Here is a 144179-nt window from a genome sequence, read left to right as displayed (position 1 = left end):
TCTGAATACTTAAGGTATGTCATGACGTGACTTTCATTAATGTGATGACTTATTTATTCAAAACACTATGTTTAATTGTTACCTGATTAAATTAATGTAACTAACTCATTAGGAATTTGAGGCACAACGGAAGTTGTTTAACGAGATACCATCTCCCGAATTAAACTCTAGAAGATATACACTGCTCAAAAAAATAAAGGGTACACTTAAACAACACAATGTAACTCCAAGTCAACCACACTTCTGTGAAATGAAACTGTCCACTTAGGAAGCAACACTGATTGACAATACATTTCACATGCTGTTGTGCAAATGGAATAGACAACAGGTGGAAATTATAGGCAATTAGCAAGACACCCCCAATAAAGGAGTGGTTCTGCAGGTGGTAACCACAGACCACTTCTCAGTTCCTATGCTTCCTGGCTGATGTTTTGGTCACTTTTGAATGCTGGCGGTGCTTTCACTCTAGTGGTAGCATGAGACGGAGTCTACAACCCACACAAGTGGCTCAGGTAGTGCAGCTCATCCCGGATGGCACATCAATGCGAGCTGTGGCAAGAAGGTTTGCTGTGTCTGTCAGCGTAGTGTCCAGAGCATGGAGGCGCTACCAGGAGACAGGCCAGTACATCAGGAGATGTGGAGGAGGCCGTAGGAGGGCAACAACCCAGCAGCAGGACCGCTACCTCCGCCTTTGTGCAAGGAGGAGCAGGAGAAGCACTGCCAGAGCCCTGCAAAATGACCTCCAGCAGGCCACAAATGTGCATGTGTCTGCTCAAACGGTCAGAAACAGACTCCATGAGGGTGGTATGAGGGCCCGACGTCCACAGGTGGGGGTTGTGCTTACAGCCCAACACCGTGCAGGACGTTTGGCATTTGCCAGAGAACACCAAGATTGGCAAATTCGCCACTGGCGCCCTGTGCTCTTCACAGATGAAAGCAGGTTCACACTGAGCACGTGACAGACGTGACAGAGTCTGGAGACACCGTGGAGAACGTTCTGCTGCCTGCAACATCCTCCAGCATGACCGGTTTGGCGGTGGGTCAGTCATGGTGTGGGGTGGCATTTCTTTGGGGGGCCGCACAGCCCTCCATGTGCTCGCCAGAGGTAGCCTGACTGCCATTAGGTACCGAGATGAGATCCTCAGACCCCTTGTGAGACCATATGCTGGTGCGGTTGGCCCTGGGTTCCTCCTAATGCAAGACAATGCTAGACCTCATGTGGCTGGAGTGTGTCAGCAGTTCCTGCAAGAGGAAGGCATTGATGCTATGGACTGGCCTGCCCGTTCCCCAGACCTGAATCCAATTGAGCACATCTGGGACATCATGTCTCGCTCCATCCACCAACGCCACGTTGCACCACAGACTGTCCAGGAGTTGGCGGATGCTTTAGTGCAGGTCTGGGAGGAGATCCCTCAGGAGACCATCCGCCACCTCATCAGGAGCATGCCCAGGTGTTGTAGGGAGGTCATACAGGCACGTGGAGGCCACACACACTACTGAGCCTCATTTTGACTTGTTTTAAGGACATTACATCAAAGTTGGATCAGCCTGTAGTGTGGTTTTCCACTTTAATTTTGAGTGTGACTCCAAATCCAAACCTCCATGGGTTGATAAATTGGATTTCCATTGATTATTTTTGTGTGATTTTGTTGTCAGCACATTCAACTATGTAAAGAAAAAAGTATTTCATAAGATTATTTCTTTAATTCAGATCTAGGATGTGTTGTTTAAGTGTTCCCTTTATTTTTTTGAGCAGTATATATCGATAAATCACTTATTAATCATTACCTCATATCAGTTCTCATTCTGAACAGTTGTGACCTTGCATCCGCAAGAACCCAAACTTTTGCTCGTTATTCAGTACTACACATTGGTTTCATTTATTTACTAACTAAATAATAACACAGAATACACATATACACACACATTAAGGAGACAAGTCCCTAGTGGACTGACAAGATGACAGCTTGTTAAACATATGGAGAGGGTTGGGGAAAGAGATAGTGAAAGGGGACATTTATCGTGGATACATTCTAGGACCATCTTCACATTAATCATATACCTTGCACACGAACTGCCGCCCGTTTGGGGATAAGAAATGAATTTACGTGTTGAATGTTCCCCTTTCTCTGTCAGAACGAAGCCCTCTCGGAAAGTTGTTTCGGTGAGCCTTTCCCATGGGCCACTTGTACATGCTCTAATTGTCCACCAGAGGTCATAAAGTCCTTCTTAGTTGTCCCATCTCCAATGGTGATGAGCGTAGTAGGATAGTCGTGTAGATTATCTGACGTAAGCTGTTTTACGTCAGATAGCTTACGTCAGATATCGAGAAAAGCTAATCAGCTGTACCAGGGATTGTCTGAGGTGAGATTCTCGCCATTTTCATCCTCGGGTAGATAGTCAAAGTTCCACACCACTTTACACATGCAGCTGCAGACTGCCGGTGTTTCTGGTCTGGTAGGTGAGGTTATTTTCTTCAACTCGCTTTGAGGCTCTAACCATTTCCCACATGTAGCTGATGCTCCACGCTTTACTGGTCTTGTGTGAATTTCGTTACCAAGGCTTTTTATGCCCATTGGGTAAAAAGGGGTGTTCCATCATGCTGACAATCTCTGATCTCACTCGGGGCATGGCTAGTCACTGTGCATAGTTTATATGAAAAACAATTCTCATTAGACACTAAAATCACATTCCTATCTTAACAAAAATAGTTACATCCGTTTTCATATTACATAGACAACGTAATGGAAGGAAACTTGACATATAAAATGGGTACACTTTGTGTTACAGTATTTTCTTGATACCATTCTTAATGACATCACAAAATAAACAATGTGACATGATTATTCTTTAGTACTGACCATTAACATTCTTATCTTAGAAATATTGTTCTAATATTCACTTTTTGGGTGTTAGTTTTGGTGGCAGAAGTATTCTGGGGGACAAAGGCATTCCTTTCGTTGATACTGAAAAGCAGGAGTGAGATTCCCCTCCTCCCTAAATTATGAGAGGGGTCTGGTCATCGTCTGCCATTTGCCAAGCTGATCTGAGGCCTTGGATCCTCAGCCAGGAGAGTCATGACCGGTATTTCTGTTTTTCAGCGACAGGGACTGGGAGACAGGGTTGAGGGGAAACATGAACAGAGAGATCCTTGATGAGAACAGAGAGATCCTTGCTCAAGAGTGCTCAGGACCTCAGACTGGGGCGATGGTTCACCTTCCAACAGGACAACGAACCTAAACACACAGCCAAGCAGGAGTGGCTTTGGGACAAGTCTCTGAATGTCCTTGAGTGGCCCAAACATCTCTAGAGACACCTGAAAATAGCTGTGCAGTGACGCTCCCCATCTAACCTGACAGAGCTTGGGAGGATCTGCGGAGAAGACTGGGAGAAACTCCCCAAATACAGGTGTGCCAAGCTTGTAGCTTCATACCCAAGAAGAACCGAGGCTGTAATCGCTGCCAAAGGTGCTTCAACAAAGTATTGAGTAAAGGGTCTGAATACTTATGTAAATGTGTTTTTTTATTTTTTATTTGCAAACATTTCTAATAACCTGTTTTGCTTTGTCATTATGGGGTATTGTGTGTAGATGGATGAGGAAAAGGCTGTAGCTAGTGATGCACCGATATAAACATTTTGGCCGATATCCGATATTTTCTTTGCCAAATAAAAGAAAATACCGATAACCTTTTAAGCATTCTAGTACAGTTAAATAGTTAACACACACACATGGACGCAGCGGTCTAAGGCATTGCATCTCAGTGCAAGAGGCGTCACTACAGTCCCTGGTTCGAATCCAGGCTATATCACATCCAGCCGTGATTGGGAGTCCCATAGGGCGGCGCCCAATTGGCCCAACGTTCACCGGGGTAGGCAGTCATTGTAAATAACAATTTGTTCTTAACTGACTTCCCTAGTTAAATAAAGGTTACACACACCACTGACCAAAAAGTTATTTTCTTGGCCTTTACGTATGTCCCCATTACCAGTAAAACAATCAAAACCTATTTCTTTCACTTACTTGCTGTGCTGTTTTGCTGTTCATTTGTTCAGTCGTTTCATTCTCAAACAGGATTTCTATGGAACACCGTTTGGGTCTTTGACGTGTCAAATAACACGCCAAATAGTCTTATTGACTAATCAGGACCTGAATATGACTGCAAGTCACATAATAATTGAACGCTTTCACACATTTTTTACGTAGTTATTAAACATTGATTACACTCACTCGTATTTCATATGTCACAACGATTCATCGATACATATGCTTTGATGCTGGTAAAGTTGTCTCGCGCACCTACAGTGCTGGTCATAAAAAAAGCTAGCTAGCTCATGGATGCAAACGATGTTCTTCCCCAAAAACATAGCAAAACGACAATCTGTTTCAGTCGCTATAGTTAGCTAGCTAACTAAACTCAGCAAAAAAGAAACGTCCTTTTTCAGGACCCTGTCTTGCAAAGATAATTTGTAAAAATCCAAATAACTTCACAGATCTTCATTGTAAAGGGTTTAAACACTGTTTCCCATGCTTGTTCAATGAATCATAAAAAAATGTATGAACGTGCACCTGTGGAACGGTCGTTAAGACACTAACAGCTTACAGACGGTAGGCAATTAAGGTCACAGTTCTGAAAACTTAGGACACTAGAGGCCTTTCTACTGACTCTGGAAAACACCAAAAGAAAGATGCCCAGGGTCCCTGCTCAGTTGTTGAATCTTATGTTAATACAAATATTTACACAAGTTAAGTTTGCTGAAAATAAACGAAGTTGACAGTGAGAGGACGTTTCTTTTTTTTGCTGAGTTTATATAGCTAGATGTCATCTAAAATAACCCTCATTTATAAGACCGTTCTTATTTGATTAATGGTGGTCGGACCCATCTATGTGAAGCTAGCCACAATAAGGATTAGCCACAATAGTGGACTTTGCGGTTAGCCATCAAAATAAAAATATGGCATAGTTCTACTATTTGTATTCATTTGCATCACTGTCAATGAAATACTTGTATTTTGAAGGCAACCCGCAAATTCCACTATTGTGCCTAATCCTTATTGTGTCTAGCTTCACAACACATAACCCGGTCCGGTCGAGCCTCACTAACCAGATGAAGCTAGCTGGCTGCTTATAACATTAGCTTTGGGAAACAGGGTTAAGTAGCTGGCTAGCTATTTATTTTCATGAACTTAAATTCTATTTCAATAGGCGAACAAGTGGCAACCTAGCTAATTCTTACTGACAAGGATTCCTAAGTCATTGCTAAGAATAATGAAAATGACTGCAGTGTTTACTGGTCATTGTTTTCAGGCTGGTTCTATTGGTGCTAGCTAGGTACCAAGCTAAAGCTAGCTACCCCAGAAGTTGCGGTCGAACAAATGATTCTTTATTACCAACGCGGTATTGTAAACACATTCGTGGCCGGGGATTGCTGACTTTTTTGTACAGCTTTGACAGTGTTACTGTATATTTTTTGACACGCAAAGACCCAAACGGCGTTCCATAGTATGTATGTCGTGAAGCTAATAGCAGTGACACAGGTAACTCCGGTAGGGCAACATCGGAAAAATAGCGCACTTGGTAGTGTTAAACGGTACTCGACCAGTCGGTGAAAGCCAACATCACCCACGCGACAGAACAGTTAATTGTCAAGGGCAATGAATTCCATTATCTTGGCTTTAATGGATTTTGTCTCACTGAAATGTTGTTACTCTTTCAAATGACTGCTTGACTTGTTGACTGCTCGATCCACACAGCAGTCATTGTGGGGTTGTTTAGGAATGCCGTGTTGCACGTATACCGCAACATTTTACGTGCCGTCATTACGTCATGTACCTTCGTTATATAGGTATGCATGTCAGCTTTGACATCGGTTTTGCACATTGGGCGTTAAACTAGACAATATCGGCCGATTCCGATTCCATATATCGTGCATCCCTAGCTGTAACGTAACAAAATGTGGAAAAATGTTAGGGGTCTGAATACTTTTCGAATGCACTGTAACTAACGAGATTACAGTGAACGGAAATGTACACTTAATCCAGTATAAATTAATGTATATAACTTATTATACAACAAACAACATTCACAAATTCTACAGCACAATGGCAGAGTCATGTCTGAAGTGTAAAACTAATAATGACTCAATAATCCAAGCCTAGGGCTGTTATGGTGGCCATATTACTGCCACACCGGTCACCGCCACACCAGTGGTCACGTGTCATGACCATAGTCAAATCCAACGTGACCGTTCAGAAAATGGAAACTAGGCTTCTCCAAGGTCTGATGCTGCTGATGGTCATTAGCAACCTACCAAACTTGCTAACTACCTGGTACTCAGCACTCTATTGTCCCTCTAATCACTCTGACATCAATGCAAATGTCATCGAGAATCGAATCAAACGCTTTATGTGGTGTTTTCCCGCTAACTGATTGCATTTTGAAACATTCATGCTTATAGCCTACTGCTGTGTGTGCTTTGCTGTGCTTATAACGTGAAGAAATAGCTAATAGTTTATCAACATTTTAAGCTAAACGTTCTGATCTGTTGCATCAGCCTCATTGCTTTTAAAAAGTGTTTTGATGCTAGTGGTTGTATTAATTGGGATTTATCGCATCCCACAACTGTCCCAGACTATGTTTTGAATATTTATTTCTTGCACAGAAGGACAAGTTGACCAATAGAATAGGTCAACTTTTGTACTATGGGAGATAGTAGATTGACATAGGCTAGTGCTTTTGCTGTTCGGTAGGCCTACTCATCTTTTTGGCTGATGAAAAGTAAATGTGGACAGTTCTTCTAACATCTTCAACATGCGCCTAAGAATTCACGTGAGAGCATTGGCTAATAAGAATTGCGATATCTGAGAGAGCCATGTGAGGGAAAGGTGCTTGGAGCACGTTGCCAGGAGAAGTGAATTATAATTATTATATTCAGCCCAACGGCACAACAGCCACTGGCTGCAAAAGGCATGGATTAAATGTGATAGACACATTTCAGTTGAAGGCATTGTTGTACAACTGACTAGGTATCCCCCTTTCCTTTAGGGGGCATTACTGACACTCGAGGGATGCTGCCGGAAAATGTTTGGCATTGTCAAGTGCTTGTGAAATGGTAAATGAGAGTCTGATGGAGTGTGTGAAGCCGGCGAAAGAAACAAAGCAGAGCTAATGCCTTTCATGCGACTTTTTTCAAATCATCATTAGAGTCGCATCATGCAGCGTTACAATGTAATAAAAATAAAAACATATAGTTTAACATTTGTATCATAACTAAAGTTGCATGAATAACTCTAAATTTAGCATATAGGAGGACCTGTTTCTTTGTTAACCGCTTGACACAGAATAGCCGCATGTGCACACTCCCTCAGAAATAGTTTAGAGAAAATATCATTTTTATTTAATTCAGCTATGTTCAATTGTATTCTTCATACTATAAAATTATATAAAATAATGCCACGGAATTCTAAGCAAATCTTGTCTGCTAAATGAACTAACATAAGGACTACTCATATTGTGTTTCTTTAGACCTGTAAAATAAATAATGGATTTATTGTGATGGTGTAGGTTACACAGTTGAAGTCGGAAGTTTACATACACCTTAGCCAAATACATTTAAACTAAGTTTTTCACAATTCCTGACATTTAATCCTAGTAAAAATGTCCTGTCTTAGGTCAGTTAGAATCACCACTTTATTTTAAGAATGTGAAATGTCAGAATATTAGTAGAGAGAATTATTTCTTTCAGCTTTTATTTCTTCCATCACATTCCCAGTGGGTCAGAAGTTTACATACACTCAATTAGTGTTTGGTAGCATTGCCTTTATATTGTTTAACTTGGGTCAAACGTTTCGGGTAGCCTTGCACAAGCTTCCCACAATACGTTGGGTGAATTTTGGCCCATTCCTCCTGACAGAGATGGTGTAACTGAGTCAGGATTGCACACGCTTTTTCAGTTTTGCCCACAAATGTTCTATAGTATTGAGGTCAGGGCTTTGTGATGGCCACTCCAATACCTTGACTTTGTTGTCCTTAAGGCATTTTGCCACAACCTTGGAAGTATGCTTGGGGTCATTGTCCATTTGGAAGACCCATTTGCGACCAAGCTTTAATTTCCTGACTCATGTCTTGAGATGTTGCTTCAATATATCCACATAATTTTCCATCCTCATGAAGCCATCTATTTTGTGAAGTGCACCAGTCCCTCCTGCAGCAAAGCACCCCCACAACATGATGCTGCCGCCCCTGTGCTTCATGGTTGGGATGGTGTTCTGCGGCTTGCAAGCGTCTCCCTTTTTCCTCCAAACATAACGATGGTCATTATGGCCAAACAGTTCTATTTATGTTTCATCAGACCAGAGGACATTACTTTGTCCCCATGTGCAGTTGCAAACTGTAGTCTGGCTTTTTTATGGCGGTTTTGGAGCGGTGGCTTCTTTGCTGAGCGGCCTTTCAGGTTATGTCGATATAGGACTCGTTTTTACTGTGGATATAGATACTTTTGTACCTGTTTCGTCCAGTATCTTCACAAGGTCCTTTGCTGTTGTTCTGAGATTGATTTGCACTTTTCGCACCAAAGTCTTCCTGAGCGGTGTGACGGCTGCGTGGTCCCATGGTGTTTATACTTGCGTACAATTTTTTTGTGCAGATGAACGTGGTACCTTCAGGCATTTGTAAATTGCTCCTTTTTTTCTGAGGTCTTGGCTGATTTCTTTTGACTTTTCCATGATGGCAAGCAAAGAGGCACTGAGTTTGAAGGTAGGCCTTGAAATACATCCACAGGTACACCTCCAATTGACGTAATTTACGTTATTTAGCCGACGCTCTTATCCAGAGCAACTTACAAATTGGTGCATTCACCTTATGATATCATTTTACATTTACATTTTAGTCATTTAGCAGACGCTCTTATCCAGAGCGACTTACAGTAGTGAATGCATACATTTCATGCATTTTTTTTGTAATTATTATTATAATTTTTTTTTTTTTTGGACTGTCCCCCCGTGGGAATCGAACCCACAACCCTGGCATTGCACACAGCATGCTGGCGTTGCAAACACCATGCTCTACCAACTGAGCCACAGGGAAGACCATGTCAAATAGCCTATCAGAAGCTTCTAAAGCCATGACTTTTCCAAGCTGTTTAAAGGCACAGTCAACTTAGTGTATGTAAACTTCTGACCCACTGGAATTGTGATACAGTGAATTATAAGTGAAATAATCTCTGTCAACAATTCTTGGAAAAATTACTTGTGTCATGCACAAAGTACAGTTGAAGTCGGAAGTTTACATACACTTTGGTTGGAGTCATTAAAACTGGTTTTTCAACCACTCCACAAATTTCTTGTTAACAAACTATAGTTTTGGCAAGTCTGTTAGGACATCTGCTTTGTGCATGACACAAGTAATTTTTCCAACAAGTGTTTACAGACAGATTATGTTCTTGTTAATTAACGATCAATTACTGTGAGACCGACAGTTACAGTATTTCCTTGACAATCGCCGGCTGACAAAATTTCATGACTGCCACAGCCCTAGCCATGCTTTCTGGGAATGTTATAAAGTCCAAATGTTATGGGCGGAGTTAAAAAGTTGACTGTCAGAAGTTTTACAATGTGAATGTTCTTTTAATCCGTCTGTCTGCATATTTCAAGACATGGCATATGAGGGTGCAGTGAGACACCCAATGGGTTGGATGATACTTTTCCCATCAATCATCTTAAAAAAACAGATACTTTAAAACTGGAAATCAACCAATCCTCAGCCGTTAACGCAATGGAAAGATCAAATGCTTTAATATCTAAAAATGTTAAGTGAGTGGGCTACAAAGAGAAACAAAATGGTGCAGTTTGAGTCCATGTGGTGGAAAGTGATGTAGTTGATGTCTTGTTTTTGTTTGTATGTGTACTTATGTTAATTATTAATAAAATCTTTAAAAAGTATTTTGATCGTGAATCAAATAATACATTTTGTGCAAGTTTTCACTTAACATTTTCAACATCCAATGGTTAAATACATTTAGTCAAGACAAGGATGGTTTGTAATGGCTTTTAGAATAGACAAGCATCATAATACCCATAAAACCTAATGATATAAAACACAGAAATGGTTCCAATAGTTTTATCGCCATTCATTTTTCACATTGTGAATTTTAAAAACACTTAAAATTAAGTGTGTGTTTGGTGTAGAGTTACCTTGGCGTGACGTTTAGATAACCGTGTAATTCTTTCTCGGACAAGGTGAGTTTGATCAATATGTTAGCCTCAATTTAGTCTAAAAAATTGGAAATGCTCATTATCAACAAGACTACACATTCCTGCTGGAAGCACGTGCACGTCATCTCTAGCCAACACTGTCAGCTACTGTTCACCTGCGCGATCAGAGACCTGTACCCAATCCATGATGAATCCATGTGCTGTATTGAAATTCATTTGAAAGTGTTTAGCTTCTTCCACCCTTTTTCTCTGTCTTGGCTAGCCACTGACTACTCTTTAGCTAGCTAATTAGCAGAGCAGTAGATCAGAATTTTTAGTTTTTTATTACTTAGCCTAGTGTAACGTGTATGCTGAGAGTCAGGAATCAAGTACAGGGAGTGAATAATTTAATAAATAAACGAACATGGACAAAACAATAAACACGAGCAGCATATAGACATGAAACAATGGAACAAAAACAGTAACACCTGGGGAAGGAACCAAAGGGAGTGACAGATATAGGAAAGGTAATAAAGAAGGTGATGAAGTCCAGGTGAGTCTGAGGCGCTGGTGCGTGTAACGATGGTGACAGGTGTGCGTAATAATGAGCAGCCTGGTGACCTAGGGTGCCGGCGAGGGAGTAAACGTGACACCTAGATAATTGTTTGTACAGTATGTTTATCCTGTGTTGGTGAGTGTAGCTATTACGTTAAATTTGCAATACAATGTGTTCTATACAGCTGTCAACATTATAGAAGGAAAGAAGGAAAGAGACACTTAATCAATTAAATAATCACCCCGGATACCAGACCGATGAATGATAACTCAGTACTGGAATGTTGTCATTGATGAGAATGAATCTAAAAATCTATTGACATTCAGAATTGACTTTGTTTAGACATCGAGCCTGTATTGTAGTTTCATGATCAGAGACAACTCTTGAAAGGCACAGTCTTGTACATGCATGCATTCATTCTTGATTTATAGGATCCTTCCCACTATATGATTGATATGTCAAGTGATAAAATCCCAAGGTATCAATTAAAGGTTTTTGGAAAAACTGCACTTGTCCTCGTAAAAATTACAGTATATTAAATATTCTACGACTAATGTCATCAATCAAATCTAACTTTATTTATTTAGCACGTTTCTTAGGTATTCAAAGTCAAGGTATTCAAAGTCATGCATTGAAAGGCATTGTGGCACTTAACATCCTTCCTTTTGGCAGGTCTCTGTAGGTGACCAGGGGATTCGCTCTACCACATGCAAATACCCTCCGTGGAGCTCATAAGTGTAGCCATGTAACCTATTTTGACAGTTCACAATATCGACCGTACGGATGGAAAAAGCCAGCCATGCTCAACCAGGTGCAGTCAGTGGAGGACCTGTACCCGTCCGAAGACTACAACCCTCTGTCCCGAGAGCCCACAGAGGAGGATCTTCAGTGGCTAAGGAACCGTCTCCGGAGCAGGTTCAGTGGAATGGCATTCTCCTTGAACTTGAGACACAACAACCGCTACCCTTCCTGTCAGCCCTGTCTGTACCGGACATTGTTAAAAAAAAACTGGGGCATGCAGGCATTCTGGCTGGAATGGTGCGGTCGGTGGAGCAGCACGAAGCTATACGGCAGGCAACAGCTGGACAGCACACCAACCCCAACTGGCACACGATGAGGAGAGGGAGGTTGGCGGCCAGCAATTATGGAGCAGTGGTTAGGGGCAAGCGCATTAATCCGTTGTTGCTAAAAAGGGTCCTCAGATCACAGTCGTTGGATGGGGTGATGTCTAAAGTGGGGCACAGATAATGAAGAGGGTATCACGGCATTCAAAATGGCTGAAGGAATGGATGTGCAGGAATCAGGGCTTGGGGTCAAGGATCCTGGGTGCTTCACCGGATGGTCTGGTGGGCACCACAGCAGTGATAGAGGTCAAGTGTCCCTATGGTGCAAGGGACCTTACTATTAAAGACAGTGAAGTCGAAGGATTTCTATATCAACGAGGGAGGGTCTTATAGCCCCCGTGAAGACCATCCTTACTGGCACCATGTCCAAGGTCAGCTCCACATCACTGGAAGGGACACCTGCTTTTTCCTTGTGTGGACCACCAAAGCCTCACCATCCCCATCCAGCGTGATGACCTCTGACAGACTCATATTGCTCCTCCTGTCAGTACCTGTTCAGGGAAGCCAATGTCCCAAAAATATTCACACTAGGCTCCCAGAATAGGTTATATTACATACAAGTTTTGCTCAAAGCAGCCAACTAAAATAATGTAATTAACTTTGTCATGGGCACAGTGGGAAGTCATATATGTGATGTTCAAATAATTTCTTACCCCGTATGTCTTACATGCTGAAGGCCCCAGTCATTCCTGACTAGGGTTGCACGTTTTGGGGAATATTCAGAGGTGGAAACTTTCCGTGGGAATATATGGGAATTAATGGGAATATGGGAATTAACTAAATATATGCAAATTAATATTAATGCCATTTAGATGTAGATGTTTTTTGCATTGGATATATTTACCATATATGGAGACAGAAACCTTTAACCTTATCATAAGTAGACATAATTACAAATGATTAAATCCTTCCAATAGAAAAATATATATAATTTAGTTACGAATTGAACTTTAATTAAACCTGTTGACTCTTCACATGGGATGATTTCACTGAACAAAAGAAGGGGAATTTTGAATGACTCCCAAAGATCCATTGCATCTCCCAAAAACGTTTTCAACATATATCTGTAAATGTCCACCTCTTGAACATCAGACTCTGAGGCCTCATCTTCACTGTCACTTTCCAACCTTGTTGTCAGGCTCAAAAAGCCTCAAATTTGCCCGGATGGCCACCAATTTTTCAGCCCTTGTATTGGTCAGCTTGTTGCATGCTTTGGTGAGTGTGTTCCCAAACAAGGATCAGTTGCGCTCTGAGGCGGCTGATGTTGGTGGGATTTGGAGGATGATGGAGGCAACAGGGGAAAGAGCCTCAGATCCAGAAAGTCCCTTCCACCAGGTGGCTGATGAGATATGTTGGCACGACTGCCATATTGCATCTGCATCCCAAAGTCCTTGCTTGGAAGTGTACTTTGCCAGACTGCCAAAAACCTTGCCCTCATCCAAGCCAAGGTAGAGAGACACAGTAGTGATGACACCATAGGCCTTGTTGATCTCTGCACCAGACAGGATGCTCTTGCCAGCATACTTGGGGTCCAACATGTACGCTGTGGCGTGTATGGGCTTCAGGCAGAAGTTTTCACGCTTTTTTTATGTATTTCAGAACTGCAGTTTCCTCTGCTTGGAGCAACAGTGAAGTGGGCAAGGCAGTATGGATTTCTTCTCTTACATCTGCAAGCAGAGTCTAAACATCAGACAGGATGGCATTGTCTCCCTCAATCTGTGCAATGGCTACTGCAATAGGTTTCAGGAGTTTCAGGCTGCTTACCACTCTCTCCCAAAATACATCATCCAGGAGGATTCTCTTGATTGGGCTGTCTATATCGGCAGACTGTGATATGGCCATTTCTTGGAGAGACTCCTTCCCCCCAGGAGACTGTCAAACATAATGACAACACCACCCCAACGGGTGTTGCTGGGCAGTTTCAATGTGTTGCTCTTATTCTTCTCACTTTGCTTAGTGAGGTAGATTGCTGCTATAACTTGATGACCCTTCACATACCTAACAATTTCCTTGGCTCTCTTGTAGAGTGTATCCATTGTTTTCAGTGCCATGATGTCCTTGAGGACCAGATTCAATGCATGAGCAGCACAGCCCAATGGGTGTGATGTGAGGGTAGGAATCCTCCACTTTAGACCAAGCAGCCTTCATGTTCGCAGCATTGTCTGTCACCAGTGCAAATATCTTCTGTGGTCCATGACTGCCTTTAGCTCATCTGTAAAGTAGAGACTGGTGTGTCTGTTGTACCTTGTGTCTGTGCTCTTGTAGAATACTGGTTGAGGGGTGGAGATGTAGTTCATTATTCCTTGCCCACAAACATTCGACCACCCATCAGAGATGATTGCAGTACAGTCTGCTTTCTCTATGATTTGCTTGACCTTCACTTGAAGTATGCATCCAGCAAATGAGTAGATAAAGCATGTCTGGTTGGAGGGGTGTATGCTGGGCGAAGAACATTCAGAAATCTCTTCCAATACACATTGCCTGTGAGCATCAGAAGTGAACCAGTTGCATACACAGCCCAAGCAAGACATTCATCAGCATTTCTCTGACTACGTTCTTCCATTGAGTAAAAAAACTTCTGATTCCAGGAGGACCATGAGCTGTTGCTATCGATAAGGTGTCTGATTCATCATTTTCACCTCGAATAGAAGTAGAGGGACTTTTGTCAGAGGTTGCTTGTTGTGAGCGCTGAGGGAACTTTATGCACTTGGCCAAATGATTCTGCATCTTTGTTGCATTCTTCACATATGATTTCACACAATATTTGCAAATGTACACAGCTTTTCCTTCTACATTAGCTGCAGTGAAATGTCTCCACACATCAGATAGTGCCAGTGGCATTTCCTGTACAGATTAGATTTTTTTTTTGTAAAAACCCAAATACAATTCCATGTACAGATAAATAGTTAAGCATTTAGATTAAACAACTCCTTTGTAAGATAAATGTTTTAAAATGAAACATGTAAGGAAAAGGGGGAATTAACACTCCTCAGTTAGCTGACTCAAGCAAGCTAAAACCCACATGGTAGAAAAAACTAACCAGCAGAAAGTTAGAAATGATTTAAACACACTTTGCTGTAGGCTACTATTTACTAGTTAACAAAAGATCATGTATGTCATATAAAATATATTCACCTCACCCAGTATTGTAATCAAAACTTACCAGAAAGCATATAGTCCTTGGCTCAGACAGTGTTGTAGTGTAGGCTCAATAGTATCTCATTAGTGTGCAAGATCTTGAGAATCAGCTGTACGTGTGATGGAAGAGTGCACTGTGCATGCAGAGGGTTGCAATTCCATTGAATTGGGGAGAGTTTAACCAAAATATGTCACAAGACCACAAAAAAGGTTCACTGTTATATACTAACTTTTTTGATGAATTTAAGCAAAATTCCCCAAATTCCCAGGTTTAAATTCCCATGTGTTGTCACTGGGTTTCCAGTCCGCCCATCTGAAAGACAAAAAATAAATAAAAATGAAGTTACTTTTACTTGCAAGCTAAGCTGATTACTAAAATGGTAACATCTATACTGAACAAAAATATAAACACAACATGTAAAGTGTTGGTCCCATGTTTCATGAGCTGAAATAAAAGATCCCAGAAATGTTCCATACACACACAAAAAGCTTATTTCTCTCAACTTTTGTGCACAAATTTGTTTACATTCCTTGCCATGGTGTTGGCATAACGTTAGCTAGCAAGTCTGACTACACGAACGGTGAGTTAATGCTAACTTGCTCATTAAAAACTTAAAAGGGTCAATAAAAGGTCACAAGTAGTCATGCTAGCCTATGATGTTTTATTTTTGCTTGTAAGGAAGGTAACATGTACACAACTACAGTTGGTAGTTATCTAGCTAATTTTCATAAGCACCTAGCTATCCACAGATCTTTGACCTAACCAAAATAGCTTGTTACCAGCTAGCAAACAGGGCTTACAGTCAGTACCTTATCACACGGCTCCAGCAACGCCTCTCAATTACAGAGGTTGGAAAACGATAAAATGCACGTGTGCTTATCGGAGTAGTGGTTACAATCCGGTACATAGCACAGACCATTGTTGCTTCTGATCTACGGTTATTAAAAATGATTTGAGAAACTAAAAAATGCTATAATGTCTATTTGCTAGGTTACTTGGCACTTGTCGATGAAAGCTTGCGACACAATGAATAGTTCTGTTTGATAGACATATTAGTGGCTAATTAGCATTTAATTTTAGGTGGGTAATTACAGGCGAATATATTGACAGAAGTTACCTTGTCCGAGAGAGAATTGCGCGGTTATAAAACGTTAAGCCTACACGAAACACAGAAGTAATTCTAAAATACCCTACGGAAAAATGAATGGTGAAAAAACAATTGGCACCATTTCCGGGTTTTACTGCTAGGTTTTATAACTCATACTGTGGTACTTAATGAGGGCTGAAATGTGTTTAGTGTCAATTCAGTTTTTTTTTACAACATCAACTCAACTGAAACATTTCAATGATCTTTCATTAATAAAAACATTGTGTGGCCTGAATCATGTTAAGAAACTGTTGATCAGTTGAACTCTTGTTGAGAAGAAGAATTTTGGTTTGACACATGGCCTGTAAAATGGCATACAGGGAAAAAAAGGAGGAAAGTGGAACACGTGAGTAAATATGGAGTGGGGGATTTCACAAGCCTTCTGGAAGATCTGATGAAGGAGAATTTTTTATTTTTTTTATTTAACCTTTATTTAACTAGTCAAGTCAGTTAAGAACTAATTATTATTTACAATGACGGCCTAGAAAACGTGAAATATGTTTTGAGTGAATATGGAAAAGAAGATCACACAGAACATTTGGAAGAGGTATAGAAGGAAATTAAACTTGACGAGAGTGAGGATTAATTAAATATGGTGGCAGATGGGGACTGCTGAAAAGGAGCTGAGAGTAGAGGGAAGTGGTGTGGTGAGGAAGGTCGGCGTCAAGTTCAAAAAGAGGGATAAGTGCTCCAGTAACTCAGAGATGGAACCTGACGAGTGAGGATGACTGCTGAGTTCGAGCCTCGTTACGATGATGACAAAAATGATTCTGGCCCAGTGGTAGTGAGATTTGTGGAGAGAATGGATCCTTGTATTCTGGCTGATCCATATGTGATGTTGGCTGGAGAAGAGGTTGGGGACTGTTGAGTTGGTGAAAGTAACTCGAAGTGGACTCGTGATGATTGATTGTGTTTCTTCCGTCCAGAGGGAGCGGGTGCTCCGGACCACACGACTAGGGACAAGAAGTGTGACTTGCTTTCCACTTCGGAGCAGGGCGTCATTGAAAAGAGTGATACATGTTGAGGAGGATCGGCTAAAATGGAAGATTCCTGGTTTCTGTGACACCCACCGATTGGTGCGACGCAGACCCGGTGGAGAGCGTGGTGAAACGGAGAAGACATTGTCTGTTCTGCTGAGTTTTGATGCAGTCTTTGCACAAAAATGTCAAGTTACGATGTGCTAGTTAGCCCGTGAGAGCTTATGGTCATGTTTCAGCAGTGTGTAGGAGAGAGATTCCTAGATGTGAGAAGTATGCAGTAGGGCATGAGATGAAGGAATGTATAGTATTGGTGGAGAAAGTTGTGTGTAAGCTGTGGGGATACCCATGGCCAGGGACGTCACTATTAGCAAGTACAAATTACAAGTCAAATCAAAGTTTATTTGTCACGTGCGCCGAATACAACAGGTGAAGTGAAATGCTCACTTGCAGGCTCTAACCAATAGTGCAAAAAAGGTGTTAGGTGAACAATAGGTAAGTAAAGAAATAAAACAAAAGTAAAAAGACAGGCTATATACCGTAGCGAGGCTATAAAAGTAGCGAGGCTACATACAGGCACCGGTTAGTCAGGCTGATTGAGTAAGTATGTACATGTAGATATGGTTAAAGTGACTATGCATATATGATGAACAGAGAGTAGCAGTAGCGTAAAAGAGGGGTTGGCGGGTGGTGGGTGGCGGGACACAATGCAGATAGCCCGGTTAACCAATGTGCGGGAGCACTGGTTGGTCGGCCCAACTGAGGTAGTATGTACATCAAAGTACAGTTAAAGTGACTATGCATATATAATAAACAGAGAGTAGCAGCAGCGTAAAAAGAGGGGTTGGGGGGGCACACAATGCAAATAGTCCGGGTAGCCATTTGATTACCTGTTCAGGAGTCTTATGGCTTGGGGGTAAAAACTGTTGAGAAGCCTTTTTATCCTAGACTTGGCAGTCCGGTACTGCTTACCATGTGGTAGTAGAGAGAACAGTCTATGACTGGGGTGGCTGGGGTCTTTGACAATTTTTAGGGCCTTCCTCTGACACCGCCTGGTGTAGAGGTCCTGGATGGTAGGCAGCTTAGCCCCAGTGATGTACTGGGCCATACGCACTACCCTCTGTAGTGCCTTGCGGTCAGAAGCTGAGCAATTGCCGTACCAGGCAGTGATGCAACCAGTCAGGATGCTCTCGATGTTGCAGCTGTAGAACCTTTTGAGGATCTCTGGACCCATGCCAAATCTTTTTAGTTTCCTGAGGGGGAATAGGCTTTGTCATGCCCTCTTCACAACTGTCTTGGTGTGTTTGGACCATTCTAGTTTGTTGTTGATGTGGACACCGAGGAACTTGAAGCTCTCAACCTGCTCCACTACAGCCCCATCGATAAGAATGGGGGCGTGCTCGGTCCTCCTTTTCCTGTAGTCCACAATCATCTCCTTAGTCTTGGTTACGTTGAGGGATAGGTTGTTATTCTGGCACCACCCGGCCAGGTCTCTGATCTCCTCCCTATAGGCTGTCTCGTCGTTGTCGGTGATCAGGCCTACCACTGCTGTGTCGTCTGCAAACTTAATGATGGTGTTGGAGTCGTGCCAGGCCACGCTGTTGTGGGTGAACAGTGAGTACAGGAGGGGACTGAGCACGCACCCCTGTGGAGCTCCAGTGTTGAGGATCAGCGTGGCAGATGTGTTGCTACCTACCCTCACCACCTCCGGGTGGCCCGTCAGGAAGTCCCAGGATCCAGTTGCAGAGGGAGGTGTTTAGTCCCAGGATCCTTAGCTTAGTGATGAGCTTTGAGGGTACTATGGTGTTGAACGCTGAGCTGTAGTCAATGAATTGCATTCTCACATAAGTGTTCCTTTTGTCCAGGTGTGAAAGGGCAGTGTGGAGTGCAATAGAGATTGCATCATCTGTGGATCTGTTTGGGCGGTATGCAAATTGGGAGTGGGTCTAGGGTTTCTGGGATAATGGTGTTGATGTGAGCCATTACCAACCTTTCAAAGCACTTCATGGCTACGGATGTGAGTGCTACGGGTCTGTAGTCATTTAGGCAGGTTGCCTTTGTGTTCTTGGGCACAGGGACTATGGTGGTCTGCTTGAAACACGTTGGTATTACAGACTCAATCAGGGACATGTTGAAAATGTCAGTGGTCCGGAACAGCTGATGCTCTCATACATGCCTCAGTGTTGCTTGCCTCGAAGCGAACATAGAAGTGATTTAGCTCGTCTGGTAGGCTCGTGTCACTGGGCAGCTCGCAGCTGTGCTTCCCTTTGTAGTCTGTAATAGTTTGCAAGCCCTGCCACATAAGACGAGCGTCGGAGCCGGTGTAGTATGATTCAGTCTTAGCCCTGTATTGACGCTTTGCCTGTTTGATGGTTCATCGCAGGGCATAGCAGGATTTCTTGTAAGCTTCCGGGTTAGAGTCCCGCACCTTGAAAGCGGCAGCTCTACCCTTTAGCTCAGTGCGAATGTTGCCTATAATCCATGGCTTCTGGTTGGGGTATGTATGTACAGTCACTGTGGGGACGACGTCCTCGATGCACTTATTGATAAAGCCAGTGACTGATGTGGTGTACTCCTTAATGCCATCTGAAGAATCCCGGAACATGTTCCAGTCTGTGATAGCAAAACAGTCCTGTTGTTTAGCATCTGCTTCATCTGACCACTTTTTTATAGACCGAGTCACTGGTGCTTCCTGCTTTAATTTTTGCTTGTAAGCAGGAATCAGGAGGATAGAGTTGTGGTCGGATTTACCAAATGGAGGGCGAGGGAGAGCTAGGTATGCATCTCTGTGTGTGGAGTACAGGTGATCTAGACATTTTTTTCCCCTCTGGTTGCACATTTAACATGTTGATAGAAATTTGGCAGAACTGATTTAAGTTTCCCTGCATTAAAGTCTCCGGCCACTAGGAGCGCCGCCTCTGGGTGAGTGGTTTCATGTTTGCTTATTTCCTTATAAAGCTGACTGAGTGCGGTCTTAGTGCCAGCATCTGTCTGTGGTGGTAAATAAACAGTCACGAAATGTATAGCTGAAAACTCTCTAAGCAAGTAGTGTGGCCTGCAATTTATCACAATATACTCTACTTCAGGCGAGCAAAATCTAGAGACTTCCTTAGATTTCGTGCACCAGCTGTTGTTTACAAATATGCACAGGCCGCCCCCCCTTGTCTTACCGGAGTGTGCTGTTCTATCTTGCCGGTACAGCGTATATCCCGCTAGCTGAATATCCATGTCGTCATTCAGCCACGATTTCATGAAACATAGGATATTACAGTTTTTGATGTCCCGTTGGTAGGATATTCGTGATCGTACCTCGTCTAATTTATTGTCCAATGATTGCACGTTGGTGAGTAGTGTTGACGGTAACGGCAGCTTACCCAGTTGCCTTCTCCGGGTCCTGACCAGGCATCTGGCTCTTTGTCCTCTGTACCTGCGTCGCTTCCTCTTGCAAATAACGGGGATGTCGGTCCTGTGGGGTGTTTGGAGAATGTCTTGTGCGTCGTCTTTGTTGTAGAAGAAATCTTAGTCTAATCCGAGGTGAGTGATCGCTGTCCTGATATCCAGAAGCTCTTTTCTTTCTAGTAAGATACGGTTGCAGAAACATTATGTACAAAATAAGTTACAAATAACGCGAAAAAAACACATAATAGCACAATTGGTTGGGCGCCAGTAAAACTGCTGCCATTTCTTCCAGCGCCATTTTTGGGTTGCATAACTATACTGTAATTTTCCATGAAGAAAAATTGTTGGAAAAAGTATTTTTATCATTATTTTGTAGCAATGTTTTTATTAACCATGTCCAATATTTGTTAAGCAATAATAAATAAAAAAAAGCTTAATGTTACTGTTAACTAATGTGATGTCACGTCCTGACCAGCAGAGGGAGCAATTGTATTAGTTTTGGTCAGGACGTGGCAGAGATTTTGTGTTACGTGTGAGTTGGTTGTTGGACTCCCAATTGAAGGCAGGTGTGTTGAGTTGCCTTTGATTGGGAGTCCTTTATAGTAGTGTGTGTTTTTCCTTGGGGTTGTGGGTAGTTGTTTTTGCACTGCGTTTTGTGTGCCTGCAAAACTGTTCCTGTCGTGTTTATTGTTTTTTTTCCTGTGGATGCTTTACTCGTGTTTATTAAAAATATGAGTATCCACATTCCCGCTGAGGCCTTGGTCCATTCCTGACGACAGACCTTACATGTGAGCTAGTCATGCACAGTGCACAGTGCAGTTCCAACACAATCCAAAGGGTGGCAGCCTAGAACACAAATTCATGTTTAGCATCAAATAATGTTATATTTACGTGCAATATAGCAAGATTGGGATTTTAGGCCGCCATCCTTTGGATTATGTTGTAACTGTGTAAACTCACATTAGCAGTAGGCTTGTATTGTAACTGTAGAGTGGGGGGGGGGGGGGGGGGGGTCAATTAGCTACAGGACTATATTTCTACCTATTTAATTACACAAAAACAAATACCCCCCCCCCCTCCAACACCCCTGTAGTAACAACACTTCACAATTTTACACACATGTACATACCAGCATACAATTTACATTTACATTTAAGTAATTTAGCAGACGCTCTTATCCAGAGCGACTTACAAATTGGTGCATTCACCTTATAATATCCAGTGGAACAACCACTTTACAATAGTGCATCTAAATCTTTTAAAGGGGGGGGGGGGGGGGGGTTAGAAGGATTACTTTATCCTATCCCAGGTATTCCTTAAAGAGGTGGGGTTTCAGGTGTCTCCGGAAGGTGGTGATTGACTCCGCTGTCCTGGCGTCGTGAGGGAGCTTGTTCCACCATTGGGGTGCCAGAGCAGCGAACAGTTTTGACTGGGCTGAGCGGGAACTGTGCTTCCTCAGAGGTAGGGAGGCGAGCAGGCCAGAGGTGGATGAACGCAGTGCCCTTGTTTGGGTGTAGGGCCTGATCAGAGCCTGAAGGTACGGAGGTGCCGTTCCCCTCACGGCTCCGTAGGCAAGCACCATGGTCTTGTAGCGGATGCGAGCTTCAACTGGAAGCCAGTGGAGAGAGCGGAGGAGCGGGGTGACGTGAGAGAACTTGGGAAGGTTGAACACCAGACGGGCTGCGGCGTTCTGGATGAGTTGTAGGGGTTTAATGGCACAATCATACCATTATACAATCTTTTCTCCAACTAAATATTCACAATGTTTGCAAGTTATATTACACAGTACTTGAATGTTAGTCCATCCATAAAGATTAGAAATGAAATGAAACAGGAGGAGCAAACCTGTCTATGACTTCACTCTTTCCCAAGCGTGTTAGTATGTATATCTTTTTCAATTGTCACGATACATTCTATCTTGGATCATTGGGCTCCTAAGCCAGGTATGTAGGTATCTTAATGCACTGAAAGATCTCTCACAGCTGCTTACTGGGATGGTCAGCGCGGCCTGTATGATTGCTTTCAGTGATGGGAACATATCAGGGTCTAACAGTTTATACACACAGGACATGTCAGAAGTGGCATTTTTCCTTTTTGAGAGGTAATGTTTAGCAAGAATTACTTCTTCTGGCTTGAGAGAAATATGACATGTGTGTCTTGTGTGGACCTCTCTATGCTCTCTCTGTACTGCCTGCTACTCTCTCTCGCTCCCCTCTCTTCTTTGCTGTCTGCTTTCCTGGAGTTCCTATATTATTACAGAGACGGCATAGTCTCAGAGCCTTCTCAGTGAGTATTCTGATCAGACAAACACACACAAGCAATATACAGTTGAAGTCGGAAGTTTACATACATTTAGGTTGGAGTCATTAAAACTTGTTTTTCAACCACTCCACAAATGTCTTGTTAATAAACTATAGTTTTGGCAAGTCGGTTAGGACATCTACTTTGTGCATGACACAAGTAATTTTTCCAACAATTGTTTACAGACAGATTATTTCACTTATAAATCACTGTATCACAATTCCAGTGGGTCAGAAGTTTACATACACTAAGTTGACTGTGCCTTGAAACAGCTTGAAAAATTACAGAAAATGATGTCATGGCTTTAGAAGCTTCTGATAGGCTAATTGACATCATTTGAGTTAATTGGAGGTTTACCTGTGGATGTATTTCAAGGCCTACCTTCAAACTCAGTGCCTCTGCTTGACATCATGGGAAAATCTAAAGAAATCAGCCAAAAAAAAGTTTATCTTGTTCTCCTCAACTTTGTGCCTGCCAAAATATAATTCTTTGACTCCTCCTCTTAAAGTGCCACCGTGCACAGACATTATGGTTTTAGGCAGCACTAAAAGGGTAGGGCAGGCCAGGGCACATGATTGGCGTGTTCATTGCAGTGTAGCCTAGTTTGTTTTACACCATGCCAGCAGAGCAAAAGAGTCGGGGCTGAGACAAAATCAGTCAGGGCTAAAGCCCTGAAAGCCCGGGTCTGGTGACTCCAATGCCCATGGGACTAGCGATCGGAGGTGTCCGGTGAGAGAAAAGCAGGTTGAGGTTGCCAGGGTTAGAGTAGAGCAGAAAGTGTTGTATCCTGAAGCAGTGAAGAGAGTGGTAGAGAAAGATGGGTACAGGGTGAGGTTGGCAGCAGCTGCATTGAAGTAGTCGGGATTGAGAGATTTTACTGCAGAAGATTTGCAGGGGGTGTTGAGTGGTAGTGCTCTGTCCTCCCAGACTGTTGGCTTGGAGTAGGATTAGATGGGGGTAAATAGTAGAATGTGGTGGTGTTTTTCACTGTTTTGTGTGGGCTAATAGTTGGCAGGGTAATTTTCCTTTTCTCCAATGTTGTATTACTGGACATTAATGTAGGTTGGCTGTGACTGGCCTCACACTCCAGTACAGTAGGTGGCGGTGTACGCACCCAAAAGTTGGATGCGAACCGCCAACCTAAACCCAAAGAAGATGTCCACTATCTTGGTTGTGGAACTCAACTATCTTGGTTATGGAATTGTGTTTTGCCACAAAAGTCCGGTTGTGACTGGTTTGATCCAGTCTTCTGAGCATGCGCAATCGGTGTAAACAGGAAGAAGCTGCGAAAACCAGGGAAAATCTAGAAGACGAATATATATTCAACGGGGAAAAAATCATAACGTTCATTGATTACTCGTAATTGTATTATTTTAGCACACGAATATGTCAACGAATATTATTCTGAATAAAGTATTTTAGCACAGCGGTACACGACGATAGTCAGCAACGTTACATTAGCTAGACTTTTCCTTTATTTTTTACAGATTGGCAACTAACTGAAGCTAGTAGCTGTCGTTTCGTTTTACTAGAAAATAGTTTGCAAGAATCTAATTTGGACAGACAAGTCGAGCAATATTTTTTCACACTGCGGCCTGTGAACAACGCCGGGGATTGTCAGTAAACTAACGTTACACGGTTCATTTCCCCTCTCCTTTCAAGTCGTCCGGATGGCCTGCTAACCTCCTATTGTCGGAGTTTCGGGTCAGACTCCCCTCGTCCAAGCACGTTTTCCCCCCTAAACCCTGTCTGTTGCTAGCTACGACAACAGACAGTCTATAGAAATGGTTCAGAAAGGTAAGGCGGAGGTGGGGACGTCTCAAGTGGAGGTTGAGGCGAGCCCAAGCTCGGGGCCGTCTGACGCTGGTTCAGAAGCCCCTGGCTCAGTGGAAGAACCGAGAAGCATCGGGGTGGAACTATCGGGCCGCAGGAAATTCATCAGTGGAGTCGTGGAGGGTGAGTAGAACATATTATATTGAACAAAAATCACATTGATTTGGTATAGCTAGTGATTTTCGTGTTATGATTTTGATGCATACAAGATTTGCATACTAGTCGAATGCCAGAATAATTGTGATTATGCAGGACACTTATTAATAGTCCATTGTACTATTAACAACTGCTCAAGGTCGATGACCCATTCAGAGGAATTATGGGATGTCATTATCTTTAAATCGATCACGGTCTGCTTTCCCAAAAGCATCATAAGATCAGGCCCTACACCCAAACAAGGGCACTGCGTTCATCCACCTCTGGCCTGCTCGCCTCCCTACCTCTGAGGAAGCACAGTTCCCGCTCAGCCCAGTCAAAACTGTTCGCTGCTCTGGCACCCCAATGGTGGAACAAGCTCCCTCACGACACCAGGACAGCGGAGTCAATCACCACCTTCCGGAGACACCTGAAACCCCACCTCTTTAAGGAATACCTAGGATAGGATATATTAATCCTTCTAACCCCCCCCTAAAAGATTTAGATGCACTATTGTAAAGTGGTTGTTCCACTGGATATCATAAGGTGAATGCACCAATTTGTAAGTCGCTCTGGATAAGAGCGTCTGCTAAATGACTTAAATGTAAATGAAAATATAAGGCTATCATTAGAAACTTCGTAGGAGCATCTTAAAGCTGCAATATGTAGCTGCTTGGGCCACCTGACCAAATTCACATAGAAATGTGATTTATAGATCTGTCATTCTCATTGAAAGCAAGTCTATAAGAAGCGATCTTGTGTGCAACTGCAGCCCACAATTCGGGGTGTTCCTGCATGTGTGCATTCCACATGCATCCCGAGCATCCCATTGAATGTATTATCTTAATTTTTTGGTCTCCCGGAGTCCTCCTTGTTTGCTAGCGGGAGACAGTGTTCTTCACTCGCAGCTGCCGAACACTTGCACTCACTGTCGTTAACAGAACAGTGGGAAAACACTGCCTGACAGGCGGGGGCGAAAGGACACTGTCTACCGGTCGCCTCTCTCCTCCTGCTAGCACAGCAGGTGGGAGGCTGGGGCAACACCAGGATGAAGGACACGGTCTACCGGTGTATGGCTACCTAGTTACTGTTGTCACCCCACCCCTTCTTCTGAGTGGTTTTTCAGCGGCTGGCATACAATGTGATTGTGCATTAACGCCACCTACTGTACTGTAGCACTCCCGCCCGTCCTAGCATCAAAATGTACTGATAGAGAAGTATAGAGTGTGTCCTGCAGATGCAGGAATGCCCACATGCAGGAACGCCACGAATTGCAAGCCGCAATTGCACCCTTCTCCTAAGAAGCTGTAGATCTGAGTCACTTTAATAATTCTACCTACATGTACATATTACCTCAATTGCCTCGACACCGGTGCCCCTGCACATTGACTCTGTACTGGTACCCCCTGTATATAGCCCCGCTATTGTTATTTACTGCTTTTTGAATTTTTATTTTTTATTTAACTAGGCAAGTCAGTTAAGAACAAATTCTTATTTACAATGACGGCCTACTAAAAGGCAAAGGGCCTCCTACGGGGGCCCGGGATACATTCTTTAAGTAATAAATACAATATAATTATAGGCCAAAACACACATCACTACATAAAGAGAGACCTAAGACCACAATATAGCAAAAGGAAGCAACACATGACAACACAGCATGGTAGAAACACAACATAACAACAACATGGTAGCAACACAACATGGTAGCAGCACAAAACATGAGACAAACATGATTGGGCACAGTCAACAGCACAAAGGTCAAGAAGGTAGAGACAACAATGCATCACACAAAGCAGCCACAACTGTCAGTAAGAGTGTCCATGATTGAGTCTTTGAATGAAGAGAGTGAGATAAAACTGTCCAGTTTGAGTGTTTGTTGCAGCTCGTTCCAGTCGCTAGCTGCAGCGATCTGAAAAGAGGAGCGACACATGGATGTGTGCTTTGGGGACATTTAACAGAATGTGACTGGCAGAACAGGTGTTGTATGTGGAGGATGAGCGCTGCGGTAGATATGTCAGATAGGGGGGAGTGAGGCCTTAGAGGGTTTTATAAATAAGCATAAACCAGTGGGTCTTGCGACGGGTATACAGCGATGACCAGTTTACAGAGGAGTATAGAGTGCACTGATGTGTCTGATTTGGTGGCAAATCTGATGGCCGAATGGTAAAGAACATCTAGCCGCTCGAGAGCACCCTTATCCGCCGATCTATAAATTAAGTCTCCGTAATTTAGCATGGGTAGGATGGTCATCTGAATCATTGAGAATGACACAAATATTAATTTTCTCAAAGTTTGCTGCTTCAGTGTCTTTAGATTTTTTTGGTCAGATGTTACTATGAAATACTGAAGTATAATTACAAGCATTTCATAACTGTCAAAGGCTTTTATTAACAATTACCTGAAGTTGATGCAAAGAGTCAATATTTGCAGTGTTGACCCTTCTTTTTCAAGACCTCTGCAATCTGCCCTGGCATGCTGTCAATTAACTTCTGGGCCACATTCTGACTGACGGCAGCCCATTCTTGCATAATCAATGCTTGGAGTTGGTCAGAATTTGTGGGTTTTTGTTTGTCCACCTGCCTCTTGAGGATTGACCACAAGTTCTCAATGGGATTAAGGTCTGGGGAGTTTCCTGGCCATGGACCTAAAATATTGATGCTTTGTTCCCCGAGCCACTTAGTTATCACTTTTGCCTTATGGCAAGGTGCTCCATCATGCTGGAAAAGGCATTGTTCGTCACCAAACTGTTCCTGGATGGTTGGGAGAAGTTGCTCTTGGAGGATGTGTTGGTACCATTCTTTATTCATGGCTGTGTTCTTAGGCAAAATTGTGAGTGAGCCCACTCCCTTGGCTGAGAAGCAACCCCACACATGAATGGTCTCAGGATGCTTTACTGTTGGCATGACACAGGACTGATGGTAGCGCTCACCTTGTCTTCTCCGGACAAGCTTTTTTCCGGATGCCCCAAACAATCGGAAAGGGGATTCATCAGAGAAAATGACTTTACCCCAGTCCTCAGCAGTCCAATCCCTGTACCTTTTGCAGAATATCAGTCTGTCTCTGATCTTTTTCCTGGAGAGAAGTGGCATCTTTGCTGCCCTTCTTGACACCAGGCCATCCTCCCCGATCCCGCAGCTGAATCAACTTTAGGAGACAGTCCTGGTGCTTGCTGGACTTTCTTGGGTTCCCTGGAGCCATCTTCACAACAATTGAACCGCTCTCCTTTAAGTTCTTGATGATCCGATAAATGGTTGATTTAGGTGCAATCATACTGGCAGTAATATCCTTGCCTGTGAAGCTCTTTTTGTGCAAAGCAATGATGATGGCACGTGTTTCCTTGCAGGTAACCATGATTGACAGAGGAAGAACAATGATTCCAAGCACCACCCTCCTTTTTGAAGCTTCCAGTCTGTTATTCGAAGTCAATCAGCATGACAGAGTGATCTCCAGCCTTGTCCTCGTCAACTCACACCTGTGTTAACGAGAGAATCACTGACATATCAGCTGGTCCTTTTGTGGCAGGGATGAAATGCAGTGGAAATGTTTTTGGGGGATTCAGTTCATTTGCATGGCAAAGAGGGACTTTGCAATTAATTGCAATTCATCAGATCACTCTTCATAACATTCTGGAGAATATGCAAATTGCCATCATACAAACTGAGGCAGCAGACTTTGTGAAAATTTATATTTGTCATTCTCAACTTTTGGCCACGACTGTAGAACAGTATTCCCCCGTCTCTCTAGGAGCATTTGTGTGCCCAGGCATCATAAGCGTATCAAAAGGATCCCACCCTGGTCACCAATGTAGCTGACCGATTGTAGAGAGACAAGTGCATCAGCAGAATGCAATCTAAAGCTTGTGTAGTACAGAGACGAGAACTCTACCATCTATGGCTAAAGCCTGGACTCCTGACGGGGACAATGTAATTCTCCCCACTGCATGTTAAAATAGTAAAATAATGTTTGTCACCTGTTACACTGATTCTACATTGAATTTAGTCTTTGAGATGCTCAAACAAGCATATGTATCTGTAGTTGGTGTTCTCCAACTCTAAAATGCACTAGACTGTGTCAGGAAAAAATCCAATAAGATGAGACAACAGGCAAATGCATATGTGGTCTTAATGTCTGAATAGTGACTGCAGGGATAGTTCAAACTGCAGTCGGATTGTTCTCACAGGTGAGTGAATCAGCCCATGCTTGGTGAATGGCACTTGGTTGTTCTCTGGGAGCAGGACACTGGAGAGCTAAATAAATCATGTGAGACATTTACATTTACTTTTACATTTAAGTCATTTAGCAGACTTACAAATTGGTGCATTCACCTTATGATATCCAGTGGACATCTAAATCTTTTTTTTTGGGGGGGGGGGGGTTAGAAGGATTACTTTATCCTATCCTAGGTATTCCTTAAAGAGGTGGGGTTTCAGGTGTCTCCGGAAGGTGGTGATTGACTCTGCTGTCCTGGCGTCGTGAGGGAGCTTGTTCCACCATAGGGGTGCCAGAGCAGCGAACAGTTTTGACTGGGCTGAGCGGGAACTGTGCTTCCTCAGAGGTAGGGGGGCCAGCAGGCCAGAGGTGGATGAGCGCAGTGCCCTTGTTTGGGTGTAGGGACTGATCAGAGCCTGAAGGTACGGAGGTGCCGTTCCCCTCACGGCTCCGTAGGCAAGCACCATGGTCTTGTAGCGGATGCGAGCTTCAACTGGAAGCCAGTGGAGAGAGCGGAGGAGCGGGGTGACGTGAGAGAACTTGGGAAGGTTGAACACCAGACGGGCTGCGGCGTTCTGGATGAGTTGTAGGGGTTTAATGGCACAGGCAGGGAAACCAGCCAACAGCGTGTTGCAGTAATCCAGACGGGAGATGACAAGTGCCTGGATTAGGACCTGCGCTGCTTCCTGTGTGAGGCAGGGTCGTACTCTGCGAATGTTGTAGAGCATGAACCTACAGGATTGGGTCACCGCCTTGATGTTAGTGGAGAACGACAGGGTGTTGTCCAGGGTCACGCCAAGGTTCTTAGCACTCTGGGAGGAGGACACAATGGAGTTGTCAACCGTGATGGCGAGATCATGGAACGGGCAGTCCTTCCCCGGGAGGAAAAGCAGCTCCGTCTTGCCGAGGTTCAGCTTGAGGTGGTGATCCGTCATCCACACTGATATGTCTGCCAGACATGCAGAGATGCGATTCCCCACCTGGTTATCAGAAGGGGGAAAGGAGAAGATTAATTGTGTGTCGTCTGCATAGCAATGATAGGAGAGACCATGTGAGGATATGACAGAGCCAAGTGACTTGGTGTATAGCGAGAATAGGAGAGGGCCTAGAACAGAGCCCTGGGGGACACCAGTGGTGAGAGCACGTGGTGCGGAGACAGATTCTCGCCACGCCACCTGGTAGGAGCGACCTGTCAGGTAGGACGCAATCCAAGCGTGGGCCGCGCCGGAGATGCCCAACTCGGAGAGGGTGGAGAGGAGGATCTGGTGGTTCACAGTATCAAAGGTAGCAGATCGGTCTAGAAGGATGAGAGCAGAGGAGAGAGAGTTAGCTTTAGCAGTGCGGAGAGCCTCCGTGACACAGAGAAGAGCAGTCTCAGTTGAATGACCAGTCTTGAAACCTGACTGATTTGGATCAAGAAGGTCATTCTGAGAGAGATAGCAAGAGAGCTGGCCAAGGACGGCACGTTCAAGAGTTTTGGAGAGAAAAGAAAGAAGGGATACTGGTCTGTAGTTGTTGACATCGGAGGGATCGAGTGTAGGTTTTGTCAGAAGGGGTGCAACTCTCGCGCTCTTGAAGACGGAAGGGACGTAGCCAGCGGTCAAGGATGAGTTGATGAGCGAGGTGAGGTAAGGGAGAAGGTCTCCGGAAATGGTCTGGAGAAGAGAGGAGGGGATAGGGTCAAGTGGGCAGGTTGTTGGGCGGCCGGCCGTCACAAGACGCGAGATTTCATCTGGCGAGAGAGGGGAGAAAGAGGTCAAAACACAGGGTAGGGCAGTGTGAGCAGGACCAGCGGTGTCGTTTGACTTAACAAACGAGGATCGGATGTCGTCGACCTTTTCAAAATGGTTGACGAAGTCATCCGCAGAGAGGGGGGAGGGGGAGGAGGATTCAGGAGGGAGGAGAAGGTGGCAAAGAGCTTCCTAGGGTTAGAGGCAGATGCTTGGAATTTAGAGTGGTAGAAAGTGGCTTTAGCAGCAGAAACAGAAGGGGAAAATGTAGAGAGGAGGGAGTGAAAGGATGCCAGGTCCGCAGGGAGGCGAGTTTTCCTCCATTTCCGCTCGGCTGCCCGGAGCCCCACATGAGAGATGAATGAATGAATGAATGAATAAAATAAATCACAGCAAAGGAATGTAGGAAAATGAACATCCTGAGGCAGGGTGCTACGCAATCATCCTACTCCAACTATTGGCAGGGAAAATTTGCCATTTCTTATTTGTCAGCATGAATGAAATTAGTGGGTCCTTGATGACAGTATTAGATTGACACTACTTGTCCTATAGATTTTTGTAGTATAAAATTATTACTTGGAATAAACTGATAGCTAAACTGCTCCTTGTCCCAGAATGACACGCTAGCAAGTGATAAAGCTGTCTGCGCCTGGTAGTTAGCAACAGATCTACTTGTTATAACTACCTAACTAATTAGCAAGGTATTTTTATTGAACCACCCATAAGACTCATGAACATCTAATCAAATTTGATTAGATTTAATTAGCTAAGTCAGTTAAGAACAAATTCTAATTTCCAATGACAGCCTACCACGGCCAAACCCTAACCCGGACGCCGCTAGGCCAATTGTGCGCCGCCCTATGGGACTCCCAATCACGGCCGGTTGTGATACAGCCTGGAATCGAACCAGAGTCTGAAGTGACGCCTCTAGCACTGAGATGCAGTGCCTTATATTTACATTACTAAGTTTCCTGTGTTCTAAATTGGGAGTCTTTTTACAGGTTGCATTGACTGTATCACATTTTTTTAAACTAAATAACGTTAGTTAATTATCTACTACCTTAGATAAGGATAACGTGATTGGCAGACGTGACCAGCAGAGAGAGTACCACGACTTTTGATTGGTTTACAGTTTAGTACTCGCCGGCGTTACCTTGCGAACATAAAAGTAAGTATTTAGATTTTTTTTGTTGCAAGAATTGACATTGCCAATAAACAGAAATGTACTCAGAAGAAATAAATGTAAAAACCTGCTCCCTCAACAAGAGATCGATCATCTCGAACACTAAAGCAGCTAGCTTGCTACCACCCACCACCTAATAACTTCTAAATGAAGTTGACTACATTCAAAGTTGCCAATGTCTTGTAATCGATACAAACAAGTGATGTATAAAAATATGCTTCAAATGAAAACCTAGACGGCTGCGTTCAAATAGGCCTCAAGCCTACTGTAGGCTATTTCAAACATATTGAAATAAAATGTAATGTTAAATCAATTGAGTTCTATTTTTCTACTTGTATGCTACTGTCTGTAATTTGTCTCAATATATTTAATGATGTGTAGCCTTACTTTTGCACAATGTGGCAAATCTTGATTTAGTGCATTATTATAGGGTAAGCATTATAATAAGCAGCCTAATATTTGCAGTCACTAACCAGGTTTCCATCCAACCTTTTTTATGCGTGTAAAGAAAGTAACGTTACATGTCCGATAAAAAAACATGACTGGTCTGATGACTGGATAAAAAAATGGCAGGCCTCATGGAAACAGCACATTTTCCAATAAACTTTCCAAATCTCGACAAAACTAATAAATACGCTAGACAGGATGATCTTTTTGTGTCGGTAAAATTCATTATACGAGAAATGCGCAAATATTAATATAATAACCATCATATCGAAATAAACATGGAGTCGTCCGGGGCCACGTTGTGTGTTGCTCCTGCTACGACTCGGAAGTTAATTTGATGGAATCTCTGACATTTTATTCATGCAAATGAGAATATTCGCATTAACATCTTTCGCCAATTGGATGCAAACCTAGCTAATGCCGATATCTTTCTAGAAATTGATCTGTCGTCAGTATTGTGGGACAATTATAAGATTTTAATGGAGAAAGCTGATCCAAGAGTAGCGTTGCCTTTCTTTTGATGCTATCAGTGTCGGCACATGCCTCAACGGCTCACTTAGCGAATGTTTTCTCTGCGTGGTGTTTTGGGAAACGTATGTTACATCTTCGTTCGTTGTAGGAAAGATGCATCGTGAAAACACTTGTTAGCCTAAGTTCCACCGCTGTCAGGAAACCATGCCCAGCTTTGTAATGGCTTTGAAGAAGCTTGATGTAGGGCCCTAGCTACGTATTGTTGATGGACGAATATGTTGCATTGCAATACCAGGTTATGATTGGATCTCCGGCATGCTATTATGGTAGAAAAGGAGCGACATTAGGGGTATTCGATTCTGGCCCGTGTTACCCTGGGGGCGACTTTGTTCTGGTTGAAAATTGATTGCATTCGTTTTGGAACCGGGCTGCCTCCCGGGCGTGAGCCAAGTGCCCCGTTTAAAGCCCACGGCAATGTCGGCTCAAAACAAAAGTGACACAAGCTACATTAATCACTTGGAGTAATGAGTAGGTATGTGTATTCACATGCAAAGTGGTTGCTTTTGATAACTGTTGATTTGCGTTCCCAATATATATTTGATGGAAAATGTGTTTCTGGACAATGCACCATGCTGCCTTATTGACAACATGACTGAGCAGGGCGCTCCTCACGTTTTTTTTCTCCCTTTTTACGACACAGGCTATAGACCGATGCACCGCGGCTCAGGTTAATAGAACTCCTTCAATGGCCGTGTTCAAGAGCATCCAAACCGTGATTTATCAGGGGTAAATAGTGACTGACTGATCTACAAAGAATACTGACTGATCTACAAAGAATGAGTCGTTATTTATGTTGCAAGGTGATTTGTAGATCAGTCAGTCGGAAGTCTGATGCCGACAGTGCAGGAATGTCGAACAAGCCCAAAGAGCATCGCATCAAGGCAGTGATTAGCGCCGGCTGTCGGCCAATCAGCCAGTTACAGACTCATTTTCAGCCGGATACATTTTCCACTTCTTATTAACCTCTTGGGGCTAGGTGGGACGCTAGCGTGCCACCCGTGGTGCACTCCATCAACAGCAGGTGCATTTCAAGAGCGGCAAATTTGAATCCAAATAAATGTCAAAATTCAAATTTTTCAAAAATACAACTATGTTACACCATTTGAAAGATAAACATCTCCTTAATCTAACCACGTTTTACGATTTCAAAAAGGTTTTACGGCGAAAGCATAAATTTAGAGTATGTTAGGACAGTACATTTACAAGAGTTGTGTGTAATGTTTTGTCAAGTCAAAGACAGGGTCACCAAAACCATAAAACCAGCTAAAATGATACACTAACCTTTTACAATCTCCATCAGATGACACTCCTAGGACATTATGTTAGACAATGCATGCATTTTTAGTTCTATCAAGTTGATATTTATATCCAAAAACAGCGTTTTACTATGGCATTGATGTTGAGGAAATCGTTTCCCTCCAATAACCGGCAGTCAAGTCAGCGTCACAAATTAAATAATTAAAATTAGAAAACATTGGTAAAATATTATATTGTCATTTAAAGAATTATAGATTTACATCTTTTGAACGCAATCAACTTGCCAGATTTAAAAATAACCTTACTGGGAAATCACACTTTGCAATAATCTGAGCACTGTGCCCAGAAAAATACGCGTTGCGATACAGACTAGACGTCATGTTGGGGAGATCTAAAATCGAAAATACTATGTAAATAATCCATTACCTTTGATTCTCTTCATCAGATGTCACTTCCAGGTATCACAGGTCCATAACGAATGTAGTTTTGTTCAAAAAAGCTCATCATTTATGTCCAAAAATCTCCGTCTCGTTAGCACATGATGTAAGCCAGCCGGACTTCTCGTCATGAACGAGGGGAAAAAATATATTTCCGTTCGTTCAAACATGTCAAACGTTGTATAGCATAAATCATTAGGGCCTTTTTTAACCAGAACATGAATAATATTCAAGGTGGACGAATGCATAGTCTTTTATAACGTATTGGAACGAGGGTACCCAACATGAAGTAGCGCGCCAGGTGTCTAATGGGACATCACCGTTCCATGGCTCTTGTTCGGTCAGATCTCCCTCCAGAAGACTCAAAACACTTTGTAAAGGCTGGTGACATCTAGTGGAAGCAATAGGAAGTGCCAAAATATTCCTAAACCCCTGTGTTTTTCAATGGGATAGGTTTAAAGTCAATACAACACATCAGGTATCCACTTCCTGTCAGAAAATGTCTCAGGGTTTTGCCTGCCAAATGAGTTCTGTTATACTCACAGACACCATTCAAACAGTTTTGGAAACTTTAGAGTGTTTTCTATCCATATATATATATATATATATATATATATATATAATAAGTATATGCATATTCTAGTTACTGGGTAGGATTAGTAACCAGATTAAATCGGGTACATTTTTTTTATCCAGACGTGCAAATGCTGCCCCCTAGACCCAACAGGTTAACTTGGGTTACTTTTCATTTAAGTTTAAATTCGCTAGTCCATCGAGCCCTCTTCTACTGGAATGAACGATATGCATCTTAGGGCTCCCGAGTGGCTCAGCGTCTAAGGCACCATCACAGTGCTTGAGGCGTCACTACAGACCCTGGTTCGATCCCGGCCGTGATCGGGAGTACCTTAGGGCGGCACACAATTGGCCCATCGTCGTCCGGGTATGGGGAGGGTTTGACCGCGGTAGGCCGTCATTGTAAACTAATAATTTGTTCTTAACTGACTTAACTTAAGGATAAATAAAAACATTTATAGCGATCTATTGAAAGGAAAGGCGCATGTCTGTCACAAAGCGAGCGATGACAGGGAAACGCTGCAGAGAGGAAGAGGTGAAGCGAGAGGTTTCACTTGCCAAAATCTGTCCAAAATAAGCCTTTATCCTGAGTTAAATTTTTTAAATATTTTTTTGTTATTTTTTAACTGACGATTTTAAATTATGAAAACATCAGAGGAAGATGGTGAATCATCACTGCAGGAACAATAAGTAATGGAGAGCCTCATTCTGGTCCAAATATGATAATTGTGACCCTCACGAAATCCTGGCATTAAAACAGAATTCAACAATATAAAAAAATATTGACCTTAGTAGGGAATCAACTAAATGTATTGAGAATTAATTAATTTGCCCAATTTCATCATAATACATTAACAGAATGCATCAGTGATTCGTATTTCCTGCAACTTTCTGAAGAGGCATCGAGAATGCCCCTGTCTGTGTGTGCAGTGTGCACGTCTACCACTTTGTGTAGCCTTCAGTGATTATGCTAATGAAAACCTTCTGGTAGATGGAAAGGCTTTCCCAAAAACCACAATGAAATGTTAACTACAAAGTAACAAAAAATACTGCTAAACAACAGCCTCTTGCTACAGTATATGTGGAAAACACTGATCAAGGAGGAGCCTAATGCAACACCCATACAGTCTTCAGGGCACACACATGGCAGCTGAATGTACACAGCCAGGGGAATAGATGGGGGTGGATGTCTGCAGGCCTGGAATGTTTGCTGTGTGTGTTAAAGGGATACTGCGAGATTCTGTCATTTTAAGAGTCTTTTCATTTTTCTACTTACCCAGAGTAGGATGAACTCGTGGATACCGTTTTTATCCAGTCATTGCGCTCGCTAGTTAGCATTGGCTCGCGAAACTTCAGCTAACTTCCTTCATACTGCACGCTGAGACATTCAGAAGGCATCCACAAGCCTCTAAGTAGAACAAGGGCTTAAATAACAATCTTTCTTTTATTTGCAACAGGCTTCTATGGCCGGCCATGGACAATGGAACAAAGGAAAGAGCTGTTCAGGAGGTAATATAATACAGCAGGCTGGCATATGGTGTTGAATAGTGCTCTATCATAATGGAATGGGTGAATGTACTGAAATTTTCAATATCATCAATTTAGAAATGGCTTAAATGAATTTAGTCAATATGTTCTGTGATAAACAAAACATACCATGTCACACAAAGCCTGTGTTAATCACAATATGTATTGTTCCCCAGACAGCAGAAATGGGGCTTGAACACATACCTCTATGCACCTAAAGATGACTACAAACACAGGATGTTCTGGAGAGAGATGTACTCAGTAGAAGAAGCAGGTAAGGTTGTCTCATGGCCATGGGTTGAAATGATTCTTGTCACATATACAGACAAATATGTAATAAACAAACAAAAGTACACAGGTGTTGCTGCTTGTGCTTGTTGCAATAGTGCTCTGCTTTGATAAAGAAGCTTGCTCTGAAACGCGTGAGCATGAAACATTTTCAAAGGGAATTATGTTGCCGCCTTGAACCTACTCATAGCATTTGTTTTACGTTCCTATGTCTGAGCACCCCTTCAGCATTTCAGGACATATTTGAAATATTAGTTACAATACAGCGATGTAATAAACAAACCATGCCTCACATATTTCACATCAATACTGAGTGTGTGTGAGTGGGTGTCACGCTGATGTGAAATAGTATCTGTAACTAATGCATCTCTCTCTTTATAGAACAACTGATGACTCTGATCAGTGCTGCAAAGGAGTATGGGACCGAGTTCATCTATGCTATCTCCCCAGGCCTAGACATCACCTTCTCTAACCAGAAAGAAGTGTCCACACTCAAGAGGAAACTGGACCAGGTAACACAAACTGTAAAAAAAAAAAAATGCAATCTTTCCTTCTTCCTTTTAGACGACGCACTAAAATAACTCCTTATGTGCTTATAGAGATTTTAGGATTGGGTTAGAGGAGTACTGTCTTGCTAATAACCATAATCTTTCACCACAGTTAAGAATGTAGGCCTATAGTCTTATCTACATCATTGATGGAATACATAGCCTCTACATCCTTGACGGTCTGCACTCACTCGTTTGCCGGGGTCTTAACATAAAATATCATTATTCATTCTCTCCGTTAGGTGACTCACTTTGGCTGCAAGTCATTTGCCTTACTGTTTGACGACATAGACCACAACATGTGCCCCGCCGACAAGGAAGTGTTCAGCTCCTTCGCCCATGCCCAGGTGTCCATCACCAACGAGATCTTTCAGTACCTGGGAGAGCCTGAGACCTTCCTCTTCTGCCCCACAGGTAACACACGTGTGTTGTTACTGAAATTTGTTCTGGATTCAAAGTTGAAGGAAGATATAGATTTCATGTATATTTTTCATTGTCTCCCTAAACCAGAGTACTGTGGAACGTTCTGCTACCCCAATGTGGCCCAGTCTCCCTACCTGCACACAGTGGGAGAGAAGCTGCTGCCTGGTATTGAAGTGCTGTGGACAGGTACAGTAGATCCAAACTAGTTCATATCCCACATGTTTTGGCACTCATTAGATGGAATTAACCTTACCATTATAAGATAAAAACACAGTAACGGACCTTGTAACAACATATTTTTTAATATACTTTAGAACTTGCATGACTCCTACATCTACATTTTAGTCATTTAGCAGACGCTCTTATCCAGAGCGACTTACAGTAGTGAATGCATACATTTCATACTTTTTATTTTATTTTTTTGTACTGGCCCTCCGTGGGAATCTAACCCACAACCCTGGCGTTGCAAACACCATGCTCTACCAACCGAGCTATCTATGTGACATTATGTTTCTAGGTCCTAAGGTGGTATCCAAAGACATTACAGTGGAGTCCATAGAGGAGGTCTCTAAGATCCTGAAGAGAGCTCCGGTAATCTGGGACAATATCCACGCCAACGACTACGACCAGAAGCGTCTGTTCCTGGGGCCGTACAAGGGGCGCTCCACAGAGCTCATCCCCCGCCTCAAGGGGGTTCTCACCAACCCCAACTGTGAGTTCGAGTCCAACTTCGTGGCCATCCACACCCTGGCCACCTGGTACAAGTCCAACATGAACGGAGTGCGCAAGGATGTCGCCATGAGTAAGTCTGACTTGATTTCTGGCGGATTCGGGTACTATGAAATTACACATATCATCGTCATGGGTACGTCTGACTGGGATGGACTTTTATTTATTTATTCACTTGCTTTATTAGAATTATTCGTTAGGGACATTATATTCTGTAATGTGCCAGATTGAGCTAAAAATACACATTTCTTAAAGCAGGGATGTACTGCTTTGGTCCTCACGACTGCTGTGCGTGTTGGTTTTCATTGTTGTCCTGAATCTGAGAGTGTTATTTCCAATTAATGACAATAATTGATTAATGAAGTTCAACATAGAAACCAAGAGCAGTAGGACAGGACTGTAACCCTTGTAGTCATCCCTGTCTTAAAGGCTTAGGGTCTTTAGCAGTGTTATGCATGCTTGTTAATCCATGTGTGAATTCCTCAGGGTATCGTGTTGGAGACACGTGTCTATTTGGAGGACCAGTGAATGTTTTGGTATTTGTAGAGTAGGGTCACTCACCGTCACACAAGGTACACAAAATGGCTGCCAAAGTCTCGTGTCTGTTTGGTTTTTAAGAATGACACAAAATATTATATCTATCCTCGAAAGAGGACAGCATTGTGTCTTCAGATTACATGGCTTTCAAATAAATCCAATCACATTATTGATTACTCCAATAGAGGAAGGGAAGGAGGCACTTTCACAGTATTCAAACAGGCCTGTACATTACACCTGGTAATGGTGATCTGTTTGGGTATCAGTGTGGCAGCCCCCCGCACCTCTCCAATACCTGTATGTGTCTTTCGAGGGGTTGGGTTAAAAGCGGAAGTCAAATTTCGGTTGGATTTTGTGTGACATTTACCAATAAAGTAATCTTAATCTTATTTATCTCCCTTCTCTTCCTCCTTCTCTCCCTCCCTTCCCCCCTCTCTCTCCTTCCTCCATTCTCCTCTCAGCGGATGGAGAGGACAGTACCGTGTCTATCCAGATCAAGCTGGAGAATGAGGGCAGTGATGAGGAGTTAGAGACAGACATGTTGTACAGCCCTCAGCTGGCCCTGAAACTGGCCCTCACAGAGTGGCTGGGGGAGTTTGTAGAGCCTCACCAGTACAACAGTAAGAACCGTCACCTACCTATCATCTCTCATTTATATAACGGGTGGGTCTAATCCTGAATGCTGATTGGTTAAAAGCGCATTCCAGCCGGTGTCTATTCCACAAGTTACCACCGGCTAAATCTATGTCGTTAAAATGCATATTTACTCTGTTCCATCTGACTGCGCAATCCACTGTCTCATCAGACCAGTCAGGCAATTTATAAACTTTATCTCCTATAAAAAGCATCTAGACAATATCTCACATTTCTTTTAGACTAACATTTAGTTTAACAGTGGAGATTTGTATAAACCTTGCTGTCTGTCTCTGACATTTGCAACATTGTTTCAATATTGAAATTCGATCTCCAACTGTCCCATATTAATGAACGTGTAGGAGTCGGGACTAGACAGAGCAAGGCAGCGTTTCTCAGCCAGTCGAAATCATGACTCAGCTGGTATTATTTTTATGGATATATACAAAGTAGACTGCTAGTTTGCAGTCTTTCCTGCTTCAGTTTGAAGATGTTGTGTTAGCTGTGTTGTTTACTAGCTCCTCTGAGTAACAGTGTCCTGACATGAGAGTCCATTTTCTATGCCAGGCGAAATCGTGCCTCATCTTATTGTTCAGAATGTATCCAAATAAATGTCACTAGAAAACAGCTTATGCAAATGCAGCTACTGTTGTTATTCTGGCTGTACTGTTTGACATGACTGTAAGTTAGCCGTAGTTAGCTAGCATACATATATATATATATATATATATCTTTTTTTTTTTTTTTTTAGGGGATGGATCAGCTTTAATATTGCGGATAGATTGTTGCTTTGTAGTTGGCTGGCTAGCAAGGAAGGGATAAGAACATTGCCAGCCAGTATGTCAATGGAACATTTTAGAACGAACGATTTGGGTCGCATCCATAGATGCAGAACAAAAAGACCGTAGCAACCCTAGATTTGTGTCGGGACTATATCTTGTGGAAGGATGAAATAGTATGAATAAATGCATCAAAATGTTTTTAATTAAAAAATATCAATCATTATTCGAATATTTTGGTAACCCGTTGTATAAAAGTGATAATGCCCTCGAAGCCAGTGTTTGGATTATATATTGGAACGGTTTGCCAGCCCTCGACTTCGTCTTGGGCCTAACAACACCCGTGCCAATATATCCTCCGAACACCTGCTTCTCGGGCATTGTCACTTAAAACCTGTTTGGGATAGGGGTTCCGCTAGCGGAATGTTTCGACAACATCCGGTGAAACTGCAGAGCGCGAAATTCAAAAGAAATTATTGCAAATATTTACCTTACATACATTCACAAGTGCAATACACCAAATTAAAGCTGTACTTCTTGTTAATCTAGCCACCATGTCAGATTTCAAAAAGGCTTTACGGCGAAAGCAAACCATGCGATAATCTGAGGACAGCACCCCATCAAACAAACATATGACAATCACATTTCAACCCGCCAGGCGCGACACAAAACTCAGAAATAACAATATAATTCATGCCTTACCTTTGAAGAACGTCTTCTGTTGGCACTCCAATATGTCCCATAAACATCACAAATGGTCCTTTTGTTCGATTTAATTCCGTTGTTATATATCCAAAATGTTCATTTTATTTGGCGCGCTTGATTCAGAAAAACACCGGTTCCAACTCGCCCAGCATGACTACAAAATATCTAATAAGTTACCTGTAAACGCTGTCCAAACATTTCAAACAACTTTCCTAATCCAACTTTGGGGATTTTAAAATGTAAATAATCGATAAAATTTAAGACAGGATAAACTGTGTTCTATACCGGATAAAAACAATGTGAAGCGCGTGACCTGGAGCGCGCACCAAAACAGTATAGTCCACTCGGCTGGACCCTCGTTCTGAAAAGCCATACTTCTTAATTTCTTTAAAGAAAAACATCGACCGATTTCTAAAGACTGTTGACATCTTGTGGAAGCAATAGGAACTGCAACCAAGTGCCACAGAAATCTAGGTTCCCATAGAAAACTGAGTCACCTCAAAATTGTTTTTTTCCTGGATGGTTTGTCCTCAGGGTTTCGCCTGCCAAATACGTTCTGTTATACTCACAGACATAATTTGAACAGTTTTAGAAACTTTAGTGTTTTTTTTATCCAAATCTACCAATTATATGTATATCCTAGCTTCTGGGCCTGAGTAGCAGGCAGTTTACTTTGTGCACGCTTTTCATCCAAAATTCCGAATGCTGCCCCCATCTTAACATTTTTAAATAACACCTGTCTGTGTGTGTGTGTGTGTGTGTTCCAAATAACAATGGTAAATGTCTCAAAAAATTCAGCACTGGATTTTAAACACTTATTTCACTCATGCATTAAAGCTAGCCATTCTATTTTTGTCTAGTATGTTGATATTTGTTATAAAAGCCTCTTGTATAGCATGTTGACAATGTCTCTGTTCTTATCTCCTCTCCAGGTCGCCAGGTACCCCACAGCGGAGCTAAGAGTTCAGCTATTGACGTGTCATCACTAGGTGCCTCCTCCCTCTGCTCTGCTACTACAGTCACTACAGTGTTCCAACAGCCCATCATGACCCCCACAGGCGCCCCCGACCCCAACAACCACCCCATGGCCAAGAGACTGCAACAACAAGAGTTGGAGGAGGTAGTTACTGATTTAACTTAGATCATTTTTATATTAGATAGGGTAGAACACACAGTATGCAGTGCACATCCAATGGTTTTAAGTTGGTTTCCCTGGTTTGTCTCTGTTGTGTCAAGTCTCAGTCTACATACAGTACAACAAAACCAAATATTTCATTACAACTGATCAAGAATAAACACACAATTTTACATGGGCTCACCAAGATGGTGAGGCAATAACCTGTTTCCTAAACGTTTTCTAAGCGTTTCTAATGTTGTTCAGGTGGATGTTGAGAAGAAGGAGTCTGACGAAGAGCCCATGGAGATGGTTTTGGAGAAACCTGATGAGACGGACCCAGAGTCAGACCCTGTAGCAGAGGCTGCAACTGAGACCAAGAGCAGCCTGATCCTTATAGACAAGATGGCAGAGGATCTGAAGCCCATGGACACAGACAGGGAAGTCCTGGTTCCTGAGTCCAAGTCTCCAGAGGAGGACATTGACATGGCCCCCATGCAGACAGACGAACAGCTCAAACAGGTAAATCGTTTGTGTGTGTCGGAACTGGGTTCAAATACATGTTTTATTATTTGTTAATTAAATACTTATGTTCTGTGTATTTTCAAATAATACGGCCCTAATCAACTACTTCTATTGAAAGTATGAGTTTCAAATAGTTTCAAATACATTATTTCAAACACCAGACCTGGGTTCAAATGCATGGGATTATTTAAATATTTGTATTTTAAAATACTCAGATACAGACAAGTGTATTTTAAAATACCTGCCAATACTTTACAAGTGTATTTCCAAATGCATTCCAATATTCAACTACTTGTATTTTCAAACCAAAAATATACAAATACTTACTTTCAAATGTCTTTGTGTCGGAATATATCTTAAATAATGTTTGAACCCAGTTCTGGTGTGTGTGACGTACGTACATGTGTGTGTCCGTGACTCAGATTATCCAAAGTGATTTGCAATTAAGTGACTTATGTTTTTAAAAAAAAAAACGTTTATTTGTCTTTCAGGATGTCTTTGTGCCTGGTCCCAATGAGAAGGCATTGTACACGGCAGAGCCTCTCTCTCTGGAGGACCTGACCCTGCTAGCTGAGCTCTTCTACCTGCCCTATGAATACGGACCCAAAGCCCTGCACATGCTCAAGGAGTTCAACTGGCTACGGGCCAATAGCAGCACCGTCAGCGTCAACTGCGAGGGCAAGGAACCAGAGAAGGTAGGTGGAAGGGAAGTAGGGGATGGAGGGAGATTATCCCTAAATTAGCGTTGTTAGTCAGAAGTTTTTCTGATATTCAGAGCTATGAAATATTCAGGTGTGGTGGTGATCACCACTGCGGTACAAAATGGTATTTGTGTAGTACCTTTATGCAGCCGTTGGGGGTGGGTCTAAAACACTGAAACTGTATCCATGCAGTGGCACACACAGTGTAAAATCTTTACTCACAGAGATGACCGTTTTGTTGTGTTGATACATTTAGTTCCAAGGCTGTGGATGAGGGGTCGCTTAAGATGGCGGCATGATGGGTCGTAAAATTTCTAGCTAAGAAACAATTTTAGAGGTTTCTCACAAAGTTGTTCATTTTAGGCTGAAGTTGCAACAAAAACAAAGTTTGGACACCTACACATTCAAGGCTTTTTCTTTACAACAAAACTATGAAATAACACATGGAATCATGTAGTAACCAAAGAAGTGTTAAACAAATCAAAATATGTTTTATATTTGGGATTCTTCAAAGTAGCCACCCTTTGCCTTGATGACAGCGTTGCACACTCTTGGTCATTCTCTCAACCAGCTTCATGAGGTAGTCACCTGGAATGCATTTCAATTAACAGGTGTGCCTTGTTAAAAGTTAATTTGTGGAATTTCTTTCCTTAATGCGTTTGGACCAATCAGTTGTGTTGTGACAAGGTAGGGGTGTTATACAGAAGATGGCCCTATTTGGTAAAAGACCAAGTCCATATTATGGCAAGAACAGCTCAAATAAGCAAATGGAAATGATGGGGAAAGTAATTGCTTGTGTCAAGAGAAAAATAATATAACATCATAAAGGGAATAATGGATTGTATAAAAAAAACTGATCTAACTAATCAGGAATTACTGGAGTTATCATCCATGCAAATGCAGTTAGACTGTATCTACGAGGAAAAGGCCCGGGGAGCATTTGTAAGATCCAGACAAAAATGGATGGAAGAGAGAAATACAAAATATTTCTTTAATTTAGAAAAAAGGGCAGGCGGAATGACTTCTGATGTAAATGAATGATCAAATGAAAATCCAAAACAAATCTCTCAGCATGTTGCCCAATTTTATCAGAATCTGTGTACAAATACTCTAAATGAAAAGTCAACTTCCAATATGGATTTTTTTGGGGGACAATGTAGCAAACACTGTTAAGAAGATTTATAATGATTTCAGGGATTTTTGTGACGAGTTACCTGAAATTGAGATAAAAGATTGTATTAAAAGCCTTAAGGACTATAGATCCCCTGAAAGTGATGGTTTAACAAGCAAGTTATATAAAACATTCAATGATTGATTGATTCCTTTCATTCTTACTATGTTCCAAGAATCAATAGAAAAAGGGGAGTTACCGGCTTCCTTAAAGCAAGGTGTAATTACTTTGATTTCCAAACCTAATAAGGCTAGTCTTTTATATAGACAACTGGAGGCCCATTAGCCTGTTGAATAATGAACGAAAGTTATTTGCCCTTGTATTTGCTAAGAGGTGGAAAGAAGATTTACGTCATATAATTGATGAACAGTCTGGTTTTATGCATGGTCGACACATTAGTAATAACATCAGCTTGATCTTAGATATGATTGACTATAATAACCTCATCCTTGATCATTTTCTTAAGTTTGTAGATTTTTATAAAGCTTTTGACACTGTTGAGCTTGAGTTTATAGCAGTATGTTTTTGGGGGTTTGACTTTTTTAAGCTGTCAACTTTATGCGGTGGTTGTATTAGCTCTGTGAAATTAGCTCACGGGACATCTCAAAGATTTGATGTTGGACGTGGCATTACGCAGAGGTACCCAATTAGCATTTGTATTGGTTACTCAAATTAGGGCTTTTCATATCAAAGGGAATTTTCAAGGTATTTCAGCAATGAATTTAAACTATGATACCACCATATTTTTGAGAGACAGGAATAGGGTTTCCAAAGCAGTTTCCTGTATGGTAGAGTTTTTCTTGAGAAAACAAATAAGAAATTGAACTTCTAGTTACTGAGAGATATTTAAAATGGTCAGGTTTTATTGTTCGAAGCTGATGGTTATCCAGGTGGGTTTATGTCTCGTTATCACTTGACCTATCCCCATTTATAATTTTATTTGGAGGAACAAGCCTCACTATCTATGGAAAGATATTCTCAGTAATCCAAAGAACACGGATATCTTGAGGTTTTAGATTTCAATACTCTAAATAATACTTAGAAAATAAATTGGATTCTGAAGTATATTAAGAACCAGAATAGTATTTGGAATGTCTTCCGTAAGTATTTATTTGACTCTTGGTGGGTTAGAATTTTGATGTTGATAAAATCCTTCTAGAATTGGCTAAATTCCATGAGCAGGCACTTTTAGCTTGGATGTTAGCATATAAACATAATTTGCCCCCTCACAGATACTTTCTATGGAACAACAAAGATATACTATTTAAAAATAAGTATCTTTTTTTTCCATAACTGGTTTAAGAACAAAAATATTTTACTGAATGAGGATGGATATCTACTCTCATATGGGGAATTTCTTGATAATTGTAGAATTCCAATAACCCTGAAAGAATATGCAATTGTTTTTGATGCGATTCCAAGATTATTATTTATTTTTGTATTCCTCTGGTTGATGTAACTAACATCGATTTACATGAAAATATATTAATTGGCAATATTAACATCCTAAAAGAGAAATAATAGGAATATTGTTTGTTACTACATTTCCCTCAGCAAGATTGTTTTGGTCAAATATTTATGGTGTTTATACAAAGGGGGAATGCATGGAAAATATTGTATCAGTAACACGGTAAAGGAAGTTTCATTTAAAATTATACATATAATTTATCCTGTGAAACAACATGTTTTGGAAAGATTCAAGCTGAATATTGACTAATTGTGATTTCTGTGGAATGGAGGAAACCATTTTTCATCTTTTTTTACCTGTATTTATAGTATGTTTTGGATTGACATATAGAACTTTGTTACAAAGAAAACAGGACCAGTTGTAATATTTAATTGTTTTGATTTGAGAAATTCTGACATTAATAAAGATGTTGTATATTTTAAATAATATTAGGCACATTTCATATTCACAAATGCAAATGGTCTAATTCAAAATCAAAATTTTTTCAATTTATAAATGAATTAAACAATATGGCACTACTCTAAATAAAATGAAAAACAAGAAGGCAATTAAAACTTGTTCTATTATTAATGAATATGATTTGTTTGTTTAGGATTCCTGGCAATGTAAAAAGTTTGTTTGCATGTGACTATTTCTTGTTTGTTAATAAAACATAATTTTTTTTAAAGACTGTGGATGAGTTCTATCAGTGACTATGGTACCGTTGGAGATGTTTTCTTTAAACAAGTCTCAACTGGGTCATGTTCATTAAGCACCAAACAGAAGAAAATGGACAGAAACAGGGAGAGACTAGAAGGATTTTAGTCATTTAGCAGATGCTCTTATCCAGAGCGACTTAGCTAGCTAGGTGGGACAACCACATATCACAGGCATAGAAAGGGGGGGGTTATTTTAAGATTCTGTAAAGAGATAGGGTGCCCTAAAGAACACCACCCTGTTGTCTGCCCCCAGGTCGCGGAGTGGAAGTCCCGGGCGGAGAAGTTTGAGGAGATGTGTTGCTCGGTCATCCAGATGTTCACCAGGCTGTCGAATTCAGCCAACCGCACCATCCTATACGACCTCTACCCCTACATCTGGGACATCAAGAGCATCACCTCCATGGTCAAGTCCTTTGTCCAGTGGCTAGGTACTCACAGACACACACACGCTCACACATCCACACTCATATTAGGCAGGGCAAACCCGTTTTGGTGATTTCTGATATATCATCAAAATAAATCAATCGCGGCACATTTTTGGAATCATTCAGCAGTTTTTACGTAATTAAGTACAATGCCATTGGAAATGAATGCTGACGCTGCCTCCTGTTGACAAGACATTTTCATAAATAGCCCAATGTCAAAACAATTTGAATGTGTCCAAATCAATAACTAATATGCAGAAACAGTTTGACACTTAGAACATTTTATGTTTCTGTTTTCAATCTACACATACATGTACAACAATAGTAATCATATAAGCCCCTTATAAACTGCACATGCACCAAAAATAGTTGTCTTGACAAGTGTAAATAAATCACTGATATAGCGAGGAAACCATGATGTACATGCTTTTGAAACTAACACAACAACAAAAAAACACATGGAAACTGAGATTTTTTTTTTTACATCACTGGTTAGACAACAACCTGCAAAAGACAGTCAGTTACATTTTGGAGTGATGCATTTTGATTTGTGGGTCACCGAAAGAGAAACACAACACTTATTTGTCAACCATTCATATTGATGTCATGTTGAAATCAATTGCGTGAGAGGGGGGAGAACTAACACAGCTCAAAGAAACCACACTGAATCTGGGAATAATGTGTACATCACTGGTTATAGGACAATTTGTAGAAGACAGCATTTTGAAGTGTTGCATTTTGATTCAAGTGGGTCGCCAACGCGGTCAGTGTACGCAACACTTTTGTTTGTTACTCACTTCCATCGATATCACGTTGAAATCAATAAAGCAGGGGGTAAATGTTTGGGCTGTAGCGCTGTTCAAACTAACACTATTCAAAGGCCACACTTAAACTTGGAATAACCTATACATGTTTGGTTAGATGAGAACTTGTAGAAGGCTTATATCTATATATTAGATGTTGATTTCGGGAGGCTACCATCATGGAAAAGGGGATAACTTCATTTTCTGTTAGTTAATGTAAAATAATCACAACGTGGCATAGAACGTCAACAGTGACAGTGGTTGGCTGCTATTTAAGTGATAGTTTGAATGTCAAATCCATCTATTGGTGTGTGGCCAGCGATTTTGATAGAGAGACCGCCCCGAATGTTCCATGCAATTAACTCTGCGTTCTAAATCCTGCGCATCCCAGCATGTTACAAAATCAACGGTACAAAACCTAAAATATTGATATGCTTTAAGCAATCAATCTTATGTCATTGTGATGACTAGACACTTTTATACTGACATCACCAATCTGATGTAAAAAGGATGTGTAATTCCACTTAATTTTATAGGGTGACAATGCAAGCTTGTGTAAGGTAGTAACACAAACTGTCCACGTTAGGGAAATTAGCGCAATATACAATAATTTTATGTAAAATACTAAGTCATTCAACATGTCAATTTAAGATGATAGTATATGTTGCCCACTCACAAACTATTACAACAATGACATCTGTTTCTCACTTACTTAACCATTTAGAGAGTTTAAAAATGCTCTAGACTAGAGCCTCCATAGTGTCCGTGCAGCAGCCTGAATGTTTGACGTCCCTACTCATACACAGACCAACTAGGTACGTATGGTATGGGCGTTCAGCATGACTCCGACTCCTCAGAGCAGCAGAACAGTTAGTAAGTGTAGGACATGAAACGCATATATTGTAGGCATGAAAAAATAAATGTCACGTCTTTAAGCTTCATGGTGAAGTTATTAATCCAGTGAAAATGCAGCTATTCTCATGGCCAGTTTTAGATAAGCTGAAAATATACACAAAGGTGAATATCATTGAGGTAAACATCTTTATGAGCATTACAGATATGTTTATGACCATATTACAGTTTCTCCATGATAAAAATTGATAGTGCAGCTGTATGATTTTTCATCTGCCATCCAGTCTTAGGTAGTTTAGTCATGCACATATTAATCATCTGCACAGGTACTGGAACTATAGGGCCCACTGCCCAGTCTGCTTAACAGATGGATAAAGCATATTTGACTTGGCAACGCAATATTTCACCTCTCTTGGCTTTCACCTGTGTTCAAGGTGAGTCTAGAGCACTCTTGTTGTCAGCTCTTATGGCTAGTATTAGGATAACTTAGGCTTAGTTTATATATCCACCAGTGCCAGACAGACATCTGCTACATTGCTTTTCAATTGTTGTTTTGATTCTGTTTTTATTGCACTTTTTGATTTGTTCATTTTACTTTTCGACTGACTGAATGCCGCTTGCACTGCTAGGCCCCCCTACATAAATTGGTCCACCACAACTAAGTGAATTGTCAGTATCAGTGGTGATGGGTCCAGATATGGGGTACTGCTGCTTGCTGTGTGTCAAGTAACAGGCTTCTGCGATCACTCCCACCCCTTTAGCGTGCTAACGAGCTTGGAGAGCAAGGTGACTGACTGTGGAAGGCCATTCTGGTGCAAGAACAAAGATAACAATGAATGCTCTGAGCCAATGTATTACCGGTACAAAATGTTACCGTATTGAAACTATTAATTTCATAAACTGCCCTCACTAAAGCCGTAACTGCCGAGGTCTGCAAGGTCAGTGCAGAGCCTATTCTCAACACATGCTCTGTGTACCAGTGTTATTGCTGGCTCTGAGTGCCTGGCCTCTACTGAATAGTTTCTTCTAGCTGTATCGGAGCCAATTCTCTTTGGATTTAAAAACACTCCATCTCACACACACCTCGATTACATGTAACATGTCTTTTGATAATCAGTCAACCAGTCAGGGATCCCAAGTGCACCATTATACAGTTAGAATAACTTTTCTGTGAGAGGTCGTCTGCAGCCATAGAAAGCTGTTTTGATCAATCCTGAAGCACTAGCATGGCCTGTAGGTTACACAGTAACCATGTTTCATTCACAGGTTTCTGTCCAGAGCAGAAGACTCTAACCTATACAGTAAACAGCAGGCAGCAAACCCACACTGGCAGAACCACTGCTATATCATAGCTATAACGGCATTCTAAACCAGTATAACATTTTAGACTGTAGAGAACCATTTTGTCTGTCTTTGTGAATAATTTAGTGGAGGTCTGTCTTTCTAAACAGCACTGGCTGTGGCCTAGCTAAACAGAACATTAAGCAACATAAAGGCTTTCCCCTCATCAGGTCAATCTATTGTTGTGTAGACAACAGCTTCTCTTTTATTACTAAACCGCCCTCAAGGCCCTATCAGAGAGCTCTATTCTATGTATCCATCCCTTTACTTGTCTGTAGTTGTGCAACCGGCAGTCAGTCTTACCTTCTCCTCCCTGGTGTTGTTACTGAGACACATTTACTAACGACTATCTTCTACTGTTCTCTCCTTTCACCGTGTGCAGATGGACAAATCCTCAGTACCAGTTTCTACTGCTATTGGATCGCAGTGGCCGACGTATGCTCACTGCAGGCCTTGTCACCTTTCTTATTGTTTTTTGTTTTGATTGATTTTCATATCAGATTAAGAGATTTGATTTGGGTGATGGAAGGAAAGTTGCCCTCCGGATGAAGTCACAGTCACATTTTGCGCAGCGAGCTGTAGTAGCGAGCGATAAGCGTTAACGTATTTCAATCTTTTTTTTTTTTTCTCTGACAGCGTTTTGTTTCTCTCTAACATGTATGTTTTTACCAGTAGGCCTTTTCATAGATGTGGCTTGGACAGGCACTGGGTGCACCTACACACTGGGGTTCACACCAGGCTTTCAGATTGTTAGTCTCTCTACCATCCTCTAGTTTGGGGGTACTAACTACAGTATACACCACATTTTTCAGTCTTTAATATGCTTTGAAAGTGACTAGTCGTTCCTTCACGAAGCGACTAGCAACTTACATTGCAACATGACACGCTGAGGCAAGCAGAACAAAACTGTGAAATAACAGTTTTATTAAGATGGAGATCCGTGTCTCCAGTGACTTATTTGATGTCAACAAATGGCGTGTGGTGGCGCTTCACTCCTCAAGCAGCTAAAAGCTAGCTGTGAGTTCCTCTCTGTGGGTGCATCTGTGTGATGAGTGGAGCCAGCCTCGTCAGAGGAAGTGTTCTAGTCAGGGTGAGGTTGTTACTGTATGTTATAGCAGGAGCGTTAACTCTACTGTCATTTTCTCGTGCTGCATCTGTGTCTACACATGACAGGAGACCTCATCACCAGATGTGGCATCGTCTAGCAATCTGATCTTACTCTATATAGCACTTTTTTTGTAACAAAGTGCTGCACAGGCACAACAACCAATGATGGCAATCACTCATATATATTTGAAAGGTGTGACTGACAATACAATTTTCAAGGCTGCTCTCGTAAGAACGGAGCAGAGTACCATCACCACAGTAGGTACTCGCCAGTCAAGCGAGCTCTTGAGGTGCACTGAAACTGCACCCCTTTTAGTTGTGTGTCTGCACAGAACTGTCCTCTCTATGTTGAGTTAAAAAAAGAAAAGAAATTCAAAGCATCTCGCTCTTCCTGGTTTGAGTCCTGCTCCCTGGTCATGTGCTGAGGCATGTTAGATGAGAATGTGACTTCAGATGAGGTGCTGGGATCAGTGGGGCTACGGCAGCTGAAGCTTACACAGTAGGACGAGTTCCCCCTATACACTGATCTAAGGTCAGTTAAGCTCGTTAGAGTATGAATGACTTGGAAGTTCTCACTGCAAGTGAACCAGAATCCGACTGTTTGAGTCTAATTGATTCAGGCTTTATAATCTCAATGATTCTTCCCAGTGAGACACACAAAAGTAAGCTTTAGTTGCTCGAGCCCCAAGTCCAACCAAACCCATTTCCTACACATTGTATGATTTAAAAAAGCTTTTTATTTTCTTTAGAGTTATTGGAAAATAATGATAACCTGACCCTCCTTGATAACCTGACCCCCCCCCACCACCACCTATCTGCAAGTTCCGTTCTATCTCTTGGTCCCATGGTAATGCTGTTTCCATCCGCCGCTGTGTGCTCCTAACAGGGTGCCGTAGTCAGGCCACTGCACAGTTCCTTAGTGGAGACCAAGAGCCTTGGGCCTTTAGGGGCGGTCTAGCAGGAGAGTTCCAGGTATATACCAATGCACTGACTTCTCAGATCATAAATGTGATGTAATGCTAGTAAAGAAAATAAGAGTTTTGTGTTGAAGAGAAAGTGGTTGTTGCGCACAGCAGACGCGAAAGGGTTTGGTCTGTCAAAGGTGGGCTTTTTACTAGGTTTAAATCTCTTTAAAAGGTGTATACCTCAGAATCTTTATATAAATAACTCCATGTCTTGGACAGAGAATGCCTGTGAATTTCTAAAGGTATTGGTCCAACCAGCATCTGGTGTGGTCTGATCAGTCTAAAAAAGGGAAAGCAGTCACACTTGTTTTCTAATCTCCAAAGTGTCTCAAATTCGAATTTCTTTCAGCTGACTGCCCAAAGGAGATGCTGCTTTTCCTTGGTGCACGTGTTCTGCCACCTCTCCCCTGAACGTGTGGCATGGCTAGGGTTGGATTTATATGACATCTCATTTCTTTGCAGGAAAAGCTCAGTGCAAAAATCCCCCCTTTGCACACGGAAGCGTATGCATCACAGCGCCAGCGAGAACGCAAGCGAGTCCGTCCGCACAAAAAACTCCATGAGCAAACACGATACTCCTAGACTAGAATATACTGTTGGACGATACTCCTAGACTGTTGGAAACAGTTTTTTGGGTTTTTTTCAATTCTGTATTAGATGATCTTTAAAAGACTTGGTGGTTAGTCTTTAGCTGTATCTAATGTTTAATATACAGTACCAGTCAAACGTTTGGACACACCTACTCATTCCAGATGTTTTGTTTTTTTTCTTCTATTTTCTACATTGTAGAGTAATAGTGAAGACATCAGCACAATGAAATAACACATATGGAATCATGTCGTAACCAAAAAAAGGGTTAAAGAAATCAAAATATATTTGCGATTCTTCAAAGTAGCCACCCTTTGTCTTGATGACAGCTTTGCACACTCTTGGCATTCTCTCAACCAGCTTCATGAGGTAGTCACCTGGAATGCATTTCAATTAACAGGTGTGGCTTGTTAAGAAATTCCACAAATTAACTTTTATCTTAATGCGTTTGAGCCAATCAGTTGTGTTGTGACAAGGTAGGAGTGGTATACAGAAGATAACCCTGTTTGGTAAAAACCAAGTCCATGTTATGGCAAGAACAAATCTAATAAGCAAAGAGAAACCACAGTCCATCGTTACTTTAAGACATGAAGGTCAGTCAATCCGGAAAATGTCAAGAACTTTGAAAGTTTCTTCAAGTGCAGTCGCAAAAAACATCAAGCGCTATGATGAAACTGACTCTCGTGAGGACCGCCACAGGAAAGGAAGACCCAGAGTTACCTCTGCTGCAGAGGATAAGTTCATTAGAATAACTGTACCTCAGATTGCAGCCCAAATACAGTTGAAGTCGGAAGTTTACATACACCTTAGCCGAATACATTTAAACTCAGTTTTTCACAATTCCTGACATTTAATCCTAGTAAAATTCCCTGTCTTAGGTCAGTTAGGATCACAACTTTATTTTAAGAATGTGAAATGTCAGAATAATAGTAGAGTAATTTATTTCAGCTTTTATTTATTTCATCACATTCCCAGTGGGTCAGAAGTTTAGATTCGCTCAATTAGATTCTGGTAGCATTGCCTTTAAATTGTTTGGGTCAAATATTTCGGGTAGCCTTCCACAAGCTTCCCCACAATACGTTGGGTGAATTTTGGCCCATTCCTCCTGACAGAGCTGGTATAACTGAGTCAGGTTTGTAGGCGTCCTTCCTCGCACACGCTTTTTCAGTTCTGCCCACAAATTTTCTATGGGATTGAGGTCAGGGCTTTGTGATGGCCACTCCAATACCTTGACTTTTTTACACAACCTTGGAAGTATGCTTGGGGTCATTGTCCATTTGGAAGACCCATTTGCGGCCAAGCTTTAATTTCCTGACTCATGTCTTGAGATGTTGCTTCAATATATCCACATAATTTTCCATCCTCATGAAGCCATCTATTTTGTGAAGTGCACCAGTCCCTCCTGCAGCAAAGCACCCCCACAACATGATGCTGCCACCCCCGTGCTTCACGGTTGGGATGGTGTTCTTTGGCTTGCAAGCCTCCCCCTTTTTCCTCCAAACATAACAATGGTCATTATGGTCAAACAGTTCTATTTTTGTTTCATCAGGCCAGAGGACATTTCTCCAAAAAGTACGATCTTTGTCCCCATGTGCAGTTGCAAACTGTAGTCTGGCTTTTTTATGGCGGTTTTGGAGTAGTGGCTTCTTCCTTGCTGAGCGGCCTTTCAGGTTATGTCGATATAGGACTCGTTTTACTGTGGATATAGATACTTTTGTACCTGTTTCCTCCAGCATCTTCACAAGGTCCTTTGCTGTTCTGGATTGATTTGCAATTTTCGCACCAAAGTACGTAAATCTCTAGGAGACAGAACAAGTGTCCTTCCTAAGTGTTATGATGGCTGCGTGGTCCCATGGTGTTTATACTTGCGTACTACTGTTTGTACAGATGAACGTGGTACCTTCAGGTATTTGTAAATTGCTCCCAAGGATGAACCAGACTTGTGGAGGTCTGCAAATGTTTTTTTCTGAGGTCTTGGCTGATTTCTTTTGATTTTCTCATGATGTCAAGCAAAGAGGCACTGAGTTTGAAGGTAGGCCTTGAAATACATCCACAGGTACACCTCCAATTGACTCAAATTATGTCAATGAGCCTATCAGAAGCTTCTATATCCATGACATCATTTTCTGTAATTTTCCAAGCTGTTTAAAGGCACAGTCAACTTAGTGTATGTAAATGTGTTACCCACTGGAATTGCGATACAGTGAAATAATCTGTCTGTAAACAATTGTTGTAAAAATGAATTGTGTCATGCACAAAGTAGATGTCCTAACCTTCTTGCTAAAACTGTAGTTTGTTAACAAGAAATTTGTGGAGTGGTTGAAAAACGAGTTTTAATGACTCCAACCTAAGTGTATGTAAAATTCCGACTTCAACTGTAAATGCTTCACAGAGTTCAAGTAAGAGACACATCTCAACATTAACTATTCAGAGACTGCGTGAATCAGGCCTTCATGGTCGAATTGCTGCAAAGAAACCACTGCTAAAGGACACCAATAATAATAAGAGACTTGCTTGGGCCAAGAAACATGAATAATGGACATTCGAGTGGTGGAAATCTGTCCTTTGGTCTGATGAGTCCAAATTTGAATTTTTTGGTTCCAACCGCCAGAGTAGGTGAACGGATGATCTCCGCATGTGTGGTTCCCACCATGAAGCATGGAAGCGGTGGTGTTGGAGTGCTTTGCTGGTGACGCTGTTGGTGATTTTATTTAGAATTCAAGTCACGCTTAACCAGCATGGCAACCACAGCATTATGCAGCGATACGCCATCCCATCTGGTTTGCGCTTAGTGGGACTATCATTTGTTTTTCAACAGGACAGTGACCCAACACACCTCCAGGCTGTGTAAGGGCTATTTGACCAAGAAGGAGAGTGATGGAGTGCTGCATCAGATTACCTGGCCTCCAGAATCACCCGACCTCAACCCAATTGAGATGGTTTGGGATGAGTTGGAGTGAAGGAAAAGCAGCCAACAAATGCTCAACATATGTGGAAACTCCTTCAAGACTGTTGGAAAAGCATTCCAGGTGAAGCTGGTTGAGAGAATGCCAAGAGTGTGCAACGCTGTCATCAAGGCAAAGGTTACTACATGATTCTTCACTATTATTCTACAATGTAGAAAAAAGTACAAATAAAGAAAAACCCTTGAACTTTTGACTGGTCCTGTATGTTAGACTTGTGTAGTTTTGCTCCTGGAGTTTTGTCACTGTGTCAGCGCCAGCATCATGACTTCTCTCTACAGGAGGGCCTTGCCCTGCCCAGCGCAGCGACTCGAAGCGATGCCTTAGACCAGACACGGGGAATGGAGCAGCAGTATCTCCTTTAGCCAGCAGCACCTTTCTCAGACCAAGCCTTTACTCCTCCCATATACACCTGTAACTCATATTCCTCTGTCTTTGAAAAGAAAACATTCTTTATGTGCTATGCTCTCATAAAAACAGATGTGATGATTTGCTACTGCTGTTCACTGTCTAGCCAAAAGTGCCACAGAAGCCATTTTTAGTAATGTTACTTCCATGTCTTGGACCATTGGCTGGTTTAACCTTCCTTTGACACCCAGCTGTTGTTGGTGCCACAGTGTCTTAGCAGTAGCAAAGGAGCTCTGAGACAGTGAATGCAGAGACCGTGCCTGATGTCAGTTATACTGAACCTTTCTGTTTTGATCCCTCGACAGAGATTGTTGCCAATCGACGGGGCAAACGATCTTTTCTTCCAGCCTCCTCCCGCACTGCCAACATCCAAAATCTATTCCATCAGGCCCTACTATGCTAAAGATGAGGTAAGGAGAGTTTTTATGGCACCTTTGCCCTACATCAGTAGGTGTGTCTGTCTGTGTGTGGGTATGGGTGGGTGTTATTTCCCTGTATGCGGACAGTGATTAGCTGAACAGACTGGGTGTAACTACACGCTATTGGTATCTGAGCTGTCCTCACTTAAACACTGCTTTGAGGTTCATCGGTAGGCCTGTTTACCCATTCTGCACTTTCAGCAGTCACCTCCATTCTTCTGTGTGCGTGCGTGTGTCGTTCTGAGTCCTTTCTAACTGCTTGTGTGTTCCAGCATGCGGTTTATAAGATCTGCAGAGAGATGTACTCTGAAGGAGTGGAGGAACTGCCCTTCTCTGGAGAGGAGCCAGACCTCATAGGCGACAGGTAAGAACCTTTTTATTTTAGTTGTTATCTAACATTTATTTTGAAAACTATGGAAGTGGAGAAAATTCACCCTAATGTGAATTGTTTCTCCAGGTTAGTAGGAGGGTTTCTGAACCTGAGTCCAGACTATGGGTTTGTCCTGGAGGATGAGGAGGGGATCTGTGGTTACGCTCTGGGCACTGTGGACGTCAAGCCCTTTGTCAAGAAGTGTAAAATGAGCTGGATCCCCTCCATGCAGGAGAAATACAACAAGCCTGACTGCCAGAAGGACCTCTCTGAGGCTGAGGTAGGAGACCGGGTTGACAGTCTCTTTCACTTGACTGTTTTTATTATAGTTCTGTGATACTTTTTTATATATAAAAGTTGTGCCATGAACATGATATCTGCTTGTCTTACCTACTTTGGTCGAATGCACAAATACCCCTTTCACACTACTGAACTGAGCCGAGCTGAGCTGTACTGGGCTGGCAGGTTACGCATCCACCATAGTTTCTGGAAAGGACGATGTCAAAGGAAAATAACCGAGACAGCTCAGTACAGTTCAGGTGGGCATGGTAGTGTGATGGGTATTATTGTACATTGCTCTGGATGAGTGTCAAATTACTAAAATGGCAAACGATCTCTCCCCCCCTCCTGTAGAAGATGATGTTGAGTTTCCATGAGGAGGAGGAGGGCCTCCCAGAGTCGTTCCTCTCCAACTTCCCGTCCCTCATCAAAGTGGACATCCATGCCAAGGTCACCGACCCCAGCGTGGCCAAGAGCATGATGGGATGCCTGCTCTCCTCCCTAAAGGCCAATGGTAGGCAGAGTTGACAGAACAGGTCTTAATCAATCAAGCACATTTGCTCGGGGGAACTAATCTATAAATCATCCCTAGCATACGTCTATGATCCATTATCGAAAACTTCAGTCGTCCACATCCCAATTATAATGTATAAGGATGCTTGTCATGAGCATGTATGACCCCCTTATGTTGTATCGTCATCTCATAATGGTCCTAGCTAAATACCAGCCATTTTGAGTCTGTTGAAAATGTCCTACGTAGAGAGACGTAACATTATTAGCCTTATAATAGTACATAAAGGCTTATACATGCTTATAACAAATTATCACGCATATCTGCAGGTTTTAAGTAGTGTTACCATAACTGTTACTTCCCTGTGGCTCAGTTGGTAGAGCATGGTGTTTGCAATGCCAGCATGGTGTGTGCAACGCCAGAGTTGTGGGTTCGATTCCCACGGGGGGCCAGTACAAAAAATGCATGCATTCACTACTGTAAGTTGCTCTGGATAAGAGTGTCTGCTAAATGACTAAAATGTAAAATGTACTTATGTTGCTAAGCTGTTTACTCTTTCCCCCCAGGTTCCATTGGTGCGTTCTGTGAGGTGCGTCAGACAGACAAGAGGATGATGGACTTCTACAGTAAGCTTGGCTGCTTCGAGGTCGCCAAGATGGAGGGCTTCCCCAAAGACATAATCATCATGGGCCGCAGCCTTTGAGAACAACTACATCATCAACACGGGACGCAGCTTCTGAGACAGTTAGCCTGGCTAACCAAGCAACCATGGAGCTGTATAGAAAGCTTAAGTCAGCCAGGCTAAGGATCACTGTCTGTTACCTTTACAAAACAACCAATACTTGATGATTTTATACTTCAACCACCTGGACTAGACAAGGCCAGAGGCAGCCTGTTTTTAGACAGTGTTCAGAAACATAGCATCTTGTACAGATTCACTGTGCTGCCGCTAAAGGCCCAGAGCTCTGCCGGAATGAAACAGAATCTGAAACTGTTAAGAGCCACAGAGGTGATCTGTAAAGCCCTGTGTGTGTTGATTTGAGCCAAGGTGGCAGACGGTTTCCCTCTGTCTTTGGTCTCCAGAATGGAGGTGATGACTGTTCCCCGTGCGGCTGCAGGAAGTAGGAGCTGGTCAGGTGCCATCCACTCCCATTAGCCTTTCAGACCATTCGACTTGACTGTCAGTAGCCCCGAGTGGGAGTCTCTGTGTCTCACACAGACACAGTCAGGGGGTGTATTGAGATATTACTCCATCTGAAATTGCACCGTATTCCCCATGTAACACATTACTTTTGTCTGGTTAAAGGTAGTGCAGTGTATAGAGAATAGGGAGTTATTTGAGACTTGGTAGTAGATCCTGACACTACACCCTAGTATAGGCCTAGCTGACGGGGTGCTGGTTGAGGATAAGGGGCCTTTAAAGTATATTACAGTTTTCTCCTACACCATCTCTTCAAACGGGTAGTCCTCCTAGCTAACAGAGTGGAGAGTGTTTTATGATTCCACCTATACTGTTTTCTAGTGCATCCATTTCACTCTTGACTTTGAAAAATTGTCTCTTTCTGGTGTCTTACAGATTCCTCAATAGTTTACCTAACCATGACAGACATGCAGATGAAATCATATGTTTGAGTGCTCGAGGAAACTTCTGAAGACTTAAGTAACGAGTTGTTTTCTTGAAACCCACCTGAATAGAAATGGATAACCTTGAAGAGAGAGAAAGGAATATGTGGAACTTGTCACTTATGTTATGGTTTGTCTATTCCCTTAACCCTTTGCTTTTGGCCATGCTTTTTTACTAGGGATGTAACGATTTACCAATACGCATCAGTCCCCGATTTGAAATGTTTTAAGATATAGGTGCACCGGTCCACGGACCCCAAACCGATCCAAATGTAGCATGCATCGGTCAGAAAACGATTTAAATGTTACAAATTGCCGGTTCACCAAAATGTTTTGCTCATATTACATTCTTTTTACCTTCTGAAAATACTTTTCAACTTTTGTGACAACTGATGCGTCGTCTTTCCTTCAGTGTCGAACTGCATGTAACTGTGTTGACAGTCATTGATCTACAAGGCATTTTGCATGCCGAACAACCCCAGGCAATATCAGTAGCCTAGTCAAACTGATACCCTTTACAGACAGACTTAAAAAAAAAAAAAAAAACAGGCAATGTTTTTTAGGGCCCAATTCATAGTCACATTTTTACCACATTCTTGCCGGGATAAGCCTTTTTATATCTCCCGTGCACATGCCGGCAAGTGTGGGAGTAGACGTGGGGCCAATGTGGGTGGACATCCTATTTTAATAAATCCATTGAATATACGCCATCACAAATAAATCCATTATTAATTAGTTTTAGGCTGGACCTAAGAAACAACTCATTTTTTCCCAAAAAAATAATAGAATGCCATGTTTTGAGTTTAATTATGTTACTGGTCTGTGCGGCCTATATGGCTGCGGCATGCACGTGAAATCAATATTTATTTTGTTAATTAAACAGACAAGACATACTTGGGCTACATTATTGCATGCTAAATGTTTCTGATCAGTGATGGATGAGCAAACCGATCGATGAGCTATACCACCTCCACTTATTTTCCCAGCCAGAGAATTAACCAAATATACAGACAGAGATTCAGTGAAACAAAACCACATTGATTGATTAAGACAAGTCACAGGCTTTTGGTCGGGAGTAGGCCTAGGCTACTAAGCGACTGCCAGTGAAGAGCAAAATAATCCACTTGTTAAGCTACATAACATGCTGGCAAAATGTTGTGATCAGGGCTAATAAATGAGCCAACCAGACAAGATGATCATGAGCAGCACTCACCTCAACTTAGCAACCATTTCCACAGCCTAATTGTAGTCTAACCAATATCCAAACAGAGGTTCGGTGAAAAGAAAAATCTGACATTGATTTATCAAGACCCCATGCTTGTCTCAAAGCAGTGTGAAACGGTGCTGAAATAGTTGACCACACGCAGGTAGGCTGCTGCATCAATCAAATGTATTATAACAGTTGGATGACTGGGAGTTTCAGTAAGCAACAATTTGATGCCTTCAATTGGATTAGCCTACTTTATTCCAATATTTTTGTCATTCGGTGATGTCTATTCCAATGATAATTCTTTATGGATCCATCCAGTTATAGTTAAGAAAACTGTGTATGTGGTGGGCTATGCGAAGATGGGTGAAGTGACATGTCTCGCAAAGTTTAGAACTGCCAGGATGATAGTAGTAACTAGTGGTGCCTAGCAACCATCAAGAACTTAAGAGCGTGCCAATGCCGCCTCATCATTACGGCTACATTTCATACTAAGCCGTAGACAGAACTGTACCGCAACCAAGTCGCCAGCAATACCTTTCATATGTGAAGAGAAGTCGGCAAAAAGTTATCGGGATGCTAAATAAAAAAGCGGAAAAACATCTTAGTTTGAAACGTGTATGAGAAGGGTGCAATTGCGGCCCGCAATTCGCGGCGTTCCTGTATGTGGGCATTCCTGCATCTGCATATTCAGGATAAGAATGCCCACATTCAGGAATGCCACAAATTGCAGGTTGCATTCACACACTGTTGGTCAAACTGAGCACAGTGCCCAGTTTTGCGCGCTGACCAACACAAGGTAGGCGACCTGTTCCTGCTCTTGCACATCTGTGCGGCACCTTCAGCATGCAAATGCTAAAATGGCTTGCATGATATTAGGCTTTATTAGTTGAGTGACAACCTATGTCATTTGCTACGTTATTGCTATCTATGTGCTGTTAAATAGTTTTTTACCGGAATGAAAGTAAGCTACCAGAGACAACTCTTATCTGGCTATACCTGCTGAACAGGGCTTACACTAGATTTTGTTTTGTTTATTCAGGTTCACCATCAGCAATAGTTTTGATAGTTTTACTTTAAACAATCAGTGTAGATGGTAATTTTTAAATATACAGGGTAAATTTGATTATTTCATGACAAGGACACCAATCACTTTTGCGAGGCGCACTGCATGGTCGACGCAAGAGGATATCACTCCATAACTTCCAAACGGTCAAAACCATTTGGATTTGAAAAAAAGTTGTGCTATATATTCATTGCCTATGTCATAGCTAATTTGTAAACAAATATTGATACGTTGCTAGCTCTAACACTTAATTTGCAAAATTTCTACATTTTTGATTTCAGAATCAGTGGGGGGACAAAAACACAAGATGCGTTGCCTGCCCCCCCCCCCCCCCGCGCTTAATCTGGTAGTGGGGTGGTAGATTCCTAGTCTCCCTTATGGCTCATCTCAGGTGCCTGCATAGTACATACACCGCATAGAAATACATAATTTACACGAACACACACACAGAGAGGCCCAGCTCATTAGCTCCAGCAACAGCAGATTTTAATTTAGAATGGAAAACGAATGTGTTTATGCAACAAATGTTAGTGCATCGCCTCGACCGAATCGCATCGATTCGTTCTCTAATCAAACCTAATGGCACAGAATTGTTTCAAACTAAAACGTATCGTTCCTGTATCGTATCTAGATACCTATTGAATCGTCTTAAAAAGGAAAGATGCGCATCCCTATTTTTTACAGTATGTTTATATATTGCTTTTGTATTGCCTTTTGGTTCATTGCCTTTCTATATGATTTTTCTACCTGTGGATATCTCCAAGGGGCCTATTGCCCTGTACTGTAGCTCACAGGTGATTATCATGCACTCTTATCGACTGTCAATCCACCTGACATATACATAAGGGGACTTGAGAATGGGTGGGCTCATTTTAGCTTACTTGGTGCCCAGGGTGGGCTGGGTTTTGATGTTTAATTACCATGGAACGGTCTACCTTCCGGTACCCCAGGCGAGCTAAAAATGAACGCACCTTGCCTCAAGGGTGGGCCATCTGCTCTGAAAGGTCTCTAGATTCAGTCACAAATCCAGTGCTCTGGCTCTTAAGCCAAGAGAGATGAGCCAAATCTTAATGTTAGAAAATGTGAAAATAGGACGAAACAGTTTGCAGATGCTTTAGCACTCCCACTATAATACAGCTGCTCTATTTCTCAACTTCTCATGATGTGCTGAGGAACGCTAACCACTAACCAGAATCTTATCCAATACAGCATGTTCAGTTAGAAATATACTGTGTAGAACAGACGCGATTCCATGCAAAGCAGAATGAGGAACGTGGCTCTGTACGCCACATTTCTATCTGCAACGTCCTACAACATTGCACCCACTTGAATACCATTGCTGCCCTTCTCCCAGTTAGGGTTGTTAAGCTAGAGTGACATTGACTGACTACCTTCACTGGCCCTGGCTGTGCCAAGAGAAATGGAGGGAGTGATATACTATACCTAGGCCTTTTGTATCTACGTATGTGTTAAATGTTTTATACTCAGTGTTTCTCATTTTGCTGTTTTTGTTCATGTAAAGAGAGTAAAAAGCACTTTGATCCTAACATGAAGCCTTCTCTTTGTAACAGGAGGATCAGCCGTAGCTCATGTTGTTGCTTTGTCCTAGCTGCCTGCCAATGTGATGTTTTGATACTGCTACATACAGTACATCTGTGCTGTGCATGATGCTTATTAGATTTGTTTGGTTTAGCAAACATCAGAAGAAAAAAAATCACATCCATATTACAGTCTAGTTCACCGAGGGGAGTTGATAGCTTGATGCCCTTCCTCAACTTATGACTTCACTGCAGACAATAGACAAGTCAATTAAAACCTGTAAAGGAACAGGGGGGAAAGTATTTGGTTAGCTCATTTTTGTTCTCTGATTTGTCATTTGTCAATGAGCACAAGCCTGAATCAGTTTAAACATTTTAAACACTAGTTAGATTGAAGTATTTTAGTCCGCTCTATTCAACACGTCACCCTCCGTACTATATTATTCTGTGGTGGTCAAGTACGTTTCCCAGAGAGAATAGGAACATGTATCCTCCCAGTTCTCCAATGATATTGAAGGATTCACTTTTCCATAACGTCAGACATTTTTTTTCATTGCTTGTGCTATTGTGATGACTGCTTTATTTTTCTGCCTCCTGATTTTGAAAGTATAGCTGCAGTTGAAAGGGATTATTGTAGGCCTGCATTTGATGATACATACATTGGGACATAGGTTTTTTTGAGGGGGATGTTTACTGATAATGTAACTAATTTCTGTAAAATGTGTATGTAAAAGGAAAATGGTTTATAATATTAATAAACAATGTAAAAAGTGTTTTGAGTAGTGTATTGTATGAACTTGTGAAAAATGTGTTATGATTACTGATATGACTGGGTGTTGAGTTGTAAACAGCTGCAACTATTTAACAGGTATTATGTAGACTACTCTATTTAGTATTTATTAGAATCCCCATTAGTTATAGCCTAAGCAGCCAACAGTGCATGTGCGCTAAATCTGCACTAGGCTGGATGTGCCCAGTAATACACTCGTGTTCCCCATGGACCGGCTCAAACAGAAAGCATCCTCCATTCTGGCTGCAAATTTCCCTCAACGAGTTTTAATTTTGAGAAGGTGGAAAAAACGGGGGAAACATGCGTAGGCCTACTTTCTTTATGCACCACCATTTTTGAATTTTCTGACAACGTAGAATGTTGCATACATTTGGCTTAACACGGTGTGCTACATCCTAAATTGTCCAAAAATACGAAACCGGTGTTTCATAAAGAATGTACGCATATTTTCCGCATTTTTTCCCCACCCGGTCGCCATTAAATCTAGTCAAAAGAGGAAAATGAGCTTTTACAGACTGAATGGAGGATGCTTTATATATGAGCCGGTCCACGGGGGATACGAGTGTAGGTATTACCGGGAATTCACATCAAGCCTAGACGACCATGCATGGGCGCTAGATTTGCACTATCGGCTGTCAAGGCTACATTAGCTGCTGCCTTGAGCAACTGTTCCTGGGGTCCAAACAGGAACTAAAAAATTAGGCTACATCACAAAACAGCCTACTTCATAAATAAAATGACACGTTATAAACGACATTGTTACATTACTCTTATTACAAAATGAATCTAAAATGTACAGTACTACAATATGTGTACGTCTTCACAGTCCCACGAGGTGCCCTGAAGTGTACAGTCGTGGCCAAAAGTTTTGAGAATGACAAATATTAATTTCCACAAAGTTTGTCTTCAGATATTTTTGTCAGATGTTACTATGGAATACTGAAGTATAATTATAAGCATTTCATAACTGTCAAAGGCTTTTATTGACAATTACATGAAGTTGATGCAGAGAGTCAATATTTGCAGTGTTGACCCTTCTTTTTCAAAAGACCTGCAATCCGCCCTGGCATGCTGTCAATTAACTTCTGGGCCACATCCTGACTGATGGAAGCCCATTCTTGCATAATCAATGTTTGGAGTTTGTCAGAATTTGTGGGTTTTTGTTTGTCCACCCGCCTCTTGAGGATTGACCACAAGTTCTCAATTGGATTAAGGTCTGGGGAGTTTCCTGGCCATGGACCCAAAATATCAATGTTTTGTTCACCAAGCCACTTAGTTATCACTTTTGCCTTATGGCAAGGTGCTCCATCATGCTGGAAAAGGCATTGTTCGTCACCAAACTGTTCCTGGATGGTTGGGAGAAGTTGCTCTTGGAGGATGTGTTGGTACCATTCTTTATTCATGGCTGTGTTCTTAGGCAAAATTGTGAGTGAGCCCACTCCCTTGGCTGAGAAGCAACCCCACACATGAATGGTCTCAGGATGCTTTACTGTTGGCATGACACAGGACTGATGGTAGCGCTCACCTTGTCTTCTCTGGACAAGCTTTTTTCCGGATGCCCCAAACAATTGGAAAGGGGATTCATCAGAGAAAATGACTTTACCCCAGTCCTCAGCAGTCCAATCCCTGTACCTTTTGCAGAATATCAGTCTGTCCCTGATCTTTTTCCTGAAGAGAAGTGGCATCTTTGCTGCCCTTCTTGACACCAGGCCATCCTCCAAAAGTCTTCGCCTCACTGTGCGTGCAGATGCACTCACACCTGCCTGCTGCCATTCCTGAGCAAGTTCTGTACTGGTGGTGCCAGAGCTTGCTGGATTTTCTTGGGCGCCCTGAAGCCTTCTTCACAACAATTGAACCGCTCTCCTTGAAGTTCTTGATGATCCGATAAATGGTTGATTTAGGTGCAATCTTACTGGCAGCAATATCCTTGCCTGTGAAGCCATTTTTGTGCAAAGTAATGATGACGACACGTGTTTCCTTGCAGGTAACCATGGTTTACAGAGGAAGAACAATGATTCCAAGCACCACCCTCATTTTGAAGCTTCCAGTCTGTTATTTGAACTTAATCAGCATGACAGAGTGATCTCCAGCCTTGTCCTCGTCAACACTCACACCTGTGTTAAGGAGAGAATCACTGACATGTCAGCTGGTCCTTTTGTGGCAGGGCTGAAATGCAGTGGAAATGTTTTTGGGGGATTCAGTTCATTTGCATGGCAAAGAGGGACTTTGCAATTAATTGTAATTCATCTGATCACTCTTCATAACATTCTAGAGTATATGCAAATTGCCATTGTTACGGATACAGGTATCCTGTGTATGTATCCTGTGTGTGTATTTCTTTTCTCTCCTTCTCCCCTCCTCACAGGTGGCAATCATCATTCCCCAATCAGTCACCAATCAGTCATCAATCTGAAGACACACCTCCCCCTGTTGCCATTAACCAATCACATCCCCTTTCTCTTGGTTGGAGCCTGTTTCCAATGGGAGCAAGTGAATCATAGTGGGAAGAACAAGCAAGTTAACAGGTGTTATGTAGACTACTATATTTATTAGGATCCCGATGAGTTGGACCGCAGAGTGAATAAAAAGCAGCCAACACGTGCTCAGCATATGGGAACTTCTTCAAGACTGTTTGAAAAGCATTTCAGGTTAAGCTGGTTGAGAGAATGCCAAGAGTGTGCAAAGCTGTCATCAAGGCAAAGAAAGGGTGGCAACTTTAAAGAATCTAAAATATATTTTGATTTGTTTAACACTTTTTTTGGGTTACTACATGATATCATGTGTTATTCCATAGTTTTGATGTCTTCACTATTATTCTACAATGTAGAAAATAGTAAAAAAAATTAAGAAAAACCCTTGAATTAGTAGCTGTGTCCAAACTTTTGACTGGTACTGTATATAATAGCATCATATAGAGTACCGCACTGTATCTGCCAGTTGTTCGCTAGAGCACACTTGCCACAACCAAGTAGGCATATTTACTCTCTAACGCAAGTGTTAGTTTTGTCACAATCAGTAGAGTTGAACATGCGATGGAAACAACTTTTTTTTTTATTTGGTTCATGAAAAATACATACACTGATTTTTAGCCACAAGTCCATTTGGTGGAAACACACCACTGATGGGGAAATGTGAGTATTTTCGTTATGTGGATTGTAGAATATTCGCATGAAAATCTGTCGCCGATTGGATGGAAACCTAGTTTATGATACGGAATTAGTTGTTCTAACTTCTTATAGTGATAGACCAACAATAACTGATGCTGTAACAAGTAAACTCCAGACACAAATCCTATTGGCCCCTCCCCTTCAAACACACTTTGAAACGTCCTAACGTCTGCGACGCGATTTGTTTTGACGTCATATGTTGTATCTCTTGAATGCGAGACTGATCTTCCATCGAGCTAGCTAATACATTTACTTTATTTTCACATAAATTATGTCACACAGTCACGGAGAAGACGATTGCTGCTCGGAAGACCACGGGAGTGTTGGCCAATCGAGATTGGAGAGCTATGTATTCAGTAAGGATCGCCTTTTCCTAAACAATCTGTTGTATAAAATTCTTGGTAGCAGCACACGTGGGGATGCCATCATGTTGTATTTTGGATCGTGTTTGCTTGCATTTAGTTTTTTTATTTTTACAATGAGAGTAACCGATTTAGAGAGAAATGTATTGTATGGACTGCTAAAATATAGTTAGATTTTGTCATAATTATACACTACAACTGTACGCGGTAATGTTACATCCGCCTCTGAACCACACGTGTAACGTTAGCTAAAATTGCAACGTATCTTCGTAGGTTGTGAATTATCTTCCAAAGTACCGTTCTACACATTCCAAGGGGATGAAGAGGAGGATTTGGAACACTTTCTCGAGCTACGGACGGTAGGTTTTATTTTAAGCTAGCTAACTATATCATTTCACTCTGCACAATTAGACAAACTTTTTTGTAAGACATGATAATCGTGACATTGGAACCATTTGTTATCAGGTGTCCCTGCTGTACAAATATTGTATAAATCTCTAGGTTTGCTTGGGAGAGGGAGCGAAGGAGGAGAGTAATGTGGTGGAGGTGACTGCTATGAACCACCAGGGGAAAACTATTTCTGTACCTGTCGCCAACCTCCATATCAACTGCTTGCCAATGGTGAGTGGCACACATACACCACCACCTACTTCAGACTGGGAGGGGAAGGAAACATGAGATTCAAAAGACAACACTTCTACATTCTCCTACACACTGCCTATTTGTAAAGTTTCTGACTTTCCACATGTGGGAAATGAAATAATCTCGTAATGCACTGGCCACCTGTAACACTGAGGTTTCAGATGTTTGTCTAGTTAGCCCTTTCAGATCCACACAAATTCCTAAGGGTTGATTTTGGATTAAATGTCTGCCTTGCCGGTCTGCCTTGTGGTGTGTGTGTGTGGTTGGAAATCTCAATTGTCTTCCTCAGGTGAGTCTTGGGGAGTTTGAGCTGAAGGCCCCTGTCACCATTAGACTGAAGTCGGGTACCGGACCAGTGACCGTTAGCGGTCTGCACCTCATTGGTAAAATGATTGCTTTAATAATTGGCCTGTAAGGACATGATCATGACCACATACGTTAAAGGAGAAGATTCACCCATCGTATGATGCAAAACTCGTTATACCGGCTGTATTTCTGCCTATTTGAGCGGCAATGGCTCAGATACACATGAAAACATGAAATGACCCTGGGAATGGGTATAGCAGTGCTTAGAGCACAAAAAACTATAACATTCAAAATAGATGAATCTTTCCTTTTTAAAGGGATAGTCTAAGTTCTCTGACCTGTTGGCAGTGAGACAGGACTGTTTACTCTGAGGAACTGCTTTTTCCTAGTGATTGATAACTTGTGTCCTCCTCTACCAGCCTCTGACAACGCTGACTCTGACTTGTCTAGCGAAGAAGAAGACTTGGACGAAGAGATAATCCCCATCAAACCAGCCAAAAAGAAACAGAAGTTGTAAAGGGACTGGATATCTGATTAACAAATGTTTTTTTTAGGGAATAAAGATCTTGTACCAATAGGAAACATGAAATTCACATTCTCTATCCCACTGCAAAGTTGTTTAGGAATGTGGGAAGAAAAATACTGTGGGGAAATTATGGATGAAAGGTGCACGAATATGGACCTCATTTTTGATCTTTGATTGTGGCCATGTTTGAGTTGTGGTTACTGAACCATGTCCTAGGGATTAGTCTACTCTTTTTGGCCTGTTGGAGCGAGCTCTTGTTTTCAACTGCGGAAGTGTTTGGGTTCATTATAAAGAATCAATTGCAATGTATTAAATACAATCAAGATCCTAAGATGGTTTTATTATTGTAACAAGTGTTTGGTTGAGTGGAAATGGATAACTAAGCTTTTAGGAAATATTAGGCTGGGACCCAATCCGATTGGCCATTTTCGCCTATGCGGAAACCGCATTCACGGTAAATGGCACATATGTCGGTTCAGTCAGAAAATACCTTTTAATTGTCAATGATCTAAAGCTGATCTGAATGAATCCCTGCCATAGTTTCCTACATACTTTCTTCTCATGGTTACAGCACCATCAGTTGACTGAATTATTTTTTTTTACTATTGACTTTCAGAGTTGAAATTTACCTTTGTTGGTGAAAGTGGATATACATTCATGTTTGCATGCTATCGTTTATTTGGATAACATATTAAACCTACTTGTAAATGGGGTTTCCAGGTTGGTGGGGAAGGGAGTTGGAGAGGTGGGTGTTAATGTATCGTTTTTCTTGTTCTTCTGGCTGGGTTGGATTTGAACAAATCAGGATAAATAAGTTAGCCAGGTAGCTTTGAGAAACACTCAAGCTAACATTGAACATGGGTTATTGAAAGTAGCCACACCAAGAAATTATGGTCAGTTTTGTACTATTTAGGGAAATGAAAGCTGTCTAATTAAATGATCCTTTGAGATATTACCTTTGATCATTTTTGTTGTACATTTTCAGATTCTATAAATAACACTTTTGGTATTAAGTCTCATTTATTGGCTTTTTAACAAATCAACTGTACATTTCTGAGTCTAACATCTCATGTTGCACCCAGTGTTGATTGGTCATCAGAGGCTAAGGTATTTCATTGAATTGTGTTATTCTTAAGATATGCCTTGCCCCCTGCCCCTTCACACACAAACAATAGGCAGATGTACCCTTACACATAGCTCTAGGTGTAAGACAGGGTTTCCCAAACTCAGTCCTGGGTGCACGTGTTGGTTTTTGCCCTAGCGCTACTCAGCTGATTCAAATAATCAAAGCTTGATGGTGGGTTGGTTATTTGAATCAGCTGGTTAGTGTTAGGGCAAAAAAACAAATGTGCGCCTAGTGGGGGCCCCAGGACTGAGTTTGGGAAACCCTGGTATAAGGCATTCCATTTGGCTTAAATGCAGGCACGTGCTAAACGCAGCAGTTTCAAAGGCTAATAGATGTGAGCTTCTCTTTCCAGATATTTATTGTTTTTGAGAGGGGAATCTGGCTGAATGTAATTTATAGAAGAGAACTTTGAGAGCTTTAGGAATAGTTTCACACTATTATAAGACATTTGTTTTCCCTCACTTTAAAGGATTGCAGATGTACTATGGCTAATAGCAGGACATGGCTGAGAACTGTAGGAGGGTAGATCGGACATTATTGACTTCGTAAAATTAAAACAACCAATACATATCTACTAATAGGTGAGAAATATGAACACTGGGGGGCCTAACCAATAACTGCCTGTGTGAAAACCACTAAACAGAAATCCTCTGCTCAGGCAGAGCTGTTGGTTCTATCTCTACAGAATAGATCCAATGCCTTAGTGTGTTTGTCTGACATCCCAACAACATGTAACTCACCATACAAAACAATGCTATTTTGCATATAAACATGATTTGTATCTCTCCAGTTATGCAGTATATCTCTACTCCAGTAAACGTATCAAGCAGCCACTTAAAATCATAGTATTCTAACAAGATCGATATTACAAAAATACATCTTCTATGGCAGGGAAATATTCTAACTATGTAACAGACTGATCTATACGATAATGATGTGTCCTTGGCAGTGGCGATTTTAGCACGTAAATCTTGGTGGGGCAAAAAAAAAGAAAAGTGGGATGCATGCAAGCACATCCACTACACAACACTCAACAATACATTAGTTGCACTATAATGGTGACAAACGGTGCCCACAAACTGTTAGGGACTACATAAAGCTGTCCCAACAGCAGTCCCAACATCTTACAGCAAAACAATTCAGCCTCATTTACTGCCTTTAAAAAACCATAGCTGATATGGCTGACTTGCTTTAACAAATGTGGTTTCTACTGAGAATTGAGATGTACACACTGTGGCATAAGGGGACGACAAGCGAATAAGAGGAAATCCGTAATTTCGATTAAGACATCAATGAGCGAGCTAGGACGGACGTAGTCAATATAACAATTTGTTCAGCACTTTTGAAATGTACAGTGACAATTCAGAACATGGGCCGTTCTTACAGTGTTCTCCCAGTACACCAAGTCAGAACCGTAGGATAAATAAAGGGAGACAATGAAAGCTCTATCAATATTTGATGATTACCCTTCTCAAAAACAGGTTATAGACTACATGTGCACCACCAATTCAGAACAGTGGGCGAAATTAAGAGGTGAAATTAGACCAAATTATTAGGGTGAGGCACATGGGCTACTAACAGCTTACTATACAACATACACTTAATATGACTTTCTTAGCTACAGTATACATACCTCTGGCATATTACATAATTTATGCAAATCAAATATCTGTCACATTCGCCGAATACAACAGGAGTAGACGTTACAGTGAAATGCTTACTTACAAGCTCTTAACCAACAATGCAGTTTTAAGAAAATGCCTAAAAAAAGTAAGAAATAAGAATAACAAATAATTAAAAAGAGCAGCAGTAAATAACAATAGCGGGGCAAAATACAGGGGGTACCGGTACAGGGTCAATGTGCTGGGGCACCAGTGTCGAGGTAATATGTACATGTAGGTAGAGTTATAAAGTGACTATGCATACATAATAACAGAGAGTAGCAGCAGCATAGAATAGGGGGGGAGGGGGGGCAATGCAAATAGTCTGGGTAGCCATTTGAATAGCTGTTCAGGAGTCTTATGGCTTGGGGGTAGAAGCTGTTTAGAAGCCTATTGGACCTAGACTTGTGCTCCGGTACCGCTTGCCGTGCGTTAGCAGAGAGAACAGTCTATGACTAGGTTGGCTGGAGTCTTTGACAATTTTTAGGGCCTTCCTCTGACACTGCCTGGTATAGAGGTCCTGGATGGCAGGAAGCTTGGCCCGGTGATGTACTGGGCCGTACGCACTACTCTCTGTAGTGCCTTGCGGTCAGAGGCCGAGCAATTGCCGCACCAGGCAGTGATGCAACCCGTCAGGATGCTCTCGATGGTGCAGCTGTAAAACCATTTGAGGATCTGAGAACCCATGCCAAATCTTTTCAGTCTCCTGAGGGGGAATAGGTTTTGTCATGCCCTCTTCACAACGGTCTTGGTGTGCTTGGACCATGTTAGTTTGTGGGTGATGTGGACGCCAAGGAACTTGAAGCTCTCAACCTGCTCCACCACAGCCCCGTCGATGAGAATGGGGGCGTGCTCTGTCCTCCTTTTCCGGTGGTCCACAATCATCTCCTTTGTCTTTTTCACGTTGAGGGAGAGGTTGTCATTGCACCACACGGTCAGGTCTCTGACCTCCCTATAGGCTGTCTCATCGTTGTCATTGATCGGCCTACAACTGTTGTGTCATCTCCAAACTTAATGATGGTGTTGGAGTCATGCCTGGCAGTAAAGTCATTAGTGAATAGGGAGTACAGCAGGGGACTGAGCACGCACCCCTGAGGGGAACCCGTGTTGAGGATCAGCGTGGCGGATGTGTTGTTACCTACCCTTACCACCTGGGGGCGGCCCGTTAAGAAGTCCAGGATCCAGTTGCAGAGGGAGGTGCTTAGTCCCAGGGTCCTTAGCTTAGTGATGAGCTTTGAGGGTACTATGGTGTTGAACGCTGAGCTGTAATCAATGAATAGCATTCTCACATGGGTGTTCCTTTTGTCTAGGTGTGAAAGGGCAGTGTGGAGTGCAATAGAGATTGCATCATCTGTGGATCTGTTGGTGCGGTATGCAAATTGGAGTGGGTTTCTGGGATAATGTTGTTGATGCGAGCCATGACCAGCCTTTCAAAGAATTTCATGACTACAGACGTGAGTGCTACAGGTCGGTAATCATTTAGGCAGGTTACCTTAGTGTTCTTGGGCACTATGGTGGTCTGCTTGAAACATGTTGGTATGATAGACTCCGACAGGGAGAGGTTGAAAATGTCAGTTGCCAGTTGGTCAGCGCATGCTCGGAGAACACGTCCTGGTAATCTGTCTGGCCTTGTGAATGTTGACCTGTTTAAAGGTCTTACTCACATTGGCTGCAGAGAGCGTGATCACACAGTCATCCGGAACAGCTGATGCTCTCATGCATGTTTCAGTGTTACTTGCCTCGAAGCGAGCATAGAACTTATTTAGCTTGTGTCACTGGGCAGCTCTTGGCTGTGCTTCCCTTTGTAGTCTGTAATAGTTTGCAAGCCCTGCCACAACCAACGAGGGTCGGAGACGATGTAGTACGATTCGATCTTAGTCCTGTAGTGACACCTTTGCTTGTTTGATAGTTCATCGGCGGGCATAGCGGGATTTCTTATAAGCTTCCGGGTTAGAGTACCGCTCCTTGAAAGCGGCAGCTCTACCCTTTAGCTCATTGCGAATGTTGCCTGTAATCCATGGCTTCTGGTTTGGGTATGTACGTACAGTCACTGTGGGGATTACGTCATTGATTCACTTATTGATGAAGCCTGTGACTGATGTGGTGTACTCCTCAATGCCATCGGAAGAATCCTGGAACATATTCCAGTCTGTTTCATCTGACCGCTTTTTTCTAGACCGAGTCACTGGTGCTTCTTGCTTTAATTTTTGCTTGTAAGCAGGAATCAGGAGGATAGAATTATGGTAAGATTTGCCAAATGCAGGGTAAGGGAGAGATTTGTACACGTCTCTGTGTGTGGAGTAAAGGTGGTCTAGAGTTTTTTTCCCCTCTGGTTGCACATTTAACCTGATGTTAGAAATGAGATGAAACTGATTTAAGTTTCCCTGCATTAAAGTCTCCAGCCACTAGGAGCGCCACCTCTGGATGAACGTTTTCCTGTTTACTGTATACAGCTCATTGAGTGCGGTTTTAGTGCCAGCATCAGTCTGTGGTGGTATGTAGACAGCTACGAAAAATACAGATGAAAACTCTAGGTAGATAGAGTATCTCATGATAAGCTGTAGACCACACTACCTCAGGCGAGAAAAACCCTGAGACTTCCTTAGATTTAAATTTTTAGTCATTTAGCAGACGCTCTTATCCAGAGCGACTTACAGTAGTGAATGCATACATTTCATTTCATGCCTTTTTTTGTACTGTCCCCCCGTGGGAATTAAACCCACAACCCTGGCGTTGCACACACCATGCTGGCGCTGCAAACACCATGCTCTACCAACTGAGCCACAGGGAACATATTAAATATCGTGCACCAGCTGTTGTTTACAAACATGCATAGGCCCCCGCCCTGTATCTTCCCAGAGGCTGTTGTTCTATCCTGCCGCTAGAGTGTATAACCCGCCAGCTGTATGTTATTAATGTCGTCGTTCATCCACGACTCGGTGAAACATAAGATATTACAGTTTTTAATGTCCCATTGGTAGGATATATGTGCTTTCAGTTCGTCCCATTTATTTTTCAGTGATTGAACGTTAGCTAGCAGTACGGGGGGCAAAGGCAGATAAGCCACTCGTCGCCTGATCCTCACAAGGCACCCTGATCTCTTTCCGCGAAATCTCTGTTTCCTTCTCCAGCGAATGACGGGGATGAAGGCCTGTTCGGGTGTTTGGAGTATATCCTTCCCTTCCGACTCTTGAAAGAAAAACTCTTTGTCCACTTTGAGGTGAGTAATCACTGTTCTGATGTCTGGAAGCTCTTTTTGGTCATAAGAGACGGTAGCAGCAACATGTACAAAACAAGTTACGAACAACGCAAAAAAACGAACAAAATATTATGGTTGGTTAAGAGCCAATAAAATGGAAGCTATCCCCTCTGGTGCCACACAATACATTTGTGTGCTGTGCTCACTTGAACAGGAAGGTGGCGCAGCGGTCCTTTATGGGCAAATTTAGACATAAAACTTTGTCATCAAAGTCTGGCATTCTCTGGATTTATGGTGCTTTCAAGACAACTTGGAAAAAAAGGTTGAATCATGATGACGTCAGTGATCTTCAGGTTGTAGCTTTAGAAAGAGGCCCAAGTTCCAGATTTACAATTCTGAGTTGGATGAAAGTTCAAAACGTATTTTCCCAGTCGTAGCTCGTTTTTCCTGAGTTCCCAGTTGTCTTGAACTCACTAAAGTAAGATTTTGCAGTTCGGAATTAACAGTTGTTTTGAGCGCGGCACAAATCATGCTTAATTGACAGTGTGGCCAATGTTGAATGTTTATAATTTTAAACTAGGAATAGATACCCTTAGACTTGGGACCACACAGCCACTCCACTGAATAGTAAGCTAGTGATTGCTTTGCAATGCTTGCAGTTAGCCACTGATTCCTTCCAAACCACTCATTGTTGAATTTGCGATTTACAACTTGTTGTGTAATGTTTATTTTCAATGGTCAATGAGCACCGATAAGTTTTATCTATAATTTCTCTTCATATGACAAGGATTAGCCAGTAGATTGTCGACTTAATTCATTATGATAACTGCTAGCTAAGATTTTGAAAGTATGATGTTGATCAGTCCAATCAAAGCTACTGTAGATATAACATGATTTGATGTCCTTGTATCTGTGTCCAATGACCTTGAGCCTTCTTGGATGGGCACTTCTAATGTAACTCTATGGCAGCACCCAAGGGGCTAGAATTTTAGAGCTTGTTGGTCAATTTCTTCAACAGATGGTCAGGTCTATATCATTATCAAACAGTGACAGAGTGAGTGACAGAACACTGAGCCAATCATGGCGCAACGCTCCGTATTTTCTGCTGGCTTGCCCCACCACCATAGAAAACACTGAGCTAGGCTGAAACACCTGCATTTTGGAGCTGCCTTAGTCAAGATAACAAAAAAGGGACCATGTTTGTATGCGGCTTTATTAACTCAATGATATATATCAGTTTTTTTTACATTGTTTGCAAACTGATATGTGACACGTATTAATGCCAAAATAACATGCAAAACAGGCAAGCCCCCCCCCCCCCCCCCCCCCCCCCCCCCAATTTGTTTAAGGGCTCTATAGACCCCTTTCTATGCATAGTGGGCAGAACAAGCAAGGAGGGGGGCAGAGCCAAGCACGAGCTAGCAAGATCCTATGGGCGTGTTCTAGCATATTTCCATTAGGAAACGCCTACTCTGTGAAGTGCGCGTGGGCAATAAATAATTCGCCTTTGCACTCCGTGTTTAAAAAAATATATGTTTTTACTTTGACAAAGGGTAAAATCTACAAAACTTAATCCAATGTATTCGTTACAGATTCTAGTTTTGGGAATATGAAACTGTATTGAGATCAAATGTTTCGTGTGTGGAAACGGCAACTGGATGCTTCACACTTATAAACTCAGCAAAAAAATAAAACGTCCCTTTTTCAGGACCCTGTCTTTCAAAGATAATTAGTAAAAATCCAAATAACTTCACAGATCTTCATTGCAAAGAGTTGAAACACTTTTCCATGCTTGTTCAATGAACCATAAACAATTAATGAACATGCACCTGTGGAACGGTCGTTAAGACACTAACAGCTTACCATAAAGGCAATTAAGGTCACAGTTGTGAAAACTTAGAACACTAAAAGGAGGCCTTTCTACTGACTCTGAAAAACACAAAAAGAAAGATGCCCAGGGTCCCTGCTCATCTGCGTGAACATTCCTTAGGCATGCCTCATGGAGGCATGAGGACTACAGATGTGGACAGGGCAATAAATTGCAATGTCCGTACCGTGAGACTCCTAAGACAGAGCTACAGGGAGACAGGATGGACAGCTGATCGTCCTCGCAGTGGCAGATCACGTGTAACAACACCTGCACAGGATCGGTACATCCGAACATCACACCTGCGGGACAGTTACAGGATGGCAACAACAACTGCCTGAGTTACACCAGGAACGCACAATCCCTCCATCAGTGCTCAGACAGTCCAGCCTCTCTCAGCCTGTTGCGGACAGAGGGCTTGTAGGCCTGTTGTAAGGCAGGTCCTCACCAGACATCACCGGCAACTAGGTCGCCTATGGGCACAAACCCACCGTCGCTGGACCAGACAGGACTGGCAAAAAGTGCTCTTCACTGACGAGTTGCGGTTTTGTCACTCCAGGGGTGATGGTCGGATTTGCGTTTATCGTCGAAGGAATGAGCGTTACACTGAGGCCTGTACTCTGGAGTGGGATCCATTTGGAGGTGGAGGGTCCGTCATGGTCTGGGGCGGTGTGTCACAGCATCATCGGACTGAGCTTGTTGTCATTGCAGGCAATCTCAATGCTGTGCGTTACAGGGAAGACATCCTCCTCCCTCATGTGGTACCCTTCCTGCAGGCTCATCCCGACATGACCCTCCAGCATGACAATGCCACCAGCCATACTGCTCGTTCTGTGCATGATTTCCTGCAAGACAGGAATGTCAGTGTTCTGCCATGGCCAGTGAAGAGTTCGGATCGCAATCCCATTGAGCACGTCTGGGACCTGTTGGATTGGAGGGTGAGGGCTAGGGCCATTCCCCCCCAGAAATGTCCGGGAACTTCCAGGTGTCTTTGTGGAAGAGTGGGGTAAAATCTCACAGCAAGAACTGGCAAATCTGGTGCAGTCCATGAGGAGGAGATGCACTGCAGTACTTAATGCAGCTGGTGGCCACACCAGATACTGACTGTTACTTTTGATTTTGACCCCCCCTTTGTTCAGGGACACATTATTCCATTTCTGTTAGTCACATGTCTGTGGAACCTGTTCAGTTTATGTCTCAGTTGTTGAATCTTGTTATAGTCATACAAATATTTACACATTGCTGAGAATAAACGCGAGAATAAACGCAGTTGACAGTGAGAGGACGTTTCTTTTTTTGCTGAGTTTACATCTGGTGAAATATCTGGCTCATTAATCTATGTGTGATGATCCTCTGCCACACAGAATAACCTGTTATTCTGCCACACAGAATAACACTTTCTAAAAACAGGTTTTTAGAAATGTTAGCACATTTATTACAAATAAAAACAGAAATACCTTATTTAACCTAAGTATTCAGATGGTTTGCTATGAGATGTTTCTACAACTTGATTGGAGTCCACCTGTAGTAAATTCAATTTATTTGACATGATTTGGAAAGGCACACACGTGTCTAAGGTCCCACAGTTGAAAGTGCATGTCAGAGCAAAAACCAAGCCATGAGGTCGAAGGAATTGTCCTTAGAGCGCCGAGACAGGATTGTGTCGAGGCACAGATCTGGGGAAGGGTACCAAAAAATGTCTGCAGGATTGAAGGTCCCCAAGAACACAGTGGCCTCCATCATTGTTAAATGGAAGAAGTTTGGAACCACAAAGACTCTTCCTAGAGCTGGCCACCCAGCCAAACTGCGCAATCGGGGGAGAAGGGCCACTGTGTTCTTGTGGACCTTCAATCCTGCAGACAGAGCTCTAGAGATCCTCTGTAGAGATGGGCGAACCTTCCAGAAGAACAACCATCTCTGCAGCACTCCACCAATCAGGCCTTTATAGTAGAGTGGCCAGACGGAAGGCGCTCCTCAGTAAAAGGCACATGACAGCCTGCTTGGAGTTTGCCAAAAGGCACCTAAAGGACTCTCAGACCATGAGAAACAAGATTATCTGGTCTTATGAAAACAAGATTGAACTCTTTAGCCTGAATGCCAAGCGTCACATCTGGAGGAAACCAGGCACCCCTCTTCACCTGGCTAATACCATCCCTACAGTGAAGCATGGTGGTGGCAGCATCATGCTGTGGGGATGTTTTTCAGTGTCAGAGACTGGGAGACTAGTCAGGATTGAGGGAAAGATGAACGGAGCAAAGTACAGAGATCCTTGAGGAAAACCTGCTCCAGAGCACTCAGGACCTCAGACAGGGGCAAAGGTTCACCTTCCAACAGGACAACGACCCTAAGCACACAGCCTAGACAATGCAGGAGTGGCTTCGGGACAAGTCTCTGAATGTCCTTGAGTGGCCCAGCCAGAGCCCGGACTTGAACATGAGCTAACATCTCTGGAGAGACCTGAAAATATCTGTTCAGCTACGCTCCCCATCCAACCTGACAGAGCTTGAGAGGATCTGCAGAGAAGAATGGGAGAAACTCTCCAAATACAGGTGTGCCAAGCTTGTCGCGTCATACCCAAGAAGACTCGAGGCTGTAATTGCCGCCAAAGGTGCTTCAACAAAGTACTGAGTAAGGGTCTGAATACTTCTGTAAATTTGATATCAGTTTTTCTTTTGTTAATAAATTTGCAAACATTTCTAAAAACCTGTTTTTGCTTTGTCATTATGGGGTATTGTGTGTAGAATGACGAGGGGAAAAAAACTATTTCATCAATTTTAGAGTAAGGCTGTAATGTAACAATGTGGAAAAGGTGAATGGGTCTGAATACTTTCCGAATGCACTGTAGAACAGTTAGGGGCTGGGTTAGGGGTCATAAATTAACCTGTCGCTTTTAACATAAAAGTAAAAAAATAAATAATAATAAATCCTTGACCATTAATGCCCTATTTGCAATGATTGATTTGCATATAATTTTTTTTTTACACCTTATAGTCATTCAGATGGTTATTTACCCTGAAAGTAGTCCATGGGCCAGGATAAACTGTAATCCATTGTTCAGAGATGTTTACATAGCCCCCATTAACCTGAAGGGATTTTGCCACAAATATAGAATTTTATCTAATTGACCCCATAACCCATATGTTTTTTGTTAGACGTCTGAGGTGTAAAAAAGTGAATTATCAAATTTTAGTTGTCACGGCAGGTAGCCTAGTGGTTAGAGCATTGGACTAGTAACCAAAAGGTTGCAAGATCAAATCCCTGAGCTGACAAAGTGAAAATCTGTCGTTCTACCCCTGAACAAGGCAGTTAACACACTGTTCCTAGGCTGTCATTGAAAATAAGAATTTGTTCTTAACTGACTTGCCTAGTTAAATAAAACAATTAAAACATGCACTGAATACAACACCTTACAGTGAAATGCTTACTTACAAGCCCTTGACCAACCATAAAGTTAAGAAAAATAAGTGTTGAAGTATTTACTAAAATAAACTTGACATTTTTTTCATGTAACCTTTATTTAACTAGGCAAGTTAGTTAAGAACAAATTCTTATTTACAATGACGGCCTACACCGGCCAAATCCGGACGACGCTGGGCCACTTATGGGACTCCCAATTACGTCCGGTTGGGATACAGACTGGATAAACTGAAATAAAAAAGAAATAAATGAAAAAGAAAAATAACAAATAATTAAAGAGCAACAATAAAATAACAGTAGCGAGGCTATATACAGGGGGTACCGGTACAGAGTCAATGTGCGGGAGCACAGGTTAGCCGAGGTAATTGAGTTCAAATGTACAGTACCAGTCAAAAGTTTGGACACACCTACTCAACAAGTACTCAACATATGTGGGAACTCCTTCAAGACTATTGGAAAAGCATTCCAGTTGAAGCTGGTTGAGAGAATGCCAAGAGTGTCCAAAGCTTGTTATTTCTCTGCGTGCAATTTGGAGATTACTGAAGTTAGCATATCGTTAGCGCAGAACAATTGCTGGAAGTTTCCCGGTTCAGTAGCCAGTAGATTGCAACGTTGCATCTGTCTCAATGGCAGTGCCTGTGCACTTACAGCCGCCATAATGAGACAGGTACAATGTTGCGATCTCTACATCTCTATCCGCCAACGGGACAGAAAATGAGGAATCTCGTTTCTTAAGATTATCAGTAAAATGTACAAATGTATAAAATATTGATGTACATTGGCACAACTTTGGTTTTAAAGTAGAGGGGACATAATCAAAAATAAAAATAATAATTATCCAGTCGGATAAACACTCCAAACAGTGTACCCGACCGCTCGGAGGTGTCCGCATGGTCCTAAACCACACCATTGCCTCGCTTTGTATCACATTCCAATGATAAAACTAGGGGGGACAAAATTGCAATTTCAGAATGTGGGAGGGACATGCCCCCCCCCCCCCTTCCCCATTGAAAGTTGCGCCTCTGATTATGTATAACTTTGTAAGACTACATGACCTACCACCCAGCTTTGGAGTAGTTAGGTTTATTTTTGAGAGGAGCTGGCTACTGTGGGAGACATCCAATAATTGCACTAACTAACAATATTCTAACTTCAATCATCTTCAAATTGCACGCAGAGACATACAAATGGTTTCCATGAGTTTGTATGACTCTGGGTAAATAGAAAAACAACCTAAATCTCGCAGTATGCCTTTAAGCCATGTCAGTGTTAGGAATAATATTCACCATTCTTTCTGCCATGAGTAATTTAAGTAATTCTTTTAAAAACAATATCATGATGATACCCATACACTTTCAGATGCTTATTGTCAATCGATGAACAAAAACCTACTCACCAGTTATTGCTGTCACTTTTTCAGGATCCAAGCCATCTTTTTTTTCTCACCATCTTCTCCACTTTCAGCTTTGCCATCTATAATTGTTCAAATGAAATAAGTTCAATGTGTCATAAATAATTCTCCAAAGTCATAACGTCACAGCCATATATTTAAATTTCAGTTAGGTCTAAAGATAGACTGGCTTAGCTGTACAACGCTACAAATACATACATACTGTACCACAGCCATTGTCCCATAGAATTAGAATGAGGAAAACGGACATGCCGACCGAAAGTGTTGTTTTGGGTGAACATCAGCTAGCCTCTTTTCAGAGGCGATGTATCTCCATTTACCTTTTATCCTTATACAGTGCATTCGGAACGTATTCAGACCCCTTCACTTTTTCCACATTTTGTTACATTACAGCCGTATTCTAAAACGTATTAAATTGTTTTTTCTCCCTCGTCAATCTACACACAATAGCCCATGACAAAGCAAAAACTGCTTTATTTTTTATTTTTTGCAAATGTATTAAAAATAAACTGAAATATCACAGTTACATACGATACCAGTCAAAGGTTTGGACATACCTACTCATTCCAGGGCTTTTCTTTTTTTACATTGTATAATAATAGTGAAGACATTAAAACTATGAAATAACACATGTAATCATGTAGTAACCAAAAGTGGTAAACAAATCAAAATATATTTTACTTTAGATTCTTCAAAGTAGCCACCCTTTGCCTTGACAGCTTTGCACATTCTTGGCATTCTCTTAACCAGCTTCATGAGGAATGCTTTTCAAACAGTCTTGAAGGAGTTCCTCCATATGCTGAGCACTTGTTGGCTGCTTTTCTTTCACTCTGCGGTCCAACTCATCCCAAACCATCTCAATTGGGTTGAGGTTGGGTGATTGTGGAGGCCAGGTCATCTGATGCAGCACTCCATCACTCTCCTTCTTGGTCAAATAGCCCTTACACAGCCTGGAGGTGTGTTTTAGGACATTGTCCTGTTGAATAACAAATGATAGGCCCACTAAGGGCAAACCCTTTACTCAGTACTTGGTTGAACCACCTTTGGCAGCGAGTCTTATTGGCACACCTGTATTTGGGAAATTTCTCCCATTCTTCTCTATAGATCCTCTTAAGCTCTGTCAGGTTGGATGGGGAGTGTTGCTGCACAGCTACTTTCAGTTCTCTCCAGAGATGTTCGCTCAGGTTCAAGTCTGGGCTCTGGCTGGGCCACCCAAGGACATTCAGAGACTTGTCCCGAAGCCACTCCTGCGTTTTCTTGGCTGTGTGTTTAGGGTTGTTGTCCTGTTGGAAGGTTAACCTTTCATCCCAGTCTGAGGTCCTGAGCACTCTGGAGCAGGTTTTCATCAAGGACCTCTCTGTACTTTGCTCCGTTCATCTTTCCCTCGATCCTGACTAGTCTCCCAGTCCCTGCCACTGAAAAAAAAATCCCCACATCATAATGCTGCCACCACCATGCTTCACTGTAGGGATGGTATTGGCCAGGTGAAGAGGGGTGCCTGGTTTCCTCCAGATGTGATACTTGGCATTCAGGCTAAAGAGTTCAATCTTGGTTTCATCAGACCAGAAAATCTTGTTTCTCATGGTCAGAGTCCTTTAGGTGCCTTTTGGAAAACTCCAAGTGGGCTGTCATGTGCCTTTTACTGAGGAGTGCCTGCCACCTGGCGACTCTACCATAAAGGCCTGATTGGTGGAGTGCTGCAGAGATGGTTGTCCTTCTGGAAGGTTCTCCCATCTCCACATAGGAACTCTAGAGCTCTGTCAGAGTTCTTGTTCACCTCCCTGACCAAGGCCCTTGTCCCCGGATTGCTCAGTTTGGCTGGGCGGCCAGCTCTAGGAAGAGTCTTGGTGGTTCCAAACTTGCTGCAGAAATGTTTTGGTACCCTTCCCCAGATCTGGTCGTCGGCACAATCCTGTCTCGGAGCTCTACAGACAATTTCTTCGAACTCATGGCTTGGTTTTTGTTCTGACATGCATTGTCAAATGTGGGACCTTATATAGACAGGTGTGTGCTTTTCCAAATCATGTCATGCCTAGGTTTACCTCCACTGTATTCACATCCTACCATACCTTTGTCTGTACATTATACCTTGAAGCTATTTTTTCGCCCCCAGAAACCTGCTCCTTTTACTCTCTATTCCGGTCATCATAAACGACCAATTCTCATAGCTTTAGCCATACCCTTACCCTACTCCTCCTCTGTCCTTCTGGTGATGTAGAGGTGAATCCAGGCCCTGCAGTGCCTAGCTCCACTCCTATTCCCAAGGCGCTCTCTTTTGATGACTTCTGTAACCGTAATAGCCTTGGTTTCATGCACATTAGAAGCCTCCTCCCTAAGTTTGTTTTATTCACTGCTTTAGCACACTCTGCCAACCCGGATGTCCTAGCCGTGTCTGAATCCTGGTTTAGGAAGTCCACCAAAAATTCTGAAATCTTCATCCCTAACTACAACATTTTCAGACAAGATAGAATGGCCAAAGGGGGCGGTGTTGCGATCTACTGCAGAGATAGCCTGCAGAGTTCTGTCCTACTATCCAGGTCTGTACCCAAACAATTTGAACTTCTACTTTTAAAATTCCATCTCTCTAAAAACAAGTCTCTCACTGTTGCCGCCTGCTATAGACCACACTCTGCCCTCAGCTGTGCTCTGGACACCATATATGAACTGATTGCCCCCCATCTATCTTCAGAGCTTGTGCTGCTAGGTGACCTAAACTGGGACATGCTTAACACCCCAGCCATCCTACAATCTAAGTTTGATGCCCTCAATCTCACACAAATTATCAATGAACCTATCAGGTACCACCCCAAAGCCGTAAACACGGGCACCCTCATAGATATCATCCTAACAAACTTGCCCTCTAAATACACCTCTGCTGTTTTCAACCAAGATCTCAGCGATCACTGCCTCATTGCCTGCATCCATAATGGGTCAGCGGTCAAACGACCTCCACTCATCACTGTCAAACGCTCCCTGAAACATTTCAGTGAGCAAGCCTTTCTAAATTGAACTGGCCCGGGTATCCTGGAAGGATATTGACCTCATCCCGTCAGTAGAGGATGCCTGGTTATTTAAAAAAAATGCCTTCCTCACCATCTTAAATAAGCATGCCCCATTCAAGAAATTTAGAACCAGGAACAGATATAGCCCTTGGTTCTCTCCAGACCTGAGTGCCCTTAACCAACACAAAAACATCCTGTGGCGTTCTGCATTAGCATCGAACAGCCCCCGTGATATGCAACTTTTCAGGGAAGTTAGAAACCAATATACACAGGCAGTTAGAAAAGCCAAGGCTAGCTTTTTCAAGCAGAAATTTGCTTCCTGCAACACAAACTCAAAAAAGTTCTGGGACACTGTAAAGTCCATGGAGAATAAGAACACCTCCTCCCAGCTGCCCACTGCACCGAGGATAGGAAACTCTGTCACCTCTGATAAATCCACTATAATTGAGAATTTAAATAGGCATTTTTCTACGGCTGGCCATGCTTTCCACCTGGCTACCCCTACCGTGGTCAACAGCACTGCACCCCCCACAGCTACTCGCCCAAGCCTTCCCCATTTCTCCTTCTCCCAAATCCAGTCAGCTGATGTTCTGAAAGAGCTGCAAATTCTGGACCCCTACAAATCAGCCGGGCTAGACAATCTGGACCCTTTCTTTCTAAAATTATCTGCCGAAATTGTTGCAACCCCTATTACTAGCCTCTTCAACCTCTCTTTCGTGTTGTCTGAGATTCCAAAAGATTGGAAAGCAGCTGCTGTCATCCCCCTCTTCAAAGTAGGGGACACTCTTGACCCAAACTGCTACAGACCTATATTTATCCTACCCTGCCTTTCTAAGGTCTTCGAAAGCCAAGTCAACAAACAGATTACCGACCATTTCGAATCCCACCGCACCTTCTCCGCTATGCAATCTGGTTTCAGAGCTAGTCATGGGTGCACCTCAGCCACGCTCAAGGTCCTAAACGATATTGTAACTGCCATCGATAAGAAACAATACTGTGCTGTCGCATTCATTGACCTGGCCAAGGCTTTCGACTCTGTCAATCACCACATCCTCATCGGCAGACTCAATAGCCTTTTTTTCTCAAATGATTGCCTCGCCTGGTTCACCAACTACTTCAAATCGGAGGGCCTGTTGTCCGGGCCTCTGGCAGTCTCTATGGGGGTGCCACAGGGTTCAATTATTGGGCCAACTCTTTTCTCTGTATACATCAACGATGTCACTCCTGCTGCTGGTGAGTCTCTGATCCACCTCTACGCAGACGACACCATTCTGTATACTTCTGCCCTTCTTTGGACACTGTGTTAACAACCCTCCAGACGAGCTTCAATGCCATACAACTCTCCTTCCGTGGCCTCCAACTGCTTTTAAATACAAGTAAAACTAAATGCATGCTCTTCAACCGATCGCTGCCTGCACCCGCCTGTCCAGCATCACTACTCTGGACGGTTCTGACTTAGAATATGTGGACAACTACAAATACCTAGGTGTCTGGTAAGACTGTAAGCTCTCCTTCCAGACTCACATCAAACATCTCAAATCCAAAGTTAAATCTAGAATTGGCTTCCTATTTCGCAACAAAGCATCCTTCACTCATGCAGCCAAACATACCCTCGTAAAACTGACCATACTAACGATCCTTGACTTCGGCGATGTCATTTACAAAATAGCCTCCAATACCCTACTCAATAAACTGGATGCAGTCTATCACAGTGCCATCCGTTTTGTTACCAAAGCCCCATATACTACTCACCACTGCAACATGTACGCTCTCATTGGCTGGCCCTCTCGTTGGCTGGCCCTCGCTTCATACTTGTCGCCAAACCCACTGGCTCCAGGTCATCTACAAGACCCTGCTAGGTAAAGTCCCCCCTTAGCTCCTTTCACTTGTCAACATAGCAGCACCCACCTGTAGCACGCGCTCCAGCAGGTATATCTCTCTGGTCACCCCCAAAGCCAATTTCTCCTTTGGCTGTCTCTCCTTCCAGTTCTCTGCTGCCAATGATGTCCCAGATACTCAACCAGTCTAAAGAAGGCCAGTTTTATTGCTTCTTTAATAGCGAGCCCTACTCTGTTGTTTATGATTTTGTTGTCATGGAGGACTGATTGGGCTCATTGATTCGAATTGAAAAAGAAATGCTGCGCTCATGGATGGCATGCTATGAGCACTACTGAAAAGTGCTATTTACATGTGAAAAATGAATGCCATATGCTGCATTTGTTATAGGCCTATTGTTAACCTTTTTAATTGGTGACACTTTGATATCTTGATAATATGCAGCTGTTAAAAGGGCAAATCCACAGATTAAACAATAACAAAACGGTCGCCCCACCTCTGTTTTGGCAAAAAGCTGAGGATGGGCCTGGAGAAATGTAACCACTCTCAGATTAATAGACAGAGCTATGGATGCAAGCACTGACCATCCATGATATCAAATGTATTGTTTTAACCATGTTATGAGGCAATACAGTGTTTGTTTACTTTTTCAATGTTTACAAACATTGGAGAAAAACAAGCTTATATTTTGGGTTCTCGTGGAGTGTGACAGTTGGACTAAGCTCAAGAGGCATTTATAAGTTACATTCTTCAATAATCAATGGATATTATACACACACACACACACTCAAAAGTTTGGGGTCACTTAGAAATGTCCTTGTTTTTGAAAGAAAAGCAAATTTTTTTGTCCATTAAAATAACATCAAATTGATCAGAAATACAGTGTAGACATTGTTAATGTTGTAACTGACTATTGTAGCTGGAAACAATTTTTATGGAATATCTACATAGGCCCATTATCAGCAACCATCACTGCTGTGTTCCAATGGCACTTTGTGTTAGCTAATCCAAGTTTATCATTTTAAAAGGCTAATTGATCATTGGATAACCATTTTGCAATTATGTTAGCACAGCTGAAAACTGTTGTGCTGATTAAGTCCTTAGTTTTGTGGTTATGCTCAGGTAAAACAATATGGCTGATCTATACTTCCATATTTCTAAGTCCTATTCTTGAAGATTATGGGGTAGAACATTTATTGGAATGACTGGAATTCTGATAGAATTCTGATATAATGTAAAGATGTAATTTAATTGTATTATTATATGTAGTAGAAAGCGATAGGTTAACCAACCCATAAAGTAAAATTTAACATCCATATATGGCCAGCTATGTAAACTTTAACATTGGTTTATCCTGCAATAGATGTCCTTCAATTGGTAACATTAATCTTTGGCTTAATGCCACTTTTTATTTTTTAATATGTTTTTTACCCCTTTTTCTCCCCAATTTCGTGGTATCTAGTTGCAGTCTTATCTCATCTCATCGCTGCAACTCCTGTACGGACTCGGGAGAGGCGAAGGTCGAGAGCCATGCGTCCCCCGAAACAAGACCCAACCAAGCCGCACTACTTCTTGACAATGCCCGCTTAATCCGGAAGCCAGCCACAACAATGTGTCAGAGGAAACATCGTACACCTGGCGACCTGATCAGCGTGCATGCACCCGGCCCACCACAGGAGTCACTAGAGCACGATAAGTTATCTACAAGTAACTGAATGTAATCAGATTACGTTACTGAGTTTGGGTAAGCCAAAAGTTACATTACTGATTACAATTTTGGACAGGTAACTAGTAACTGTAACAGACTACATTTACAAAGTAACCTACCCAACCCTGTGTGTACACCACATACTTGTTTAAAAGAAGAAAAAAAAACAGTGCAGCGATCTCAATACTGAGCCAGCTAACGGTAGCCTCTAAGCTAATAGCAACCCTATAGGCTTGACAGGCTAGCGTTAGCACAGTTAGCTTAGCGTTAGCGTATAAAAATTATCCCAAAAAATGTATCTCTGTAATATATAACACTTGGATGTGGAGATGTCACCACCTAGAAAATATAAAAGGAGTAGATAAGAAACCAATACTACCTCAGAGGAGCTATAAATCAATAATTTCAAACCAGAATATTAGCTGGTGCCATTTTTTATTATGTAAAAAAATACTTTTCTGGAATAAAAAAACGAATGTTCTGAGGACATTTTGCATGATGAAAATACATATCCATATATTTTTGTATGTGGGGTGTGAGATTTATATATGTTATTAAAATATATGATCATATATTTAAAAATGCATCACGTTTATACATGGGTTTTAAATATATGATCATACATATTTTTTTATGTCACATTCTTTGATATATATAAGGTCATATGTGACATTTTTTTTTACTTTGCGTCATCTTCAGTCCAGCCAGAGAACAGGAAGTTACCAAACAACAGAACATGAAAATATGTGTTTTCGGGAAGTTTCTATTTGTATATATGTTTATATACCCTGGGATTGCATAGAATGCTTCTAATCCTTTTTATACTGTAGCCTACATGTTTTTGTGTTCTATGTTCTTATGTGTCTTGTATGTACCATTCGTCACCACACATGAAGGTCCCTCCCAGGAATAAAAGTTATTTCAATGCAATTGAATATATAGCAACTAAACAATTACCCATTCCTATGAGTACTAATTTAATAGTAATGCTAAATAATACACACTGGCTGGTAAGTCAATTATGACTGTTGCCTCACGTTTAAGTTATTGTGATGGTAATGACGTTTGTTTTGTATGATAATTATTAGGTGGAGGTCGCTAGCTACAATGTATCTTCAACCTAGCCTAGTTTTTAGCTAGCTAGCTGCTCTGCAGTGCAAGCTAGCTTGACTTGCTATAAAGTTAGAGAAACAAGTTGAAGAAAAAGTAACTAAACAAAACATGTTTTATTATCACCTGAAACAATATATTTATTACATTTTTTTTTTTTTATCCTGTCTTGAATGAAAAGGTCATATTTTGCAATCTTCCTAAATAAATGCGATCTCTGATGAGAGACAGGCTCTCCTCCATCTTGCATTACAAACACTACAGTTTTCCATTCAGCAGCGGGGTAAGACTCCATGAAGATGACGAACAGCATAATGAAATATGTCACAGGAGGTTGGTGGCACCTCAATTGGGGAGAATGGACTCGTGGTAATGGCTGGAGCGGAATCAGTGGAATGGCATCATATACATCAAACACATGGTATTCCAGCCATTATTATGAGCAGTCCTCCCCTCAACAGCCTCCACTGATGTAAACAGGGCAGAATGAGTTTGAGACAGGTTGTGGCTAGGAGAGGGCAAGAGCGAGATGTACAGTGCCTTCAGAAAGTACTCACATCCCTTGACTCATTTCACATTTTGTTGTGTTACAGCCTGAATTTAAAAGTGATTAAATTGAGATGTTGTGTCACTGGCCTACACACAATAATCCATAATGTCAAAGTAGAATTATGTTTTTAGAAATTCTTACAAATTAATAAAAAATGAAAAGATAAAATGTCTTGAGTCAATTAAGTATTCTACCCCTTTGTTATGGCAAGCCTAAATAAGTTCAGGAGTAAAAATTAGCTTAACAAGTCACATGAGTTGCATGGACACACTATGTGCAATATTAGTGTTTAACATGATTTTTAAACGACTTCCCCATCTCTGTACCCCACGCATACAATTATCTGTAAGGTGCCTAAGTCGAGCAGTGAATTTCAAGCACAGATTCAGCCACATAGACCAGCAAGGTTTTCCAAGAAGGGCATCTATTTGTAGATGGGTTAAAAAAAAGAAATTGAATATCCCTTTGAGCATGGTGCAGTTATTATTTACACTTCGGATGGGGTATCAATTTACACAGTCACTACAAAGATACAGGCGCTCTTCCTAACTCAGTTGCCGGAGAGGAAGGAAACCGCTCAGAGATTTCACCATGAGGCCAATGGTGATTTTAAAATAGTTACAGAGTTTAATGGATGTGATGGGAGATAACTGAGGATGGCTCAATAAACATTGTAGTTACTCCACAATACTAACATACATTTAAATGACAGGGTGAAAAGAAAAAAAAACTGTTCAAAATAAAAATATTTCAAAACATGCATTCTGTTCGCAATAAGGCACTAAAGTAATACTGCAAAAAATTTGGCAAAGAAAGTTACTTTTTGTCCTGAATACAAAGCGTTGTGTTTGTGGCAAATCCAGCACAACAAATCACTGAGTACCACTCTTCATATTTTCAAGCATGGTGGTGGCTGCATCATATCATGGGTATACTTGTAATCGGCAAGAGCTAAGCTAAGCACAGGCAAAATCCTAGAGGAAAACCTGGTTCCTTCTGCTTTCCAACAGACACTGGGAGACAAATTCACCTTTCAGCAGGACAATAACCTAAAACACAAGGCAAAATATACACTGGAGTTGCTAACCAAGACAACATTGTTCCTGAGTGGCCTAGCTACAGTTTTGAATTAAATCGGCTTGAAAATCTATGGCAAGACTTGAAAATGGCTGTCTAGCAATGATCAACAACCAACTTGATAGAGCTTGAAGAATATTGTAAGGGAATAATGGGCATATATTACACAATCCAGGTGTGCAAAGCTCTTAGAGACTTACCCAGAAAGACTCACAGCTATATTCGCTGCCAAAGTTGATTCTAACATGTATAGACTTAGGGGGTTTAATACTTATCAAACTATACTGCTCAAAAAAATAAAGGGAACACTTAAACAACACAATGTAACTCCAAGTCAATCACACTTCTGTGAAATCCACTTAAGGAAGCAACACTGATTGACAATAAATTTCACATGCTGTTGTGCAAATGGAATAGACAACAGGTGGAAATTATAGGCAATTTGCAAGACACACCCAATAAAGGAGTGGTTCTGCAGGTGGGGACCACAGACCACTTCTCAGTTCCTATGCTTCCTGGCTGATGTTTTGGTCACTTTTGAATGCTGGCGGTGCTTTCACTCTAGTGGTAGCATGAGACGGAGTCTACAACCCACACAAGTGGCTCAGGTAGTGCAGCTCATCCAGGATGGCACATCAATGCGAGCTGTGGCAAGGTTTGCTGTGTCTGTCACCGTAGTCTCCAGAGCATGGAGGCGCTACCAGGAGACAGGCCAGTACATCAGGAGACGTGGAGGAGGCCGTAGGAGGGCAACAACCCAGCAGCAGGACCGTTACCTCCGCCTTTGTGCAAGGAGGAGCAGGAGGAGCACTGCCAGAGCCCTGCAAAATGACCTCCAGCAGGCCACAAATGTGCATGTGTCTGCTCAAACGATCAGAAACAGACTCCATGAGGGTGGTATGAGGGCCCGACGTCCACAGGTGGGGGTTTTGCTTACAGCCCAACACCGTGCAGGACGTTTGGCATTTGCCAGAGAACACCAAGATTGGCAAATTCGCCACTGGCGCCCTGTGCTCTTCACAGATGAAAGCAGGTTCACACTGAGCACATGTGACAGACGTGACAGAGTCTGGAGACGCCGTGGAGAATGTTCTGCTGCCTGCAACATCCTCCAGCATGACCAGTTTGGCGGTGGGTCAGTCATGGTGTGGGGTGGCATTTCTTTGGGGGGCCGCACAGCCCTCCATTTGCTCGCCAGAGGTAGCCTGACTGCCATTAGGTACCGAGATGAGATCCTCAGACCCCTTGTGAGACCATATGCTGGTGCGGTTGGCCCTGGGTTCCTCCTAATGCAAGACAATGCTAGACCTCATGTGGCTGGAGTGTGTCAGCAGTTCCTGCAAGAGGAAGGCATTGATGCTATGGACTGGCCCGCCCGTTCCCCAGACCTGAATCCAATTGAGCACATCTGGGACATCATGTCTCGCTCCATCCACCAACGCCACGTTGCACCATAGACTGTCCAGGAGTTGGCGGATGCTTTTGTCCAGGTCTGGGAGGAGATCCCTCAGGAGACCATCCGCCACCTCATCAGGAGCATGCCCAGGCGTTGTAGGGAGGTCATACAGGCACGTGGATGCCACACACACTACTGAGCCTCATTTTGACTTGTTTTAAGGACATTACATCAAAGTTGGATCAGCCTGTAGTGTGGTTTTCCACTTTAATTTTGAGTGTGACTCCAAATCCAGACCTCCATGGGTTGATAAATTGGATTTCCATTGATTATTTTTGTGTGATTTTGTTGTCAGCACATTCAACTATGTAAAGAAAAAAGTATTTCATAAGATTATTTCTTTCATTCAGATCTAGGATGTGTTATTTTAGTGTTCCCTTTATTTTTTTGAGCAGTGTATATTAGTGTTTTATTTAGTACTTTCTTCTTTCATATCTCCATACAGAATCCCTTTATAACGTTATAAATGGTGACCCGATCCTGTAGGTTCATGCTCTACAACATTCGCAGAGTACGACCCTGCCTCACACAGGAAGCGGCGCAGGTCCTAATCCAGGCACTTGTCATCTCCCGTCTGGATTACTGCAACTCGCTGTTGGCTGGGCTCCCTGCCTGTGCCATTAAACCCCTACAACTCATCCAGAACGCCGCAGCCCGTCTGGTGTTCAACCTTCCCAAGTTCTCTCACGTCACCCCGCTCCTCCGCTCTCTCCACTGGCTTCCAGTTGAAGCTCGCATCCGCTACAAGATCATGGTGATTGTCTACGGAGCTGTGAAGGGAACGGCACCTCCATACCTTCAGGCTCTGATCAGGCCCTACACCCAAACAAGGGCACTGCGTTCATCCACCTCTGGCCTGCTGGCCCCCTTACCTCTGAGGAAGCACAGTTCCCGCTCAGCCCAGTCAAAACTGTTTGCTGCTCTGGCACCCCAATGGTGGAACAAGCTCCCTCACGATGCCAGGACAGCGGAGTCAATCACCACCTTCCGGAGACACCTGAAACCCCACCTCTTTAAGGAATACTTGGGATAGGATAAAGTAATCCTTCTAATCCCCCCCCCCTTAAAAGATTTTGATGCACTATTGTAAAGTGGTTGTTCCACTGGATATCATAAGGTGAATGCACCAATTTGTAAGTCGCTCTGCTAAATGACTTAAATGTAAATGTAAATGTAATAAATCTTTAGGTTTTCACCTCCACACCGCAGCAACAATCACAGCGCAGCAGCCCGAGAGGTACACATCTTTCAATGGCTTCTCCTGTCAGTGCTCACTACCTGTAGATCGATGGGCGGTGGTGGACAGAACCCCTAGATAACGTTATAGATCTAAAAACTCAGCTCACACAGAACTGGTTGGGGTATCCATTCTTTCACACTGGAGCTAGTCCCCTGACAGATCTCATTCACTCCGTACAGTCCGCTTAATATCCACATTTCAATCTCTTAACATCCAAATTTCAATCAATCATTTTACAATCCAAATTCCAATGAGTTTAACACCCAAATTTCAATCAATCAGCTTATTATCCAAATTTCAATCAGCGTAACACGTCCTTTCCACACTCACACAACCATACACAACTTTCACATCCACATTCACTTAGTACTATTCCCAAACACACTCGGTAATCTCAACAATTCTCTGTTGTTACCTCCTATGCACTATATGTATCTTCACTATACACATAAGATAGCACAGAGTGCACCTTATGCTATTCTCTACCAATGGCTGCAGACCGCATAGACATTTCTTTTATAAATGCCTAAAGACAGCTGTCAGTGGGGCATGGTACTGTTACTTGCCCTCGCTCTAGTCTTCTCTCTAAGACTAGCTCTAGCCTTCTTCCACGTCATATGTATCTTCAATGGTTCCTCTATAGTCGTCATAATCTCTACAGTATCCATTGTCCCTGAGCAACTGTAGTCCCTGAGAATCCATAGTCCCAATAGCATCCATAGTCCCTACGGTTATAGCATCTATAGTCCCTCAGCATCCATAGTATCAATAGTTTATGTAATCTCTATAGGCACTATAGACTTGCCGCTTCCCATACATGTAAATAACACCAGTATTCAAAAACATCTTGTGTTATTTTGTAGGCTAGTTGTACCCTCCTTCTACATCTTAATGTTTAGTTTAATAGGTTTTATATTTATTTTTATTTTTTATACAGATTCATTTAAATTGACTTACTGAAATCAGTTGCCGTCCCTCAATTGTTTGCGGATGATGTGTCTCCTCCTTGGCAGCTCACAGTAAGGGTCTGTTCTGAGCGGGTCTCGTTGTCTTTTGGTCAGACGGGAATTTCCCTCACGCTTCATAAAATGCGCCACCGGTTTTCCTCACAGACCCCCCACAGGAAAGCTCCGCAGGCAGAATCAGTCACTTAATGCAACATAGTACATATGTCAATCAGGAGCTCTGCCTGGGCAGTCCCAGCAGTTTTCATATATACGGCTATACACAGACAAGTTATATTTGCATTATTTAGCATAATGAATGAATCATTACAGTTTTGTTTCGTTCATGTGACCGACCTATACTGGTTCATAGCATGTGACAGAACAATTCCTCACGAGGCTTCTTCTCTCTAAGCTGAGACCTTGAAATTGAGATATCTTTCGTTCTCAAAACAAAGTCTGGGAGTACTGCAAAATTAAAATTGCAGCTACTGATGGTGAGAATTCGTTCAGTCAGCCACTTGCATAAACACAGAAATTGGTTTATAGAACAGCCCATGAATAGAACACAGAAATTAGTTATAAGAAAAGCACCACTTTGTAATACTTTCTGAAGCACTGTATGCTTCAGTAAGATTGGCTTTTTAGCATTCATAGCAATGGTTATCAACTGTACCACAGGGATGGAATGTTAGTAGCAGAAATAGAGGTTGTGGTGGCAGCTGCAGAGAAGTATTTGGGTGCACAAGATTTGACGTCAGAAGAGTTACAGGGTGTGATGAGTGGTGGAGTCCCATCCTCCCAGGCCGTTGGCTTAAGGTAGGACCAGGCAGAATTGCAGTTCTTGACACAATCAAACCGGTGCACCTGGCACCTACTACCATACCCTGTTCAAAGGCATTCAAGTATTTTGTCTTGCCCATTCACCCTCTGTATGGCACACATACACGTCTCAAGGCTTAAACATCGTCCTTTAACCTGTCTCATCCCCTTCATCTACACTGATTGAAGTGGATATAACAGGTGACATCAATAAGGGATCATATCTTTCAACCGGATTCACCTGGTCAGTAATGTTCCCTCTAATTTCCGCCGGTATTGAGCAAATTTCAGGTCTGCTGAGCTCAAACTTGAACGTTGTGAAAATTCTGTGCAACTTCCAGCACGCATTTACTGTGAAAACTGAGGCTGTACCTGCTTTAAGTTACAGTTTTAACAGTGGCCATGTAGGCTACTGTGGCTATTTGATCAAAATGTAGGTCCTACCAGAGTGGCCTAACATAAAAAACAATGGAGAAAATGCCCCCCCTAACATTTTAATATGGTAATAGCTGTTCTATCATTCAGCCTATAGTAGCAGCCAATGTGTAGTGTTCAAAGTAGGCCTACATTCCATGAGACTTTTGAAAAAAAAAATATGCAGGGCTTGAGATTAACCTTTTTATCCACCTGTCCTTCAGACAAGGTGACTGAAAATATAGTTGTGTTGTTTGATGCCAGAAACCACTTTACAAAATAAAATGTATTATTATTCCCACAACATTATTACAGAGAATCAGACAAATTATGCTACACTCTGCATGCTGACTTATACAAACCTGTCTCAAAATGCAACACTGCCCCTTTAAAAATATTTTTTCCTTACTTGCTTTTCAAAGATGTCTAGAAATGTGTATGTTTTGTGCTCTTGTAGGAGGCAATCATTCCCCTATTGCTGACTACAAATGATCTATAACTGGGCTATTAACTCACTAACTAGCAAAGGATATGAACAAAATGTGCCCACGTGGCTACATGCAGCTCTCGCTTTGATCTCAGAACAAGCGCATCTACTCATGACCGCTCATGCTGTAAACACATATGGCATGGGAAAAGCAGGTGGTCCTAATGTTTTGTACACTCAGTGTATATAGCCAATTCAAAACATAACTAGCCATACTACAAGTTATCTTGCTTTTATTACATTTGCACACACTGTACATAGACTTTTCTATTGTGTTATTGACTGTACGTTTGTTTATCCCATGTGTAACTCTGTGTTGTTGTTTTTGTCGCACTGCTTTGCTTTATCTTGGCCAGGTCGCAGTTGTAAATGAGAACTTGTTCTCAACTGGTTAAATAAAAGGTGGAGGGAAAAAAAGGGGAAAAAAGTGAACTATTTAGTTATGTCGCCTTTGCACCGACACTGTTGATAAATACATCTTACACTGTTATTGGAAAGCTGTGATTCCCCTCTATTAAACAGTAGGCTAGCCATGTAATTCTGACTATGTTAAAAAATATTCTAAAAATAGCCAACTAACTTCCATAGATCTCCACTTAAACATTAATATTTTAGCGCTATAAGGCTGTAGATAAACATAGCTTAATTAACTACTAAGACTGGGCATTCAACTGAGACTGCTCTTCTCTGTGTCACGGAGGCTCACCACACTGCTAAAGCTAACTCTCTCTCCTCTGCTCTCATCCTTCTAGACCTATCTGCTGCCTTTGATACTGTGAACCATCAGATCCTCCTCTCCACCCTCTCCGAGTTGGGCATCTCCGGCGCGGCCCACGCTTGGATTGCGTCCTACCTGACAGGTCGCTCCTACCAGGTGGCGTGGCGAGAATCTGTCTCCGCACCATGCGCTCTCACCACTGGTGTCCCCCAGGGCTCTGTTCTAGGCCCTCTCCTATTCTCGCTATACACCAAGTCACTTGGCTCTGTCATATCCTCACATGGTCTCTCCTATCATTGCTATGCAGACGACACACAATTAATCTTCTCCTTTCCCCCTTCTGATAACCAGGCGGCGAATCGCATCTCTGCATGTCTGTCAGACATATCAGTGTGGATGACGGATCACCACCTCAAGCTGAACCTCGGCAAGATGGAGCTGCTCTTCCTCCCGGGGAAGGACTGCCCGTTCCATGATCACGCCATCACGGTTGACAACTCCCTTGTGTCCTCCTCCCAGAGTGCTAAGAACCTTGGCGTGATCCTGGACAACACCCTGTCGTTCTCCACTAACATCAAGGCAGTGACCCGATCCTGTAGGTTCATGCTCTACAACATTCGCAGAGTACGACCCTGCCTCACACAGGAAGCGGCGCAGGTCCTAATCCAGGCACTTGTCATCTCCCGTCTGGATTACTGCAACTCGCTGTTGGCTGGGCTCCCTGCCTGTGCCATTAAACCCCTACAACTCATCCAGAACGCCGCAGCCCGTCTGGTGTTCAACCTTCCCAAGTTCTCTCACGTCACCCCGCTCCTCCGCTCTCTCCACTGGCTTCCAGTTGAAGCTCGCATCCGCTACAAGATCATGGTGATTGCCTACGGAGCTGTGAAGGGAACGGCACCTCCATACCTTCAGGCTCTGATCAGGCCCAACACCCAAACAAGGGCACTGCGTTCATCCACCTCTGGCCTGCTGGCCCCCCTACCTCTGAGGAAGCACAGTTCCCGCTCAGCCCAGTCAAAACTGTTCGCTGCTCTGGCACCCCAATGGTGGAACAAGCTCCCTCACGACGCCAGGACAGCGGAGTCAATCACCACCTTCCGGAGACACCTGAAACCCCACCTCTTTAAGGAATACCTAGGATAGGATAAAGTAATCCTTCTAACCCCCCCCTTAAAAGATTTAGATGCACTATTGTAAAGTGGTTGTTCCACTGGATATCATAAGGTGAATGCACCAATTTGTAACTCGCTCTGGATAAGAGCGTCTGCTAAATGACTTAAATGTAAATGTAAAATGTAACTACCTTGCTTTGAAACAGCCTACCTTATCTATTTTTATCCCTGATTAATTGAATGAGGGAATAATTGTATAAAGACATAAAAGTATTTGGTTGTAATGTTGCTATATTTTATATCAAGGGCGGCCAAACATTCTCCAGGAGAGCTATTGGGTGTGTAGGCTTTTGTTTGAGCCATGCTCTAACACACCAAATTCCCACTGGGCACACACTTGAATTACATTGAACAGACGTGGAATAGACGTTGAATTGACATCTGTGCCCAGTGGGATTGTAGCCTAAACATCAGCTGTTCAACAGGTGACAAGCAGACTTGGGTGTGTTTCAGGGCTGGATCTTTTCATGTCATCCAACAAATGTAAACACCTGGAGTTTGCTAAATGGCATTGGCACTTGGATTGGAACCGGTGCTATGGTCAGATGACATGAAAATAGAGCTCTTTGGCCACGCACACCAGTGGTGGGTTTTGTGTCAAAATAAGGATGCATAAGCAGATACCTATTGTAAAATATGGTGGTGGATCTTTGATATTATGGGGATATTTTGCTTCCACTGGTCCTGGGGCCCTTGTTAAGGTCAATGGCATCATGAACTTTACCCAGTACCGGGACATTTTAGCCAAACACCTGGTTGTCTCTGCTAGGAGTTTGAAACTGAAGCCGCATGTGGATCTTCCAGCAAGACAAGAACCCCAAACAAAAATCTAAATCCACAACGAAATTGATATTGACCACAAAATCAACATCACCTCTGGATGTGAACCCTATTGAAAACCTGTGGTTTGAATTGAAGAGTGCAGTCCATAAGCGCAGATGAAGGATATCAAAGATCTGGAAAGATTGTTTATGGAGGAATGTCTAATATCCCTCCCAATTTGTTCTCCAGTCTTTTAAAACATTTTAGTGTTGTTATCCTCACAAGGTGAGGTATTGAAAGGTATAGAAAACAGTGGTGCCAATAATTGTGACTATTTTTTTTTAGATTAAAAAACATTACTTCCAAATATTTTTTGGCATACAACATACATACATACATACATACATACATACATACATACATACATACATACATACATACATACCTCTTGACATATTCACATTTTGTTGTTACAGCCTGAATTCAAAATGGATTAAATATATTTTTTGTCTCACCCATCTACACACAATACCCCATAATAACAAAGTGAAACATGATTTTAGATTTTTTTTATTTTATTGAAAATGACAGAAATATCTAATTTACATAAGCATTCATGCCCCTGTCAGTCCATGTTAGAGTCATCTTTGGCAGCTGGGTAAATCTAAGAGCTTTTTACACCTGGATTGTACAATATTTGCACAATATTATTTTCCAGAATTCTTCAAGCTCTGTCAAGTTGGTTGTTGATCATTGCTACACAACCTTTTTCCAAGTCTTGCCATGGATTTTCAAGGCGATTTAACTAGGCCACTCAGGAATATTCAATGTCGCCAATGTATAGTTGGCCTTAGTTTTTAGGTTACTGTCCTGCTGAAATGTGAATTTGTCTCCCAGTGTCTGTTGGAAAGCAGACTAAACCAGGTTTTCCCCTAGGATTTTGCCTGTGCTTAGCTCTATTCCATTTATTTGTATCCTAGTCTTTGCCGATGACAAGTATACCCATAACATAATGCGGCCTCCCGCATGCTTGAAAGTTTGAAGAGTGGTACTCAGTGATGAGTTGCGTTGGATTTGCCCCAAACATAACACTTTATATTCAGGACATAAATGTAATTTTGTTGCCATTTTTTTGTGGCAGTTTTACTTTAGTGCCTTATTGCAAACGGGATGCATGTTTTGCAATATTTTTATTCTGTACAAGCTTCCTTCTTTTCACTCTGTCATTTAGATTAGTATTATGGAGTAACTACAATGTTGTTGATCCATCCTCAGTTTTTTCCTATCACAGCCATTAACTGTAACGCAGGTATAAATACACAGGGGACAATGGGAGACACCTGGTGGGGGGTGGAGACAAGTGAAAAACAGGTGAAACAGATCAGGGTGTGACAGAGGTTTCGGCGGAACTCAGCGATGAGGGCTGGGTCCAGGATGTTCCTAGCGAGGACCCAGCACCTCTCCTCTGGGCTATAACCCTCCCAGTCAACCAGGTACTGGAATCCCCTGTCCCGAGGTCGAACACTCAGGATGCGCCTCACCGTGTACGGCAGGAGAGGGGTGGGCCTAGAAAACAGGAGACAAAGGGCTGTGAGACAGAGGTTTAATCCTAGACACATGAAAAGTGGGATGTATACGGAGGGTGCGGGGCAACAGAAGACAAACAGCAGAGGGGCTAAGGATTTTAGAGATGGGGAAAGGGTCGATAAAACAGGGGAAAGTTTACGAGACTCCCGGAGGGGCAGATCCCGAGTGGAAAGCCATACCCTCTGGCCGAGACGATAGCGGGGAGCAGGGTTCCAGTGGCGGTCCGCCTGTCGCCGATACCTGTAGGTGGTCTTGAGAAGAGCGGACCGTGCTCTCTTCCAGGTATGGCAACAGCTGTGGACGAACATCTGGGCAGGGGGTACGCTGACTTCTTCCTCTTGCTCAGGGAAGAGCGGGGCCAAGGAACACGCGAAGGGTGAGAGACCAGTAGCCGAGTAGGGAAGGGTGTTGCGGGCGTATTCCACCCACACGAGTTCCTGGCTCCAGGTGATGGGGTTGGTGGAGGCAACGAAGAGCCGTCTCCAGGTCCTGATTGGCTCGCTCCGACTGGCCATTAGACTGGGGATGAAAACCAGAGGACAGGCTGGCCGACATCCCAATGAGGGCGCAGAACACCTTCCAGAACCGGGACAAGAACTGAGGACCGCGATCAGAGACCATGTCGACTGGAAGTTTATGGATCCGGAAGATGTGCTGCACCATGAGCTGGGCCGTCTCCTTGGCTGAGGGTAACTTGGGAAGGGGAATGAAATGGGCGGCTTTGAAAAACCTATCCACCACCGTAAGGATAGTGGTATTGCCATCTGACGGAGGGAGATCAGTGACGAAGTCTAGGAATATATGGGACCAGCGGTGGTGAGGAACAGAAAATAGGAGAAAAAAAATACATGTTTGAATAGGGCTAACTGATGACAATGTTTGACTGAAGACTGTTCGTACAGCCGTAGAAGTCTGTGTGTGTGCTGTGTGTCTATCCCTCACAGAAAGACCTCCAGAGCCCAGGCTGGGGTGAGGGGGAAACTCCTGGCCGCTTCCCCAGGGGAAGTGGGAGGGTACCCCGGAACAGAAGCAGTTATCCATGGTACACATGAGGATCTTTCGACCCCGTACTGTGGAGGCAGGACATCCTGCTGAGTGGGCCCTCCGCTGGAGTAGTAAGAGGGCTACAATAGGGTCTGGTGGTGGGGGGTGGATGGAGGTCCACTGGAACTAGCCCCCAGACCCACCAGGTGTTGTGATGAGTTACAGGGCAGCAGGCTGGGGTTAGAGGCCTGGGAGGAGACCCCCTCATTCAAGGAGAAGGGTTCATGGTGGGTGTTTCCCTGGCCTAGGTAAGGCTGTTTGCTGGGGTCCCAGTGGTGGTCTCAGGGAAGGCTGAGGAGTATTTACGCTTCTCTGCTCTAGAGCTGCAGCCGGAGCTGTTGGTGCTGCAGAGGGAGATGACTATCTGAAGGAGAAGGGAGGGAGCACTGAACGGAACTGAGTGGAGAAGAGACACAGGGAAAAACATTTATTCAAGTTCTAAACACACCACTGAGTACAAAACGAATATGTATGAAACACTCTCTTACCCCTGTAACTCTAGCTACTCTCTCTTACCCCTGTCTTGCATAGGTTCTTCTCTTTCTTGGTGACCTCAGAGAGGAAGAGTTTAGAGTTGAGATGTCCTACTCTGCGAGGAGGTAGCGCACTGCCCAGACACACCTGACACCTGTCAGGACACACACACAATTCCCTAGGTTACAGTAGCCCTGCTGCACTTCCCTCAAGGCATTGGTTTGGAGCTGGAAGAGTAGATAAATAGGTTTATCTACTCTGACCTTCTTCCATCCAACCTTTGCCTTGAGGACAGCATTGAAGCTCTCTTAGCAGTTGTTGGTAATTCCGTCTGACTGTTTAGCACATATTGTGTGCTCTTGTCCATAGCGTCAGACAGCGACTGATGGAAATAAACCTCGAGATCAGGGCTCCAGTATGCATTCGTAGCCACTCCTTGATTTTCGAGGCCAAGAGCTTTTTTATGGCCTGCTGGTAATCGGCCACAGCTTGGGCACCCTCTGACCCCATCTTGTGCTTCACATTGTTTGAGATGTGGTTCCAGCAATTGACAACTGGATTGCTCCCTCAATAGCCGCCTCACGGTCTGTGCAGAAGATTGCTGTTGATAGTTGGGGAAGGAGTGAAAGGATGGTGCGAAAGAACGGTTTGTGGTTTTCCATGTGCCGGGTGGTGTGAATGAGGAAGGCCAGGTGAAGGACAGGTGCCTCTTCAAATGCTACATGACGGAAAACAAGGGGTAAAACATTAAAATTGTTACAGTGTTAATGTGTGCTCCTACTACATCATAGGCCCTGTCCGGGGGTATCATTAGACGGGGCCACACTGTTTCCCTACCCCTCGTATCTCTGCCTCCAGTATTTATGCTGCAATAGTTTGTGTCAGAGGGCTTGGGTCAGTCTGTTATATCTGGAGTATTTCTCCTGTCTTATCCGGTGTGCTGTGTGAATTTAAGTATGCCCCCTCTCATTCTCTCTCTCTCTCTCTCTCTCCCTCCCTCCCTCCCAGAGGACCTGAGCCCTGGAACCATGCCTCAGGACTACCTGGCCTGATGATAACAACCTCTCCCTCAATGTGAGCAAGACAAAGGGGCTGATCTTGGGACTATAGGAAAAGGAGGGCTGAACAGGCCCCCATTAACATCGACCAGGCTGAAGTGGAGCAAGTCGAGAGTTTCAAGTTCCTTGGTGTCCACATCACCAACAAACTATCATGGTCAAAACACACCAACACAGTTGTGCACGACAAAACCTTTTCCCCTCAGGAAAATATTTAGCATTGGTCCCCAGATCCTCAAAAAGTTCTACAGCTGCACCATCGAGAGCATCCTGAGAGGTTGTATCACCACCTGGTATGGCAACTGCTCGGCATCTGACCATAAGGTGCTACAGAGGGTAGTGTGTATGGCCAAGTACATTACTGGGGCAAAGCTTCCTGACATCCAGGACCTATATACTAAGCGGTGTCAGAGGAAGGGCCAAAAAATAATATGACGGTATAACATTTCTAGGGTCTATTTGCTGGTAATTGGAAACATGTAACTTTTGAATTGCGTCCCCCATTCCTAAACACATCCATCCTATAGTGTAGGTTTTGAAGGTTCATAATCTATGCTTGTAGTCATCAGAAGAAGATTGAGGAATGGTTGATGGATCCAGGAAGTACAAGCCCCCACACCATTCTCCAACCTCTGAAATCTTGTCTTTGGTGTGTGCATTTTTAAGTACCCCTTAACATTTTTATTCCGTCTGACTTGTAGAGTAGTGGGTATGGTAGTTGATCTCCAAAGGAAGGTTTGAGAGTTCAAATCCCAGAGGAGCAATTAATGGGGCAACATTTTTCTTGTTGTCTTTGTGGGCCTGAAAGAGCAAATTTGAGGTATGTAGGGGGACAGGGGCTAGTTCCCATCAAATAGCACGAATGAAGTGACACCTTGTATAGAATGACCTTTTAATAGAGTTGTGATAACATATTATGTTGCGGAGTAACAATATACAACCCTTCTCTGCAAAAGCTTACTTTTACCTGGGGGCATGCTTTGTAGACCATTCAGAGGTGTTCTTAATCCTGGTCCCCGTGAAGAAACCCACATGTTAAGATACTTTAGAAATAGTAGTGGTAGTGGTTAGTTTGAGAAACAGACGCCTCAGAAGTCCTCAACTGGCAGCTTCATTAAATAGTACCCGCAAAACACCAGTCTCAACGTCAACAATGAAGAGGCAACTCAGGGATGCTGGCGTTCTAGGCAGTTGCAAAGAAAAAGCCATATCTCAGACTGGACAATAAAAAGAAAAGATTAAGATGGGCAAAAGAACACAGACACTAGATAGGAAGATTGGAAAAAAGTGTTATGGACAGACAAATCTAAGTTTGTGGTGTTCGGATATGTCTGTTGCCCAAAATAAATTAAATTAAATCACAAAGAAGAACATTCGTGAGATGCAGAAAAAAAGAAAATATGCTGGAGGAGTGTTTGATGCCATCTGTCAAGCATGGTGGAGGCAATGTGATGGTCTGGGGGTGCTTTGGTGGTGGTAAAGTGGGAAATGTGTACAGGGTAAAAGGGATCTTGAAAAAGGAAAGCTATCACTCCATTTTGCAACGCCATGCCATACCCTGTGGACGGCGCTTAATTGGAGCCAATTTCCTCCTACAACAGAACAATGACCCAAAGCACAGCTCCAAACTATGCAAGAACTATTTAGGAAAGAAGCAGTCAGCTGGTATTCTGTATATAATGGAGTGGCCAGCACAGTCACCAGATCTCAACCTTATTGAGCTGTTGTGGGAGCAGCTTGACCGTATGGTATGTAAGAAGTGCCCATCAAGTCAATCCAATTTGTGGGAGGTGCTTCAGGAAGCATGGGGTGAAATCTCTTCAGATTACCTCAACAAATTGACAACTAGAATGCAAGGCTGTAATTGCTGCAAATTGAGGATTCTTTGACGAAAGTTTGAAGGACACAATTATTATTTATAACCTTGTCAACGTCTTGACTATATTTCCTATTCACTGTGCAACTCATTTCATGTATGTTTTCATGGAAAACAAGGAAATTCCTCAGTGGCCCCAAACTTTTGAACGTTAGTGTACGTGTTCTCTTTTTTTATTTTTTATTGGCAGCCCGCAGGTAGCCTACAAAGCAACAGTAGGTATTTTAGTTTCTGCAACTTCTACAGAGAATGTTAACCTTTTTTTTGTTGACAAAGGAATTTGGACACAAAGGTTGGTGTTTTTCAGTGGCATTTAAAAGCCTTACTCTATAACTTTTCCTGATGGGTAATGGCAGTTTTAATTACCATAATGGTATAAAGTCATTGACTTTTGATTAATCTAATGTATTGGAAAAATGTGCTAAATGTCTTAACTATGATAGGATACGTTATACTATCCTGTCTGTATCAAATCAAAATCAAATCAAATCTAATTTTATTGGTCACATAGACATGGTTAGCAGATATTAATGCGAGAGTAGAGAAATGCTTGTGCTTCTAGTTCCAACAGTGCAGTAATATCTAACAAGTAATCTAACAATTTCCAACAACTACCTAATACACACAAATCTAAAGGGGTGAATGAGAATATGTACATATAAGTATATGGATGAGCGATGGTCGTGCGGCATAGGTAAGGTGCAGTAGATGGTATAAAATACAGTGTATACATGTGATATGAGTAATGTAAGATACGTAGACATTATTAAAGTGCCATTGTTTAAAGTGACTAGTGATCCATTTATTAAAGTGGCCAGTGATTGGGTCTCCATGTAGGCAGCAGCCTCTCTGAGTTAGTAAATTGCTGTTTAGCAGTCTGATGGCCTTGAGATAGAAGCTGTTCTTCAGTCTCTCGGTTCCAGCTTTGATGCACCTGTACTGACCTCGCCTTCTGGATGATAGCAGTGTGAACAGGCAGTGGCTCGGGGGGTTGTTGTCCTTGATTATCTTTTTGGCCTTCCTGTGACATCGGGTGCTGTAGGTGTCATGCAGGGCAGGTAGTTTGCCCCCGGTGATGCTTTGTGCAGACAGCACCACCCTCTGGAGAGCCTTGCCGTTGAGGGCGGTGCAGTTGCTGTACCAGGCTGTGATACATTCCGACAGGATGCTCTCGATTGTGCATCGGTAAAAGTTTGTCAGGGTTTTGGGTGACAAGCCAAATTTCTTCAGCCTCCTGAGGTTAAAGAGGCGCTGTTGTGCCTTCTTCACCACACTGTCTGTGTGGGTGAACCATTTTAGTTTGTCAGTGATGTGTAACGCCCAGGAACTTTCCACCTTCTCCACTGCTGTCCCTTCCACCTACCTCAGGGTTGCCAGCTCAGACCCTCCTTTCCAGGGGTTTTATTTACGTATAAACTTCTCCTGTAATATTTCCTGCATAATATCTCCCCATGATACCATCCCCCATTTCTACCCCCATGGACTTTAAAACCCCCCACAAATGAAATTAACCCCTCCACAAACTCCCCTAAAATGGTTTCATCCCTGTTTAGCTTTGGCGCTACGGTTAGGCTATACAGTAGGCTTGTATTTGAGGTGATGATCTGTGAGGTGATAACATTTTGTTTGCTTTGTGATTTTTAATAAAATGTATAAAATATTTGTATCTAGTTGTCATGTATTCATTATCTTTAACTGGTTAAATGTTTGTAGTTTGCATGTTTCAGTAATGATTAACATGGTTAAATAGTCGTAAATCTCTGCATGATTTAACTTTTGGTATTCTTGGCATTTTTATACATATTCTGTATTCCACTGAAGAAAGCAATAATTAATCAACACGCTACTATGGATAAATGGACACTACCTGTTATAAAATGGAAATTGCTCTCTGTAAATAAATGGTGAGAAATGCTCAGTCTGAAGCTATTCGGATATGGGTTTCATAGGCCTATAATAATGATAGTTATATCACCTTAAAAGGGGTTTATTTACAACCTCTGGGGTATAACATGTTGGGCAAAGTGGTATAGGAGAGTCTGACATAACCCCAAACTTTAGTTCAGTCTTCGCCAATAAGAACCACTAGGGGCATAGCTTCGTCCATCATGACTGGGAAAGGCCTCGATTCTAGGCCGTAGAAAATCCGAAATCCATCTCATTAGATCAGAACAGGATGGATCAACAGTGCTTCATATTACTGGTTTGCATCCTAAAAAATGATAGTTTTGCTGCATAACACACCCATATTATGTGGATCATTGTCAGGTTATTTGATATAAAAGCTTCAGTAACAAAAGAACACCATGGTTGTAATAACTTTAAACAGGTAGTTTGTAAATGTGTAGAATGTGTTTGTTTTGGACCTTCACTGATAAGTTCACTTATGTAAATTAGACAGTCACAGAAGGTTTTCTTCTGAATGACAGGTTAGGGCATTGCACTTTCCATTCAGCTCCAGGCAACTTTGATGGTAGGCTTGATCACACCTGTAGTGACTACTTCTATCCGTCACACCCATTGATATATCTAGTGGACAATGGATAAGCAACAATGTAATTACACCCAACACAATGTTGCAAAACAGAATGCTTCCCACCACTAGATCACATAACTAGACGTGATCCCAACACTGCCACTAATGTAGCGGAAGAAAGTGAAAGCTGCAACAGGGACTCTAACCAGGGCTCATACATGACAAAGTGACCTCTAAACAGCCATTGCCATGAAAGCCTAGTAGGTCTTTGGGCAGAAGCAGTAGACCTACAATGCTGGCATATGCATTGTTACAATAGCCTAAGTATATAACATGATTGACAGGACTGTAATAATCATCATGAAACGGCCTTGGAAGTGCCATTAGTGTAAGCCAACATTATTCACTAGTTTACCTTAACTGCATTGATATGGCTTAATTGATCATAGTCCAGACTTGTTATATTTGCAAATACCATGCAGTTAGCACCAGGGGAATTTAAACCAAACAGATTTTTTGCAGGTCTTATTTTCCCATATTTATTGATTAATTAATTAATTTCCCATCATGAAAATGTATCCCCATTCTCCAATCAAATACCTTCATCGATACCACAAAAAACCCAGACAAATATAGATTTTTACTCCAATCTGGCAACCCTCATACAATCCGACATAACACCAGTATCCCAAAGTATTAAGCAAACAATCATAGAAAACAGCATTGGCATTAATAAAAAAAATACAAAAAAACATAAGGCTACTATTATAAGTATTTTGGTGACAACCTGGTTGATTAACAATATTGGGTTGTTAACACTTTTTTTTATACATATAAATAATTAAATATGGGACACAAAGACAAACAGCATTACCCAAAATGCATTGCTCCAATAACTTTCAAAAGATTTTTCCGAAGTTTTCCCCACAAAAATATATTTTCCTATGATTGAAGTCGCACAAAAGTGTGTATTTTCACACTAATTAAGCCACACAAAAACGCACAAAATCTGCTGAAATACTTTATTTGCACGAATTGAGTGCGAGATTGTGTTGGTATATACCCTCCACTACACCACTGGCCTTTTGTGTTTTACAAAAAGTGCACTCTCCTACATGAGTGCTCTGGTAATACGGTTGCTGTCCTTTCAGAATCACGAACCTGTCACTCACTGAAGGTCTATCGGTTCGCCACTGTGCATACTGTACGTCTATAATAGATATAAAGGCTGTTAAGATAATGTTTCAAGAAAGGAGTGTATATTTGGCCTGGCGAAGCGGTTTTAAGCGCTGACTGAATGAAAGCTTATAATTTTGAGTTTTTACTCAGCTGGTCTCGGGAAGAAATGAGTCCTCACTGTCCGAGACCGAGTCAAGACCGAGTACAAATGTATCTGACACCAAGACAAGATCGAGACACTCAATATGTGGTCGAGACTAATCTGCTGTATGGACACATTGCTTACACCTCACCTGGAAACTGAATCTGACTGATCCCTCATCTTTCTCTCTGTCCATCTATCCCCCTTTCTCTCCATCTTTGTGTCTGAAAGCCTACCTCTGCGTGAACTGAAAACCTATCTTCATCAAGATAAAACCATCCACTGATTACCTTCCCTACAGTCCCATTTAGGCATCTTGTCAGACACTCACGGGTTGGCCAGGAACTAGCTCATGTTTAAATGAGGAACCCCAGGATAACAAACAGAGAACCTCTTTCATAATAAACTGACAGCACTTCACAACTGTCATCATCCAACTGCCCTTAACATTGCCATCAGCATTGTAACGAACTGGCTCACAGAGCTGTTAGGCTTTTATGAAATGCCTATACTGTCCAATTAGAGATCACTGCCTTTCCTATCTGTGTGTGTGGAGTAGACTCCTCTCAGAGATACTGCTGGCCAGTCCTACACAGATGGGGCAATGCTAAGAAGAAAAGGATGAAGTTTTCAAAAATGTCCATAGCCTCTAATCTAAGGTCTGTGTTGTGTTTCCCCCCTGATGCTTAAGGTAGTATACAGTGGCGATTTTAGCATGCAAATCTTCGTGGGACAACAAACAAAAAAATAAGTGAGATGCATGCCAGCAAAGCCACTACACAACACATTAATTGTACTATAACAGTGACAAACGGTGCCAACAAACTGTTAGGGCCTACATAAAGCTGTCCCAACATCTTACCACTGCTACACCTGGCTATCAGTGGAGCCTCGTCTGGCAGCGAAACAGTTAATTCAGCCTCATTTACTGTGTTTAAAAAAAAAAACATAGCAGATATGACTGACTTGCTTAAACAAATGTGGTTTCTGCTGACAATTGAGATGTACAAACTATGGCATAAGGGAACGACAAGCGGATTAGGAACAATCCGTAATTTCGATTAAGACAATAATGAGCAAGCTAGGATAGACGTAGTCAATATAACCATTTGTTTAGCACTTTTGAAATGTACAGCAACAGAATTCAGAACATGGGCCGTTCTTAGTGTTCTCCCTGTACACCAAATCAGAACCGTAGGATAAATAAAGGGGGCATATAAGCAGACAACGAAAGGTCTTACAATATTCGATGATTACATTTCTCTAAAACAGGCTATAGGCTACATGTGCACCACCAAGTCAGAGCAGTAGGCAAAATTAAGAGGTGTAAATACAAAATTATTAGGGTGAGGCACATAGGTTACTAACATCTTACTACACAACATACACGTAGTATTACTTTCTTAGCTACAGTATACATATCTCCCTGGCATATTACATCATTTATGCAGCAGCATACAATACTTTTTTGGACTCATGTTGTGCTAACTTGAACAGGAAGGTGGCGCAGCGGTCCTTCATGGGCAAAGTCTGGCATTCTCTGGATTTATGGTGCTTTCAAAACAACTGGGAACTCTGAAAAAACAAGTTCTAATCATGACGTCATTGATATTCAGGTATTTAGCTCTAGAAAGAGGCCGGATGACCGTTCAAAATGTATTTTCCCCAGTCAGAACTTGTTTATTCCCGACTTCCCAGTTGTCTTGAACTCACTGAAGTCAAGGTTAAGTAGTTCCAAGTTAAGTTGTTTTGAGTGCGGCACAAATCCCACTTCATTGACAGCATGGCCAATGTTGACTGTTTTATCATTTTAAACTTGGAAAAGAGCCCCTTAATACCATATTTGGGACCACACAGCCACTCCACTGAATAGCAGGCTGGTGATTGCTTTGCAGTGCTTGCAATTATCCATTGTCACGGACTCCTTCCAAACCACTGTTGAATTTGCGATTTCCAGCTTGCTGTTTATGTCCAATGGCCGATGAGCACTGATACATTTTATCATTTCTCTTCATAAAACAAGGATTAAAAAGGATTTGCAAGTAGATTAAATATTGATGACAGTATTTTTAAATGAAGCTATGTCAATGTGATGCCTATCTGTAGACTGGAAGAGAGCCGACAGAAATAAAAGTCAAAGTGCATAGTCAGTCTAATCTCAAAACAACCCGTCCACCAAATGTCTCTAAGGGGAGAAAAGCAAAAAAGGTGACTCCCTTTCCCTATGGAAATATCAGGTTCCATTCTTGCATTAAAAGCTTTAGCTAGCTGAAATAGAAGGCTGTGGTATATTCATCTACTTTTGACGTTTCTCTAACAAGTATGAATCGTAAAAGCTCTTTGCAGACATGGGGAGCAAAAATGTGACCGCAAATATATTCATGAATTCCCTTCCAAGAAAGTTAAGTCAATCAAACAAGAATACGTTGTAACAAAAATATGACTGCCAAACAGTTACAAATTTACACACTAAACCTAACACTGTATCAGCTTTCCTAAAATTGTTACAATATGTCAAGATTTGTATTTATTTATACCTAATTCGCATAGAATCCATTTAATTTGGTTTTAAAACGCGACACCGTTTGTCCTCGTTATCGCCAGCCTTGCTTGCCTTTAAGAATAAAAAAAAAATCAACGTTACTATGCATTTACCATCTCTTTATCGACAAATAAAGCCTTAGTCCAGGAAAGCAGAAAACGTCAAACGGTTTCACCGCAGAGAAAGCATAGGTGTCCATGTCCTTCGACTGTGTTTGCTCGGCGCTTTATTCTAGTCCCATCTCTGCAATAATTTAGGCTGTTCGTTCGATTTTGTGGCAGCGCTTCCAGTCCGATAACGTGACGTGTCTGACACGGTAAGGAGTCGAGGGAAATGGACGGTGACAAAAACAACTCATCCAAGATTCTCAGATGGGGAAAAAAATCATATCAAAAGTCATCTTTCATCTTTAGTCTTTGTTCCGTGGTACACCGCGAATGCATGCATCAGACCTACCTAAACTGAGAATACTACAAAGGAAATTATGAAATAGCTAAATATTCAATATACCGAAATGAATTCATTATACATACACATTTAATGTACTTACACTAGTATAGACCATCAGACCAAAAACCACTGACGTGAATGTCGATTTCTGTTTAATGCACTTGTGATTACATTAACAGGCGGTTTAGTGATTCCTTCATTCATCAAAAAAATAACAATAAACAGTATTATAAAGACCACAAAAAAACTAACAATCGGAATAAAAAAAAGACATGGTAGAATACACGTGAACTGGAGGTCATCACTGTATAGAAAAAGGAGTCAGCTCCTGTTCTTGACTAACTAGCTATGGAATGCAGTTATGGCATAACAGATATCTGGGAGGACCTTGATTGAAACTGATGTATATTAAAATACAGGAGCAGTTGACAGTCGATACAATACACTTCAAGGCCATGGTAGACTGACTCTGGTTCTGTTTCTACCATAGCAAAACATGAATATATTCACGCAACAGTTGACACGTATTGTGACAGTGAAGGGAAGAATGAGTTTCTGTGAAGAAAGTGGTGATAAATAATGTGGCATGGACCTAGGCTCTGACAAGTTCTAGTGGCTAAAAACACAGGCACTGACATCAGTTCTATCAACAAATCCAACTAGGGACAGGAAATCTGATCCAACTAGGGACAGGAAACACAATACAGTAGCTGTTCTTCAGTGAAAATGTCAGACTAACTTTATTTGTGGACACATGGGGAGTTCTCTGAAACACTTTCCAACATTTCACTCTGACAGGCCTTTAAACTCTTACAAACACAATATTTCCTCTAATAGTAGTTAACAGTCATTGTAGAGCTTCAGAGATATTTCAAAAATTAACAGTAAAACAGAACATACACAAAAAATTGGCACAGTGGCATAAAGATTTGACAGGACACAATAGAATGAGAGGATCATGTGGTTTGATTGTCTGTATTCCAAATTACACCATATGCCAAGGGTCTTCAAACTTTTTCCCAAGGGACCCCCGCCCAGGCAATCCGTCGACCCAGAGACCCCATCATATGTTAGCAAAAAATGATAATGTGTATAAAAAGCAAGGAGAGGTGAAAATATAAAAAAATATTTGATCTGGGAGATATTAATTTGACCTCCCCAGTTATAATTTGAAGAGGAAGTGTAAACTAACATTGGGATTACCTTAATAGCTAATAGGCCAACACATTTCTGCAAAACATTATGTCCATGTTAAGAAAGCTTACAGCCATCGGCACTTTCCCGGTACATGGATATTCACAAAAACATTGGAATAAACAAAAATGTAAAATGAACAGCCCCTGCAGTGCCTGCATGCTGTAGACCCGTTTGAAGACCCCTGCCCTATATACCCCTCATAAGGCTCTGGCCAAAAGAAAACTATATAGGGAAGAAGGCACCATTTCAGATTTGCAGAGGTTGGCACTGAATAAGGTTCAGTTGTCTAAATACCACAACATCTGGTCCGATACAAACCTCATGGGAAACTGGTAGCACCTTTGGCTTGACCATAGATACACTTTAAAACACATTAAGCGAACGTCCAGCACTTAAACAAAAAATAAACGCATAGGCCTTTTAAGAGAACACTTAAAATTGAATGTGGCCCTAGAAAACCAAAAAACAGAATCCTTGAACTAAATCAACTGACCCTGCATTTTTGCCTGTGCTACAAACTTAATGAGTCTAGTGGGATGTCATATCCTAACTAGAAATGTTACCCATTCACAAGACATGGCGACTATGTATAATCTAGCAAGGCAGCTATGTGGAAAAACAGGTTTCCGGAACATCTCCAGGCGTTTCTACAAGGTTAGAAAAACGCAGTAGAAATTGGTAGCTCGCAGAAGGCAGTAACAGTCAAGTCAAAGGCAGATGTGACAAAGAGATCAGGTGGAGGTAAGGTGTTCTCACTTTGGGGATAGAAGGCAGACCAGAGCCCATGGAACAGAGTAGGGCTTTCTGTTGGGAAACGCTTTGCAACGATGTGACCTACTGAACATGACCATTTAAAGTCTGGGTGAACAGGTCCAGAGTATTCTGAAGAGAGGAGTGGGTCCAAGTCTTACTGCAGAGGGCTGTCAAACACAGAGTCAGGCAGGACCGAGATCTTCAGTTTCTTTTCTGGCCAGCTGTACTCCTTCGGTAACTTGGTCTGGAAGGAGGAATCAAACAGGAGAAAAACATTTATTGACAGATACAGAATATGTAGTTAAAACATTCTGGAAACTTTACCAGGTTTTTCCATTCCCTGTTTTTTCTAGGAATCCTCCCACCAGGACTTCTGAAAAATCTAGGATTTTGGGGGGAATTTTGCAAATGTAATATTACAGGATTACCTAAAAGCTTCTTTATAGGCCAAGGATCCGTTGGTAACCTCCCCATTCTGCCCCTGGAAGCGTTCCTCTGAGCCAAAGATCTGCGCATGCGTTTCTTTACCTCTTTATGCCCACATTTGTGGTCACCCTCCCTTTACATTTGTAACTGTCGTGAATGATAATTCTTCAAGTTTTACCGGTGAAATGTCCATGCAGCATCTGCATACCGACCATTTGATCTGAATCAGTTTCATGTGAATATGCATTTAGATCTTCTCAAGTTGGTTGGTATCATAAGTATGTCACTGATCTAAAACAAAATATTCCATAATGTCAAAGTGAAAAGAAAATTAGTTGTGGAATTAGTATTCATCCCATTTGTTTAGGCAAGCCTGAATTAGTTCAGGAGTAAATGTGGCTTAACAAATCATAAATAAGACTCGCTCTGTGTGGAAAAAATAGGGGTTGACATGATTTTTGAATTACTACCCCTTCCATATGTAACATTCGGAAAGTATTCAGACAACTTATTCTAAAATAGATTAAATACAAATTCCTCAATCTACTCACAACACCCCATAATGATAACAAAAACAGTTTCAGAAATGTTTGCAAATGTATTAAAAACAAAAATATACTGCTCAAAAAAATAAAGGGAACACTTAAACAACATCCTAGATCTGAATGAAAGAAATAATCTTATTAAATACCTTTTTCTTTACATAGTTGAATGTGCTGACAACAAAATCACACAAAAATAATCAATGGAAATCCAATTTATCAACCCATGGAGGTCTGGATTTGGAGTCACACTCAAAATTAAAGTGGAAAACCACACTACAGGCTGATCCAACTTTGATGTAATGTCCTTAAAACAAGTCAACATGAGGCTCAGTAGTGTGTGTGGCCTCCATGTGCCTGTATGACCTCCCTACAACGCCTGGGCATGCTCCTGATGAGGTGGCGGATGGTCTCCTGAGGGATCTCCTCCCAGACCTAGACTAAAGCATCCGCCAACTCCTGGACAGTCTGTGGTGCAACGTGACGTTGGTGGATGGAGCGAGACATGATGTCCCAGATGTGCTCAATTGGATTCAGGTCTGGGGAACGGGCGGGCCAGTCCATAGCATCAATGCCTTCCTCTTGCAGGAACTGCTGACACACTCCAGCCACATGAGGTCTAGCATCGTCTTGCATTTAGGAGGAACCCAGGGCCAACCGCACCAGCATATGGTCTCACAAGGGGTCTGAGGATCTCATCTTGGTACCTAATGGCAGTCAGGCTACCTCTGGCGAGCACATGGAGGGCTGTGCGGCCCCCCAAAGAAATGCCACCCCACACCATGACTGACCCACCGCCAAACCGGTCATGCTGGAGGATGTTGCAGGCAGCAGAACGTTCTCCACGGCGTCTCCAGACTCTGTCACATCTGTCACGTGCTCAGTTTGAACCTGCTTTCATCTGTGAAGAGCACAGGGCGCCAGTGGCGAATTTGCCAATCTTGGTGTTCTCTGGCAAATGCCAAACGTCCTGCACGGTGTTGGGCTGTAAGCACAACCCCCAGCTGTGGACGTCGGGCCCTCATACCACCCTCATGGAGTCTGTTTCTGACCGTTTGAGCAGACACATGCACATTTGTGGCCTGCTGGAGGTCATTTTGCAGGGCTCTGGCAGTGCTTCTCCTACTCCTCCTTGCACAAAGGCGGAGGTAGCGGTCCTGCTGCTGGGTTGTTGCCCTCCTACGGCCTCCTCCACGTCTCCTGATGTACTGGCCTGTCTCCTGGTAGCGCCTCCATGCTCTGGACACTACGCTGACAGACACAGCAAACCTTCTTGCCACAGCTCGCATTGATGTGCCATCCTGGATGAGCTGCACTACCTCAGCCACTTGTGTGGGTTGTAGACTCCGTCTCATGCTACCACTAGAGTGAAAGCACCGCCAGCATTCAAAAGTGACCAAAACATCAGCCAGGAAGCATAGGAACTGAGAAGTGGTCTGTGGTCCCCACCTGCAGAACCACTCCTTTACTGGGTGTGTCTTGCTAATTGCCTATAATTTCCACCTGTTGTCTATTCCATTTGCACAACAGCATGTGAAATGTATTGTCAATCAGTGTTGCTTCCTAAGTGGACAGTTTGATTTCACAGAAGTGTGATTGACTTGGAGTTACATCGTGTTGTTCAAGTGTTCCCTTTATTTTTTTGAGCAGTGTATATTCATACAAGTATTCAAACCCTTTGCTATGAGACCCAAAAGTGAGCTCAGGTGCATCCTGTTTCCATTGATCATCTTTGAGATGTGTCTACAAACTATTTGGAGTCCAGCGGTGGTAAATTCAATTGATGGGACATGATTTGTAAAGGCACACACCTGTCTATACAAGCTCCCACAGTTGACAGTGCATGTCAGAGCAGAAACCAAGCCATGAGGTCAAAGGAATTGTCCGTAGAGCTCCGAGACAGGATTGTGTCCAGGCACAGATCTGGGGAAGGGTACAAAAACATTTCTGCAGCATTGAAAGTCCCCAAGAACACAGTGGCCTCCATCATTCTTATATGCAAGAAGTCTGGAACCACCAAGACTCTTCCTAAAGCTTTCCGCCCAGCCAAACTGAGCAATCGGGGGAGAAGGGCCTTGGTCAGTGAGGTGACAAAGAATCCGATGGTCACTGTGGAGATGGGCGAACCTTCCAGAAGGACAACAATATCTGCAGCAATCCACCAATCTGGCCTTTATGGTAGAGTGGCCAGATGGAAGCCACTCCTCAGTAATAAGCACATGACAGCACGGTTGGAGTTAGCCAAAAGGCACCTAAAGGACTCCCAGACCATGGAGAAACAAGATTTTCGGGTCTGATGAAACCAAGATTTAACTCTTTGGCCTGAATGCCAAGCGTCACATCTGGAGGAAACCTGGCACCATCCCTACGGTGAAGCATGGTGGTGGCGATGTTTTTCAGTGGCAGGGACTGGGAGACTAGTCAGGATGGAGGGAAAGATGAACAGAGCAAAGTACAGAGAGATCCTTGATGAAAACCTGCTCCAGAGAGCTCAGGACCTCAGACTGGGGCGAAGGTTCACCTTTCAGTAGGACAACAACCCTAAGTACACAGCCAAGACAACGCAGGATTGGCTTCGGGACAAGTCTCTGAATGTCCTTGAGTGGCCCAGCCAGAGTCCAGTCTTGAACCCAATTAACATCTATGGAGCGACATGAAAAGAGCTGTTCAGCAACGTTCCCCATCCAATCTGACAGAATCTACAGAGAATGGGAGAAACTCCCCAAATACAAGTGGGCCAAGCTTGTAGCATCATACCCAAGAAGACATGAGGCTGTAATCACCGCCAAAAGGTTCTTCAACAAAATACTGATTAAAGGGTCTGAAAAGCTAGGTAAATGTGATTTTTGTTTGTTTGTTTTATTTTTATAAAAAAACACTCTGTAAAAACCCGTTTTTGCTTTGTCATGAGGTAGTGTGTGTTGAGGGAAAAACTATTTAATACATTTTAGAATAAGGCTGTAATGTAAAAAAAATGTGGAAAAAGTCAAGGGGTTTGAATACTTTCTGAATGCACTGTATGTAAGGTCCCTCAGTCAAGTATTGACTTTCAAGCAAATATTCAACTACAAAGACCAGGGAGCTTTTCTCTTTAAGCATGGTCAAGTTAACAATTATGCTGAGGATGATGTATTTAACCACCCAGAATCAAAGATTCTGAACTGAGCCTCAAGACAGGAAGGAAACTGTTCTGGGATGTCACCATAAGGCCATTGGTGATTGAACACCGTAGCTGTTACAATGGCTGTGACTCAACCATTAATGAACTAAATGAGAGTGAAAATTATTAAAATATAAATACAAATATTCCAAAACATGCATCCTGAAGAATTTTGAAAATAATATTAGGCAAATATTTCACAATCCACATATGCAAAGCTCTTAGCGGCTTACCCAAGAAGACTTAAACAAATGTGTTTAAGGGGGTGAATCTAAATAAAGGTACACTATATATATACAAAAGTATGTGGACACCCCTTCAAATTAGTGGATTCGGCTATTTCAGCCACACCAGTTGCTGACCGGTGTATAAAAAAATAAATAATAATAAATCGAGCACACAGCCATACAATCTCCATTGTCAAACATTGGCAGTAGAATGGCCTTACTGAAGAGCTCAGTCACTTTCAGCGGGGCACTGCTCATGATTGAAAGTCCCAGCAGCAATGTTCCAACTTCAGGTGGAAAGCCTTCCCAGAAGATTGAAGGCTGCTACAGCAGGAGAGGGACCCAACTCTATATTAATGCCCATGATTTTGGAATGATATGTTCGACGAGCACGTGTCCACATACTTTGTCATAGTGAATATTAGTTTTTTCCCCCATTAATCTTTAAGAAATTGTCGAATTTTTCATCCAATTTGACACAGTACTTTTGTGTAGATCGTTGGCAAAAAAAATACTATTAAATACATTTTAATCCCATCAATACCGTTAAAACTATAATGAACCAAAATATAAATGCAAAATGTAAAGTATTGTTCCCATGTTTCATGAGCTGAAATAAAAGATCGCAGAATTTTCCCATGCTCACAAAAAGATGAATTTTCTTATTTTTTGCACAAATTTGTTTACATCCTTGTCAGTGAACATTTCTCCTTCAATCCAATCCATAATCCATCCACCTGATAGGTGGAATATCAAGAAACTGATTATACAGCAGTTTGGCCACAGCACTGTGCAGTTTGGCCACAGCACTGTGCAGTTTGGCCACAGCACTGTGCAGTTTGGCCACAGCACTGTGCAGTTTGGCCACAGCACTGTGCAGTTTGGCCACAGCACTGTGCAGTTTGGCCACACAAACACCACAGATATCTCAAGTTTTGAAGGAGCGTGGAATTGGCATGCTGACTGCAGGTACGTCCACCAGAGCCGTTGCCAGAGAATAGAATGTACATCGCTACCATAGCCGCCTCCAACGTCGTTTTCGAAAATTTGTCAGTACGTCCACTGGCCTCAACCGCAGACCATGTGTAACCACGCCAGCCAGGACCTCCACATCTGGCTTCTTTACCTGCAGGATGATCTGAAACCAGCCACCCGGACAGCTGATGAAACTGAGGAGTACTTCTGTCTGTAATAATGCCCTTTTGTCTTGAAAAACTAATTCTGATTGGCTGGGCCTGGCTCCCCTAAATGGGAGGGCCTATACCCTCCCTGGTCCACCCATGGCTGCACTCCTGCCCGGTCATATAAAATCCATAGATTAGGGCTTAAGGAATTTATTTCAATCAACTTCATTTATGAACTGTAAGTCAGGAAAAACATTTAAATGGTTGTATGTTGCGTTAATATTTTTGTTCAGTACATTTCTTGGAAGTTAATTTATTTTATACACTTGAATATTTTTAGCTATGTAAAAACCTACAGTCAACTTGTGCAATACGTTAGGCAATAAAGCAGATCACGTTATTCATTTCACCTGGCACATTATGAAGCTTACCAGTAGTCCCTAATCACATGGTTGTTTGTTTACAAGCAGACAACAACGAGACCGGAGCCTTGTTGGTTAATCACTGTTGTGCAGCACACACTGATCTAATTACAGTACAGAATTCACAACTAAATGTTGCCAGTTGGACATCTTAATTATTAAGTCTAAAATGTGCTCAGTGCTCTGCAGTTGTGCTAAGTGGTTAGCTTCTTGCAATCATGCCCCTCTAGGTAACAGCAGAGAATCCCTTCTGGATCAAGAGCCTTGCTGTTGTGTGTGCAGCAAATTGTGAGTAGCATTTTTTAGTTACTTGTATAACTTTATGAGCTGGGATGTCTGTCCTACAAATAGTTTATGTCAGAGACGATATAAAATGTTTGCATGCGCTCATTATCATTCGCTATGGGATTTTACATCAAAGCAATCAAAGCACATATTCTGCCTAGTGGTGTGCGCTGTTGAGTTCTGGCCATGAAAGAAACGCGACCATTCGCATAATCATCATAAGAAATTAGGTGGTGTTTTTTGTCTCACAGTAATGTTACATGCCATTATATTCAGTTCTGTAGAACACTGCCATTACCTGATCTTGCAGATATGGATTCAGTTTTGATCTAACTTTATTACATGAGCACCTTTCTCCATTCATCACTGAAATTTACCAGAGTAGCCTGTTCTTTGGGTAGCCAAATGAGCAGAGCAGAGATTGTGTAAAGTAGAGAATCCCACATGCGCAGGAGTTTCGAACCATTAGCTGTCGGGAAGACTGTTCCAGAGAACTCAGATCTACAGCCACATTCTTGATATTACCCCTGTAAAGAATTGTAAAAGGTGTTTCCAATCACCTCCTCTCGAGTGTTGAGCTCCGATAGATCTCCAAGCATCTGTTCAACAAACTCCTCAGTCAGCAATATCTGAGGAGATATGGTAACATAAGAACATGCAGTAAGCACATGCAGCAAGTATGCACTTGAAGCAGTTTGTGTGTGTACCAGGAGCCAGGGTGTGTGTACCTGTAGCCAGGGTCCATGTGCGGCGTACGGGTGTTCCTCAGTAGCAAAGGCCCCCTCTACTCCGGTGGATACGAAGGTGATGGCTGTGTCTCCATTTATACTCTTATAGGTGAAGTGTCTACCATGGAGCAAACGACCCCTAAGCACAGAATACGACCAGTACAACAATCATTAAACATCACTGAATACATACTTTATGGAAAATGTCTGCTGGGTTGGAGAACCTGCTTCTTCTTACCATCTGTCTCTCTCAGCTCCCCATCTATCCCCCTTTCACATACAAACGGCTCTGTCAGATGACCCTAGTCTTGTTTTATTTAATGTATGTATGTGGGAAGACCCATAATCATCCCCAACTCTAGTGTGTGTGCGCACCTGAGACAGAGGGGCAGCAGTGTTCCTGACTCCTGGTTGAATTTCAGATGAACACTTTCCAGTTGTCTGGTACGAACTAGCTCGTGAGGAACGATGGCCGCTGAACTCTCACTCTCCAGACTGTCCTTACGACTCCTAGAGAAAGAGAGATATTCAAATGACAACTTAGGTACAGGGGAAACATAAAGTCTGGTGGTGGTCTGTATCTCCCTATAAAGTGTGTGCAAGAGTTTGCTATGGTTTGTAACAACCTTGCCCCTCATCTCTCATGTTTCTCTTACCTGTGATACAGCTGGCTCTGCAAATGGCCCATTGTCTATGGAGAAACCAGGGGAAGAATTGTACCACATACAATATCATACACCTATCATGTGTTCAATGTCCCAGTACTTTGTACTCAGTGGGGTCTCATGGCTCTGGATGGGTTAAAGGGAGGGGTATATATGGCGAGTCTACTCTAGAGAACCTTAAAAATAAGGAAGTGAAAGCTGTTGGTGTGACATCACTGCTTGAGAGGAAAAAAACTAAAAACAAGAGTGCATATCTCAATGCTGACTCAGAATAAAAGTTTGGAGTGGGAAAGTGAGGAAAGAAAGCTTAACTGTGTGTGCATGTACTCACTGAGGCCTGTCATGTCCTTGTCTCTGTGAGTTGATAGGGGGTAGTGTCGCTTTAGTGTTGAACTCCAATCCTTTTCTCAGGGCTTCTCTGATCTGCTCTGTATCTGCAGGGGACAAACCATTGGGTTAGTTTTGGGACATACAATAACATTAGGACACAAAACCACTCAAGACTTCACTTACCCTAATCTTGGTAGTGTTCAATAAGGCACAATTTAAAAAAAATTGCAACAGAAAACAAATAGGAGCGGTTCTAAAATCGGACAAGTCCAGCCCTATTTCAATCTGTTTTCTTACATTTGGTGGCTATTGAACACAATGCATGTCAGATCCATGAGAGCCCATTAGAAGTGTCTTGTGCCTTCAGAAAGTAGTCATACTCCTTGACATATTTCACATTTTGTTGTGTTCCAGCCTGATTTCCTTTAGACATCTACACAATACGCCATAATGAAAGTGAAAACATGTTTAGAAATGTTTTGAAATGTATTGAAAATGAAATACAGAAATACATAATTTACATAAAGTATTCACATTCCCCTCTCTCCCTCAGTGACATAAGTATATTTCATATTTTCAGAACCCAACATGTTAGAATCACCTAGTCGTGTTGGACTTACCCAGAAAGACTAAGAGATGTGAAAATCTGGATGGAAAAATATTTGAAAATTCTTAACGCTCTGTCAAGTTGGTTGTTGATCATTGCTAGAAAGCCATTTAAGTCTTGCCGTAAATTTTCATGCCGATTTAAGTCCAAAACTGTAACTAAGCCACTCAGGAACATTCAATGTCGTTTTGGTAAGCAACTCCAGTGTATATAAGCCCTTGTGTTTCAGGTTATTGTCCTGCTGGAAGGAGAATTTATGTCCCAGGGTCAGAAAGCAGACTGAACCAGGTTTTCCTTTAGGATTTTGTCTGTGCTTAGCTCCATTCAGTTTCTTTTTTATCCTGAAAATCTCCCCAGGCCTTAACGATTACAAGCATAGCCATAACATGATGCAGCAAACACTATGCTTGAAAATATGGAGTGTTACTCCGTAATGTGCTGTATTGGATTTGCCCCAAACATTAGGAGTGTTACCAATTGATTTTATTCTTCAATAACACAAACTCCAAAGCAAATCAGGGGGAGAAAAATAGGTTTATTTGAGAAGTACAAATCAAGATGTTATGTTGGGAGGTAGATGTTCAGTCTCCCGTCCTCAGCTTTTCTCCACCGAACAAAGGAACACGATGCCATTTACCACCCCCCACCCTAGCCTGGGGTTGACCAATCAGAGGTCCTTGCAGTACCAATGGCCAAATAACCAGTATCCTGCTCCAGAGTCAATGTACAGTACGTAGCTCTGAGTTCAGGAGTGACATTCCACAAATTCTACACAGATGTTGAACTGGAACCCAACTCCTATTTACAATTCCCTATTGCCCATTAGTACTCTATTTTTTAGTCCTATCATCCTCTACATTGTGTATTTCAAGATATAGGAGTTGGAAGGACACCTGAATCTTTGTAAGTGACTGCGTGTATTGATACACCATCGAAAGTGTAATTACTAACACCATGCTCATAGTGATATTCAACGTATATATATAACGTATATCAACGTGTATATAACGTATATATATATATATATATATATATATATATATATATATATATATATATATATATATATATATATAGGAAAACCTTCCTGGTCTGTGGTTGAATCTGTGTTTAAAATTATATCTGTGTTACAAATAATTATATGTGTGGGATACAGAGATGAGGTAGTCATTCAAAATTATTGAACGCAGAGTGAGTCCATGTAACTTATTATGTGACTTGTTAAGCAAAGTTTTACTCCTGAACTTATTTAGGCTTGGCATAACAAAGGGATTGAATGCTTATTGACTCAAGACATTTCAGGTTTTAAATCATTTGTAAAAATGTCTAAAAACCTAATTCCACTGACATTTTGGTTTATGTGACAATCTCAATTGAATCCATTTTAAATTCAGGCTGTAACAACAAAACGTGGAAAAAGTCAAGGTGTGAATACATTCTGAAGGCACTGTAGGTTAGGTGCGTGTGTGTGTCACCTTTTTCCGACAGTCTTCGTGGCTGAGATCCTATACAGATGGAGCGGCTGTCCTCTTCATCCTCGGGTGGTCGGCTGAGGTCGTCCCACACACACTTTGCGCTAACGCCGCTCAGGTTGGAGCCCTCTGTCTCTATACCCTGGTCCACACGCTCCGGCTTAGGATGAGCACACACACGCAAACATCAACACTAGCCAACATACATTAACACTAGCAAAGACCCACACATTGTGGGGACTGAACCAGTAGGTGAAGCTGTTTGAATGAAAACAGTGTAATTAATCAAAGCCTTACTTGTAAATGAGGGTCGATGTCAAAGATGGTCTCTCCTCTCCTCATGTCAGTTATCAACCAGGGCCCTCCAGCACTAAACACATACAGCACGGAGGGGAAAAGAAAATCATTAACATAGGGTTAACATGGACTCGGTCATACTGGGATAAAGTTAATGTGAAATAAGACTAGTAGACTGCAGTGGTGAAAAAAAGTACCTAATTTTCAAACTTGAGTAAAAGTAAGATACCTTAAAAGAAAATGATACACACAAGAAAAGTACAAGTCACCCAGTAAAATACTACTTGAGTAAAAGTATTTGGTTTTAAATGTACTTAAGTATCAAAAGTAAAAGTATAAATCATTTAACATTTCTTATATTAAGCAAACCAGACAACACAATTAATTAATTTATATACGGATAGCCAGGGGCACAGTTCAACACAGACAAAATTCACAAACTAAGCATTTGTGTTTAGTGAGTCTGACAGATCAGAGGCAGTAGGGATGACCAGGGATGTTCTCTTGATAAGTGCGGGAATTAGACAATTTTCCTGTCCTGCTAAGCATTCAAAATGTAATGAGTACTTTTGGGTGTCAAGGAGTAAAACGTAAATTATTTTCATTAGGAATGTAGTGGAGTAAAAGCTGTAAAAAATATAAATAGTAAAGTACAGATACCCCCAAAAACGAATTGACACCACTGGTAGACTAACAGGGTGGCACACACACAAATATATAAACACACACAAATGTATAAATATACACGTACGTACGTACGTACGTACGTATGTATGTATATATATAGTCGTACGTTTACATACACTTAGGTTGGAGTCATTAAAACTCGTTTTTCAACCACTCCACAAATTTCTTGTTAACAAACTACAGTTTTGGCAAGTCGGTTAGGACATTCACTTTGTGCATGACAAGTCATTTTTCACTTATAATTTTACTGTATCGCAATTCCGGTGGGTCAGAAGTTTACATACACTAAATTGATTGTGCCTTTAAACAGCTTGGACAATTCCAGAAAATGATATCATGGCTTTAGCTTCTGATAGGTTAATTGACATAATTTGAGTCAATTGGAGGTGTACCTGTGGATGTATTTCAAGGCCTACCTTTGGACTCTTTGCTTGACATCATGGGAAAATCAAAAGAAATCAGCCAAGATCCCAGAAAAAAAAAAAAATAGTAGACCTCCACAAGTCTGATTCATCCTTGGGAGCAATTTCCAAACGCCTGAAGGTACCACGTTCATCTGTACAAACAATAGTACGCAAGTATAAACACCATGGGACCACACAGCTGTCATACAGCTCAGGAAGGAGACGCGTTCTGTCTCCTAGAGATGAACGTACTTTGGTGAGAAAATTGCAAATCAATCCCAGAACAGCAAGGGACCTTGTGAAGATGCTGGAGGAAACAGGTACAAAAGTATCTATATCCACAGTAAAATGAGTCCTATATCAACATAACCTAAAAGGCCGCTCAGCAAGGAAGAAGCCACTGCTCCAAAACCCCCATAAAAAAGCCAGACTACGGTTTGCAACTGCACATGGGGACAAAGGGGGAGGCTTGCAAGCCAAAGAACACCATCCCAACCGTTAAGCACGGGGGTGGCAGCATCATGTTGTGGATGTGCTTTGTGCAGGAGGGACTGGTGCACTTCACAAAATAGATGGCATCATGAGGGGAAATTATGTGGATATATCGAAGCAACATCTCAAGACATCAGTCAGGGAGTTAAAGCTTGGTCACAAATGGGTCTTCCAAATGGACAATGACCCCAGGCATACTTCCAAAGTTGTGGCGAAATGGCTTTAGGACAACAAAGTCAAGGTATTGGAGAGGCCATCACAAAGCCCTGACCTCAATTCTATAGAAAATTTGTGGGCAGAACTGAAAAAGCGTGTGCAAGCAAGGAGGCCTACAAACCTGACTCAGTTACACCAGCTCTGTCAGGAGGAATGGGCCAAAATTCACCCAACTTATTGTGGGAAGCTTGTGGAAGGCTACCCGAGACATTTGACATTTACATTTTAGTCATTTAGCAGATTCTCTTATCCAGAGCGACTTACAGTAGTGAATGCATACATTTCATGCATTCTTTTTGTACTGGCCCCCTGTGGGAATCGAACCCACAACCCTGGCGTTGCACACACCATGCTGGCATTGCAAACACCATGCTCTACCAACTGAGCCACAGGGAAGACTGACCCAAGTTAAACAATTTAAAGGCAATGCTACCAAATACTAATTGAGTGTATGTAAACTTCTGACCCACTGGGAATGTGATGAAAGAAATAAAAGCTGAAATAAATCATTCCCTCTACTATTATTCTGACATTCCACATTCTTAAAATAGTGGTGATCCTAACTGACCTAAGACAGAGAATTTTTACCAGGAGTTTAAATGTATTTGGCTAAGGTCTATGTAAACTTCTGACACACACATAATTGTGGCCCCCCCTTCAAATTAGTGGATTTGGCCATTTCAGCCACACCCGTTGCTGACGGGGTATAAAATTGAGCACACAGCCATGCAATCTCCACAGACAAACATTGGCAATAGAATGGCCTTACTGAAGAACTCTGACTTTCAACGTAGCACCATCATAGGATGCCACCTTTTCAACAAGTCAGTTCGTCAAATTTCTGCCCCCGATCAACTGTAAGTGCTGTTATTGTGAAGTGAAAATGTCTAGGAGCAACAACGGCTCAGCCGCGAAGTGGTTGGCCATACAAACTCAGAACGGGACTGCCGAGAGCTGAAGAGTGTAAAAGTCTCACTACAGAGTTCAAAACTGCCTCTGGAAGCAACGTCAGCACAATAACTGTTCTTCGGGAGCTTCATGAAATGGGTTTCCATAGTCGAGCAGCCGCACACCAGCCTAAGATTACCATGTGCAATGCCAAGCGTCAGCTGGAGTGGTGTAAAGCTCGCCACCATTGGACTCTGAATTAGTGGAAACGCGTTCTTTGGAGTGATGAATAACACTTCACCATCTGGCAGTCTGGGTTTAGTGGGATGCCAGGAGAACGCTACCTGCCCAAATGCATAGCGCCAAAGGTAAAGTTTTGTGGATGAGGAATAATGGTCTGGGGCTGTTTTCATGGTTGGGGCTAGGCCCCTTAGTTCCAATGAAGAGAAATCTTAACGCTATAGCATACAATGACATTCTAGACAATTCTCTGCTTCCAACTTTGTGGCAACAGTTTGGGGAAAGCCCTTTCCTGTTTCAGCATGACAATTCCCCAATGTGCACAAAGCGAGGTCCATACAGAAATGGTTTGTCGAGATCGGTGTAATAGAACTTGACTGGCCTGCACAAAGCCCGTACCTCAACCCCATCGAACACCTTTGGGATGAATTGGAACACCGACTGCGAGCCAGATCTAAAATCGTCCAACATCAGTGCCCGACCTCCCTAATGTTTGTGGCTGAATGGAAGCAAGTCCCCACATGTTCTAACATCTAGTGGAAGAGTGGAGGCTGTTATAGCAGCAAAGGGGGGACCAACACCATTTTAATGCCCATGATTTTGGCATGAGATGTTAGACGAGCAGGTGTCCACATACTTTTGCTCATGTAGTGCATCTCATATTTCAAACATGGACCTCAAACTCACACATGGACCCCTCGGAGCAGCTCCAGCATTCCTTGGCCGTTCCACTGCTGGGCCGCCTGCAACTCTTCTGTACACACACCCACAATCTATATAGAGAGGAGAGGGAGTTACACACACAAAAAAGGGGAGTAAGAAAGTGGGTTACAGAACACGTAGAGATGAGGGGACAGACATAATGCTATTATAGACTCAAAAGGAAGGAGTTGAGAGGGTACGCCGGAGAGCCTGGGGCTAGATTAGCTCACCTGCAGGAAGTTGACCAGGCCGAAGGGGGTGTGGACCGGAGTCATCTGGGGGTCTTCAGTGAGCAGCATGTGTTGGATACGAGACTCACTGTTGTCCAGGGGACTGTGCCACGATATGTGGTCTCCACTGCAAAACGTGTTTTCTACAGGACAGAGGAGAGACATGGAGGTTAAAGACTACTCAGTGACATATTGGAAAATACTAGGGCCGGGATAATACCAGTATTGCAATACTCGTTAGTATCGTGGCAAGGGAACAAAACAAAGTGCATTTCACTTCTTTAGGAGAAAAAAATATTGCGATACTGGTATCGTTCCAGCCCAAGAAAATACATACATTTTCTCAGCACTAGTCTAAGAGCAAATGAGAAAGTCAAGCGAAGGAGAAAGGAAGTGTGTGTATGTGAGAGAAATTGAGAAGGGAGAGAGAGAAATTGAAGTGAAAGAGTCCATGAGGGGGAGACCGCAAGTAAGAGATCCAGAGGAATCCATCTGCTTGGGAGGCAACAGGGAACTAGTCCAGATATACTGGAAAAGAGAGGGGGAGGAAAATGATCATTTTTACATTTTAGTCATTTCGCAGACGCTCTTATCCAGAGCGACTTACAGTAGTGAATGCATACATTTCATACCATGCATTTTTTTTTTGTACTGGCCCCCCGTGGGAATCAAACCCACAACCCTGGCGTTGCACACACCATGCTGCCGTTGCAAACACCATGCTCTACCAACTGAGCCACAGGGAATCCGGATCATGTTGTCGTTATGCTTCCCTTTGAGGTCTGAAGATTGTTATTTTGCAAAAACGGTCTGAAAGGTCTGCTGGCTCCCCGCAGCAAGATTGATTGGATGTTACAAAACACAGATATTTATTTTACATTGTAATTTCATAAAATGTCCATAATATATCTGCCGCTAAAAGTGTAAGGATAGTGTTTCACAGTATTACACTAGTGTTGTCATTGAAGATCTTACAATTAGAATATCACAGCCAATCTGTTTTATTTGATTGTCACGCTCTCTCAATATATCAGCTATGTGAATCGATTTTGCAGCTTATCATATGGCATGCATAGCCAATGCAGCCATAGGCCTACAGTATGATGGCATTACTGGTCTTATGGGCAACGGTCATCTGAAGGAGAATAGCTAAACTCATTGTTTACATGTTGAGCTATATGTTCTCAATTTAAAATGATACCAGTACAGAATGTATGAGACAAACCATGCCAGATTTTGTACATGCCTTTTAGGTACAGACATAAAAATGTTTAGTTCAAATCCAACCCTTGTAATTTAGGTACAAGGGTACCTGAAAATAAGGAGATGACAATTAGGCTACACGAGATGAACATTACAGGTAACATTTTATGTGGTTCATTTAATTTAATTTATTTGAGCAATGTTGCTTGCAAAATAATTGCAGTTGTTTCCATAGAAAGAGCAACTGTGCTGCCACCCTGTTCGAAGGTAACAGTTCATTTCATTACAGTGGTTAAGATGGATTTTCATTGTGGTCCATGGTGTTTATCGCCCCCTAGTGGAGCTTTCTGGTACTTAGAAAGACGGTACGCAAACAGGAAGTATTGAATTTGTTCTGCACACATAAAAGCAGCTAAAAACAATGCTATGGTTCAGGTCTTTCAGTGTAGCTATTTCTTGTCACGCTTCAGCCTCAGAAAAAAAATGGTTTGTAAGTTAGATTCAAGCATATTGCTAGTGATGATAATCTTATTGATAGAATTGCTTACTTATCAATGTTAGTTGGTTGCATTTACTCACACAAATTGCCTTGCCTTTCATGTATGCCGTCAGCTGTACTACTTTGCTCGTGCGTCATGTAAACGAGTTGTAAAATATACAATACTGAAGTTGTTACTGTTTCTAGTGTAATATGCTTTGTTATTCTACAGAGATGGTTGTACATTAGAGTAATGAAAGGACTTAGCCAATTACCATGAGTAACAATTAGCTATATGGTTTGGCGTCATGCCAGATACATGGTACCTTGGCACGTGCTTTGTATTTATGCAACGTTAACTTGAAATGTATAATGTACAGCAACAGTATGTCGATGTGAATTGAATACTAATGTATATTATTTTCTGTATTTTGCAGTTTCACACCATAAACGTTTTCAATATATTCATTCAAGAAAAGTCACGCCTTGGGAGTTTTATTGAAGACTTAGTTGTTAGCCTTCTGTCTAGTTTTGCATGGGAATGCAATTCAAGGGCAGAATAGCAACCATGTACTATCTATGCATCACTGACCCTGGATAAGCTAGAGACTGGGCTAACACAGCTAACCTTTTAGGTCAATAATATGCTGTTTTTATAACAATTGTGTTGGCTTTATAATCAGAGAAATTGAACTAGCTAGTAGTTAGCTAGTTATAGGCTCTAGGTAGTTTTTCTCAACTCAGATTTACTCAAGAGGCATACAACACAGTGTAGGGATAACCTATAGGCCTTGTGTTTTAATTTCTATCTTTTTTTTTAATGTATTCATTCGGGTTCAGCGTGTCGTTACGCCCCTAGCAGATAGGGTAGAATAACCTAGAGAGAATGGGCACCCCCTCCCTCTCTGCTTCCCTGACCGGCTTTTAAACACTCCCACCCTCCCCTCAATGTAATCTTTAAACACGGCTAGATGATTTAAAGGACTTCGCAAAGTGGCGCGCTTACACACACACACACACACACACACACACACACACACACACACACACACACACACACACACACACACACACACACACACACACACACACACACACACACACACACACACACACACACACACACACACACACACACACACACACACACACACACACACACACACACACACACCAGGAAAGGTCTGTGAGAAAGGGAGAAACGTTTTCACAGCTGTAAAGAAAATACTGTTAAGATTAGAAAGTTCCTCAGCTAAGACAACTTTTAACACTTCTCCCATCAGAGAAAGGGAAATGAGACTTTAGTTTCCCCAGAGCCCAGAAGAACCGCACAGAGCTGGCTAGGTCTTTAAAAACACAGGTGTCATACATTACATAACATGCTCTTCTAGTTCACATTTACTTCCATTTAGCCCTTATTCTAACAAGCTGAATGAGAACACATTCTTTTACAGGCTACATGAGGAAGTTGCAGCAGAGAAGCGAAGGGTTGAAAGAGCCAATGGGAAGCTGGGGATGATTGGGCTGAGTTCCACTAAGTGTTCTCCTTAGCAAAAACATCACTGACGTAGGGTTACATGAGGTTAAATACTGACATGCTCCAAAATGTCCATGCAGAGGCAGGGGAGCCCTCTGCGCGGTGAATTAACAAAGCGGCTGGGAATGCATAATGCCCTGAGTGCCTTCCTTGTAATTGGTAGACAAACAACTCCCTTCTCCACCTACCATATCCCCGCCACACTAGACACACAGAGCCTGGGTCCTTACCTGATTGGAAGACATAGCGGGCCAGGCCCTGCATGAGTTCAGCCGGCCAAGTAGGAGGGGCTGTTTCTCCCACCTCTCTCTTCAGCCTGAACGTCAGCTCAAAGCCAAAGCCACTGGAGCCTTCCTGGCCTGTAAACCTGACAATACACATACAGAATTCAAGCAGTCGCACTCATCAGGTGTGTGTGTGTTTGTGTGTGTGTGTGTGAATTAGCCACACCCTGGGCCCTCCTAATTTGACAGCGAGTCAACACCATAAACCCAGATTCTCCTTTCCTTTAGTTACTTTTCTTTACCCAATCCACCCATTCAGTAACACTGCAAAATTATGGTAAACATGCATTAAGAATGGCAGCTGTTTGAAGGGGAGCAAACGGGGAGATTGCTGGGAATTGTGGGGGAGCAGAGCTACCAAGTCTACTCAAGAACAATACAAAACAAGGGGGTGAAAACTGTTGATGTGAAATAACTTTGAGGAACAAGAAAAACAAGTGTGGAGTGTGTTAGGGTTTCAATGCTGATTCTGCAGAATGACACAAAGGAGTGAAAGTGAACAGCTGCACACACCATGTGTCGGTGTGTTAGTAACCTGGGCAACTTGGTCCGCCAGAGCTCTAACCTGAAGTACTGTACTACTTACTCATGTACTCTGTTGTCTCCATACAGGTCACTGAGTCCGAAGCTGATGTAGTGCCAGTGTTCCTGTACGTCCTGCGCTGCACAGCCCATGTTACGGTACATACTGATGTAGTCCAATGGATCAGGACCTCCCAACCTGTAGATACACACTACTGTTAAAAGCGCAACACCTGCCAAATGCGGGTAGATTTTGGAATTGGTGGGTAAGATGTCTATTTCACCAGCCACGTTGGCGGGTGGTCAGGTCACAATGTGAACAACATGTGAATAAAAAGTATGATCACATTTAGTTAAATAAATGCAGCAATACCCGTTTTCAAAGTATTTATAACCTTTTGTTTCATAGCTGGTAAATTAAATTGCACAAAGTCAAAGAACTAGGAATCCTAAATAGACTATGGGGGGCTGTGCACACGTAACGAGCAGAGTGAAAGATTCATTTTTAGAAGCGCTGCGCACAGTTATAAAAGTTGGTCTAATTAACTTGAAACAAACGTCTACTGAAGTCAGTTTGTCCTTGTGTTTCTTGGCTATTTACATTGTTTTATTAACAAGTTAGGTTGTTTTTTTCTGTTTGAGTTAACTGCTCGGGAAGACATCTCACAGGCACAAACATGACTCCAGTCGCTCTACCAAAGTAACGTCCCGCCCTTAAAGGGACAGGTGAATGTGTGTCTCATCTGTGATATTTTTGGTTAAAATACTCAGGTCACAAAAAAATGAAATTAAACAATATACCATGTTTTAGAAACATTACAAAGCATGCGCATCCGTTTGCGTTTTGTTGGTGTAATTTTAGCGGCCCCAAAATATTTTGTCTGGTTAAACAATCTGGAGTAGCTGGTAGATTTTTAAAATCTACCTGCCACAGTGACTGGTGGGCCAAAAAGTAACAAGTTTAATTAATTGCATAACCATTGATTCTTGAACTTAATGTCTAATCAGCTTAGGATAACTATATAATACCATCATAACCCAAAATAAGGTGTTTTACACTTGTTTGTAGACTGTTTGTTTACAAACTCTGTAGGCTTTAGCTTTAAAATAATATGCTTAGCTATACCTATCATGTTGGTCTCACGGACTATCAATCCTGGAGGGAGTTCGATTAACCTGAGCCGCAGTGTACCGGGCTAGGCACATGACGTGAACGGGCAAAAGCAGCAAGAAGAGGGGCACCTAATCACACACCTTGACTTAAATCCAAATTTATGTTGTGTTATAGCCTGAATTCAAAATGTATTAAATATTTGTTAACATCTCACCCATCTACACACAATACCCCATAATGACATGAACACGTTTTTAGAAATGTTTTCAAATTCATTAAATGAAATACATAAATCTAGTATTTATTCACACCCCTTTGCCATGACACTCCAAATTGAGTCCACCTGTGACCAATTCAAATGTTTAGAAAGAAACACATGCCTATATAAAAAGGTCCCACAGTTGACAGTGCGTATTAAAACAGAAACTATACCATGAAGTCCAAGGAAGTGTCTGTAGATCTCCAAGATAGAATTGTGAAGAGGCATATATCTGGGGAAGGGTATAAAACAAGATTATTGAACGATTCCAAGAGCAGTGGCCTCCATCATTGCTAAAAGGAATAAAATATAGAACTACCCAGACTCTGCCTAGAGCTGGCCGTCCAACCAAACTGAGCAACCGGGCAAGGACGACATTGGTCAGGGAGGTGACCAATAACCCTTGCCAGAACTAGAGTTCCTTGGCTGATATGGGAGAACCTGCCAGAAGGTCTCTACAGCACTTCACCAATCTGTGCTTTATGGGAGAGTGGCCAGACGGAAGCCACTCCTGAGAAAAAGACACATGATAGCAAGCCTGGAGTTTGCAAAAAGGTATGTGAAAAGACTTGTGTGAAAGAGCATCTACTGAAAAATACTGGTAGACTTGCAGATTTGGGTCAGGGACAGTGCTATTCGCAAACACTACCATCAGATGCCTGTATTACACCGAACGTGCAAGCCTGGGAAAATGAACAGGGACAGTACTGTAAAGTAGGCCTAATAATGCTTAAATAAATCGACTGCTGGCATTTACTATAGGCTGCACGTTTTTACATTGTATTACATTTCTAGCAAGACTATCCAAGCGATCGACTCACTAATGGATGAAGATGCGCTCGGCAAAGTCCATCAAAATTGCTACTGAAAAGAAGATCAAGCAGGCCAAGTCCCAAGCATCCCCTCAAACTCCTCAGCCACGCTCAAGGTCCTAAACGATATCATAACCGCCATCGATAAGACAGTACTGTGCAGCCGTCTTCATCATCCTGGCCAAGGCTTTCAACTCTGTCAATCAACGCATTCTTATCAGCAGACTCAACAGCCTTGGTTTCTCAAATGACGGCCTCGCCTGGTTCACTAACTACTTCTCAGATAGAGTTCAGTGTGTCAAATCGGAGGGCCTGTTGTCCGGACCTCTGGCAGTCTATGGGGTGCCACAGGGTTCAATTCTCAGGCTGACTATTTTCTCTGTAAATATATCAATGTCGCCGTGCTTGCTGCTGGTGATTCTCTGATCCACCTCTACACAGACGACACCATTCTGTATACATCTGGCCCTTCTTTTGACACCGTGTTAAACCTCCAAACGAGCTTCAATGCCATACAACACGCCTTCCGTGGCCTCCAACTGCTCTTAACTTCATTAGGGTAGGGGGCACTATTTTCACCTCCGGATGAAAAGCGTGCCCAAGGTAAACTGCCTGTTACTCAGGCCCAGAAGCTAGGATATGCATATCATTTGTAGATTTGGATAGAAAACACTAAAGTTTCCAAAACTGTTAGAATAATGTCTGAGTATAACAGAACTGATATGGCAGGCGAAAACCTGAGAAAAAATAATCCCACTTGCTGGATGGATTTATGTTTGTAGTTTTCTATTGAATGCCACTACAGTATCCATCGGCTTTGGACTCAAATTGCACTTCCTATGGCTTCCACTAGATGTCAACAGTCTAGAAATTGTTTCAGGCTTGTATTCTGAAAAATGAGGGAGTAAGACCACTTTGAATGAGTGGACCATTCAGTGTCCCAGAGGTTTTTCATGCGCACGACCGAGAGCACGCCTTTCTTGTTTTCCTTTTATATTGATGAAGCTTTTGTCCGGTTGTGAATGTTATTGGTTATTATGACTAAAAACAACCTGAAGATTGATTATAAACATCGTTTGACATGTTTCTACGAACTTTACTGATACTTTGGGACTTTTAGGATTTTGTCTGTCTGTTGTGACTGCCTTTGTTTTGTTCAGTAATCCACAGGCTCAGAGGTTTTTGGATATAAAGAGGGACTTTATCAAACAAAACAAACATTTATTGAGTAAATGGGAGTCTTGTGAGTGTAACCATACAAAGATCATCAAAGGTAAGTGATTAATGTTATCACTATTTCTGACTTGTAAGTCCTCTACTTGGCTGGTAACTGTTTGTAATGATTTGACTGCTGGGCGCTGTTCTCAGATAATCGCACGGTATGCTTTTGCCGTAAAGCCTTTTTGAAATCTGACACCGTAGTTGGATTAACAAGAAGTTAATCTTTAAACCGATGTATAACACTTGTATGTTTTATGAATTTTTATTATGAGTATTTCTGTTTTTGAATTTGGCACTGCAATTTCACTGGATGTTGGCCAGGTGGGATGGTAGCGTCCCACACCCCCTAGAGAGGTTCAATGCTAATAAAACGAAATGCATGCTCTTTAACCGATCGCTGCCCGCCCGCCCAACTAGCATTACTACGCTGGACGTTTCCGATTTAGAATACGTGGACAACTATAAATACCGAGGCTAGACTGTAAACTCTCCTTCCAGACTCATTAAGCATCTCCAATCCAAAATGAAATAGAGAATCGGCTTCCTATTTCGCAACAAAGCGTGCTGCCAAACATAAAACTGACCATCCTACCGATCCTCGACTTCGGCGATGTCATTTACAAAATAGCCTCCAATACCCTACTCAATAAATTGGATGCAGTATATCACAGTGCCATCCGTTTTGTCACCAAAGCCCCATATACTACCCACCACTGCGACCTGTACGCTCGTGTTGGCTGGCACTCGCTTCATACTCGTCGCCAAACCCACTGGCTCCAGGTCATCTACAAGACCCTGCTAGGTAAAGTCCCCCCTTATCTCCGCTCACTGGTAACCATAGCAGCACCCACCTGTAGCACCCCCAAAGCCAATTCCTCCTTCGGCCGCCTCTCTTTCCAGTTCTCTGCTGCCAATGACTGGAACGAACTACAAAAATCTCTAAAACTGGAAACACATCTCCCTCACTAGCTTTAAGCACCAGCTGTCAGAGCAGCTCAGATTACTGCACCTGTACATAGCCCATCTATAATTTAGCCCAAACAACTACCTCTTCCCCTACTGTATTTATTTATTTTGCTCCTTTGCACTCCATTATTTCTACTTTGCACTTTCTTCCACTGCAAATCTACCATTCCAGTGTTTTACTTGCTATATTGTATTTACTTTGCAACCATAGCCTTTACCTCCCTTATCTCACCTCATTTGCTCATTTTGTATATAGACTTATTTTTCTACTATATTATTGACTGTATGTTTGTTTTACTCCATGTGTAACTCGGTGTTCTTGTATGTGTCAAACTGCTTGCTTTATCTTGGCCAGGTCGCAATTGTAAATGAAAACTTGTTCTCAACTTGCCTACCTGGTTAAATAAAAATAAATAAATGGCATATATATTACTCTTACAGAATTTCCACGTGGGCGAGGATATTGGAAATTTAATCAAAGCCTACTAGATGATAAATTGTTTTTAACTAAGACAGAAGAATTTATAACTGACTTTTTCCAGGCATAACATAGGTACAGCAGATCCCCCTTATTGTATGGGACACTTTTAAATGTTCCTTCAGAGACCATGCAATTCAGTACTCATCTATAAAACAAAAGCAATTTAGATTCAAAGAGTCCATATTAACAAAGGAAATTGAAAAACTAACAGTACAGTTAGACAGCAATAAAAACTGTACCATAGAGGCACAGAATAAGTTAGAGGAAAAACAAAATTAAATGGAGGAACTTATTCAAGAAAGATCCAGTGTAATATATAATAAAAATAAAGCGAACTGGATGGAATATGGGGAAAATGCACCAAATTCTTTTCAATCTTCAATATAGAAATGCTACCAAACATTTTTTTTGAAACTTGTTACAAATGATGGAGTTACATGATTCACCTTATGATATTTTGAAAGAGGAAGTAAAGTACTTTAAGAATATGTCTACTAACCGAAGCTAATTGTATGGAATTTTTTCCTAATAATACTGTACAGAAAGACTCATGAAGGCCAAACTACAGAGGAGGAACTTCTTGATGCAATTACTTTTTTTTTATATACTCAGATGACCATTATTAGCATGTTTTAACCACTCCTATATAAATGGTAGATTATCAGACACACAACAAGAAGGTCTGATATCATTATTACTGAAGCAGGACCCAAGTGGGGTGTGTGTGTGTGATATATATATATACTGCTCAAAAAAATAAAGGGAACACTTAAACAACACATCCTAGATCTGAATGAAAGAAATAATCTTATTAAATACCTTTTTCTTTACATAGTTGAATGTGCTGACAACAAAATCACACAAAAATAATCAATGGAAATCCAATTTATCAACCCATGGAGGTCTGGATTTGGAGTCACACTCAAAATTAAAGTGGAAAACCACACTACAGGCTGATCCAACTTTGATGTAATGTCCTTAAAACAAGTCAAAATGAGGCTCAGTAGTGTGTGTGTATGATCTCCCTACAACGCCTGGGCATGCTCCTGATGAGGTGGTGGATAGTCTCCTGAGGGATCTCCTCCCAGACCTGGACTAAAGCATCCGCCAACTCCTGGACAGTCTGTGGTGCAACGTGGCGTTGGTGGATGGAGCGAGACATGATGTCCCAGATGTGCTCAATTGGATTCAGGTCTGGGGAATGGGTGGGCCAGTCCATAGCATCAATGCCTTCCTCTTGCAGGAACTGCTGACACACTCCAGCCACATGAGGTCTAGCATTGTCTTGCATTAGGAGGAACCCAGGGCCAACCGCACCAGCATATGGTCTCACAAGGGGTCTGAGGATCTCATCTCGGTACCTAATGGCAGTCAGGCTACCTCTGGCGAGCACATGGAGGGCTGTGCGGCCCCCCAAAGAAATGCCACCCCACACCATGACTGACCCACCGCCAAACCGGTCATGCTGGAGGATGTTGCAGGCAGCAGAACGTTCTCCACGGCGTCTCCAGACTCTGTCACATCTGTCACGTGCTCAGTGTGAACCTGCTTTCATCTGTGAAGAGTACAGGGTCCCAGTGGTGAATTTGCCAATCTTGGTGTTCTCTGGCAAATGCCAAACGTCCTGCATGGTGTTGGGCTGTAAGCACAACCCCCACCTGTGGACGTCGGGCCCTCATACCACCCTCATGGAGTCTGTTTCTGACCGTTTGAGCAGACACATGCACATTTGTGGCCTGCTGGAGGTCATTTTGCAGGGCTCTGGCAGTGCTTCTCCTGCTCCTCCTTTCACAAAGGCGGAGGTAGCGGTCCTGCTGCTGGGTTGTTGCCCTCCTACGGCCTCCTCCACATCTCCTGATGTACTGGCCTGTCTCCTGGTAGCGCCTCCATGCTCTGGACACTACGCTGACAGACACAGCAAACCTTCTTGCCACAGCTCGCATTGATGTGCCATCCTGGATGAGCTGCACTACCTGAGCCACTTGTGTGGGTTGTAGACTCCGTCTCATGCTACCACTAGAGTGAAAACACCGCCAGCATTCAAAAGTGACCAAAACATCAGCCAGGAAGCATAGGAACTGAGAAGTGGTCTGTGGTCCCCACCTGCAGAACCACTCCTTTATTGGGGGTGTCTTGCTAATTGCCTATAATTTCCACCTGTTGTCTATTCCATTTGCACAACACCATGTGAAATTTATTGTCAATCAGTGTTGCTTCCTAAGTGGACAGTTTGATTTCACAGAAGTGTGATTGACCTGGAGTTACATTGTGTTGTTTAAGTGTTCCCTTTATTTTTTTGAGCAGTGTATATGTATGCAAAAATCCTAGCCAAATGCTTGGCACATTATTTAAAAAGTATTGTCAGATATTATTCATCCTAATAAGACAGGTTTTTTACATGGACGATACATTGGCGATAATATAAGATAAGTACTGGAAACAATAGAATACTATGAAATATCGGGGACACCAGGCCTGGTCTTCATAGCTGATTTTGAAAAGGCTTTTGCTAAAGTACGACTGGAGTTCATATTTAAATGCCTAGAATATTTACATTTTGGGGAATCTCTTATAAAATTGGTTAAAGTTATGTATAGTAACCCTAGGTGAAAAATAGTAAATAATGGCTACATAACAGAAAGTTTTAAATTGTCTAGAGGAGTAAAACAAGGTTGTCCACAATCGGCATATCTATTTATTATTGCCATCAAAATGTTAAAAGTTAAAATAAGATCCAACAACAACATTAAGGGATAATAAATCTGTGGCTTAAAAACAAAGGTGTCATTGTACGCTTAAGAATCAAGTGCTCTTTTCAAATCAAAATGTATTGGTCACATACACATGGTTAGCAGATGTTAATGCGAGTGTAGCGAAATGCTTGTGCTTTTAGTTCTGACCATACAGTAATACCTAACAATTTCACAACAACTACCTTGTACACACGTGTAAACGAATGAATAAGAATATGTATATATGAATATATGGATGACCGATGCCCGAACGGCATAGGTAAGATGCAGTAGATGGTATAGAGTACAGTATATACATATGAGATGAGTAATGTAGGGTATGTAAACATATAAAGCGGCATTGTTTAACCTCTCTTGGGTAGGGGGCAGTATTTTCACGTCCGGATAAAAAACGTACCCGATTTAATCTGGTTATTACTCCTGCCCAGAAACTAGAATATGCATATAATTTGATTTGGATAGAAAACACCCTAAAGTTTCTAAAACTGTTTGAATGGTGTCTGAGTATAACAGAACTCATATGGCAGACCAAAACCTGAGAAGATTCTATTTAGGAAGTGCCCTCTCTGACCATTTCTTGGCCTTCTATTGCCTCTTTATCGAAAACAGAGGATCTCTGCTGTAACGTGACATTTTCTAAGGCTCCCATAGGCTCTCAGAAGGCGCCAGAACGGGGAATGATGACTCTGCAGTCCCTGGCTGAAAAACAGTAGCGCATTTGGAAAGTGGTCGATCTGAGAACAATGACACGGGTGCGCGCGTGAACGTGAAGACACCATTTTCTTCTTTCAGTCTTTGAACGAAAACAACGTCTCCCGGTCGGAATATTATCGCCATTTTACGAGATAAATCGCATCAAAATTGATTTTAAAGAGCGTTTGACATGCTTCGAAGTACGGTAATGGAATATTTGGAATTTTTTTGTCACGACATGCGTCCGCGCGTCACCGTTCGGATAGGGACCTGAACGCACGGACAAAACAGAGGATATTTGAACATAACTATGGATTATTTTGAACCAAAACAACATTTGTGGTTGAAGTAGAAGTCCTGGGAGTGCATTCTGACGAAGAACAGCAAAGGTAACCCAATTTTTCTTATAGTAATTCTGAGTTTAGTGAACGCCAAACTTGGTGTCAAATTAGCTAGCCCGTGATGGCGAGCTATCTACTCAGAATATTGCAAAATGTGCTTTTGCCGAAAAGCTATTTTAAAATCTGACATCGCTATTGCATAAAGGAGTTCTGTATCTATAATTCTTAAAATAATAATGTTTTTTGTGAACGTTTATCGTGAGTAATTTAGTAAATTCACCGGAAGTTTCGGTGGGTATGCTAGTTCTGAACGCTGCCATCAATCCACAGTTTCTGGTTGGGGAAGGTTTTAATAGTCACCGTGGGTACATCATCGACGGCCCTTGCCCTCACCCTCCGATCAAACAGGTCCCAGACGTGCTCAATGGGATAGAGATCCGGGCTCGTCGCTGGCCATGGCAGAACACTGACATTCCTGTCTTGCAGGAAATCACGCACAGAACAAGCAGTATGGCTTGTGGCATTGTCATGCTGGAGGGTCATGTCACGACGAGCCTGCAGGAAGGGTACCACATAAGGGAGGAGGATGTCTTCCCTGTAACGCACAGCGTTGAGATTGCCTGCAATGACAACAAGCTCAGTCCGATGATGCTGTGACACACCGCCCCAGACCATGACAGACCCTCCACCTCCAAATCGATCCCGCTCCAGAGTACAGGCCTCGGTGTAACGCTCATTCCGTCAACGATAAACGTAAATCCGACCATCACCCCTGGTGCGACAAAACCGTGACTCGTCAGTGAAGAGCACTTTTTGCCAGACCTGTGTGGTCCAGCGGCGGTGGGTTTGTGCCCATAGGCAACGTTGTTGCCGGTGATGTCTGGTGAGGACCTGCCTTACAACAGGCTTACAAGCCCTCAGTCCAGCCTCTCTCAGCCTATTGCGGACAGTATGAGCACTGATGGAGGGATTGTGCGTTCCTGGTGTAACTCAGCCAGCTGTTGCCATCCTGTACCTGTCCCGCAGGTGTGATGTTCGGATGTACCGATCCTGTGCAGGTGTTGCTACATGTTGTCTGCCACTGCGAGGATGATCAGCTGTCCGTCCCGTCTCCCTGTAGCGCTGTCTTAGGCGTCTCACAGTACGGACATTGCAATTTACTGCCCTGGTCACATCTTCAGTCCTCATGCCTACTTGCAGCATGCCTAAGGCACGTTCGCGCAGATGAGCAGGGACCTTGGGCATCTTTCTTTTGGTGTTTTTCAGAGTCAGTAGAAAGGCCTCTTTAGTGTCCTAAGTCTTCATAACTATGACCTTAATTGCAGACGTTAGTGTCTTAACAACTGTTCCACAGGTGCATGTTCATTCATTGTTTATGGTTCATTGAACAAGCATGGGAAACAGTGTTTAAACCCTTTACAATGAAGATCTGTACAGTTATTTGGATTTTTACGAATGATCGTTGAAAGACAGGGTCCTGAAAAAAGGGACATTTCTTTTTTTGCTGAGTTTATTACCACGACTAACCGGTGTCCCCGCACATTGTACTGGTTCCCTGTATATATAGCCTCGCTAGTGTTATTTTACTGCTACTCTTTAATTATTTGTTATTTTATTTTTTAATTATACATTTTTTACGTATTTTTCTAAAAATTGTGTTGGTTAAAGGCTTGTAAGTAAGCATTTCACTCAGGTCTAAACCTGTTGTATTCGGCACATGTGACAAATAAAATTTGATTTGTTACAATTGTTATGACAACGTAAGAGAAAGTATGTTTTTGTTTGTCTTTGATGTTACCGAACTCAATGTCTTATATTTGATTCAATAAAAAGTCGCCACTCAACTCAATCGTAAATCGTTGAGTTTTAGGCTACTAGCGAACTTAGCTAGTTAAATTTCTCGCCGTATCCTGAAACCTTGGAAGGTTGTTATCTAACTGAGTTAACTTAGCTAGTTTACAAAGTTGTGTATCCAGAAGAAGACGTTACCTACTCACCAGTATTTTACAATGGCTGTAACTTGTAAGGGGTTGGCCTGGTCGGGGTAGAGGCGCCTGCATTCCCCGTAGATTGCCTGCAGACCCGGGGGGAAGAGTGACGCCAGGCCGGGGGCTACTGGTCCGCTGGTAGGCCGCACCTCGTCCATCCCTACTGCTTCAGAAAGCTGGGAATACCTCCAAGGGCAACACAAATTACTTTCTCCGGGAAGTTAAGGGAGAATCCCTCTGCTTACTGTTGGTTGATGGGACAACAGTAACTGTATTTTGAATTGTTGATATTGTTTACAAGCAAAAGTAAACTGTCGCCCCACAATTGTTATCCCCACTCACTGTTGTTCGCTCCCACCTATGAAAAGTTTTCCTCATTGGTTTGGGCTGTAGAAAGGAACGGAGGACCTGTCAAGTTCGTTTTGCATGTCCCGGTGCCCCGTTTGAACGCAGTTTTCATCATTTTAGATCATTCAATTGGTCTTAAGTGAGACATCCACTCACCCGGGATTACGGGACATGCGCCACTAATTGAGTGACGTTTACTCAATCCAATCAAAGTGCCATTCTTGGGTAGGCGGTTTCAAATACAGAGTTGTGGTTGGCTGAACAATTGTCAATCATTACCTGAGAGCCATTCGCAAGAACATGAAAAACTTTCCTCAAGTTTTTGATCACATTTCAATTGATCATAATGTGTGTTTATTTTGGAGGGTGAAAAGTTCTGAATGTTGCAGTTATTTTCGCACCTAAGAAAATACATGTTCAATACCAGATATCATATTTATTTCCAATGCAAAGTTATTTACCATTATTTTACAAGGCAACGACCTGGCGAAAAGAGTTACAGGCGGGAGGAGAGGGGATGAAGCTGGAGATGATTTGGTTCCCATGATGGTATGAGCATAGACATTAAAAGGGTATGAGGGCCATTTTGGGAATTTAGCCAGCAAAAAAATATAATAGATTTCAATATATTTAAAAGCTATTCGAAATACATGAAGATACATTTGCATATTTCCTAAAATGCATGTAATGCCTTAAAACAGGGATGGCATCTCCAGTCCTCGGGGGACCTGATTGGTGTCACAGCCCCAGCTAACACACCTCACTCCAATAATCAACTAATCATGATCTTCAGTTTAGAATGCAATTAGTTTAATCAGCTGCGTTTACTAGGGATGGGAGAAGAGTGTGACACCACACAACTCCGGCCCCCAAGGACTGGAGTTGCCTATCCCTGCCTTAAAATGTTTCCCAGAGATGCATGTACATACATTTGCATCTTTGCTCAAATGCAATATTCCAGAAATGCATGGCTATGATATCAAGTCTCCTGAGTGACGCAG

The 144179-nt window shown here is 42.3% G+C and overlaps 3 protein-coding genes across 5 annotated transcripts; 2 read left to right on the top strand and 1 right to left on the bottom strand.

The window, feature by feature from the left end:
* Positions 1-24024: 24024 nt before the first annotated feature.
* Positions 24025-64254, top strand: oga (O-GlcNAcase). Its single transcript, XM_014198910.3, has 18 exons — positions 24025-24788; positions 36628-36679; positions 36874-36971; positions 37367-37497; positions 37776-37947; positions 38044-38142; positions 38474-38758; positions 39684-39842; positions 42272-42459; positions 42721-42975; positions 43470-43673; positions 47270-47444; positions 52431-52516; positions 56774-56878; positions 57160-57251; positions 57345-57537; positions 57891-58050; positions 58614-64254. Exons 1-18 carry the CDS (start codon positions 24617-24619, stop codon positions 58748-58750), a joined length of 2763 nt encoding a protein of 920 aa, XP_014054385.1. The 5' UTR covers positions 24025-24616; the 3' UTR covers positions 58751-64254.
* A 3385-nt stretch (positions 64255-67639) lies between these two features.
* On the top strand, positions 67640-69602 carry npm3 (nucleophosmin/nucleoplasmin, 3). Its single transcript, NM_001146539.1, is given in 5 exon segments — positions 67640-67794; positions 68074-68159; positions 68302-68421; positions 68732-68825; positions 69168-69602. Coding segments are annotated over 5 exon segments (483 nt in total). The 5' UTR covers positions 67640-67709; the 3' UTR covers positions 69266-69602.
* A 42617-nt stretch (positions 69603-112219) lies between these two features.
* Positions 112220-143371, bottom strand: LOC106604342 (suppressor of fused homolog). 3 transcript variants are annotated; one of them, XM_014198903.3, is made up of 13 exons: positions 143173-143371; positions 142840-143016; positions 132267-132401; positions 131627-131763; positions 128179-128321; positions 127934-128019; positions 124320-124392; positions 124026-124182; positions 121945-122047; positions 121324-121458; positions 120949-121087; positions 120781-120849; positions 119031-119527 (listed from the first exon to the last, which is right to left on the bottom strand). In XM_014198903.3, exons 2-13 carry the CDS (start codon positions 142986-142988, stop codon positions 119402-119404), a joined length of 1452 nt encoding a protein of 483 aa, XP_014054378.3. In that variant the 5' UTR covers positions 142989-143016; positions 143173-143371; the 3' UTR covers positions 119031-119401. The 3 variants fall into 3 exon arrangements, with proteins under 3 accessions (XP_045574799.2, XP_014054378.3, XP_014054372.3); XM_045718843.2 differs by lacking the exon at positions 119031-119527 and adding an exon at positions 112220-114278 and having other exon boundaries at positions 142840-143370; XM_014198897.3 differs by having other exon boundaries at positions 142840-143371.
* Between the last annotated feature and the right edge of the window lie 808 nt (positions 143372-144179).

Source organism: Salmo salar, chromosome 01, assembly GCF_965601325.2.
Source record: "Salmo salar chromosome 01, fSalSal1, whole genome shotgun sequence".
NCBI classification, from domain to species: domain Eukaryota; kingdom Metazoa; phylum Chordata; class Actinopteri; order Salmoniformes; family Salmonidae; genus Salmo; species Salmo salar.
The sequence above is the reverse complement of the archived record's forward strand: the minus strand, read 5'-3'. Positions and strand labels throughout refer to the sequence as shown.

Bases quoted from the DNA above. Each gene is read 5' to 3' on its own strand.
- oga (XM_014198910.3), top strand. From the start codon at position 24,617: ATGGTTCAGAAAGGTAAGGCGGAGGTGGGGACGTCTCAAGTGGAGGTT. The intron at 39,843-42,271 runs GTAAGAACCGTC...TCTCCTCTCCAG, and splicing joins AGAGCCTCACCAGTACAACA to GTCGCCAGGTACCCCACAGC. The intron at 57,252-57,344 runs GTAAGAACCTTT...TTGTTTCTCCAG, and splicing joins CCAGACCTCATAGGCGACAG to GTTAGTAGGAGGGTTTCTGA.
- LOC106604342 (XM_014198897.3), bottom strand. From the start codon at position 142,988: ATGGACGAGGTGCGGCCTACCAGCGGACCAGTAGCCCCCGGCCTGGCG. The intron at 124,183-124,319 runs GTAAGGCTTTGA...GCTCATCCTAAG, and splicing joins ACATCGACCCTCATTTACAA to CCGGAGCGTGTGGACCAGGG. The intron at 120,850-120,948 runs GTACACACACCC...ATATCTCCTCAG, and splicing joins CACATGGACCCTGGCTACAG to ATATTGCTGACTGAGGAGTT.